This window comes from Cygnus olor, chromosome 17 (assembly GCF_009769625.2).
Source record: "Cygnus olor isolate bCygOlo1 chromosome 17, bCygOlo1.pri.v2, whole genome shotgun sequence".
Taxonomy (NCBI): Eukaryota; Metazoa; Chordata; class Aves; order Anseriformes; family Anatidae; genus Cygnus; species Cygnus olor.
Window position 1 is genome coordinate 1,415,551 of NC_049185.1, and position 131,891 is coordinate 1,547,441.

General features: G+C 58.6%; 12 protein-coding genes and 1 long non-coding RNA gene across 19 annotated transcripts; 8 read left to right on the forward strand and 5 right to left on the reverse strand.

Annotated features, from left to right (window-relative positions):
- Window positions 1–5,561: 5,561 nt before the first annotated feature.
- On the reverse strand, window positions 5,562–14,324 carry LOC121079577. The gene is made up of 2 exons (XR_005825091.1): window positions 13,394–14,324; window positions 5,562–6,232 (listed from the first exon to the last, which is right to left on the reverse strand). It is a non-coding gene; the product is annotated as an uncharacterized LOC121079577 (long non-coding RNA).
- An 18,637-nt stretch (window positions 14,325–32,961) lies between these two features.
- GAL3ST1 (galactose-3-O-sulfotransferase 1) lies at window positions 32,962–44,817 on the forward strand. The gene is made up of 4 exons (XM_040577569.1): window positions 32,962–33,727; window positions 39,203–39,528; window positions 42,094–42,230; window positions 43,051–44,817. Exons 1-4 carry the CDS (start codon window positions 32,962–32,964, stop codon window positions 44,198–44,200), a joined length of 2,379 nt encoding a protein of 792 aa, XP_040433503.1. The 3' UTR covers window positions 44,201–44,817.
- Window positions 44,818–46,952: 2,135 nt separating this feature from the next.
- Window positions 46,953–50,064, forward strand: LOC121079592 (zona pellucida sperm-binding protein 3-like). 2 transcript variants are annotated; one of them, XM_040577091.1, is made up of 8 exons: window positions 46,953–47,021; window positions 47,642–47,812; window positions 48,314–48,494; window positions 48,597–48,708; window positions 48,932–49,017; window positions 49,331–49,425; window positions 49,517–49,594; window positions 49,762–50,064. In XM_040577091.1, exons 1-8 carry the CDS (start codon window positions 46,970–46,972, stop codon window positions 50,031–50,033), a joined length of 1,047 nt encoding a protein of 348 aa, XP_040433025.1. In that variant the 5' UTR covers window positions 46,953–46,969; the 3' UTR covers window positions 50,034–50,064. The 2 variants fall into 2 exon arrangements, with proteins under 2 accessions (XP_040433025.1, XP_040433026.1); XM_040577092.1 differs by having other exon boundaries at window positions 46,954–47,021; window positions 48,935–49,017.
- A 540-nt stretch (window positions 50,065–50,604) lies between these two features.
- On the reverse strand, window positions 50,605–52,185 carry MTFP1 (mitochondrial fission process 1). Its single transcript, XM_040577093.1, has 4 exons — window positions 52,068–52,185; window positions 51,414–51,541; window positions 51,104–51,336; window positions 50,605–50,850 (listed from the first exon to the last, which is right to left on the reverse strand). The coding sequence occupies exons 1-4, from the start codon at window positions 52,117–52,119 to the stop codon at window positions 50,775–50,777; spliced, it is 489 nt and encodes a 162-aa protein (XP_040433027.1). The 5' UTR covers window positions 52,120–52,185; the 3' UTR covers window positions 50,605–50,774.
- Window positions 52,186–52,555: 370 nt separating this feature from the next.
- Window positions 52,556–56,811, reverse strand: SEC14L2 (SEC14 like lipid binding 2). The gene is made up of 12 exons (XM_040577088.1): window positions 56,660–56,811; window positions 55,400–55,475; window positions 55,162–55,205; window positions 54,996–55,055; window positions 54,735–54,923; window positions 54,142–54,237; window positions 53,826–53,886; window positions 53,669–53,752; window positions 53,427–53,533; window positions 53,217–53,356; window positions 52,950–53,119; window positions 52,556–52,875 (listed from the first exon to the last, which is right to left on the reverse strand). The coding sequence occupies exons 1-12, from the start codon at window positions 56,711–56,713 to the stop codon at window positions 52,721–52,723; spliced, it is 1,236 nt and encodes a 411-aa protein (XP_040433022.1). The 5' UTR covers window positions 56,714–56,811; the 3' UTR covers window positions 52,556–52,720.
- Window positions 56,812–59,119: 2,308 nt separating this feature from the next.
- On the forward strand, window positions 59,120–62,739 carry RNF215 (ring finger protein 215). Its single transcript, XM_040577090.1, has 10 exons — window positions 59,120–59,371; window positions 59,668–59,796; window positions 59,894–59,965; window positions 60,048–60,133; window positions 60,557–60,611; window positions 60,928–61,032; window positions 61,182–61,298; window positions 61,375–61,512; window positions 61,734–61,836; window positions 61,988–62,739. The coding sequence occupies exons 1-10, from the start codon at window positions 59,135–59,137 to the stop codon at window positions 62,008–62,010; spliced, it is 1,065 nt and encodes a 354-aa protein (XP_040433024.1). The 5' UTR covers window positions 59,120–59,134; the 3' UTR covers window positions 62,011–62,739.
- An 802-nt stretch (window positions 62,740–63,541) lies between these two features.
- CCDC157 (coiled-coil domain containing 157) lies at window positions 63,542–69,885 on the reverse strand. Of its 4 annotated transcripts, none has more exons than XM_040577085.1 (10): window positions 69,555–69,885; window positions 68,680–68,851; window positions 67,043–67,712; window positions 66,373–66,450; window positions 65,836–66,026; window positions 65,494–65,670; window positions 65,236–65,404; window positions 64,577–64,716; window positions 63,985–64,046; window positions 63,542–63,901 (listed from the first exon to the last, which is right to left on the reverse strand). In XM_040577085.1, the coding sequence occupies exons 1-10, from the start codon at window positions 69,800–69,802 to the stop codon at window positions 63,652–63,654; spliced, it is 2,157 nt and encodes a 718-aa protein (XP_040433019.1). In that variant the 5' UTR covers window positions 69,803–69,885; the 3' UTR covers window positions 63,542–63,651. The 4 variants fall into 4 exon arrangements, with proteins under 4 accessions (XP_040433019.1, XP_040433018.1, XP_040433020.1 ...); XM_040577084.1 differs by having other exon boundaries at window positions 63,985–64,113; XM_040577086.1 differs by lacking the exon at window positions 63,985–64,046.
- Window positions 69,886–70,587: 702 nt separating this feature from the next.
- On the forward strand, window positions 70,588–84,251 carry SF3A1 (splicing factor 3a subunit 1). Its single transcript, XM_040576997.1, has 16 exons — window positions 70,588–70,810; window positions 72,194–72,306; window positions 74,068–74,272; window positions 75,093–75,350; window positions 75,797–75,871; window positions 76,579–76,729; window positions 77,315–77,508; window positions 78,159–78,276; window positions 78,395–78,580; window positions 78,949–79,070; window positions 79,225–79,467; window positions 80,193–80,403; window positions 81,210–81,364; window positions 82,183–82,284; window positions 82,485–82,556; window positions 83,498–84,251. Exons 1-16 carry the CDS (start codon window positions 70,613–70,615, stop codon window positions 83,597–83,599), a joined length of 2,505 nt encoding a protein of 834 aa, XP_040432931.1. The 5' UTR covers window positions 70,588–70,612; the 3' UTR covers window positions 83,600–84,251.
- A 3,223-nt stretch (window positions 84,252–87,474) lies between these two features.
- TBC1D10A (TBC1 domain family member 10A) lies at window positions 87,475–95,623 on the forward strand. Its single transcript, XM_040577150.1, has 9 exons — window positions 87,475–87,742; window positions 89,100–89,199; window positions 91,772–91,879; window positions 92,020–92,126; window positions 92,384–92,498; window positions 92,706–92,771; window positions 93,097–93,286; window positions 93,917–94,071; window positions 94,229–95,623. The coding sequence occupies exons 1-9, from the start codon at window positions 87,537–87,539 to the stop codon at window positions 94,619–94,621; spliced, it is 1,440 nt and encodes a 479-aa protein (XP_040433084.1). The 5' UTR covers window positions 87,475–87,536; the 3' UTR covers window positions 94,622–95,623.
- On the reverse strand, window positions 89,208–91,762 carry LOC121079621. Its single transcript, XM_040577151.1, has 2 exons — window positions 89,598–91,762; window positions 89,208–89,528 (listed from the first exon to the last, which is right to left on the reverse strand). Exons 1-2 carry the CDS (start codon window positions 90,583–90,585, stop codon window positions 89,452–89,454), a joined length of 1,065 nt encoding a protein of 354 aa, XP_040433085.1. The 5' UTR covers window positions 90,586–91,762; the 3' UTR covers window positions 89,208–89,451.
- A 1,029-nt stretch (window positions 95,624–96,652) lies between the features above and the next one.
- On the forward strand, window positions 96,653–102,308 carry CASTOR1 (cytosolic arginine sensor for mTORC1 subunit 1). The gene is made up of 9 exons (XM_040577235.1): window positions 96,653–96,857; window positions 97,010–97,080; window positions 99,602–99,795; window positions 99,926–100,058; window positions 100,265–100,388; window positions 100,815–100,928; window positions 101,022–101,104; window positions 101,328–101,422; window positions 101,513–102,308. Exons 1-9 carry the CDS (start codon window positions 96,745–96,747, stop codon window positions 101,576–101,578), a joined length of 993 nt encoding a protein of 330 aa, XP_040433169.1. The 5' UTR covers window positions 96,653–96,744; the 3' UTR covers window positions 101,579–102,308.
- Window positions 102,309–105,659: 3,351 nt separating this feature from the next.
- On the forward strand, window positions 105,660–108,629 carry LOC121079844. The gene is made up of 3 exons (XM_040577592.1): window positions 105,660–105,886; window positions 106,822–106,949; window positions 107,084–108,629. The coding sequence occupies exons 1-3, from the start codon at window positions 105,850–105,852 to the stop codon at window positions 107,561–107,563; spliced, it is 645 nt and encodes a 214-aa protein (XP_040433526.1). The 5' UTR covers window positions 105,660–105,849; the 3' UTR covers window positions 107,564–108,629.
- A 3,661-nt stretch (window positions 108,630–112,290) lies between these two features.
- On the forward strand, window positions 112,291–116,764 carry LIF (LIF interleukin 6 family cytokine). 3 transcript variants are annotated; one of them, XM_040577371.1, is made up of 4 exons: window positions 112,291–112,411; window positions 113,975–114,111; window positions 115,595–115,773; window positions 115,922–116,764. In XM_040577371.1, exons 2-4 carry the CDS (start codon window positions 114,093–114,095, stop codon window positions 116,357–116,359), a joined length of 636 nt encoding a protein of 211 aa, XP_040433305.1. In that variant the 5' UTR covers window positions 112,291–112,411; window positions 113,975–114,092; the 3' UTR covers window positions 116,360–116,764. The 3 variants fall into 3 exon arrangements, with proteins under 3 accessions (XP_040433305.1, XP_040433303.1, XP_040433302.1); XM_040577368.1 differs by lacking the exons at window positions 112,291–112,411; window positions 113,975–114,111 and adding exons at window positions 114,695–114,748; window positions 115,402–115,489; XM_040577369.1 differs by lacking the exons at window positions 112,291–112,411; window positions 113,975–114,111 and adding an exon at window positions 114,421–114,748.
- Window positions 116,765–131,891: the final 15,127 nt, after the last annotated feature.

The following is a 131,891-nucleotide window of genomic DNA, read 5'->3' on the forward strand; positions in this document are numbered from 1 at the left end:
AATCTGTCTCAGGCAGAATCCCCAACATTAGCAGAAGCTTCCCTGGAGGAAGCAATGGTAGCTAGCAGGCATGCAGCTCCCTCCAAAGTAGAGCCGAAATTGTGAGGGACTTAAGGCGGAGGGGTCTTCCGGTGGTATTGACAAGCGGTTCTGTATTTGGAGCTAGCCCAAAAGTTTTTTCAAATCATGATCAGCGAAGGGAAGTGAAGGTACCCAGGCAGGAACCTCCCTCCAAAATTGGCCAAAGTTCTTGGGTACCAAGCCTGAAGGGGTCTGCGGACCGAATCCACAGTCCCTCTCTCTCCGGAAGAGGCCCCAAAATTTCACCAAGTATGCCTGGGAGGAGGATCGGGTAGCTACTGGGCATGCACGTACTTCCCAATTTGGCCAAAGTTCAGGTAGATACCCCATACGGGTATGCTGCTTTTATCCAGAACTTGTGCAGGTGACAGAGAATTTTTCCTAAGTACAATGTGGTGGAGGCAAAGGTAGCTACCGGGCATGTAGCAACCTCCAAATTAGCCAAAATTCTCTGTTACCTAGCCTAGAGGGATCCGAGTTTAGGATCCACAAAGAAAAAATCTCTCTTGGAGGAAGCCAAATCTTTTTTCTAGAAGCATGCCGAGGTGAGAAGGCAAGGGTAGCTACCAGGCATACACTTCCGTCTAAACTTGTCCAAAGTTGTGGTGTCCCTGCCCTGAAGGGCTTTGCAGCTGGTCCCCAGAGCTAAATCTGTCTCAGGCAGAATCCCCAACATTAGCAGAAGCTTCCCTGGAGGAAGCAATGGTAGCTAGCAGGCATGCAGCTCCCTCCAAAGTAGAGCCAAAATTGTGAGGGACTTAAGGCGGAGGGGTCTTCAGGTGGTATTGACAAGCGGTTCTGTATTTGGAGCTAGCCCAAAAGTTTTTCAAATCATGATCAGCGAAGGGAAGTGAAGGTACCCAGGCAGGAACCTCCCTCCAAAATTGGCCAAAGTTCTTGGGTACCAAGCCTGAAGGGGTCTGCGGACCGAATCCACAAGTCCCTCTCTCTCCGGAAGAGGCCCCAAAATTTCACCAAGTATGCCTGGGAGGAGGATCGGGTAGCTACTGGGCATGCACGTACTTCCCAATTTGGCCAAAGTTTTGGTAGATACCCCATACGGGTATGCTGCTTTTCCAGAACTTGTGCAGGTTACAGAGAATTTTTCCTAAGTACAATGTGGTGGAGGCAAAGGTAGCTACCGGGCATGTAGCAACCTCCAAATTAGCCAAAATTCTCTGTTACCTAGCCTAGAGGGATCCAAGTTTAGGATCCACAACGAAAAAATCTCTCTGGAGGAAGCCAAATCTTTTTTCTAGAAGCATGCCGAGGTGAGAAGGCAAGGGTAGCTACCAGGCATACACTTCCATCTAAACTTGTCCAAAGTTGTGGTGTCCCTGCCCTGAAGGGCTTTGCAGCTGGTCCCCAGAGCTAAATCTGTCTCAGGCAGAATCCCCAACATTAGCAGAAGCTTCCCTGGAGGAGGCAATGGTAGCTAGCAGGCATGCAGCTCCCTCCAAAGTAGAGCCGAAATTGTGAGGGACTTAACGCGGAGGGGTCTTCCGGTGGTATTGACAAGCGGTTCTGTATTTGGAGCTAGCCCAAAAGTTTTTCAAATCATGATCAGCGAAGGGAAGTGAAGGTACCCAGGCAGGAACCTCCCTCCAAAATTGGCCAAAGTTCTTGGGTACCAAGCCTGAAGGGGTCTGCGGACCGAATCCACAAGTCCCTCTCTCTCCGGAAGAGGCCCCAAAATTTCACCAAGTATGCCTGGGAGGAGGAACGGGTAGCTACTGGGCATGCACATACTTCCCAATTTGGCCAAAGTTCAGGTAGATACCCCATACGGGTATGCTGCTTTTATCCAGAACTTGTGCAGGTGACAGAGAATTTTTCCTAAGTACAATGTGGTGGAGGCAAAGGTAGCTACCGGGCATGTAGCAACCTCCAAATTAGCCAAAATTCTCTGTTACCTAGCCTAGAGGGATCCGAGTTTAGGATCCACAAAGAAAAAATCTCTCTTGGAGGAAGCCAAATCTTTTTTCTAGAAGCATGCCGAGGTGAGAAGGCAAGGGTAGCTACCAGGCATACACTTCCGTCTAAACTTGTCCAAAGTTGTGGTGTCCCTGCCCTGAAGGGCTTTGCAGCTGGTCCCCAGAGCTAAATCTGTCTCAGGCAGAATCCCCAACATTAGCAGAAGCTTCCCTGGAGGAAGCAATGGTAGCTAGCAGGCATGCAGCTCCCTCCAAAATAGAGCCGAAATTGTGAGGGACTTAAGGCGGAGGGGTCTTCAGGTGGTATTGACAAGCGGTTCTGTATTTGGAGCTAGCCCAAAAGTTTTTCAAATCATGATCAGCGAAGGGAAGTGAAGGTACCCAGGCAGGAACCTCCCTCCAAAATTGGCCAAAGTTCTTGGGTACCAAGCCTGAAGGGGTCTGCGGACCGAATCCACAAGTCCCTCTCTCTCCGGAAGAGGCCCCAAAATTTCACCAAGTATGCCTGGGAGGAGGATCGGGTAGCTACTGGGCATGCACGTACTTCCCAATTTGGCCAAAGTTCAGGTAGATATCCCATATGGGTATGCTGCTTTTATCCAGAACTTGTGCAGGTGACAGAGAATTTTTCCTAAGTACAATGTGGTGGAGGCAAAGGTAGCTACCGGGCATGTAGCAACCTCCAAATTAGCCAAAATTCTCTGTTACCTAGCCTAGAGGGATCCAAGTTTAGGATCCACAACGAAAAAATCTCTCTTGGAGGAAGCCAAATCTTTTTTCTAGAAGCATGCCGAGGTGAGAAGGCAAGGGTAGCTACCAGGCATACACTTCCATCTAAACTTGTCCAAAGTTGTGGTGTCCCTGCCCTGAAGGGCTTTGCAGCTGGTCCCCAGAGCTAAATCTGTCTCAGGCAGAATCCCCAACATTAGCAGAAGCTTCCCTGGAGGAGGCAATGGTAGCTAGCAGGCATGCAGCTCCCTCCAAAGTAGAGCCGAAATTGTGAGGGACTTAACGCGGAGGGGTCTTCCGGTGGTATTGACAAGCGGTTCTGTATTTGGAGCTAGCCCAAAGTTTTTCAAATCATGATCAGCGAAGGGAAGTGAAGGTACCCAGGCAGGAACCTCCCTCCAAAATTGGCCAAAGTTCTTGGGTACCAAGCCTGAAGGGGTCTGCGGACCGAATCCACAAGTCCCTCTCTCTCCGGAAGAGGCCCCAAAATTTCACCAAGTATGCCTGGGAGGAGGATCGGGTAGCTACTGGGCATGCACGTACTTCCCAATTTGGCCAAAGTTCAGGTAGATACCCCATACGGGTATGCTGCTTTTATCCAGAACTTGTGCAGGTGACAGAGAATTTTTCCTAAGTACAATGTGGTGGAGGCAAAGGTAGCTACCGGGCATGTAGCAACCTCCAAATTAGCCAAAATTCTCTGTTACCTAGCCTAGAGGGATCCGAGTTTAGGATCCACAAAGAAAAAATCTCTCTTGGAGGAAGCCAAATCTTTTTTCTAGAAGCATGCCAAGGTGAGAAGGCAAGGGTAGCTACCAGGCATACACTTCCGTCTAAACTTGTCCAAAGTTGTGGTGTCCCTGCCCTGAAGGGCTTTGCAGCTGGTCCCCAGAGCTAAATCTGTCTCAGGCAGAATCCCCAACATTAGCAGAAGCTTCCCTGGAGGAGGCAACGGTAGCTAGCAGGCATGCAGCTCCCTCCAAAGTAGAGCCGAAATTGTGAGGGACTTAAGGCGGAGGGGTCTTCAGGTGGTATTGACAAGCGGTTCTGTATTTGGAGCTAGCCCAAAAGTTTTTCAAATCATGATCAGCGAAGGGAAGTGAAGGTACCCAGGCAGGAACCTCCCTCCAAAATTGGCCAAAGTTCTTGGGTACCAAGCCTGAAGGGGTCTGCGGACCGAATCCACAAGTCCCTCTCTCTCCGGAAGAGGCCCCAAAATTTCACCAAGTATGCCTGGGAGGAGGATCGGGTAGCTACTGGGCATGCACGTACTTCCCAATTTGGCCAAAGTTTTGGTAGATACCCCATACGGGTATGCTGCTTTTCCAGAACTTGTGCAGGTTACAGAGAATTTTTCCTAAGTACAATGTGGTGGAGGCAAAGGTAGCTACCGGGCATGTAGCAACCTCCAAATTAGCCAAAATTCTCTGTTACCTAGCCTAGAGGGATCCAAGTTTAGGATCCACAAAGAAAAAATCTCTCTTGGAGGAAGCCAAATCTTTTTTCTAGAAGCATGCCGAGGTGAGAAGGCAAGGGTAGCTACCAGGCATACACTTCCATCTAAACTTGTCCAAAGTTGTGGTGTCCCTGCCCTGAAGGGCTTTGCAGCTGGTCCCCAGAGCTAAATCTGTCTCAGGCAGAATCCCCAACATTAGCAGAAGCTTCCCTGGAGGAAGCAACGGTAGCTAGCAGGCATGCAGCTCCCTCCAAAGTAGAGCCGAAATTGTGAGGGACTTAACGCGGAGGGGTCTTCCGGTGGTATTGACAAGCGGTTCTGTATTTGGAGCTAGCCCAAAAGTTTTTCAAATCATGATCAGCGAAGGGAAGTGAAGGTACCCAGGCAGGAACCTCCCTCCAAAATTGGCCAAAGTTCTTGGGTACCAAGCCTGAAGGGGTCTGCGGACCGAATCCACAAGTCCCTCTCTCTCCGGAAGAGGCCCCAAAATTTCACCAAGTATGCCTGGGAGGAGGATCGGGTAGCTACTGGGCATGCACATACTTCCCAATTTGGCCAAAGTTCAGGTAGATACCCCATACGGGTATGCTGCTTTTATCCAGAACTTGTGCAGGTGACAGAGAATTTTTCCTAAGTACAATGTGGTGGAGGCAAAGGTAGCTACCGGGCATGTAGCAACCTCCAAATTAGCCAAAATTCTCTGTTACCTAGCCTAGAGGGATCCGAGTTTAGGATCCACAAAGAAAAAATCTCTCTTGGAGGAAGCCAAATCTTTTTTCTAGAAGCATGCCGAGGTGAGAAGGCAAGGGTAGCTACCAGGCATACACTTCCGTCTAAACTTGTCCAAAGTTGTGGTGTCCCTGCCCTGAAGGGCTTTGCAGCTGGTCCCCAGAGCTAAATCTGTCTCAGGCAGAATCCCCAACATTAGCAGAAGCTTCCCTGGAGGAGGCAATGGTAGCTAGCAGGCATGCAGCTCCCTCCAAAGTAGAGCCGAAATTGTGAGGGACTTAACGCGGAGGGGTCTTCAGGTGGTATTGACAAGCGGTTCTGTATTTGGAGCTAGCCCAAAAGTTTTTCAAATCATGATCAGCGAAGGGAAGTGAAGGTACCCAGGCAGGAACCTCCCTCCAAAATTGGCCAAAGTTCTTGGGTACCAAGCCTGAAGGGGTCTGCGGACCGAATCCACAAGTCCCTCTCTCTCCGGAAGAGGCCCCAAAATTTCACCAAGTATGCCTGGGAGGATGAACGGGTAGCTACTGGGCATGCACGTACTTCCCAATTTGGCCAAAGTTCAGGTAGATACCCCATACGGGTATGCTGCTTTTATCCAGAACTTGTGCAGGTGACAGAGAATTTTTCCGAAGTACAATGTGGTGGAGGCAAAGGTAGCTACCGGGCATGTAGCAACCTCCAAATTAGCCAAAATTCTCTGTTACCTAGCCTAGAGGGATCCGAGTTTAGGATCCACAAAGAAAAAATCTCTCTTGGAGGAAGCCAAATCTTTTTTCTAGAAGCATGCCAAGGTGAGAAGGCAAGGGTAGCTACCAGGCATACACTTCCGTCTAAACTTGTCCAAAGTTGTGGTGTCCCTGCCCTGAAGGGCTTTGCAGCTGGTCCCCAGAGCTAAATCTGTCTCAGGCAGAATCCCCAACATTAGCAGAAGCTTCCCTGGAGGAGGCAATGGTAGCTAGCAGGCATGCAGCTCCCTCCAAAGTAGAGCCGAAATTGTGAGGGACTTAACGCGGAGGGGTCTTCCGGTGGTATTGACAAGCGGTTCTGTATTTGGAGCTAGCCCAAAAGTTTTTCAAATCATGATCAGCGAAGGGAAGTGAAGGTACCCAGGCAGGAACCTCCCTCCAAAATTGGCCAAAGTTCTTGGGTACCAAGCCTGAAGGGGTCTGCGGACCGAATCCACAAGTCCCTCTCTCACTGGAAGGGGCCCAAAAATTTCTCCAAGTATGCCTGGGAGGAGGAACGGGTAGCTACTGGGCATGCACATACTTCCCAATTTGGCCAAAGTTCAGGTAGATACCTGTTGTGGTTTAGCCTGGCTGGCAGTCAAACACCACACAGCTGTTCGCTCACCCTCCCCCCTCCCTCTCCGGGATGGGGGAGAGAAACGGGAAAGTGAAGCCTGTGAGTTGAGATAAAGACAGTTTATTAAGACAGGGAAAAGAATAACAACAATAATAATAATAATAATAGTATTAATAGTAATAATGTGTACGAAATAAGTGATGCACAATGCAATTGCTCACCACCCGTTGACCGATGCCCAGCCTATCCCCGAGCAGCCGGCCACCCCTCCACCCCGGCTAGCCACCCCTATATATTGTTCAGCATGACGTCAGATGGTATGGAATACCCCTTTGGCCAGTTTGGGTCAGCTGTCCTGGGTCTGTCCCCTCCCAGCTTCTGCTGCATCCCTAGCCTGCTCGCTAGCAGGACAGAGAGAGGCTGAAAAGTCCTTGGCTTGGTGTAAGCACTGCTCTACAACAATTAAAACATCAGCATGTTATCAGCGCTCTTCTCATTCTAATCCAAAACATAGCACCCTGCCAGCTACTAGGAGGAAAATTAACTCTGTCCTAACTGAAACCAGGACAGATATCCACCCCTTATTCCATACCATTTATGTCATGCTCAGGTTACACTCTTTCCAATACCTTCTAATTAATCACCATTTTCATCTATGATATATAGCAACCATGGTAGCGATGACATACAGTGTTATATGATAATTAACATATTATAATTCAACTCATGGGCTATTCTCACCCAGTATTAGGTCCCCTTGAGGTACACACCGGACCTCCCCATTCTCTTGCATTACCCATCAAGTGCATCCAGGTCCCCGAGCAAAAGCAATCCCACGAATGGGCTTGCCTTTTCCTGAGGCGGGAGTAGCCCAGACTGTCTTACCCAGCATGTTTCTTACGTGCACTACAGGAACTTTATCCCCTTCTACAGTGCGTAACAGGTTTGATTGGGCAGGTCCAGCTCGGTTGGCAGATCCTCTAGTATTGACTAACCAGGTGGCCTTTGCCAGATGTGTTTCCCAATTTTTGAATGTCCCAGCACCCATTGCTTTCAGTGTAGTCTTTAACAGTCCATTGTATCGTTCAACTTTCCCAGAGGCTGGTGCATGATAAGGGATGTGATACACCCACTCAATACCATGTTCTTTGGCCCAAGTGTCTATAAGGTTGTTTCGGAAATGAGTCCCATTGTCTGACTCAATTCTTTCTGGGGTGCCATGTCGCCATAGGACTTGCTTTTCAAGGCCCAGGATAGTGTTCCGGGCGGTGGCATGGGGCACAGGATATGTTTCCAGCCATCCAGTGGTTGCTTCCACCATTGTAAGTACGTGGCGCTTGCCATTGCGGGTTTGGGGGAGTGTGATGTAATCAATCTGCCAGGCCTCTCCATATTTGTATTTCAGCCATCGTCCTCCATACCAGAGAGGCTTTGACCGTTTGGCTTGTTTAATTGCAGCACATGTTTCACAATCATGAATAACCTGTGCTATAGTGTCCATGGTCAGGTCCACCCCTCGGTCACGAGCCCATCTGTATGTTGCATCTCTACCTTGATGGCCTGAGGTGTCATGGGCCCATCGGGCTATAAATAATTCACCTTTATGTTGCCAGTCCAGGTCCACCTGAGCCACTTCAATCTTAGCAGCCTGATCCACCTGCTGGTTGTTTTGATGTTCTTCAGTAGCCCGATTCTTGGGCACATGAGCATCTACATGGCGTACCTTTACAACCAGGTTCTCTACCCGGGCAGCAATATCTTGCCACAATGCAGCAGCCCAGATGGGTTTGCCCCGGCGTTCCCAGTTGTTCTGCTTCCATTGTTGTAGCCACCCCCACAGGGCATTTGCTACCATCCATGAATCAGTATAGAGATAGAGAACTGGCCACTTTTCTCGTTCAGCAATATCTAAGGCCAGCTGAACGGCTTTCACTTCTGCAAACTGACTCGATTCACCTTCTCCCTCAGCAGCTTCTGCAACTCGTCGTGTAGGACTCCATACAGCAGCTTTCCATCTCCGATGCTTTCCCACAATACGACAGGACCCATCAGTGAACAGGGCATATTTCTTCTCATTTTCTGGTAGCTTGTTGTACAGTGGGGCTTCTTCAGCACGGACCACCTCCTCCTCTGACGATATCCCAAAGTACTTGCCTTCTGGCCAGTCCATAATCACTTCCAGGATTCCTGGGCGACTGGGGTTACCTATTCGAGCCCGCTGAGTAATCAGTGCAACCCACTTGCTCCATGTAGCATCAGTTGCATGATGTGTAGAGGGGACCCTTCCTCTGAACATCCAACCCAGTACCGGCAGTTGGGGTGCCAGGAGGAGCTGCGCTTCAGTACCGACCACTTCCGAAGCAGATCGAACTCCCTCATATGCTGCCAATATCTCCTTTTCGGTTGGAGTATAGCAGGCCTCAGATCCTCTGTATCCCCGACTCCAAAACCCCAGGGGTCGACCTCGAGTTTCCCCAGGTTCTTTCTGCCAGAGGCTCCAGGTGGGGCCATTCTCCCCGGCTGCGGTGTAGAGCACATTCTTTACATCTGGTCCTGTTCGGACTGGCCCAAGGGCTACCGCATGAACTATTTCCTGTTTAATTTGTTCAAAGGCTTGTCGTTGCTCAGGGCCCCATTCAAAAGCATTCTTCTTACGAGTTACTTGGTAGAGCGGGTTTACAATCAGACTGTAATTTGGAATATGCATTCTCCAAAACCCCACGACACCTAGGAAAGTTTGTGTTTCCTTCTTGCTAGTTGGTGGAGACATAGCTGTTATTTTGTTGATCACATCCATTGGGATTTGACGACGTCCATCTTGCCATTTTATTCCTAAAAACTGGATCTCTCGTGCAGGTCCTTTAACTTTATTTTGTTTTATGGCAAAACCGGCCTTCAGAAGGATTTGGACTATTTTCTTCCCTTTCTCGAAAACTTCCTCTGCAGTGTCACCCCACACAATGATGTCATCGATGTACTGCAGGTGTTCAGGAGCCTCCCCCTGCTCCAGCGCAGACTGGATCAGACCATGGCAAATGGTAGGGCTATGTTTCCACCCCTGGGGCAGCCAATTCCAAGTATATTGGACTCCCCTCCAAGTGAAAGCAAACTGTGGCCTGCACTCTGCTGCTAGAGGGATGGAGAAAAATGCATTAGCAATATCATTTGTGGCATACCACTTGGCTGCCTTTGATTCCAGTTCATACTGGAGTTCTAGCATGTCCGGCACTGCAGCACTCAGTGGTGGCGTGACTTCGTTCAGGCCACGATAGTCCACTGTTAGTCTCCACTCACCATTAGACTTTCGCACTGGCCATATGGGACTATTAAAAGGTGAATGGGTCTTGCTGATCACTCCTTGGCTCTCCAGTTGACGAATTAGCTCGTGGATGGGAATCAGGGAGTCTCGGTTGGTGCGATATTGCCGCCGGTGCACAGTTGTGGTAGCGATTGGCACTTGCTGTTCTTCAACCTTCAGCAACCCCACAACAGAAGGGTCCTCTGAGAGACCGGGCAAGGTAGACAACTGTTTAATGTCCTCTGTCTCTAAGGCAGCTATGCCAAAAGCCCAGCGGAACCCTTTTGGGTCCTTGAAATATCCTCTTCTAAGATAGTCTATGCCAAGGATGCACGGAGCATCCGGGCCAGTCACAATACGGTGCTTTTGCCACTCATTTCCGGTTAGACTCACTTCAGCTTCCAATACAGTTAACTGCTGGGATCCCCCTGTCACGCCATAAATACAGATGGGCTCTGGCCCTTTACAGCTTGATGGCATTAGAGTACATTGTGCACCGGTGTCTACTAGAGCCTTATACTTCTGTGCGTCAGACGTGCCAGGCCATCGAATCCACACAGTCCAATAAACTCGGTTGTCCCTTTCCTCCCCCTGGCTGGAGGCAGGGCCCCTCTAGTCCTGGTCAGAATCTTCATTTCTGTGTTTAAAAGACTGCCTGCTAGAAGTTGGAGCAGCAAACTTTTCAGAGAACCCCTTTCTCCCGATTGTTTTCTTTTGCAACTCACGTACCCGTGCCTCTAGGGTCTCAGTAGATTTTCCATCCCATTTTCTCATGTCCTCTCCATGGTCACGTAGGTAAAACCACAGGGTGGTGCGGGGTGTGTACCCACCATATTGTCTTCTTTGCATGGATGCACGTTTACCCCTAATAGCTGAGACGCTGGTTTGTACAGGTGGGGAAGAAAATACACTCTCTTTAAGTTGCTGGACCTCTTCAAAAAGTTTCTCCAAAGTATTCTCTTTTAGTTGGTGGCCACTGGTTCGTTCAGGTGGGGGGGAACATAAATTCTCTTTAAGTTGGTGGACCTCTTCAATAAGTTTCTCCAAAGTATTCTCTTTTAGTTGGTGGCCACTGGTTTGTTCAGGTGGGGGGGAAGATAAATCCTCTTTAAGTTGGTGGAACTCTTCAGAGAGTTTCTCCACAGCCGAGACGCAGGCCTGTAGGGAAGAGGAGAGATTTCCTTCGTACTCCCGGAGTTGTTTAGCCATGTCACCCACTGTGGGATCTTCACCGTTTTTCCAGGTTATTATTGCCAATGTGCTGGCCCATGTTGATGGTGCATTCCGTACAAACTTCCGCCATATGGGTCGAGTACACTGGACTTCATCTGGATCTGTGGATGTTTGTGCATCGTCTAAGTCCTTATAAATTACTTCCCGTACAGCTAATTCCCTCAGGTACTGAATTCCCTTCTCCATGGTGGTCCACTTGACTGGTACACATACAAGTTCTTCCTTGTAGGGATACCTTCCCTTCACAGCTAACAGGAGACGCCTCCAGAGGCTGTGAGATCGTGCTCCATCTCCAATTGCTTTGTCAATGCTTGCATCTCTAGCAAGGGATCCCAACCGCTTGGCTTCCCTGCCCTCTAATTTCACACCATTGGCTCCAGTGTCCCAGCACCGGAGCAGCCAGGTGACAAGCTGTTCACCTATACAGCGACCAAAATCTTTTCGCACATCTCGTAGCTCACGCTGGTATAGGGTTCGGGTAGTTACTGTTGACTTACTGACATCCTCATCCTCATCTTCATCCTCCTGCACACTTGATGGCCCAGCCTCGTCTTCTCCAGACCCAGACTTAGCAGAAGACTTTCTGCGTTCTAAACGACCTGCGTCTCTATACCATTTTTTCACCTTTTCTACAGGGGCAACTTGCACTGCTACAGCTCGCCTCTCCGACCCAGCCACAGGGTCTGCCACAGGGATTGGAATACCCTCTGCAGGGTCAACTTGCACTGCTACAGTTCGTTTCTCCGACCCAGCCACAGGGTCTGCCACAGGGGTTGGAGTACCCTCTGCAGGGGCAACTTGCACTGCTACAGTTCGTTTCTCTGACCCAGCCACAGGAGTGGGAATGGCTGCGGGAGCTGGAGCCGGGACGGCTGCGGGAGCTGGAACGGCTGCGGGAGCTGGAGCCGGGACAGCTGCGGGAGCTGGAGCCAGAACGGCTGCGGGAGCTGGTACGGCTGCGGGAGCTGGAGCCGGGACAGCTGCGGGAGCTGGAGCCGGAACGGCTGCGGGAGCTGGAGCCGGGACGGCTGCAGGAGCTGGAACGGCTGCGGGAGCTGGAACGGCTGCGGGAGCTGGAGCCGGGACAGCTGCGGGAGCTGGAGCTGGAACGGCTGCGGGAGCTGGAGCCGGAATGGCTGCAGGAGCCGGGACTGGAACGGCCGCAGGGTCTGTCACTAGGTTGATAGTAGCATCAATTGCAGCTCGATAGGCACAAGCCAGACCCCAGCACGCCACAGTGATTTGTGTCACTTTGGAACTGCCAGAGTCATGACACCTTTTTTTCAAGCATTCTACCAGTTTTTTAGGATTTTGCAGTTGTTCAGGGGTGAATGTCCAAAACACTGGAGGTGCCCACTGCCCTAGAAACCTGCCCATATCCTCCCAAACTCCCTGCCACTCGCAAATATCCCGCCTCAAGACAGATCTCCGGATGAGATTCCTAAGTAGTTGTTTAACCTTAAACAAAACCTGAAGCGCATTCAGGAGACATAACAACAAGAACATGCTGGTCTGAGTATCCCAAGGATATTCAACATCTTGGAGAGCTACCGTAACTAGCTCGGGGGATAAGAGGGTGGTGAAGGAGGAAGGGAGAGTGAACAGGTAGGAAAAAATATCTTCCCCTGTCCCCTCCAGAGACTGACTCCCTGATGAAAAAAGGCAATAGGTGTAATTGCTAATAGTTTCTGAGATATGGTTTCCGAAGTATAGAGTCGACGACAGTGCTGAGTACAAATACCAGGTTAGAGTCATGACCAGATACTTCATCATTTCATAAGCCATCGTTACACCACACAGTACCATAACAATCTTAAACCAGGGCCCGGAAAGGATAAACAGCACGACAGGGAGCACATACAGAAAGTAACTTGCTATAAAACTCAATTTGGGAAACAGGCACAGCAGACTTGAGATTAAGGCAATCAACATTGTGACTAGCAACTATTAAGCAGGTCGAATACTTATACCAATTTTAGTTTAACACACTCTGGTCAAATCTGTCGATATCTCAACCCTTCGAGCCCCAAGTTGGGCGCCAAATGGGCTGTTGTGGTTTAGCCCGGCTGGCAGCCGAACACCACACAGCCGTTCGCTCACCCTCCCCCCTCCCTCTCCGGGATGGGGGAGAGAAACGGGAAAGTGAAGCCTGTGAGTTGAGATAAAGACAGTTTATTAAGACAGGGAAAAGAATAACAACAATAATAATAATAATAATAGTATTAATAGTAATAATGTGTACGAAATAAGTGATGCACAATGCAATTGCTCACCACCCGTTGACCGATGCCCAGCCTATCCCCGAGCAGCCGGCCACCCCTCCACCCCGGCTAGCCACCCCTATATATTGTTCAGCATGACGTCAGATGGTATGGAATACCCCTTTGGCCAGTTTGGGTCAGCTGTCCTGGGTCTGTCCCCTCCCAGCTTCTGCTGCATCCCTAGCCTGCTCGCTAGCAGGACAGAGAGAGGCTGAAAAGTCCTTGGCTTGGTGTAAGCACTGCTCTACAACAATTAAAACATCAGCATGTTATCAGCGCTCTTCTCATTCTAATCCAAAACATAGCACCCTGCCAGCTACTAGGAGGAAAATTAACTCTGTCCTAACTGAAACCAGGACAATACCCCATACGGGTATGCTGCTTTTATCCAGAACTTGTGCAGGTGACAGAGAATTTTTCCTAAGTACAATGTGGTGGAGGCAAAGGTAGCTACCGGGCATGTAGCAACCTCCAAATTAGCCAAAATTCTCTGTTACCTAGCCTAGAGGGATCCAAGTTTAGGATCCACAAAGAAAAAATCTCTCTTGGAGGAAGCCAAATCTTTTTTCTAGAAGCATGCCGAGGTGCGAAGGCAAGGGTAGCTACCTGGCATACACTTCCGTCTAAACTTGTCCAAAGTTGTGGTGTCCCTGCCCTGAAGGGCTTTGCAGCTGGTCCCCAGAGCTAAGTGTGTCCCAGGCAGAATCCCCAACATTAGCAGAAGCTTCCCTGGAGGAGGCAATGGTAGCTAGCAGGCATGCAGCTCCCTCCAAAGTAGAGCCAAAATTGTGAGGGATTTAACGCGGAGGGGTCTTCAGGTGGTATTGACAAGCGGTTCTGTATTTGGAGCTAGCCCAAAAGTTTTTCAAATCATGATCAGCGAAGGGAAGTGAAGGTACCCAGGCAGGAACCTCCCTCCAAAATTGGCCAAAGTTCTTGGGTACCAAGCCTGAAGGGGTCTGCGGACCGAATCCACAAGTCCCTCTCTCTCCGGAAGAGGCCCCAAAATTTCACCAAGTATGCCTGGGAGGAGGAACGGGTAGCTACTGGGCATGCACGTACTTCCCAATTTGGCCAAAGTTCAGGTAGATACCCCATACGGGTATGCTGCTTTTCCAGAACTTCTGCAGGTAACACAGAATTTTTCCTAAGTACAATGCGGTGGAGGCAAAGGTAGCTACCGGGCATGTAGCAACCTCCAAATTAGCCAAAATTCTCTGTTACCTAGCCTAGAGGGATCCAAGTTTAGGATCCACAACGAAAAAATCTCTCTTGGAGGAAGCCAAATCTTTTTTCTAGAAGCATGCCAAGGTGAGAAGGCAAGGGTAGCTACCAGGCATACACTTCCGTCTAAACTTGTCCAAAGTTGTGGTGTCCCTGCCCTGAAGGGCTTTGCAGCTGGTCCCCAGAGCTAAATCTGTCTCAGGCAGAATCCCCAACATTGCAGAAGCTTCCCTGGAGGAGGCAATGGTAGCTAGCAGGCAAGCAGCTACCTCCAAACTAGGACCAAAATTCTTAGATAGCTGAGGGAAACCAAGTTTTGGTTTTGCAGTAGAACTTTTTTCAAAGTAGAGTGTTTTTGTAGTAGAACCTTTTTTCGGAGTAGAATGTGTTTTTCCAGTAGAAAGGCAACCTTTTTTATTCAAAGGTATATGTGTAGACATAACAAATAAATGCTAAAGTGGACATGGACAGTAGAAGGCCTCACTGTTCCAAAATAGGGCTGAAAATTGAGAAAAAGTGGACAAGAAATGTGAGAAAATTAAAAACAAGGATCACAAGTTGTCTAATCATTAGAAAAGAAAGGAAAATAGGGAAAAACGAGAAATTAAAGGGTTGATCAAAAAAAAAATGTACATATATAGTATAGAGGAGCATCGAGTAGCTTTGAACCTGTAATACTCAGCCAATGAGGAAACAGGGGAGGTAGTCAGGTGTCAGGTAATAGGGGATAAAAGGTTATGATATGTTTACTATAATGCGCTCCTACTGGCAGTATGCCACCATTGCAATCATGAATAAAATAGCTTGATGGAAGATCCTGTCTGAAGAACATTACTGAGATTTTTCTAACAATTTGGGGGCTCATCCGGGATCTTGTCGCCTACCAAAGTGTTCTTGCCGCCACAGACAGAAAGGTGCACCCCGCTGATTTCAGCAGTCCCATCGGGGGTGGTGGGTCGTCTCGGTATGGCCGGCAAAGGACCGAGACTCTTAATCTGAAGACAGGCTCTGCAAAGCACTGGGGAGAAGGGAGGCCAGCACTGACATACCACAGACACAGCCCAGACACAGTACAGGCACAGGGCTAACTGCTTATAACCCGGACCGGGAATTCTGTGCACAGAAGAAGGTAAGGTAAACTTTACCATATATTGCCTCGGGGTGAGTTCAGGGAGACTCGTGTGGGGTGTGAATGAGACACACTTCTAGTGTGAAGCAAGTGTACAGTCCCGATCTGCAGTTTCGTAGTCCTGCGAGGGGCACAGCCGGAGACAAACGAAGCGAAACAGAGACGACCGAAAGAGAGTCTTGGGGTTCGGGCCCTTAGGTGTACAGTACCTTGAGCACAGTGAGGTGCTTGGCAGTATACCCCACCTCTGTCCTAATCCTAGGTGAAGGCATGTGGTACCCTGTGGGTGGTAAAGTCCACACCAGCACGTCAGGAAGAGATGGGGATTAAGGGTTCCAAGAGTCAGCAGGGTGGGTGTGGAGACCCCGGGACTGTGCCTAAAGATAGTTCTTTGGGGAGAATGATAAGGATCTGGAAAAACAACCCGAAAACTAGGGGAAAAGATTTTAAAAAATAAATAATCAATGGTTAGTTATTGTGAAATTGTCTGGCCTTTTTTAGGGCCAAAATATGAGTCTGATGAAAATTCAGGCTTTAAATTTATATGTAAACAATAAGACTACTTTTTCGGAGGAGGAATCAAGTTATGCTCCTTTTAATCCTAGTATTGCACCGGAGGCAGTGGCAGCTGCTCCAGGAGGGGAGATAGGGACTGTAATTGATGCTGTCCCTGGAGAAGGAAACACACTCCATGCTCTGGCAAAAATTAGAACAATGTAGAAGAGATATTGAGAATTTCACCTTCCCTAATACTAACAGTACTAACACTGTGTATCCTCTTACGGAAGTTCCAGTGGGACAAGGACAAATATATTATGTGAACTCCCCCCTTACCAGCAGAGTGTTAGGAGTTTTAAGAAGGAAATGAAGTCTTTAACTGAGGGCCTAGCAGAACAGTCAAATCCATTTCTAAGGCCTAATCTGTATTCCTGGGAGAGGGGGAAATGTCAATCTTGAGTATGTTATTTACTGGAGGAGAATGTTTAAGAGGGGAATGATTCGGCAGGCAGCTATTCAAGAACGGGAAAGAACTAACCCCCTGCCCCCCCAACCCCCCAATCCCCCGGACCGAGAGTAATTCCGATAGAGCAGAAATATCCACTTATCCAACTGGAATAATAACAACCCACAACACAGAAATCATATGAGAGACTCGGGGTCAGAATGAGAAAGTACTCAGGGATGAATCCTGAGGACCCGGTAGCCCAAGGGCTCTCAAAAGTTCATTTTGTGATTAAAGCCTGGCGAGATACACAGAAAAAGCTCCAGAAGGTGGGAGGATGGAGTGAACAGTGTAGGTGGTATGAAGGTATATGCCAGGAGGGGAAATGAGAAGGAAAAGTAGAGTGAAACTGATGGTATTCACAGCGTACTGGGTAGTGAGGCAGAGGGCTGGAGATAGAGGAACTTTGGGGAGGAGTCAGGCCCAGGATGGAAGGGAGAGGAAGAGAGAGGAAGGAATGGCAGGCAAGGAAAGCTACCTGTATTGCAGCCTAAATCCTAGCAGGGACAGGCTTTGAGAAGATGTTTTAAGTATGGCCAGGATGGCCACTTCAAACAGGAGTATCTGCAGTGGAAAAAGGAGGAGAGATTGCTGTTACAAATTCAGAATAGGGGAGTAGGGGCTTCTCAAAAAGCTAGTTCCCTGATAAATGAAAAAGTGTACCTCAAGGGTTCCTCAAGTGTACCTCAATGGGGATCACTCTACAGTTATCGTTGCAGGCAAAACAGACAGCACAGGAAGATTAATAACATTTATTACCTATTGCTGACAGGCTGGAGAGGTGAGAAACAAAGAAACAAGCTGGGGGCACCTTCCCCCATCTACCCTCTTCCACCTCTTCCCTGCCCTGAGTGGCGCGGGGGAGGCGGCACTGGAGGCTGCAGTCAGTCCATGGTGCTTTGTTCCCACCGCTCCTTCACGGTCGCTCTCTCCCCTGCCCTGGTGTGGGGTCCCTCTCACGGGGTGCCAGCCTTCCTGGGCTGGTCCTGTGTGGGTTTCTCCCCAGGCAGCAAAAAACGGGCTCTTTGGGAGCTGCTCCATGTGTGGGTCTGTGCCGTGGGGTCTATTCATCAGGAGTGGGTTGGTCCATCTTGGGACACCCCCCCCCCAATCACCTGCTCCTGCATGGGCTCCTCTCCACAGGCTGCAGCATGAAGATCTGCTCTGCCATGGTACACCATCGGCTGCGGGGGCAGTCAGCCTGCTCCACCAGGGGCCTCTCTGTGGGCCGCGGGAGGGACTTTGGCTCCAGCACCTGGAGTGCCTTCTCCCCCTCCTTCTACACTGACCTTGGTGTCTGCAGGGAGGTTTCTCACTCCTCGCTCTCCCAGCTGCTGTTGTGCAGCAGGTTTTTTTGTTTGTTTGTTTGTTTTTTGTGTGTTTTTTCCTTTTCTTGGATGTGCTCTCACAGAGGCACAAACTGCATTGCTCATGGCTTGGCTCTGGGCAGCAGTGGGCCCCTTTAGAGCTGACTGAAACTGGCCCTTATCTGCCACGGGGCAGCTGCTGGATTCTTCTCACAGGGGCTACCACTGCAGCATCCCCAATACCAGAACCTTGCCACATAAACCCAATACACTAGAGCAGCTAGGTCATTGCTGGCCTGTAAAGTATCAGGGCATAAATTGACTAATGAAACCCTAAATGTGGTGGGGGTAGAAGGGACTGGGATGACAGTGCAAATTTTGGGGATACCAGACTGAGACTAGGGATAGAATGATCACTGGGAAATTGTTGTATGTACCCAAGGCAGAGACTAACTTGTTGGGAAAGGATTTGGCAATGAAATTGGGCATTCAAATAGTAAATTGTTAGGCTGGAATAACGGTGTTATTAGTGGAGTGCTCTCAGACCCTGAGAGCAAAGATACATTTGCCTTTGAGTGGAAAGACCCTGAAATGGGGCAGAAGCAGCAATACAGGTAAACAATTTTACCTCAGGGGTTTACAGGGCCACCAATTTATTTGGGCAAGTTCTAGAACAAATTTTGGAGCAATTCCAACCTCCAGAGGAAGTGTTACTGTTACAATGTGTGGATGATCTTTTATTGTCAGGACAGGAGAAAACAGTTGTGAAGGAAGCCACTAACAAGCTACTAAACTTTCCGTGAAAACAGGGCTTGAAAGTATTGGAAAATAAATTAAAATTTGTAGAAAGAGAAGTCAAGTATTTAGGGCATCTAGTGTCTGAGGGGGAACGAAGAATAAATCCAGAGAGGATTCAGGGAATTGTTGAGCTACCCCTACCCAAAACTAAAAAGAACTAAAAAGTTTTAAGAGAAAGAGGTTTTTAAGGAATTAGGAGTCACGAAGTCCAAAGGAAAATAGATACTCCCTGATGGGAGAAAAATGCAGAATAAAGTGCTAATGAAGCAAACATTAACTGTTTTACACCAAGAGAGTCATTGGGGAATTCAAGCAATGTGTGACGCTGTGCTATGGACAGGTATGTGTAGGAATATACATATATATATATATATATATACACACTCTGGCTGAACAAGTATGCAGGAGTTGTGTAGTATGTCGAAAGGTAAATAGGAAAATTATCCGCAGTCAGCCCAAAGAGGGACAAGAACCAGGAATTCAACACTTACAAAATGTGCAGGTAGATTTTACAGAATTCCTTAGAGTAGGTAGATTTAAATACTTATTTGTCTTGGTCGATCATTTGTCAGGGTGGGTGGAAGCTTTCCTTTCAGTATCTGCTACTGTGAACATAGAAACTAAAGTCCAGAACAAATAATTCCTAGGTATGGAATTGTTGAAAATATTGACTCTGATCAAGGAAATCACTGTATGTCAGAAGTATTGCAAGGGCTAATGTGGACTCCAGGAATTAAGTGGAAATTTCACAGTCCTTGGTATCTTCCTCTTCTGGAAGGGTGGAGCAGATCAGACTGTATAGAAGCAATTGACTAAGTTCTGGAAACTCGGCTTCACTGAATGAAGTGCTTACCTTTGTCACTTCTCCGAATTCAAACTGCACTAAGAAAAGATGTGGGAGTTTCACCATATGAAATATTGTTTGGATTGCTGTACCTGGACAAAGGGAATGAATTACCTCAATTTGAGACAAAAGATGCTTTTCTTAGGAACTATATACTCGGGCTATTGTCCTCTTTGTCATCTCCCAGGACCTGTGGATCATTAGCTCAAACCCCACCCTTGGAAGTCCTGATCTGTCCATTCCAAGCAGGAGACTGGGTTCTGATGTGAACATGGAGAGAATCAAAGCTGCAACCTGAGTGGGACAGACTGTTCCAAGTGCTCCTGACTACTGAGATAGCAGTAAGAACGGCTGAGAACGGGTGGACTCATTATACCTGGGTAAAAGCATCAGTTAACCCTGATACCTGAGAGACTGCATTAACAAAGACTTTTAAGGTTAAAACTGTTGAAACTATCTATTGTAAACCTTTAACTTTTCTTAGAAGAATTCTTAATGAATTAATGAGTACAAGGTATTGAATTACACAGAATTAGAGTGTTTCCAGGGAACACTCCCTGGAAGTGGGAGGAAAAGAAAGGGGGGGGGGGGGGGGGGGGGAGGGGTGGTATTTAATCCCCATCAGAAGAAGCCTTATTAGTTCGTGATTTTTATTGCTTTTCTTAATTATTACAGGGGTATATATATATATATATATAGAAATGATGTATTTTAAGTTTATCTTAGTAATACCTATTCTCACTGGATTACTGATTACTGATAGGATGGAGGGAAAAATCAGCATTTCCAATTAATCCAGAATGTCTCTCAAGTTCTGTCTCAAAATAATTGTTGGATTTGCACCCAGATGCCTAGAAAGACTGAAAAGGCCTTGTCCCCGATTGCTATTTCCAGCAGCGAATGTGTCTGGATTCTCTAGATTTCTAAAAATGACAGATCATACTCAGTCCCGGGAAGGAATAGATTTTGAAGCCGAGCACCCTACACATAATCCTGACTACAATATACTGTGTTATCAAAGGTGCCTTTTAAACAACATTGACAGAAACTCAGGGGGCAATAGCACTGATCCTGGGTGTGGAAATATTATCTATGAAGTAAGGAATAATCCATACTGTACAGAATATGGTAGCTACGGGAATGCTAATATACTTAATGCACACCAGATACAACATGACAATCCTGTAACCGGATGGCCTGTCCCAAATGGCCAGGGGTGGTACTGGCTATGTGGCCATAAAGCCGGGAAGGTGTTGCCCCTAGGATGGAAGGGAGCTTGCACCCTGGTGACAGTAATTCCAACTGTAACTATTATTGAAGACCCACAAAGCCAAAGCCCCCTTGAGACCACATGCAAAATTAAGTGGACTCCAGATAATCCTCTAGTAAAAAGAAACAGGGCATTTCACAGCTTTGCAAAATGTTTTTTACCTTGGTTAGGGGTGAGTGAATTAGAAAAGGCTATTGTAAATAGCTATAATTGAAGAAGTAGGAAATAACACTCTGGATGCAGTCCAGAAACTACAAAAGGAGGTAACAAGTTTGCAAAAATTGTACTCCAGAATCGAATGGTATTAGATTTATTACTAACCTCACAAGGAGGAGCGTGCACTGTAATTAATGCTAGTTGCTATATATATGTAGGTCAAATGGGATGAATTTGACTGATCTCAAAAATATTTGGGGGAAAAAAAAAAAAAAGATCCTAAGATCCTACATAGAGTGGCTCAAGATGACACTTCCTGGGGATTTAGAAACATTTGGGAGAAACTAACTTTGTGGTTACCTGAATGGAATTGGCTCAAATAACTAATTAATGGTATTATAATAATAATGACATTATATATCTGTCATCCCCTGTAACATCCAAAGAAGAATATTGTGCCCTAATGTTGGAAAAAGTCAAGAGTGGGGCATGTGAAAAGGTGCAAAAACAACAATAGGAGTGAGAAAAGAAGAGGGGGGAATTGTGAGAAAAAAGTTGTGGTTTTGAAGTAGAAGGTGTTTTTGAAGTGGAAAATTCCACTAATCTTGCATATTCAAAAGTGATTGTGCAGCATAGCAGTGGGGAGTATGTTAAGCAGGTAAGAGGAAGGTCCCACTGTCCCAGAATAAGGAGGATAGCTAAGAAAAACAGGATGAGCAGTACAAAATCAGTGGAAACAAAAATCATGGGCCCTCTAGTCATGAGAGAAGAAGAAAAAAAAAAAAGGAGACATTAACAGCTGGTCAAATGAAATTGTACATATATGGTATAGAAGTGCATCAAGTAGATTGTGAACCTGTAGTACTCGGCCAATGAGGAAACGGGATAAATCAGGTGCCGGGTAATAGGGAATATAAGTTTATGATAAACTTTTACTATGCTCTCCTGCTTGCAGGACACCCACCATAGCAATCGCAGATAAAATAGCTTCACAGAAGAACCTGTCTGAAAAGAATTATTCAGATTTCTGTCACAGGTGGATCATGCCACTTCTGGCAGGACTTCTGGCTGCTGACCAGCAGTTCCCAGCAGGCACATCATGCTAGTAGTCATAGGTGAAGAAACATCGTGTGTTCAGTTGGAGTCAAAGAGAGGGAAGGCCATACACGCGTTTTGTCAGAAACTGGTTGGGCGTGAAGCTCCAAAATGAGATCTCTAATTTTGGGAACGACGGGGAGGAAATCAAATGCCAGTGTTCTGTTTCGTCCCGGATGGATAAAAAGTAGCAGGAAAAATACAGTAGGACAATAATGCAAATGCTTCCTGGTCACCATAAACTTCATGGTTCATGAGGCTGAGGCTGAAACCCAGACAGGATGGCTGCAACCTCCTGCAACTCTCCCCATCTCCAGCACTGCTGTCCAGCCCTCTGGGATGTCCAGGTTCCTCACAGGTAAGGTCAAAAGCAGTCCCTGGCTGGCTGTCAGGGATCTTCTCCTCCTTGCAGGGCAATAACCTCCCTGGCCTGGGGCCTGGCCTTGCTTCTCCCCAGGGCAGCACTCTGCTCTGCTCCTTGGTGAACTGAGCACTCGGAGGTGGCTCTCAGCCCCAAGACCAGCTAGAACACACCCTGCGCATGGCTGGAACATGGTCTGGGGCAGGGCAATAAGCTGCAGGCAAGAGCCACAGTGCCAGAGAGCTCCTGAGTTGTGGCACCTGAAGCAGGGACCCAGCTCTGCCCCTTCTGCTCCAGCACCGCAGCAGATGTCCTGACTCCCTGGGTATGGGGTGAGGAGCCATCTGCAGTCCTGCACGGCTCCCGTGGGCTGATCCCCACCTCCTCGCCCTGCCCAGGGACTGGGCACAGCACCGACCGCAGCATGGCCTTCCTCCTCATCTTCATCCTGCTCCTCCTCCTCCTGCTCTCCCCAGGCTGCTGATGACTGCACCACAGCAGTGGCCATATCCTAAACACCTCCCACCCCAAGATGTGACACCAGGCCGGCAGCTGTTCCCCATGAAACTGGCTGCACGCACCAGAGTTGGCACCAAGGGGTGGTCTCAGCCAGAGCGGCCCCCTCGTGCGGCAGACATGTTAAGCTTCAGCGCTGCTCACAGGCCTCAGGGAGGAAAGGCGGGGGGTGGTTGTATTCTGTGGAAAAAAATGTTGGGATGTGGGTTTAGAAGAGAGGTGGAGATGTGCAGATGGAGTGGGATAAACACAGAGCCTGTCGATGCTGTCAGCCTCCCCCAAGATGTGCATGGCCATGGCCCCTCTAGGTTTTCCATACATTGCTTCAGTTCAGTGATTAGCCCCAATGTAACCTCCTCTTCCCCCAAACCAGCCTCAGTGTTTGCACTACCAAGGAGGTGGAGGAGATCCCAGGGCTGCTGGAAGGGCAGCTGGGAGCTCCCACCAGCTAGCCATTTCCCTACGGCATGGACCAGCCCCAGCATGGCCACCAACACGGGGTTTAAAATGCTTGGCCATTTTTTGAGAACATCTTGTCTATTCTGAAGTGTCACAAGTCAAGCAGCAGGGGCAGAAGGACAGCTTGGCTGAGCAGGGACCCCCCAGGATCCCAGTATGTTAATGGGAAAAGGAGGACCAGAGCACACATAGGTCCGATACTTGATGAGGATGGTCACCTCATGAACAGGGACATAGAAAAAGCAGAGACGTTCAATGCATTTTTCACCTCTGTCTTTAACACCAGTGATGTCTCTGGGACCCCAGCTGCCCCAAGTTGGAGGACCGTGACTGCAGGAACAACAAACTCCCAGTTTACCCCGAACTTGTGCGGGATTTGCTGCTCCACTTGGATGCATACAAGTCCATGGGGCCTGATGGGCTTCATCCCACAGTATCCTTCTGGACAGAATGACCAGAATACAGTTAGAAAAAAGCATAAAAAGTTGGGCGAGCGGTTGGTGGAAGGGTCGGGCCCAGAGGGTTCTTGTAAATGGGGTTACTTCAGGCTGATGAGCTGTCACTAGTGGGGTTCCTCAGGGCTCCAGATTAGGACCAGTCTTCTTCAATGTTTTCACAGATGTTTTGGATGAATTACTTGAAGGTTTTTGAAGCAAGTTTGCGGACGATACCAAATTGGGTGGAGCTGTTGACTCTGTCGAGGGGGTGAGGCCTTGCAGAGAGATCTGAACTAATCAGAGAGCTGGGCAATCACCCCCAATATGAAGTTTAATGAGAGCAAGTGCCAGCTTCTGCACCTGGGGAGGGGCAAGCCTGGCTATACGTACAGACTGGGGGACGAGATGCTGGAGAGCAGCCCCGCAGAAAGGGATCTGGAGGTTTTGATTGACAGCAATCTGAACGTGAGCAGGCAGCATGTCCTGGCAGCCGAAAGGGCCAACCGTATCCTGGGGTGCATCAAGCATGGCATTTCTAGCTGGTCAAGGGAAGTGATTGTCCCAGTCTGCTCTGCGCTGGTGCGGCCTCACCTCTAGAACTGTGTGCAGTTTTCAGTCAATAGTTTAAGAAAGATATGAGGCTGTTATAGAGCATCCAAGGGAGGGCAACAAAGGTGGTAAAGGGTCTAGAGGGGAAGACGTATGAGGAGCGGCTGAAGTCACTTGGATTGTTTCAGCCTGGAGAAGAGGAGACCGAGGGGAGACCTCATTGCGGTCTACAGCTTCCTCACGAGGGAGAGCAGGGAGGCAGGCACTGATCTCTTCGCTCTGGTAGACAGTGATAGGATCCAAAGGAACGGCTTGTATCTGTGACAGGGGAGGTTCAGGCTGGATATCAGGAAAAGGTTCTTCACCAAGGGGGTGGTCAGATACTGGAACAGGCTCCCCAGGGAAGTGGTCAAGGCACCAAGCCTGCTGAAACTGAAAAAGCATTCGGACAACACTCTCAGACACATGGTCTGATATTTTTGTTTTGGGGTGGTCTTTTGTGGATCCAGGAGTTGGACTCCATGAACCTCATGGGTCCCTTCCAACTCAGATATTCTATGATTCTATGATTGTCCTAACGGCCTGCTGCAGCAGGGCCATCCAGAGAATGAGGCCCACATCCAGGCGGCTTTTGAAGATCTCCCAGGAGGGAGCAAGCTGTGCAGGGCTCTGGCACCACTGAAGAGAGCCTGGCTCTGTCCCCTCTGCAGCCTCCCTGCAGGTGCTTACAGACATTGACAGCCTCCTCCTGAGCCTCCTCTTCTCCAGCTCCCTCAGCCTCTCCTCACAGCAGAGCTGCTCCAGTCCCTCCCGCATCTTGGTGGCCTTCCACCGGACTCACTCCAGTGTGCCCAGGTCTGTCTCGGACTGGGGAGCCCAGCATCGGTCCCAGCACTCCAGCTGTGGCCTCCCCAGAGCTGAGCAGAGCAGAGGATCACCTCTCTGGAGCTGCCGGCAACACCGTGCCCAATGCGACCCAGGACAGCGTTTGCCTGCTGTGCGGCCAGGCCTAGTTGCAGGCTCACGGTCAAGTTGGTGTGCGGCAGGACTCCTGGGTCCTTTCCAGGCGCGTGCCCCCAGCCTGTCCCGGTGCTGGGCTTGTTCCTCCTCAGGTGCAGCACTCTGCTCTGCTCCTCGGTGAACCCCACGAGGTTCCTACCAGCCCATTTCTCCAGCCTGGCTGGGTCCCTCTGGGTGGTGGCCCTCTGGCGACTCAGCCACTCCCCAGGTTTTGTGTCATCCCCAAATTTATTGAGGGTGCACTCTCCCCATCATCCAGACCTTTAACGAAGCTGTTAAACGGAACTGGAGCCAGCACTGACCCTGGAGCATTCTGCTCGTTGATGGCCTCCTACTGGACTCCATGTCGCTGACCTCCAGCCCCCGAGCCCGGCCGATCAGCCCGGTTCTCACCCCGCTCCCTGCCTGCCCATGGGGATGGGATGGAGGTGGCACCAGGACAGGGAAAGGCACTGGTACCCCCAGTGGGACAGGGACTGGGATGGGGGCAGGACAGGGTCCTTTCCAGGCGCGTGCCCCCAGCCTGTCCTGGTGCTGGGCTTGTTCCTCCCCAGGTGCAGCAATTTGCCCTTCCCCTCGCTGAGCAACCTGGGGTTCGTGCCTGGGCAGAGCACAACCCCAGATGCCCACGAGAGCAGCAGCACCAGGCTGTGACTGCGCAGGAGGCACCTGGGTGCCGCTGTGGCCGGGCCACAGCAGCAGTGCAGGCTGGCAGGAGAGCAGAGCCCCAGCTGCGGGGTCAGAGGCTGCAGTGAGGAGGAGGCCAGGCTGGGGTGATGAGACCGGAGCATGGGCTGGGCTGGAGACCCCAGGCTGGAAACACCTTCCTGGCAGTGGCTGCGGAGACGCAGGCTGGAGCGGGGCAGTGGGTGCTGTCAGGGCAGCAACGCAACAGGGCAAAGAGTGGGCACGGCATCGGGAAAGGGAGGAGAAAGCAGCAGGGGTGGGGATGGCAATGACCACTGTGCTGTTTGCAACACTGACACGTTTTCATGATTTTATTTGTTCTCTGTGTGCTGGAATAGGACCCTGATGACCTTTGGGTCCTTTGGGGCCGGTGTGTGTCCCAGCTGCTGTCCGGCCCTGGTCTCGGAGGGTCTTCTATTGTCGCCAGCCGGGTGGCCTCTTCTTGGGTGGTGCAGAGGCCTGGGAGGAGTTGGTCTTCCTCTTGGGGGCTCGCCGGGGCCCCCCAGGTGGGCAGCCCCTGCCCCGCCTGGTGGTGGAGGGACCTGCTGCAGCCTCCTGCGGCTCCTCTTGAGGTGCTGCCTGCTCCATGGGGACTGCAGCAGGGGGGGAGTGAGGGCTGCTGGTACTCCCTCGAAGGGCATCTCTTGATGTGCCGGGCACCGCATCCCTGCCGGAGCTGGCGGGATGGAGAGAGGGGACTGGGCCAGGTGCAGGAGCCACTCCTTCAGGGCCAGATGGGCCAGGTTCTGGCACGGGGCTGGCCTCCCGATGCTCGGCTGCAGGGGGAACGTTGAGGCCCAGCAGGCGGTGGGCCTCCCTGCCGCACTGTTGCACGGCAATGTCCAGGAGGTGACGCACAAATGTCGCCGCGTTCTCACCGAGGTCTTCCTCCAACAGCTGCACCAGCATCTCTTCCCCCAGTCCGAACAGGCGCAGGGTCTCCCTGATGGCGTTCTCCAAGATGAGCGCCTGCGAACGCCGTGTCTGGAAGATGCGCCCCAGCTCCTGGCGCACCCAGGAGAGCAGGGGCTGGAGCAGAGCAGGGTGCTCCCGGAAGAGTTGTCCCCAGGTGTCCGCGGGGAGGCCACCCACCAGAGGGCTGAGTGCCAGCCATGCAGCCCATGGCCAGGCTGCCTGGGCGTCAGGGGGGCTGTCGGCATCGATGGATGCTGCTGCCGACGGGCTGATGACCAGCTCCTCAAACTTGTCATCAGCCTGCACCGAGTGCACGATTGACGTCAGCCTCCGCTTGCAGAGTGGGCACTCGGGCTTGCTGTCAGCCCACCGCTGGATGCACGGGAAGCAAAATTGGTGGTAGCATGGCATGGTGAAAGCGGGGATGCCCCAGGTGTCCAGGCATATGGGGCAGCGGGTGTCCAATGCTGCGGCCATGCTTGCCACCAGCTGCAGTGGGCTGGGGGGAGCAGCAGGTGACGATGCGCTCCCTGGTAGAGATGCTGCAGCAGCGGGTGTCGCTCCGGAAGAGGAAGAGAGGGGCCACTGTCATTCTCTGGCCTGGGGAGGGTCCCTCAAGGAGGAACCCTCCGCTGGCAGATAGAGGTGTCCCTGCACTGCCTACTTCTGCTGCTGCAGGTGCTCCTCCTGGATGTCCCAGCTGCCTGGTCAGAGCAGGGCTAGGAGAAAAGCAGAGGTGGCTCTGGGGACATGAGCCTCTGAGAGCTACACGAAGCAGCTCTGAGAGCACGACCCAGCACCGAGACACGCCTAATTCCGCACTCCAGTCCTCACACAACTGCTTGCCTGGAGGGGAGGCACAAGTTGCTGGGCTGAGCTGCCATGCCCAGATTTAAGCAGTGAGGGCCACGCAGTCACAAATCGTCACCTGGAGACATCCCAGAGCATCAGCAGGATGTCACAGACAGTTGCCCACCAGTAGGGGGCATCGCCCCTGGGATGTCACAGTCCATCACTGTGACATCGCAATGGGCCATCCTCACCTGCAGCATGTTCTCTCCAGCAGTTCTCCAGCCCCAGCACATGTTTCTGGGGTTTCCGTAGTGCCACTGCCTGCTCCATCCACCACGTCTTGTGGGCTTGGCATTGGTGTTTCATATCAGTCCCTGAGGCCCTGAGGCTTTGGCTGTGTCTTCCCAGGGCCCCTTCGGACCGTTCTTCCTATAGCACACAGCTGCAGGCATGCACAGCAAGAGGGTTTCTTCCAAAAAACCTCACGCTTCCCTCTGTGGCTGCAGGACAAAGTCGTACAGGCTCTCCCCATCTCCGGCACTGCTGGCCAGCCCTCCGGGATGTCCAGGTCCTTCCAAGTGAGGTCAAAAGGAGTCCCTGGCTGGCTCTCAGGGATCTTCTCCTCCTTGCAGGGCAATAAGAATGATATAAAGGTGTTAGAGAGCATCCAAAGGAGCGCAACAAAGATGCTAAAGGGTCTAGAGGAGAAGACGTATGAGAAGTGGCTGAAGTCACTTGGATTGTTCAGCCTGGAAGAGGCTGAGGGGAAACCTCATTTCAGTCTACAGCTTCCTCATGAGGGAGAGTGGAGAGGCAGGCTTTGATCTCTCTCTTCCCTCTGGTTACTTGTGATTCAGCGATAGGACCCAGATGAATGGCCCGTAGCTCACCCAGCGCCACTAGCAGGGTTTGCACTAGACTACAATTAAAAGAAAAATAAAAGGCATGACTGTTCCACAGACAATGTCTTGGTCTGACTCAAAAGCGAGCTCACAGCAGTGCCTGTGGGTGCTGCTAGCAATGGTGTTTATGGGGGACTCTCGCCTTGAGTCCTGGGATACTCTGACTCACCAGGATGCTCTCTAACAGTTTGTGACTCTCCAGGACACACTGTGAGAGTCTGTGATGCTTTCTTTCCATTTACAAATATTTCAAACACAAATCACAAAACCACTCTTCTGTGCCAATGGTTACATAAGAAGCCCCCAATCCCTTTTTTTGCATCTTCTCAAGACAGCAGAACACTGAGGGACGTGCTCATGGAAGAACCTTTCCTTCTGCTGCCTTACTTTCGTGTGCTGCAACAGAAGATCCATGATCCAGTATGCTTCCTGATTTCCCAGCTGATGACCCAAATCAGGTTTCAACAACAACAACGCAACACAGAGTACATCAACTGGGCATTAAAAGGATATGACCTTCTCTGAAAAATCCCTGTTGCTCTGTTCCTTGTTACAGATGTTTTAAAAGCCTTGATTCAGCAGGTGGTTTGTTCAAACAACTGCTCAGCATCGAATCATAGAAACATGGAATGGTTTGGGTTGGAAGTGACCTTAAAGATCATCTAATTCCAACTCCTGCCAGGGGCAGGGACACCTCCCACTACACCAGGTTGCTCGAAGCCCCATCCAACCTGGCCTTACACACTTCCAGGGATGGGGCATCCAGCTTCTCTGGACAACCTGTTCCAGTGCCTCACCACCCTCATCATGAAGAATTTCTTGCAAATATCTAAATCTACCCTCTTTTAGCTTAAAGCTGCTACGCCTTGTCCTATTGCTGCACTCCCTGATAAAAGAGTCCCTCTTCTGCTTTCTTGTAGCCCCCTTTAGCTACTGGAAGGCCTCTATAAGGTCTCCCCGGAGCCTCATCTTCTGCAGGCTGAACAATACCAATGTCCACAGCCTGTCTTCATAGGAGAGCTGGTCCAGCCCTCATGATCATCCTCATGACCTCCTCTGGACTGTCTCCACCACGTCAATGTCCTTCTTGTGCTGGGGGCCCTGAGCTGAATGCAGGGTTCCAGGTGGGGTGTCACAAGAGCAGAGCAGAAGGGGAGAATCACCTCCCTCACCCTGCTGGCCACGATGCTTTTGGTCCAGCCCAGGATATGGTTGGCTTTGTGGCTGCAAGCGCACATTGCCAGCTCACGTGGAGTTTCTCATCAACCAACACCCCCAGGTCCTTCTCCTCTGGACTGCTCTCAATCCATTCTCTGCCCAGCCTGGATTTGTGCTTGGGATTGCCCCAGCCCAGGTGCAGGACCTTGCACTTGGCCTTGTTGAACCTCATGAGGTTGCACAGGCCCACCTCTCAGGCCTGTTCAGGTCCCTCTGGATGGGATCCCTTCCCTGCAGCATGTTGACCACACCTCACAGCTTGGTGTCATTGGCAAACTTGCTGAGGGTGCACTCGATCTCACTGTCCATGTCACCAATAAAGATGTTAAACAGCGCCGGTCCCAATCCTGAGCCCTGAGGAACACCACTCATTGCTGATCTCCACCAGGACATTGAGCTGCTGACCACAACTCTTTGAGTGTGACCATCCAGCCGATTCTTTATCCACCATGTGGTCCATCCATCAAATCCTTGTCTCTTCAATTTAGAGACCAGGATGGCATGGGGGACAGCGTCAAATTCTGTGCACAAGTCCAGGCAGATGATGTCAGTTGCTCTTCCCCTATCCGTCAATGCTGTCGTAGAAGGCCACCTGATTCGTCAGGCATGATCTGCCCTTAGTGAAGCCATGTTATCTGTCATCAATCACCTCCTTATTTTCCAAGTGCCTTAGCAGAGTTTCCACGAGGATCAGGTGAGACTGACGGGCCTGTAGTTCCCCGGGGCTTCCTTTTTAAAAATGGGGGTTATGTTTCCCTTCTTCCAGTCTATGGGAACTTCACTGGACTGCCACAACTTCTCAGATGTGACAGATGGTGGATCATGCCACTTTTGGCATGACTTGACCTTTGGAGACTGTGAACTGCAGCCCACAGCAGCTCCTCTCCCTTTCCCAGATCAGAAAGTAGGTCACTGAGTAAGAGCATGAGAGATCAATGGGTTTTCTTTCATGTTGGTGGCTGTGCACAGAGCCACGGGAAGGAAATCAAATGCCACTGTTCTGTTTCTCATCCAGGACAGATGAAATGTAGCAGGAAAAATACAGCAGGTCAAGTATTTACTCGTATTCAAATGCTTCCTGGCCACCGTGATCTTCACGGTTTAGACAGTCTCCTGGCGGGATGCAGCTTAATGCTGGCAAAGGGAAAAGATGAAAGAAGCAGGCACTGAATGAAGGGTGATGGGCACAGACTTTGCTGCAGGGGGCTGGCAGACGTGGCTGGCCAGGGCTGGCGGGCAGGCTGTCACATCCAGTGCACAGCCCCTTGCACCTTGTGTGCCAGGACTGGATAAAGGGTCACTGCTGAGGAGCACGCACCCGCATCTTGTTCAGGAGAAATGTCAGGGGAAGAGAGTGACCCCAACTTCACTGTGAAGGAGGAAAATAACTGGGAGTGGGCACGAGTGTTAGATACTTTGGGCCAGTAATGATTTTTACCTTATTTTGGTTTTCTTTGCAGAAGCACAGGTGGGGGACATGTGAGAATCACCTTTCTGGGGGACACTTGGAAGAGCTCAAGGTAATGGACAAGTCCGTGGGGTGGGCAGGGGCTGCACTACAATGTAGCCACTTACTATAGAATCATGAATGGTTTGGGTTGGAATGGACTTGAACTAACTATCCCTTGGGTTGAGGGATGAACTAACCCCATGATAGCTGCAATGTTGGGCCATGCTCATCAATCCCAAATGAAGCCCCAGACTGTGCAATTTAAACCTACATTTTTACTCCCACTTTTCCCTGGTAGCCATAACTGAATGGGCTTTCCTTCACCAGAGTGGTGGGGATAGGTTGCTGCATTTACAATCAAACCCTGAGATCTGCTAATGGACTTAGGGCTGTAGACAAATAGGTCGCTCGCTCACCAGTCCATTGACAGACGCCAGAAATCACTGGCGAATGTGGTGGTGTGAGAAGCTGGTGACTGTTTTCAGTTAGGTGTCCTGGTTTCAGGTAGGATAGAGTTAATTTTCCTCCTAGTAGCTGGTATGGTGCTGTGTTTTGGATTTAGGGTGGGAATAATGTTGATAACACACTGATGTTTTAGTTGTTGCAGGGCAGTGCTTACACCAAGCCAAGGACTTTTCAGCGTCTCGCTCTGTACTGCCAGTGGGCAGGCTGGGGGTGCACCAGGAGCTGGGAGGGGACAGACCCAGGACAGCTGACCCAACTGGCCAAAGGGGTATTCCACACCATAGGACATCATGCTGAACAATTAATATGGGGTGGCTGGCTGGGGTGGGGGGGACCAGCTGCTCAGGGATAGGCTGGGCATCAGTCAGCAGGTGGTGAGCAATTGCATCGTGCATCACTTGTTTTGTACACATTAGTAGTAGTACTATTATCATTATTTTTATTATTTTCCTTTCTTTCCTGTCCTAATAAACTGTCTTTATCTCAACACACAAGCTTTCACCTTTTTTCTGATTCTGTCCCCCATCCCACTGGAGGTCTGGAGGTGAGGGTGAGCAAACAGCTGTGTGGTGCTTAGCTGCCGGCCGGGTTAAAATACAGCACTGTTTCAAGACAGCACTCTCAGGAATGGCTGATTTCACAGGTGGTCAAAAGGCAACAGGCTCCAGGGCAGGCATGCTCTGCAGAGGAGTGGGGGATCATGGCTTGCAGGGGGTTTCCTGCACTGAGGCCCCTTGAAGCAGCTGAGGGAGACGCTAGGGCCTGCAGCCCTCGAAAGGGTGGCTGAGGAGGCTGGGTGGTGCCAGGAGCACCCCTCCTCTGTCGAACAGAGGCAGCACGGGAGACCCAGAGTGTGGTGACCAGAGCGAGCCAGCAAGGCACAGGGCATCAGTCATGGTGTGGTGTGTAGTTTGCACGGCAGGACACGTGGGAGGGTGAGCAGGAGGGCACAGGGTGCAACATCTTGTCTTCTGGAGAGCAGAGAAAGGGCCTTCTACTGTGGCAGAAATGAGAGAGGAGACTCCAAGAGTAAGAGCAAAGACCTCAGGAAGGCCAACCACACAAAGTTGGCTCATTCTCCCACCTGCATCAGAAGCAGGGCCACAAAAAAGGCATGAAGGGTGTTAGTCCTTGGAGACTCCTCTCTGAGAGGCACTGAGGCTAACATTTGCCATCCAGATAATCTCTCCAGGTAGGTTTGCTGCCTGCCTGGAGCCCACATTCGCAATATTACAAAAAGGCTACCAAGTCTAGTGACACCCGCTGCTGCAGCATCTCTACCAGGGCGCGCATCGTCACCTGCCCCCCCCCAGCCCACTGCAACTGGTGGCAAGCATGGCCGCAGCATTGGACACCCGCTGCCCCATATGCCTGGACACCTGGGGCATCCCCGCTTTCACCATGCCATGCTACCACCAATTTTGCTTCCCGTGCATCCAGCGGTGGGCTGACAGCAAGCCCGAGTGCCCACTCTGCAAGCGGAGGCTGACGTCAATCGTGCACTCGGTGCAGGCTGATGACAAGTTTGAGGAGCTGGTCATCAGCCCGTCGGCAGCAGCATCCATCGATGCCGACAGCCCCCCTGACGCCCAGGCAGCCTGGCCATGGGCTGCATGGCTGGCACTCAGCCCTCTGGTGGGTGGCCTCCCCGCGGACACCTGGGGACAACTCTTCCGGGAGCACCCTGCTCTGCTCCAGCCCCTGCTCTCCTGGGTGCGCCAGGAGCTGGGGCGCATCTTCCAGACACGGCGTTCGCAGGCGCTCATCTTGGAGAACGCCATCAGGGAGACCCTGCGCCTGTTCGGACTGGGGGAAGAGATGCTGGTGCAGCTGTTGGAGGAAGACCTCGGTGAGAACGCGGCGACATTTGTGCGTCACCTCCTGGACATTGCCGTGCAACAGTGCGGCAGGGAGGCCCACCGCCTGCTGGGCCTCAACGTTCCCCCTGCAGCCGAGCATCGGGAGGCCAGCCCCGTGCCAGAACCTGGCCCATCTGGCCCTGAAGGAGTGGCTCCTGCACCTGGCCCAGTCCCCTCTCTCCATCCCGCCAGCTCCAGCAGGGATGCGGTGCCCGGCACATCAAGAGATGCCCTTCGAGGGAGTACCAGCAGCCCTCACTCCCCCCCTGCTGCAGTCCCCATGGAGCAGGCAGCACCTCAAGAGGAGCCACAGGAGGCTGCAGCAGGTCCCTCCACCACCAGGCGGGGCAGGGGCTGCCCACCTGGGGGGCCCCGGCGAGCCCCCAAGAGGAAGACCAACTCCTCCCAGGCCTCTGCACCACCCAAGAAGAGGCCACCCGGCTGGTGACAATAGAAGACCCTCCGAGACCAGGGCCGGACAGCAGCTGGGACACACACCGGCCCCAAAGGACCCAAAGGTCATCAGGGTCCTATTCCAGCACACAGAGAACAAATAAAATCATGAAAACGTGTCAGTGTTGCAAACAGCACAGTGGTCATTGCCATCCCCACCCCTGCTGCTTTCTCCTCCCTTTCCCGATGCCGTGCCCACTCTTTGCCCTGTTGCGTTGCTGCCCTGACAGCACCCACTGCCCCGCTCCAGCCTGCGTCTCCGCAGCCACTGCCAGGAAGGTGTTTCCAGCCTGGGGTCTCCAGCCCAGCCCATGCTCCGGTCTCATCACCCCAGCCTGGCCTCCTCCTCACTGCAGCCTCTGACCCCGCAGCTGGGGCTCTGCTCTCCTGCCAGCCTGCACTGCTGCTGTGGCCCGGCCACGGCGGCACCCAGGTGCCTCCTGCGCAGTCACAGCCTGGTGCTGCTGCTCTCGTGGGCATCTGGGGTTGTGCTCTGCCCAGGCACGAACCCCAGGTTGCTCAGCGAGGGGAAGGGCAAATTGCTGCACCTGGGGAGGAACAAGCCCAGCACCAGGACAGGCTGGGGGCACGCGCCTGGAAAGGACCCTGTCCTGCCCCCATCCCAGTCCCTGTCCCACTGGGGGTACCAGTGCCTTTCCCTGTCCTGGTGCCACCTCCATCCCATCCCCATGGGCAGGCAGGGAGCGGGGTGAGAACCGGGCTGATCGGCCGGGCTCGGGGGCTGGAGGTCAGCGACATGGAGTCCAGTAGGAGGCCATCAACGAGCAGAATGCTCCAGGGTCAGTGCTGGCTCCAGTTCCGTTTAACGGCTTCGTTAAAGGTCTGGATGATGGGGAGAGTGCACCCTCAATAAATTTGGGGATGACACAAAACCTGGGGAGTGGCTGAGTCGCCAGAGGGCCACCACCCAGAGGGACCCAGCCAGGCTGGAGAAATGGGCTGGTAGGAACCTCGTGGGGTTCACCGAGGAGCAGAGCAGAGTGCTGCACCTGAGGAGGAACAAGCCCAGCACCGGGACAGGCTGGGGGCACGCGCCTGGAAAGGACCCAGGAGTCCTGCCGCACACCAACTTGACCGTGAGCCTGCAACTAGGCCTGGCCGCACAGCAGGCAAACGCTGTCCTGGGTTGCATTGGGCACGGTGTTGCCGGCAGCTCCAGAGAGGTGATCCTCTGCTCTGCTCAGCTCTGGGGAGGCCACAGCTGGAGTGCTGGGACCGATGCTGGGCTCCCCAGTCCGAGACAGACCTGGGCACACTGGAGTGAGTCCGGTGGAAGGCCACCAAGATGCGGGAGGGACTGGAGCAGCTCTGCTGTGAGGAGAGGCTGAGGGAGCTGGAGAAGAGGAGGCTCAGGAGGAGGCTGTCAATGCCTGTAAGCACCTGCAGGGAGGCTGCAGAGGGGACAGAGCCAGGCTCTCTTCAGTGCTGCCCAGTGCCAGCACAAGAGGCAGCGGTTAGCAGCAGGAACACAGGAGGTTCCCCCTGAACACCAGAAAGCACTGCTGTGCAGTACAGGTGTTGGAGCCTTGCACAGCTTGCTCCCTCCTGAGAGATCTTCAAAAGCCGCCTGGACATGGCCCCCCTGCTCTGGATGGCCCTGCTGGAACAGGCCATTTGGACAAGATGTTCTCCAGGGACTGTCAAGCAGTTTAAACCCCGTGCCGGTGGCCATGCTGGGGCTGGTCCATACTGTAGGGACACGCCTAGGCATTGTGAGCTCCCAACTGCCCTTCCAGCAGCCCTGAGGGCTCCTGCACCTCCTTGGTGGTGCTAACAATTATGGCGATCTTGGGGAAGGGGAAGTTACACTGGGGTTAATCACTACATTAAAGCAATATATGGAAAATATATAGAAAATGTATGGAAAATCTAGAGGGGCCATGGCCACTGCCATGCACATCTTGGGAGAGGATTGACAGCATCAACAACATCTGTGTTAGCCTTGCCCCTCTGCACATGTCCACCTCTCTTCTAAACCCACATCGCAACATTTTTTTCCACAGAATACAACCACCCCCCGCCTTTCCTCCCTGAGGCCTGTGCGCAGCCCCGAAGCCTAACATGGCTGCCGCACGAGGGGGCTGCTCAGGCTGAGACCACCCCTTGGTGCCAACTCTGGTGCGTGCAGCCAGTTTCACGGGGAACAGCCCCCGGCCTGGTGTCACATCTTGGGGTGGGAGGTGTTTAGCATACGGCCACTGCTGTGGTGCAGTCATCAACAGCCTGGTGAGAGGGGGAGGAGGAGCTTGTTTTCCTGTAAGGTTTGTGGGTTTTTTTTAACTCTTTTTTTGGTTTAGTTTGGCGGTTTGAATGTGTAGCTGTGAGGGTTTAGGAGGTTTTAGGGGAATGTGACTCAGTGGGCATGAAAGTTGTGTCATCTCATGGGACTTTTGTGGGAACACAAACACCTGGCCCTGCTGTGGAATCCTTGCTCCAGGGCAGCAGTGGGGTTTCAGGTGTGGCAAATAAGAAAACCATGGCATGCTGGGACGTGGCAGAGACCTGCTCGTGTTCTGCCATTTGCATCACCATATCAAGTCTCCATTTCCCCCTCCATAACTCCCCATAACGCTAGAATTTCCCCACGGCTCTCACAAATGGGGCAATAAGGGCACGTTCCACCAAGCTTGAGTAACTGGTGTCCAAAGGAGCTGAGGCCTGATGCTCCCCATAACAGGACGGGTGTTCCCTGCTCGTGCAACATGACCCCTGGTAGGTGACATCGGCACAGTGTCAGCATTCAGCTGGAAACCTCTCTTGCTCCCCGCTCGGGTGGGTGCTTCCCCAGGAGTTTCTCCTGGGTGGGTGATGGGGACAAGAGCACCCCATGCTGGGGGTAAGGCCCTCCTGGAGCTACAGTCCTTGGCAAGGCAAGTCAGCACCCATGGGTTCCCCTTCCCACTCAAGTGTCACTAGCAGGAGGTTTTTGGTTTGGGATAGACTTGGTGAAATTCTTAAAAGAGAAATCTCACCCACTCAAATCATGGAGGTGTTTCTCAGGAGGCTTCTGACACGGTCTTGTGCTTTAAGTTTGGCTCTTGGGATTTGGGGTTAACCACTCCTGGGTTGCCTGGGATGGAGGAACTGGCTGTCGCATACAGGATTCATTTCAGTCACATCCCAAGGCCACAAGCTTCCCTTTGCTGGTGGGACTGGGCACCACTGCTGGGGCCAGGCTGCCATGTCCTGGCTGCAGCTGCTGGGTGCTGTGATCCTCTTTGGAACCACTGCAAAGCACTATCCTGCCCTCCAAAAAATGAGAAGCTGGCAGGGCGAAAGGTGCTGGTCTGGAGATCAGGGAGCTTCAGAGAAGGGGTGGGAGCTTGCGAGGAACAGGGCTCCTTGCCCTGGCTGAGTCCCAGCCCAGACAGTGGTGCTGGCACAGTGGAGTTGGGGCCTGTCCATGTTGGGGGACATCAGGGACGAGGATGGAAAGGCAATTCAGCCAGAGCCAGGTGTGTGACTTAATCCAGTGTCGTGCTTGCTTCATGCAGACTATTCACTTCACTAGACTGTGACAGATATGCCTCAGGGACAGGTGAAGAGATGGGTGATAAATCACTGGCACAAATCCAGCCAGGGCTGGGCACAGCGGGGAATGCGTCAGCTGACAGCTCGGTGGTGCCACCGACCTGGCACGGTCCCCACAGTCCCTGCAGGAGGTTCTGCTGCATGGGGCGGCCAGAGGGAAGTCAGAGGAACTGCTCTGGGCTGCTCTCTCCCCCTAACCAGCTTGTGGCAGGGGAGGCCTGGTCCTGTCCCCATCTGGGCAGGGAGTGCAGTACCCTCTGCCTCCCCAGGGCACATTCCTTTGCCCTGGAGAAGGCTCTGCCATCTCAATAGGTTTTTTACAGGGACACCCTGTCCCCAGCTGTGGTGAAGGCTGTGCCATCTCAAGCCATCTGTGGATGTGCCTGTTTCTTTCCTCTGTCCATGGAGAGCCTGGGATGGCTGATATAGGCTCAGGCTTTCATTTTGAGCATGCTGAGGTTGCCTACACAGGTTTTCTCATCCTGTGACATTGGGGACACCATGAGCTGCCCCGTTGGGGTCAGCTGTGTCCCAAGAGAGCAAGGACCTGCCAGCCTCACAGCCAGTGCCTCCGTCGCACCTAGGAGCAAGAGGACAGTTCTTGGTCCCTCTTCCTGCTACGATGGAGACCATTCTCGTTTTTCCTTTTCCAGGGTACAATGAGGTGGCTGCAATGGGGCAACAGCTTCGCTTCATCCTGCTGTCTGTCCTCCCTTGCTGGGAGACCCAAACACATCCAGCATGGACGGGTGCTGGGCCTGGCAATGGGCATGTCTGGGGGTGCCCCACAGTTATAGAAGAGCTGCTGCTAGGGTGGTGGGAAGGAGCCAGAGCTGCATCCGGCACACAATGGCCCCTTCTGTGGCCAGTGGTGGGGTGATGTGGGAAGGAAACGGCGCTCACTGGCTTCCTTGCGGCTCTGCTGCCGCTGCTGTGGAACAAAGGAGCCATGGGGTGCACAGTCCCACGGGTGCTGGTGGCAAAGCAAAGCTGGTTCCCACCAAACAAAACCCTCATGCCCCAGCGAGTGAGAGAGACCCCGGTTCCCCTTGTAGTCCCTGGGGTGCCTTCCTGGGTGCCCACGCCAGCACCCACCTCCTCTTTCTCATGGGTGAGCAGCAGCGGTGCTCACCCAGCAGTGCCGAAGGGTGGGGAGCACAGGCACTGCTGTCGTATGGCCATAAACGCTATTGAGATCCACCTGGCAGCAAGGGGAAGGGGAGGATGGAGTGTGGGGCTCCTCATGCAGGCAGCTCCAGCAGAAAGAAAAAAAAAACAGCCTGAAGCTGTTCCCCATAGGAAAAAGCTCATCCCACGAGGCCATGGCAGGGAGGGGACATCCCTGAGAAGGGATGGCCACCGTCCTTGCATCCTGGGGTCCATAAAACAGCGGGAGGCGCTGAGCAAGCACCACTGGCACTCCCTGGCTACGTTCAACTTCACCTCAGTGCTTACAGGGCAAGGAGCTCCAGCTCCTCCAGGACCCCGAGCATTCCCAGAGCCCCCCGGCCCCGCTCAGCCGGCAGCACCCACCAGCCCAGCCCCGCAGCCGGGGGTGCCGGGTGGCAGCGCCAGGCCGGGCCGGTGCAGAGCCGGCTCTGGCTGCAGCGAGCCGGGGCACTGGGCCACAATGTCCCTGTTGATGGCAGTGGCGCAGATGGAGACAAACAGCCCCGTTGTTGTGCGCGCGGGGCGGCAGCGGGGTGAATGAGCCCTCTGTGCTCCGTCGGTGGGTGGAGAGACGGAGCCTTGCGGCCGCTCGGGTGGCAGCGGGAGCCCCGGCAGCGCCTCGCTCCACGCCTCGAGCCGGCAGCTCTGGGAAAGGAGATTATTCGGATTTTGCTTCGCCCTCCCCGCCAAGGCGGGTGCACTGGGGCCGCAGTTTGGGGGATGGCTTAGGGAGGGGGAAAGCGGCGGGGGGCTGCTTTGGGAGAGCCTGTTCCATGTCGGAGCAGCATCACCCCCCACGCCCCACGCGCCAGCAAGCCGAGAAGAGGAGAGGGACGGTCCGCAGGGAGCAGCTGGAGCAAAGAAAGAGGTGATGGGGGCTGGTGGGGGCTGGGAGGGCCGTGGGGGCCAACACAGGGTGGATTTCAGGATGCAAGGGGCATGTGGGCACCAGCACCCACGGGACAAGATGCCGGGGCGAGGGGGATGGGGTGAGCACGCACGGAGCAGCATGCCCACAGCGGGCATTGGCACGGGATGAAGAGAGCCTGAGCCAGAGCTGCCAGGGGCTGGAGGGGCCTGCAGTTGTGCCCTGTGTGTGGATCCTTAAATTTGGGCTGTAAAGGGGTTGGTCCCTATAAGGGAAAACGCAGGAGAGGGCTGCCACGGGGGAGTGTTGGACCGGGGGGGATGCAGGGACGGGGCTGTGGCGTGGACGTGGGGATGTGGCCAGGGGCTGTGGCTGTGGCTGGGGGGATGTGGCCGGTGTGGCCGTGTCCTCACCCTGTGGCTGTGACTACTGGCTCCGGCTGGGGCTTTCAAGTGGCTGGGCGAGGGCCGGCGCCAGCGGCTGCCCTGCTCCGATGGGAGCCCCAGGACAAAGCCTCCACCTTGGCATTTCCCCTGCTGAGCTATTAATAATTAAGCCACTCACTTAAGGCAAAGTCAATAGAGTAACTGGGCTGGGAACTGTTTGCAAGAAACACCCCGCTGGAGCCAGCCCGGGTGGAGCTCGGCATCCCCTCGGCATCCCTGCCAGTGGGTCTGGGCACTGGCAGCCACAGAGATGCTGGGGGCAGCTCAGCCATGCTCTCGCCGTCATTTCTGCTGCTTGGAAAGCCCGCAGAGCGGAGGCTGAGCTCGGCTGGGGTCGGCGAGGGCGAGCCGTGCCCAGCGTCTGGTTACACTTTCCATCCATTATTCATCGAGATGGAAATCTCAGCTGCGGCGTGGCTCGCTGCCCTCCGCCGGGCTGGGGCAGGAGAGATGCAGGTGGAGGACGGAGGCCAGCGCCGCGGGGAGGCTTCGTGCACAGCGGGGCGAGACGCCGGCGGGGGCCTGGTAGTGTTTCCGTGTGGTTTTCCTCTGCGAAATCCCAGGAAGGTCCGTGCTACTGGCTGCAGGAGCCGCAAAAGGGCCGCGGGGTGTTCATGCTGTGCACGTCACCGCAGGGCAGCTGAAGGGTGCAAAGGATGGCCGGCAGCCAAAAGGGTGCCAGGAGGCAGGGCAGGGTGTGCGGGCAGCTCGTCCGCCGGTCCCCGCTGGGGCACGTCCGTGTGTCCTGCCGGGAGGACAGCCCTGCTGCAATGCGGCGCCGGGGCAGCTCCCGGCTCGGCGAGCGGACGCGGTGCGTGGTGCAGCGGCAGTGCAGGTGCTGCGGGGACTCGCGGGGGTGTGTGTGTGTGCGTGTGTGCACGTGTGTGTGTGTGTGTTCTCATCTGTGTGTCTGCAGGCATAAGCGTGCTCAGGGGTGTGCAGATGCCCGTGTCCTTGTCTGTATGAATGTGTAGAGTTCTGTGTGCACGTAGAGCTGTGTCCTTGTGTGTGCATGCGCGTGAGCGCGCATAGACGTTTGTCCGTGTCCTTGCGTGTGTGCATGCATGCATAATGTGCAGAGATGTGTGCCCCTGTGTGCATGCACACGCATGAAATGCGCAGGTGTCTGTGTCCCTGTGTGCGCATGCACAAGTGTGCATCGATGTGTGAGCCCCTATATGTACGTGCATGTCTGTACACATGTGCACAGATGTGTGCGTGTCCTTGTCTTCACGTCGGCGCCCATGAGCGTTCATGGGGGTTGTGTGGCTGCCTGTGTCCTTCTGCATGAGGATGCACAGATGTGTGCACACATATGTCTCTGCCCCATGCACGTATGTGCACGAGTATGTATAGCTAGATACATGTGTGTGCATGAGCATGCATAGATGTGTGTCTGTGTCCTTGTGTGCACGTGGGAATGCGTGAGTGCAGAGGTGTGTGTGCACGCATAACGCGCAGAGATGCATGCCCTATGTGCATGCACACACATAAATGTGCACAGGAGTGCCTGTGTCCCTGTGCACGCATGTGGGGGGTGGGGGTGCCCCTGTATTTATGTGTACACCTGTGTGTGCGTACGCATGTGCAGGGATGGGTGTGTGCACGTGCCCTCCTTCATGCACTTGTGTGTGCATGCGCGCACGCCCGTGTTTGTGCACGTGTGTGTGGTCATGCAGAGCTGCCCGCTGCTGGTGGGGCTGTGCGGGGCGGATGGCATGGGACGGATCCGCGCCCGGTGGGACCTCCAGCGGTGCCACTGCTCCTCGGTGCTGCGGTGCCCCATCGCCGGGTGTCTGCTGGGTGTGGGTGGAGGATACGCCCCTTCTGCCACCCCAGCTCTTCAAGTTTTGCTTTTTGCAAGGAAATTGCTTTCGGTTTTTTGCAGCATGGGCAAGAGTGACGCAGCGTGGGCAGAGCTGCCGCACCCTGGCCATGACTCCCTCACGGCCCAGGACATGCCTGGCACCGATTCTCCCCTCCCCCATCACCTAAAATCCCCCTGCAGTGCTCCCTGTGCCTTATTTGCTTGAAATTTGTCTCACATGATCTTTGCTCCGCACTCTCCCTGTCCTTCACCACCCGCATTGCTGACAACTGTCCCCTCTGCCCCTCGCAGGTGACCACAATGCTGCACCACCATGGGAAGCCCTGGAGGTCCATGTGCAAGGGACTCATCCTGGGGACCCTCCTGACCAGCTTCATGCTGCTGCTCTACTCCTACGCTGTGCCTCCGCTGCAAGTCAGCATGACAGAGTGAGTATTACAGGGATCCCTGTGTCACCTGGGCAGACCTGTTCCTGGGGCTTTACAGGCTCTGGTGGCCTTGCTCTGAGATGTCACCGTCCTCAAGTGACACAGCTGGCCCCATCCCTGTGACAGGGAAGCTGCCGGCTAGGCTGGGGATGCTCACCTTGGGGCAAGGGGATATGGACCCGCTGCAAAACTGCTGCAGTGGGAGCATGTCCCCAGTGACAAGGAGGGCATGGGGACCTCCTGCCCCTTCCCACCTGTCTGTGTCCTACCCATGGGGACCTTCCCCAGGCAGCTGTTCATGGATGAGCTCAAGGAGCTGGCTGCCCGGGCACCCTTTATGTGGGGTTTGTCCTTCAAGAGAGAGATGAGAGCGCTGCTGTGCCCACGCCGTCTCCCAAAAATCTGGGAACGGGTGGGTTCAGTGCTCTTTGGTACCTGTCCTCACCAAACCCAGCCCTGAGCTGGGCTCATCTCGATGCCGTTTTCCCAGGTGTGGGAGCAGCGTGGCCATGGGGAACATTAACCTCTGCATTTATAAAATAGCTCCGCGTGCGGGTATTTTGTAAGTTGCTTTCTGTCTCCTGTTGTTCCACATTGCCATACCGTGGCGTTAACAAGGATCAGAGCTGCATCTTCCCTGGGGTTGTCCAATGTCACTCAACACTGGAGCATCTGTTACCGGCTTTGGGCATCTCAGATAGCACAGGGATTGTTTGTTACGCTTGCTCCTCTGACAGCCCTCAGCCTGTATAGTGATACCATGCGCTTCTTTCCCTCTCTGCTCACCTCACCACGGTGTCCTCTCTCTCCTCCCCACCAGGATCCCCATCCCCTACTCCTGCTCCTCCTCCCCGGCCCAAGCCAAGGGGCGGGCGGTGGCCAACGGCACACGCAGCCCTTCGGGAGGAGGCTGCCGGCCCAAGCTGGACATCATGTTCATGAAGACGCACAAGACGGCCAGCAGCACCATCCTCAACATCCTCTTCCGCTTCGGAGAGAAGCACCGCCTCAAATTCGCCTTCCCCAACGGCCGCAACGACTTCTACTACCCCTCCTACTTCGAGCGGAGCCAGGTGCAGCACTACCAGCTAGGCATGTGCTTCAACATCATCTGCAACCACATGCGCTTCCACTACGAGGAGGTGCGCAAGCTCCTGCCAGCGGACACCACCTTCGTGACGGTGCTACGGGACCCTGCCTACCTCTTCGAGTCCTCTTTCCACTACTTCGGGCGCGTCATCCCCCTCACCTGGAAGCTGCCGGGGGAGGACAAGCTGGCTGAGTTCCTGCGGGACCCCTGGCATTACTACGACCCAAACGGGTTCAACGCGCACTACCTCCAAAACCTCCTCTTCTTTGACTTGGGCTATGACAACAACATGAATGCCGACAGCCCTCTGGTGGAGCAGCACATCCAGGAGATAGATCAGCGCTTCCACCTGGTCATGCTGCTGGAGTATTTTGATGAGTCCCTGGTGCTGCTGAAGGACCTGCTGTGCTGGCAGCTGGAGGACATCCTCTACTTCAAGCTCAATGCTCGCAAGGGCTCCACCATCTCCCGGCTGACACCTGAGCTCTACGAGAAGGCGACTTCTTGGAACCTCATCGATGCCAAACTCTACCGTTATTTTAATGCCACCTTCTGGCGGAAGGTGGAGGCCTACGGGAGGGAGCGGATGGCCAAGGATGTGGCCGAGCTGCAGCAGGAGAATGAGAAGATGAAGAGCATCTGTATCGATGGGGGGCACGCTGTGGATGCCAGCGCCATCCAAGAGTCCTCCATGCAGCCGTGGCAGCCGCTTGGGGAGAAGTCCATCCTGGGCTACAACTTGAAGAAGAAGATCAACAAGAAGCACCAGAAGCTGTGCCGCAAGATGCTGACGCCCGAGATCCAGTACCTGACGGACCTCGGGGTCAACCTGTGGATCACCAAGCTGTGGAGCTGGGTGCGGGACTTCCTCAAGTGGTAGGAGAAAGTGGGCGCCCCGTGGGAGAGCCAGGTGCTCGCGTTTTCCTTCTGTCACCTGTCTTTGGGTTGGGCATGAGCAGAACCAAACGGTGGCTCCCATAGGTGCTCCCAACCCTGGTCACCCAAGAGTGACGGAGGGGACGTGGGGACACAGCTCAGAGGCCACTGCTGCCAGCAGCAAGGGCTTCAAGGATTGGGGGTTCGGGGTCTTTCCCAACAGGATCCACTTCTTCCTTCCACGTGGAAATGCTGGAGGCAGTATGGGAAGGACAGGTCCCTGTCGTGCCCTTGTCACAGCAATAGACATCCACCACTACATCACCAGAGGTGCACTGTGGGTCGGGCAGCGGTGGGACCCATGGGGCCAGGTGTGCGCAGGTGATCTGGAGTTCGCACTGCGTCACTCCCAGCGGGGGCTGCTTTCACCATCCCCTTTCCCTCCAGCCCAGTTTCTGGGGCTCCCTGTCCAAGCCCACCACGCTGCTGGGGCTCCCCCAGCCCATGGGTGCGTTGAGTGCCACACGTCCTCAGCACACCCGTGGCTATTGGTGCCTGTCACACCATCAGCCCAGACCCAGAAAGCCCCGGCAGGTTTCTAAGCATCATCCACACATGAATTTGCAGAGCAAAAAAAACACCCCAAAGCCCCAGCCTGTGCCAGCGGTGGTCCCCAGCATGTCCATGCAGGACCCCATGGCAGCAGGTCCCCCCCAGCCCCTGTTGTCCCAGTTAGAGGGCTCTGTGGTGCCAGTCCCCACTGGGGACATCCAGGGAGGACCACGGGGTCTGGTGAGAACTGGTGTGGGGAGCAGGCGTGGAGCAGGGTCCCAGCGGTGCCAGCCCTGGGTGCAAGTGGGACATGGGGACAATGCAACAGGAGATGGGGCATGGTGTGGGGATGGGCTGGGGCAGAGCTGGTGGCACCCGGGTGGCAGGGACGCCCCCCGATAGGGGCAGCCACATCATGGGGAGCCCTCGGGTGTCCTGGCCGGGCTGGATGACAATGGCACGGGTAAAGCTGAGAGTGGCCCAGGCCAGGCATCGAGGTGGCACCCTGCGGCTGCAGGGGTGACAGGAGGTTGTCACCTCCCCGGGGCAGCAGCAGGGAGCCCAGCCCTGCCACTCCCCCATGTGGTTCATGTTCTGCTCTGTTTGTAAATGCAAGCAATAAAAAAAAAAAAAAAAAAAGCAATTCTACTTTTGTAAGATAATCGTATTGTATATTTGGCAGTTTTTAATACACCAATGGTCCAGCTGGTCTCCGTCGGTCTCGTTCTTCTTCGTGGGAAGGGGATGGGGACAAGGGGACAGGAGCCCCCCCAGGCTGACCCCACTCTGTGCGTGCAGCGGGATGCTCTGCCGGTCCCTGCTCCCCTGGGGACAGATCCTGCCCCACGGCGATGCCCCAGCTCTGCCCCCGCCACCAGTGCCACCAGTTAAAGCTCCGCGGGTCCAGTGCTCAGAGACCCTGGGTGCGTGCGTGGGGCAATGGCAGGTCCCGAGCAGGCCGTTCGCTGGGGATGGTGACACCGGGATGTCACCGAAGGGGGAAGTCCCAAAGATGCCCTTCGGGGCGGGCAGGGAGCAGACATTTAGAGGCTGCAAGGAGGCTCCCCATGGACCTTCGTAGCCTCCTCCAGGTGCCCAGGCTCGCAGACTCTCTGAGGTGGCGGGCAGGGTTGGAACCTCCTTGCCTGTAGGTCAGGGGTGGCATCCAGCAAGAGACACAGGGACAAGGACGATGGCCACCAGCCTGCCCAGTGCTGTGGGTCACCAAAGCCCAGCATCAGCTGTGCTCATCCCAGCCACCGGTGCCCTCCAGTGACGAAGGGCTGGAGCAAACATCTGGAGAAGCAGGAAGGACTTCCTGCTCTTTCAGGCGGCCGAGGCGCAGTATGTGTTCTCCCAAGACCTGCGCTGCTGGAGTGCAAGGGCACCAACAGACAGAGCTGGGTGAGTGCCCACAGGGGGGGACAGGGATGGTGCACTGGGGACCAGGGCTTGTGGGGTGGGACTGGGATCATGCATGGGACCAGGGCTGTGTGGTGGGACCAGGACCATTTATGGGATCATGACTGAGTGGTGGGATCGGAACTGTGCGGTGGAAAGAGGATCGTGTGTGGGACCGAAACAGGGGCTATGATGGGACCAGGACCATATGGTAGGACCTTCATTGTCCAGTGGGACCACGAGCATCCACCGGACTAAGTCGAAGTGTGGGACCAGACCGTGCGGTGCCGCTAGGACCAGGACAAAGTGATGGCACCAAGCCATGCGCAGGACCACAAGTACATGGTGGGATAAGGACCGTGATGGGACTGGGACTGTGCAATGGGACCAGGACTGAGTGATGGGACCAGGACCATGTGTGGGTGCAGGACCTTGCGATGGGAGCAGGACAGTGTACAGGAACAGGCCTACATGTGGGAATGCTGGCTGCTCCCGGGACATTCCTGGGTCGGGACAACTGCAGGGAAAAGCCACCACGGTTCCCTATGACCACAAAAGTTTATGTTTGTGGAGGAACATCCCTTACCAGGGCCCAAAATTCCCTCTGAAGCCCCAGCGGATGTGCATCCAACAGAAGAGGCTTGGCTCTCCCTGATCTCCTGTGGCTTACAGCAAGGTTTTACTGCAGAGATCAAAAAAACAGAGAACCAAAAAAGAAAAAAAAAAAAAAAAGAAAAAAAGCACCAGGTGGTGCCCATTTGCACTCACTGTGCTATTAAATGGCCCCCCAGGGCTGGGGCTGAGTTGTTGCTCTCTGAGGATGGGGATGTGCTGGTGGGTGCTGGTGTGTGGGGCTGTGCTGGGGGTGGCAGGTGAGTGGGGCTGGGGACCCCTGGCTGCTCGTGCTGGGGCAGGTGGGTGGCAGCACCCACGTTGTGGGGGGTGGGTGCCCTGTGGTGTTGCTTGGTGCTGGTTCCTGATGCCCTCCTGGACTTGCTGGTACTGGTCCTGCTGGTGGAGGTGGCCCTGTGGTCTGGGAGCTCCCTGTCCCCGCAGGTCCGTTAGGGTCTGGTCTGGATGGGGCACCAGGGCTACCTGTGGGGTCCCTGGCTGCTGGTGGTGCTCTCCCATGCTGTGAACAGCTCCTGGTTTGTCCTCAGTACTCCATGGGGTGCTTGCAGCGGGGGATGCTCAATCCTGTGTTTTGGGAGGCTTGTGGAGACCCCTGTGCAGCACCATCTCCTGTGGCACCCACCAACCACAGCGGTCCCATGGCAGGGCCTGGCCACCAAGACCAGGGGAGGCCCTTGCTGGGGCAGCACCACGATGTGTGCAAATGTGCTCCTGGGTGTTCTTCACTTTGTGTTATGGCCTTCTCCCCCCCCTGAGCTCTGGAGACATCTGAGGACCTGGGTGTCCTTGCTGTGCCTCAGGCATGCTGCTCCCATCGCTCTGTGCTCAGCCCCCCAGCTAACTCCCTTCCTTCCCGCAGGGACCCCCACGGCCCCAGCTGCTCCCACATTTTCTGGCCATGTGGCAGTGGCCCCAACACCGTCCTCAGGTGTGGGGACACAGGCTGTGGACCCAGCACCTGCTGCTGCCACTGTGCCTGGTGGGACTCATGCGGAGCCCAGCATGAACTTCACCTTGAGGCTCCTGCATGGTGAGTGCTCTGGGTCTTGTGTTAGGCCCCAGTTTGGAGGGGCAAGACCCCAGGATGGACCCCCATTACTAAGGCCCACCAGGAGAGGGTGGCTGTCCCTCAGGACCACAGCTCCCAGCCTTGCAGAGGGTTATAAGGCTTTGAATGGTGGCACTTTGAGATGTTCCCTAGCCCACGCTTGGCTCCATGATCAGGTTTTGGGGTTCTTATCAGTCTGATGGGTGATGTGGTCCTTTTCTGCTCCTGGGGGGGGAACCAGGAAGGTGCTGCAGGTCTGGAGAGCAGCAGGGGAGCCAGGTGAGGGTGACAGCCAGCAGCAGGGACTGGGCACTCCCATGTGGTGGGCTCCAAAATCAGGGGGCTGCAGGCAGTTTCCTTCCTTGCAGCAGTAGGGGCGGAGACCCCTTATGGGCCTGGGACGTGTCCTGTGTCCTATGTCCCCATCTGTGGTGGGACAGGCTCGGGGATGTTGCACTGAGCCCACCCTCCCTTCTCCTTCAGGGGACTCTGGTGCCATGAAGAAGCCGCTGGTGGTCAGCTCTGGTTCTGTCATCCACCTGGAGGCCAGGGTGGACTTTGGGCCTGGTGTCTCCCCCAGGATCTACATGGACCAGTGCTACGGGACAAGTTCAGGGTGGCCGGGCCATTCCAGGAGGGCCTACGTGGTGGTGAACAGCCAGGGGTTGGTGCTGCGGTCGGCCTGGTCCTGCCAGACCTCCTGGTGGGGTGAGAGGTCCTGGGGTCAGCCTGGAAATGTGCCTGACTTGTTCCTGGGTCTCCCCAGGTGTCTGCATGGCCCGAGTCTGGGGAGTGTGTCTGTCCAGCACCAGAGAGGGGCGTCTGTCCTCCAGTTCTCCATCCTGGCCCCTGTGCTGGAGGTTGAGCCTGAGGAGGAGGTGAGGTTGGGGTGGAGCAGGCTTCCTGGTGGTGGGTCACCTCCTTGGGGTGACCTGGGTGTCCCCAAGGCATTGTCCCTCTGTGGGCATTCCTGCTGCTCTCCCCTGCTCCCAGCTGGGGAGGCCTGAAGCCATGGGGAGGAAGCGGAGGTGGGAGGGAGGGGAAGGCCCCCAGGAAGGGTGGGCTGCCTGGAGGTGGCAGTGAGGATGGCCGGTGTCCCAGCAGGTCTACGTGCACTGCCTGCTGACGGCATGGGGTGCCCAGAGGCACAGCCTGAGGTCCTGCTTCTACAGTGAAGCCGTAGCCAGGTGAGCTCTGCATCGGTGTGGGTTCCCTGCTGGCACCAAGGAGCTGGGCAGGGACCAGAGCACCCATGGGTGTTTTGGGAACAGAAGCCACTGGTGCCCTTCTGGGGTCAGGGGACACATCCATGGCACCAAGCCACCCCATGGTGGTCTGGATGCCACCCCCTCTGCCCCTTGGGTCCCTCTGGATGTGCATGAGCAGGGAAAGACCCCTCTGGGGTGGCCAAGACCCAAAGGGACAGAGGACATGACACCACATGGATCTTGGGTGGGTGCTGGGGACGCAAGGACCCCCAGCTCTGTCCTTCCCTCCCAGGTGGCACAATGCAGAGGACCCTTCCCAGAGTGCCCTGTGTGACTGCTGTGACACCAGGTGTCCCCCTGGTGACACCCCACCTGGACAGCAGCCAGGTAGGCACCTGCCCTGGGGGCCCATGGCTGCTCGGTGGCTTTGGGTGTCCTGGGACCAGAGGGGAGCTGCATGGGCTGTGTCCACCCGCAGAGTTCCCAGGAGAGGGGATGCTCCACCAGGAGATGGTTGGCCCACTTCTGGTGCAGGACCTGGAGCCATGGTATGAAGGTGAGCAGCCAACCCCGAACTTCTCCCCATGGCCCCAAACCAACCCAACCATCGGGTGCCCGATGTTCCCCACGTGGGGGGAGCAGGGACACCCAGGACCGGGAAGCCCTGGAGGCTCATCTCTGTCCTCGGTGCCCGAGCCAGCCCTGACCCTGTTGTCCCCCCAGCGCCGTGCCGCACGGTGAAGAAGCTGCTGCTGGCTGGGCTGGCCCTGCTGGGCAGTGCTGTCGTGGCGGCTGCCCTCGTGGGGAGCGTGCTGGCCCTGGGCTTGGCTGTGTGGCGTCTGCGCAGGGGACAGCGGAGACGCCGGCGGCCGAGGCGGCAGTGTCCCTTCCAGGCTGAGCTGCAGGCTGTCGTGGGGGCCCTTGTCCCCAGGGAGCTGGAGAAACAGGGGGAGCCCGGTTTGGAGTACCGCAGCCTGGAGCACAGCTTGGTGTGAGTTGGTTCCTCGGCAATAAAAGTCACTTCTCTGTAGCTGCTCCTCCTGGTGGTGCTGCAGGGAGAGGTGGCCTCCAGGCAGGACAGCACAGTGGTGTGTCCCTGGTCTGTGCTGCCTGCTCCTGGTGCTGGGACCGACCTGCCCAGGGGAACTTGGGTCCTGGGAGGCAGCATGGGAGGTGCTGGCCATGGTGGCAGCTGCTGCTGGCAGTGCCCAGGTGCTTCTGCAGGGCTGGGGACAAGGGAGGGCTGGGTCCTACGGGGCTTGGGGCTGTCTTTGGGGTGGAACTCTATCATCTGGGGGTGAGTGCTGACTGTGGCTCCCCCACAATGTGGGGGCCACTCTTCCCTTTGCCTGTCCCCAGTGCCAGGAGCCTCCTGTCCCCGTGAGGTGGGGCCTGACGGTTCTGCAAGGGGCCACATCCTGTGTGGGGGCATGGGGACCCCCACGACCAGGATGAGGCTTCCCCAAGGGTGCAGAGCAGTGGGGCAGAACCCAGGTGCCTAACCTTGTGTCCCCAGGGTGAACACTGTGTGTCCCTTGCCAGCACCCAAACACCACTTGCAGCAGGTGACATCTGAAATGATTTATTAGGACCAGGCACAGGGCGGATGCTTCCACCCCACGGCCACAACCTGAGTGTGGGTTCACAGTGAAGGCGGTGCAGCACTCCAGAACCAGCAGCGTGCCTCAGTTTCCCTGCCCGGCTCTGCTGGCTAAGTCCCCGCGTGGGGATGGGGCTCAGGGTGAGGATGGGGGCTCTCCCTTGCTGCCATAGAGCTTGCGGAGGCTGGAGTCCATCAGGAAATCCACGGTCCTGCGGTGGGATGGCAGGGTCCCCCAGTGTCACCACAAGGCCCCCTCGGGCATTACTAATCTGGCCACAGGGGAGGTTCAGCTGTCCCTGGTGCCACCAGGGCGCTGTCCCTGCCATCAGCGGGGCCTCACCCCACTAATCCCCAGCAGCCCCCCAGCGAGCTCAGGGGACTGGCGCTGAGCCCCCCAGGGACCTGGGGACCACACGAGGCTGTCCTGGTTTGTCCCCAAGGCACACCGTCCCCATGCCTCACCTGTCGATGGGCGTGATGATGACGGGGATGGCAGCCAGCCCCAGGGCGGTGGTGGCCCACTTTCGGACGGGCAGAGGCCAGCGGGTGAGGGAGCCCAGCAGGGCCAGGGAGGCGGCGCACAGGCGGTTGATGGTGAAGCCGGGGATGGCCACGGAGGCCAGGCTCTGCCACACGAAGGTGTCTGCCACCGCCACCCCCACCCGCGTCGCCTTGCTGGGGTCGTGCACGTGGGCCTGGGGGGGGGAGAGCGGGGCGTCGGACGGGGGGAGCACAAGGGGACGAGGTGGGGGCAGCCGGGGGGGGCACTCACCGCCGCCGCTTTCCTGCCCTTGTCGATGGCATCGGCGGTCACGTAGGCTGTGGCCACCCCGTAGCTGGCCCACACGGCCGCCACCGGGACGAGGGGGCGGAAGGACTCGCCCACCTCGTTGGCGTAACCTGGGGGGACACCGGGGGGGTGAATGGGACAGCGACTCCCATGTGTCCCCCCCCCACCCCCCGTTCCCTCTCCCCACAGGGACCGGACCCTGCCCGGGTCACCTTGCTCCCACCGCCGGGGCACCCAGCGCGGGGACGCCGAGGGACGAGGGGGGGGCAGCGGGCAGGATCCGGCCCCGCCGCTGCCGCCGGGGGGGGCCCGTGCGCTGCGGCACGGAGCGGGTGAGGGCGGACCGGGGGGGGGCCGGAGCCGCAGAGCCCTGAAGGGCGACGGGAGCCGGTGCCCGGTGTCGGTGCCCAGTGCCGGTGTCCGGTATCGGGACCCGGTGTCAGTGCCGGTACCGAGTGCCCGTGCCCGGTGTTGGTGCCGGTACCCGGTGTCGGTGTCCGGTACCGGGACCCGGTGTCAGTGCCGGTACCGAGTGCCCGTGCCCGGTGTTGGTGCCGGTACCCGGTGTCGGTGTCCGGTACCGGGACCCGGTGTCAGTGCCGGTACCGAGTGCCCGTGCCCGGTGCCGGTGCTCACCCAGGTAGCGGACCCACGTGTCCCGGTAAAGGTCGGGCTCCGCCGCCCCCATGGCGCGCTCCCGCCGCCGCGCGCTCCAGGCCCCGCCCCCAGCCCCGCCCCCTCCCGACGCGTCACTGCGCCCCGCCCCCTGCCCTCAGGCCCCGCCCACTCGGCCCGGCTACAAGATGGCGGCAGGGAAGGCAGGGCCGGGCTGCACGTGACCATCGGCGGTCACGTGGGGATGCGAGGCGGGGCAGGGCAGGAGGGGCGATAGGGGAGGGGGCAGATAGGGGAGGGGGCACTGGGGCCAGTGATGGGGCTGAGAGGGGGAAATAGGGTCCGGGGACACGGCCCAGACCGGTGATGGGGCTGAGGAGGGGAACAGGGGCTGGTGACGGGGCAGGGGGCACAGCCGGGAGCGGTGATGGGGCTGAGCAGGGCCTCGCCATAGGGCCAGCAGGGCCTGGTCATGGGGCCGAGGGACAAAAACCAGCCGAGACCCCTCTGTGTCCATCCCTTTACTGCCCCCACCCCACCAGCCCCCGCTACCCCGGGGGCCACGTAAGGCACAGAGGGGCCGGCGGCCCCGCGCGCAGCCCCCGCAGCCCTGAGCCGCGGGGCCCCGGCCCCCTTCCTCCGTCCTCCCCGGGGCGGGGGCCGCGCCGCCGGCGTCAAGGGCTGTGGTTGAGGGTCCCCTCGCCCGGCTTGTCGCCGCCGAGCTGCTGGATCTGCTGGCCCGAGGCGGCGTCGGGCAGCAGCACCTCCACGCTGTAGCTCACCTTCTTGGCGTGGATGTAGCTGTAGGTGTTGTCGAAGCGCAGGACGTCTGCGGGACGGGGCGAGGAGGGGCGTCAGGGCGCTGGGGACGGGGTCCCCGGGCAGGGGACAGGGGACACTCACAGATGCCGGGCGTGGAGCAGGTGAGGGAGCCGTCCTCGGGCACCATGTGCGCGTTGTAGCGCTGGGTGGGGAGCACCTCGGTCATGTCGCCCGCCCGCTGCCGCTCCCCAACCTTTGTCTTCAGGTACACCCCGAAGCCCACGTCAGCCCCCTCCGACTTGAACTGCCACCTGCCAGAGAGACGCCATGGCGGGGGGTGGGGGGGTCACAGCCACCCGCCTCGGCTCCGTCTGTCCTCGTTCCCCTCGCGGCGGGGACCTCCCTCACCTGAGGACACAGCCAGGGACGAGGATCTCATACTCCACCTGGTGGGACGAGCCCCGGTTGACCACCACCGTGTGCTCGTAGGGCTGCGTCAGCTGGTCCCGCACGTAGTACTGCGGGGGCACATCCCCCCCGTAGTTGATCTGGAAGGGGACGGTTATGGGCATGGGATGCCACCATCCTGAGTCCTCACGGTGGGGAGGCTCCTCCTACCTTGCTGGGGCACTTGGGGTCCCCATCGGGGTCTGTCAGCGTGCCCCCGTACTCCACTGGGATCTGTGCGGGGTCGATGTACTTCTGCAGGACCTCCTTCCAGTCAGCTGGGGGACAGCGGGGTGCTCAGGGGGGGCTGAGACCCACACGGGGACCCCCAGCCCGGCCAAGGTGCCTCTGCCAGAGCCGGGGACCCCCTGAGGCTGCAGGGACAGGGTGAGGGCTACCCCAGCCCCACTCACATCCCAGCACCACGACCTTCTTGCGGGTGTCCTCGCTCAGGAAGTGCTTGACCAGGTTGTAGGCCACCGGGAAGATCTTGGGAGCTGGGGAGCAGAGCCGGCCGTCACGGCGGCCGCACGGCATCGTGCCCGGCCGCACACCCGGCGCTGGACTCACCCTTCACGATGAACAGGCGCTTCAGGGACTCGGGGTAATTCTCCTCAAACATGGACAGGAGCTGCGGGATGGGGAGAGCTGCACGCCCGCGTCCTCCTGCCCCAAACAACCCATGGGGCAGCCCCACCTGCTTGGGCTTTGCAGCTGGGGGCACAGGAGGGGACCCCCTGCTCTTCCATCCACCCTCAGGACCTCGAGTCACGCCTGGCTCCTCGGACACCCCCACAGCCCAGGGACACCAGGGACAAGGTTCTGGCCTCAGTGGCCAGCGCACCCTGCGGCCCCTGAGCCCCCCAGGACGGGAGCAGCCCCTCACCTCGCCGTATGCTTCCACCGCCGGCTTCCAGAGGTGCTTCAAGCCCAAGCCCTCGCAGTCATAGACCATCAGCACCATCTCAATCTTCTTGCCCAGCTGGGACGGGGGACAGAGAGGCCAGGCGGGAGGATGAGCTCAGGGACAGGGAAGCAGCGGCCGCTGCCAAGTCCCTGCTCCCATCTGTCCCTCATCACTGCCACCCGCCGTCCTGGGGACAAGCTGGTGGCAGAGACAGGCCCGAGCTGGTCCCTGCATCCCCACCAGGCTGGCCCCGTCCATCCAGAGCCTCCTCTGAAGCATTGGTGCGGGTGCTGGGACAGGGACACAGGCTGGGGGGGACACACGGACAGAACATGGATTTAAGGGGCTGACAGGGACACGGGTTGGTGGGGATGGATGGGACGTGGACCTATGAGGCTGGCGGGTACCTGGGCTTGTGACAGCAGAGATAGGCAAGGTATGGTCTTGCGGGGTTGGTGGGGATGTGGATGGGAGGGACAGCGGGGATGGCGAGGACATGGGCTGGTGGGGCCGGCAGGGATGGACGGGACAGAGGCTGGTGGGGACAGGAGCACGGCCAGGCGGGCACCCACCTTCTGGCTCTGCCTCTCACACTCGTGCCGCAGCAGCTCGCAGTCGCGGAACTTGTTCTTGAGCAGGTCCTGCTTGGAGGCGGAGAAGAGCAGCCCCTTGGCGTCCAGCGGCCCAATGATCTCGTACCAGATGGGGCTGCCCTCCCGGTCGTAGCCACACATGCCCCCCGACATGTACTTCCTGATCACCTGCAGGAGCACCTCACGTTGAGGACACCCCCCTCGGGCTGGGGACACCCCTCCCAGGCTGGGGACACCCACCTCGGGCGCTTCCCAAGCAACGATGTTGTCAGCATCCATGCGCTTGCGGACCTCCACGTGCTGCGAAGGCGATGCAGGGGTGAGGGCACGTGGGGTCCCCCCACCGCCTCCACGGGGACACCCCAACCCCTCGGCGGGGCTCTCCCCAGCGCCGGGGCCCCCTCACCTTGCGGAGCATCGCCTCCGACTTGGGCAGGTCGAAGCAGCGTGCTGCAAGAGAGCGGAGAGGCTCAGCCCCGCCATGGGGCGCAGTGGGGACGTCCCCACCGAACCCGTTGCCCTCACTGCTCTCTGCCCCGGTGCTGGCTTGATAAAGTCCAGGAGCAGCCTGCACGTGTCGGCATCCCCAGCTCGGTGCCACCCCGTGGGATGTCCCAGCCCCTCGGTGCCCTCCCCGGGCTTACCTCGGAGCCATTTCAGGAGGAAATAGTCGTCCTGAGAGGGCAGGGAGGGGAGCACGTCCTTGAGGTTCTCCCGGAACTGTGGGAAAAAGAAGGGGCACAGTCAGCAGGGCTGGGGACGTGGCCCCGTCCCTCCCTCACCCCCCAGGTTCGAAGTTTGTCCCAAGGGCAGCCGGCAGGACCGGCCATTCTCTGTTCCTCTCCCTGGCAGGGGACCATCCCCAGGCCAGGTGCCAAGCACAGGGTGTCTCCAAACCGGTCCCGTTGCGCAAGGGCACCAGCGACCTGCCCCCAACCCCCAGCACTAAGCATCCCCCCTCTGCCATCAGCGAGATTTTGGGATGGAGCCAGACACCGGGCGCTCATCGCACACCACCGGTGGCACCACCGAGGTTGGCAGGGACCTGGGGGCACCGCAGAGGCCTGGGGAACACGGTGCCAGTCGCCTGGCCGGGGCACGACACAAATCCCCTGGCCTGCGCCGTACCAGTCCGTAACAAGGCTGACCGGATTATCCCCGCCTGAATTTAGGTGTAATTAAACCTCGGATTAACTCCTTCACGCGGAGAAAAACAACGCGGCCGCAGGCGGGAGGGGACAGGTTTCGCAGCTCGTTGCATCAGGGCCGCGCTGCGCGGGCATCGCGCACCCTCCCGCCCCGAAATCCCGGCCGGGCATCGACGTGGCCGTACCCCACCGGGGTCATTGCCCGCGGGCCAGGACGGAGTTCGGTTGGGTTTGACGGCACGCGATAAGATAAAGCCTCCAACGTTGCCCTCTCAACAGATCAAACCCCACAGAGGCCGATAAAGGTGGGACGAGGCAAAGCCGCTCTTGGCAGCGACCTCGCTGTCCCCGGGGGGGGGGGGTGACGGCCACCATCTCGGCCAGCCGTCCTCCACCCGTGGCGTGGGCCCGGTGGGCGAGACGTGCCCGGGGGGGGACCGGGGGACCGAGCTCCCCGCTCGGCACACCTCCCCGCCGGGACGGGGAGCGCTGGCTGGGCTCCATCCTCCGGGCCGGGAGCGGGCAGCGAGCGGAGCCCCGGGGATGCTCCGTGTGCCGGGAGAGGCGAGGGCCCGGCTTTGGGCCTCGCGGGGTGGCGGGCACCGGTGGCGGCGGACACCCGGTGGCGGCGGGCACCCGGTGGCGGCGGGCACCCGGTGGCGGCGGTGGGTGCCCGGTGCCGGTGAGCCCCGGGGCGCGGCCCGAGCGGGGCCCGGTCCCGCAGCATCCCCCCCGCCGCCCCGGGGCCGGGCTCACCTGGGCCAGCGCCTCCGCCTGCCGCGGGCTCAGGTCCCCGACGCGGCCGCTCATGGTGCCGGCCCGGCGCGGCGGGGACGGCGCCGCCTCTTAAGGGCGGCCGGCAGCGCCCGCAGGTTGCGGCGGCTCCGCCCCGCGCCGCCCCCGGCCCGGCCCGGCCCGGCCCGGCCCGGCTCGGCTCAGCTCTGCTCGGCCCCGAAGCCCTTGGACTCTGCCCGCCCCCGGTGGCCGCACGGTCAGAGCCCGGAGCGGGGACGGGGACGGGGATGGGGCCGGGCGGGGAGGCGGGGACAGGGAGTGAGGGACGGGGATGGAGGGAGGATGGACGGAAGGGATTGGGGTCAGGGCACCGCGGAGAGGGGACGGGGACGGGGACGGGGACGAAGATGGGGACGGGGAGAGGAGTTAGGGCAGGGGACGGAGATGGGGACGGGGACAGCATGGGACGAGGGGCGGAGATGGGGTACGGATGGGATATGGGGCAAGGGACGGATGGGGACAGGGGTTAGAGGTAGGGCCAGAGTTAGGGGCAGGGACAGCATGGGAGATAGGACAGGGGACAGAGATGGAGTACAGATGGGAGATGGGGCAAGGGAAGGAAACGGGACAGAGGTAGAACAGGGGACAGAAACGGGGCAGGGGCAGGAGCTGGGGTCAGGGCCAAGGCTCAGGCACAGGGGCAGGAGGACACAGATAAGGGATCGGGGTCAGGGCACCGGGGAGAGGGGACAGGGACAAGGGACAGGGCAGAGGCACTGGGAGCACAGGGGCTGGGCAAGCGGCTGGAGGCAAGAGGGGTGCTCATGTGTCCCACGGGGCTGCGCACCCAGGGGTGTCCCACAGAGCCACCCTTGTCCCATGGGCTAAGGGTTGCTGCAATCCCCACAGATCTGCCCCAATCCGCACCTGCCACCTCCAGCATGGCCCCGCAGACTTGCCCCAGCTTGTCCCCTGCACCAGCACTGTCCCCAGCATCACGGTCCCGCTGTGATGCAAACCCCGCTCTGATCCTTGCCGCAAATCCCCCAGGCACACGTGGCAGGCACACGTGGCCATGGCGGGGCTGGGGACGGTGGCATCAGCAGGGCCACCCATGGGTGCACGGGGTGCTACGCCCGTGTAGCACACACATGTGCCCAGATGTGTGTACATGACGACAAAGGGGGGGGGGGGGGGCATGGATAGGGGACCTCATGTGTGTTCATGGGACACAGGGGGTGGCCCTGTTTCCCCATGAGTCCCCTTGCCTTTGTCCCTGTCCCCGTCCCCATGCTTGGTGCTGTCCTGGTGCCAGCGATGGGGCACTTGGTCATGGTGCCAGGTCCCTGCCCTAGTGCCGGTCACTGTGCAGGTGCCCAGACACATCCCTGTCCCGGTACCTGTCCTGCCCCCATCCCAGTCCCTGTCCCACTGGGGGTACCAGTGCCTTTCCCTGTCCTGGTGCCACCTCCATCCCATCCCCATGGGCAGGCAGGGAGCGGGGTGAGAACCGGGCTGATCGGCCGGGCTCGGGGGCTGGAGGTCAGCGACATGGAGTCCAGTAGGAGGCCATCAACGAGCAGAATGCTCCAGGGTCAGTGCTGGCTCCAGTTCCGTTTAACAGCTTCGTTAAAGGTCTGGATGATGGGGAGAGTGCACCCTCAATAAATTTGGGGATGACACAAAACCTGGGGAGTGGCTGAGTCGCCAGAGGGCCACCACCCAGAGGGACCCAGCCAGGCTGGAGAAATGGGCTGGTAGGAACCTCGTGGGGTTCACCGAGGAGCAGAGCAGAGTGCTGCACCTGAGGAGGAACAAGCCCAGCACCGGGACAGGCTGGGGGCACGCGCCTGGAAAGGACCCAGGAGTCCTGCCGCACACCAACTTGACCGTGAGCCTGCAACTAGGCCTGGCCGCACAGCAGGCAAACGCTGTCCTGGGTCGCATTGGGCACGGTGTTGCCGGCAGCTCCAGAGAGGTGATCCTCTGCTCTGCTCAGCTCTGGGGAGGCCACAGCTGGAGTGCTGGGACCGATGCTGGGCTCCCCAGTCCGAGACAGACCTGGGCACACTGGAGTGAGTCCGGTGGAAGGCCACCAAGATGCGGGAGGGACTGGAGCAGCTCTGCTGTGAGGAGAGGCTGAGGGAGCTGGAGAAGAGGAGGCTCAGGAGGAGGCTGTCAATGTCTGTAAGCACCTGCAGGGAGGCTGCAGAGGGGACAGAGCCAGGCTCTCTTCAGTGGTGCCAGAGCCCTGCACAGCTTGCTCCCTCCTGGGAGATCTTCGAAAGCTGCCTGGACGTGGGCCCCCTGCTCGGGGGGGCCCTGCTGCAGCAGGGCGGGACCGGCTGGGCCCGGAGGTGCCTCCAGCCTCAGCCACGCTGTGATCCGGTGTGAGCCCCGGTGTGAGCCCCGGTGTGAGCCCCTGCGATCGCCGTGTGATCCCCTCCCCGCGCTCCTCCGCCCCGCGAGGGGCGCTGTGCGGGTCCCGGGGCAGCCATGGCGGCGCTGAGGGCCGCGCTGCTGGCGCCGCTGCTGGCGCTGAGCCGGGCCGGGCCGGGGCCGGCGCCCGCCGCCCGCGTCGAGGTGGCGCTGGCGGGGCCGGGGGCCGGGAACGGGGCCGGGGCCGGGGCCGGGGAGGCTGCGGGGCCCGGCGGCTCCTACACGCTGCGCGGGGCCCTGCTGGGCGGCCGGGGCGAGCCGCGGGAGGAGGTGATCGGCGGGCGGCTGGTGCTGGTGAGCGGGGCCGGGGGGGAGCTCGGGGGGGGGGGTACGGGGGGCACCGAGTGGGAGGCGCCGGGAGGTGTGGGGGGACCGGGGGGTGCAGGGTGCTGGGGGGGCTGCAGGCTGGGGCAGGCAGCGAGGGGGCGGCTGTGGGGCAGGGGGGTGCAGGCAGGGATGTGGAGGCAGCAGGGATTGGGGCCCCTCTGCCCGCTCCCCCCTGCGCCTCCCCGGGGCTGTCCCGGTGCCCCGGGTGCTTCAGGGGTGCCGCGAGCCCCGGGCGCCTGCCCCTGAAGCCGCCGCGTCCCCAGGTGGGAGATGAAGAGCCCGAACTCGGCGCTGAAGACAGCTGGATCGGCGTGGTGCCCGTGGGCGAGGAGCCGGCCGAAGGTCCCCGAGGCGCCAAGGAGGAGTCCTTCACTGCCGCCGTGGTCAGCAAGGTGAGCGTGCCCGGCTGCAGCAGCCCACGGGGCACCTGCTGGGGTCCCCGGCAGGGACTCGGGCAGTGCCAGCTCCCTGTGCCCTCTGTCTCCGCAGATGAAGCGAGCCCTGGTGCTTGGGGCATCAGCCCTGCTCATCCTGGCGCTGAACCAGAACGCCATCCGAGAGGTAGGAGAGTCCCGGCAGCCCTGCCAGTGCCCCGGATGCTCTCCTGCGCCGCTCACGGCTGTTGCTTTTCTGTCCGGTGCAGCTGGATGTCTCCCAGCTCCTCGCCAAGCCCATCATCGTGATCCAGTCCTCGGACAACGTCACCAGGCTGCTGGGAGCACTGCTGCGGTGAGAGCTCTCCTGAAGCTGTCGGATTTGTGCAACGGCTGCTGAAGGGCAGCAGGACACGGCCAGCACTTGTGTGCAGCACCAGGAGGGATGGGACAGAAGGGGCCCGGGGGGGGGGGGGCGGTGTCTGGCATGCTCAGCCTGGCACAGGAGCTGGGGCTTCTGCTGTGCTTTTGCAGAGGGGGAAACTGAGGCACGGGGCTGAGGCACATGGGTGGTTGTGCAGAGGGCTGGGCAGAGAACCTTGCCATCACCTCCCCTGCACATCCCTCCATTCCCACACACGTGGCTTGGAGGAGGCTTCTCTCCTCCCCAGGTGTGGCCCCGTGCCCTGCAGGAAAGGGGCTCCCAGGATCCAGCTCCCAGGGGGTTGGATCCTGCTGCACCCACAGAGCTGATGCTCTTCTTGCCTCTTGCTCATAGGGGTCTCAGAGCTACAGCCAAGATCACATACCAGGCAGTGCTGCTGGAGAACCTGGTACGTAGGTACCTCTTCCTCCTCTTCTTCCTCTGTTTAGGTACAAGGGCAGGAGCACAGCTGTGCCCAGCCAACATTTGTTGGCCAATGGAGCGATTTAGTGGCCAGCTCCACTAGGGGTGGTGAAACTGCTGGTGCCTCGGTGTCCCCAGGACTGGCTCTGTGGGAGCAGGGAACCTGGCAGCCACCTGTGGTTCCTCATTCCCTCTCTGCATGCAACACCACAGGTGGAAATCACTCAGCATTGCAGTCCTGCCTCCTGCGCCATGCTGCGCGCTGGCACGGGCTGGTGGCAACGCGGTGTCCTTCTTCGCAGGGGGTGACGCTCACCCTATGGTCCACCTGCGGCCTCTCCCGAGGGGGCCTCTACGGGGAGTGGCAGGGTGTCATCTGCACCGGGGAGAACAGCTCGCAGGTCCAGGTACGTGAGCAGCACCCACGGGTGCCCCCACGCTCGCTCCCCACGGCCGGGGAAGGACGGCCGTGCCTGGCGTCACCGCAGCCAGGCTGGGAGGGAAGCGGGGGCCTCCCGCTCGCCCCCCTGAGTGCCTTGCGGTGCTGTTCCTGCAGAAGTACCTCCAGCAGCTCTGGAACACCATCCTGCTCATTGCTCTGCTCCTCTGCACGGGGGTGATCGTGCAGGCGCAGCGGCAGTCACGGCAAGACCTGTCGGAGCGGGATGCCGAGGTGGGACCTCCCCCTTCCCTGCTCTTTGCACCCGAGCGGTGTGGCCGGGGCCTCACGTTGTGCTCTGCCTCCCCAGCTGGACCTGAAGCAGCACATTCGGCGGCGGCTGTCGGCCCTGAAGACGCGGCGGTACCATCCCGGCAAGGCGCTGCAGAGCCGGGCCTGCGAGATAGATAGCTGCGCCGTGTGCCTGGACCAGTTCTGCAAGAGCCAGGTCGGGACTGGTGGGGCCGGTCACACGGACGGTTTGGTGCTAATGCCGCCCCTTTGCTCTGTTCCTTGGGGCTGAGCCTCCCCTCGCTTGCCAGGGCTGGGATGTCCCCACCAGGGGGACGAGTGGTGGAGGATTGTCCCCCTCTCTGGGGCAGCCTGTGACAGGGGGAGGTTGCTGTGCCCCTCAGGGCTCACGTCTCCCACCTGCTTCCCTCCCCGCAGTGGCTGCGGGTGCTGCCGTGTGCCCACGAGTTTCACCGGGACTGCGTGGACCCCTGGCTCCTCCTGCAGCAGACCTGCCCCCTCTGCAAGCACAACATCCTGGGTGAGCGCAGCTCCGGGGCCGGGGGGCCCTGGGGCGCCCAGCACGTCCTGCTCCCCGGTTCACCCTCCAGGGGCCACGTTCGTACCGGGGCGAGGGCTGTCCTCTGCCCCTCGTCCCCCCTGTGACGCCTCTCCATCCTTCTCCCTGCCAGGGAACTGCTGTGGAGAGAGCTAGCCAGCCCGGCGGACGTGCCCCGGGGACGGACTCGTGGCTGCTCCGGGAAGAACGGGGGAGAGGGGCCGGGGCAGGCGCTGGGCGAGCTGTGCTCGGTGCTGGCACGGGCTCAGCGTGGCCGTGCCCTTCGCAGCACCCTGGCAGCACGGGGCAGTGCCTGGCCCTTAGGAGAGTGAAGGATTTGGGGGCTCTCCCTGCCTGGCGTGAGTAGAGGGGTGGGGGGCACGGCTGGGCATAGCCCAGATGGCCACTGTGGGGGGCTGGGGGAACGGGCACCGGGGAAGGCACCCGGGGGTGTAAATGGGGAGGGGACATCGGGGGAGGTCTGCAGGCCCTGAAGGGGAGGGCGCAGGCCCAGCTGCTCCCTCTCCCTGCTCGTAGTCATTTTTCTAAGTCTCTTTTTTTATTTCCCCCTGGCCATGGCAGGGCACGGCTGGGAGCAGGCCTGCACCTGGGACGCGTTGGGTGACAGCTCCGCCACAGCCAAGGGACAGGGACGGAGGTGGCAGGGCTGCGCGGGGACCTGCCGCTCGTGGCAGGGGGGCGGGAGGGGGGAAACGCCTTATTTATACTAACTTATTAGAAAGGACGGCACGAGTTAGCTGCAGAGACTGAACACGGGGTGTGCTGCGGGGTCCGGGGACTCGCCGTGAGCCCCACGTGGCTCCAGCTCCTCCTGGCAGCCGCAGCACTGCCCACGTCCGTCCCTATTAAACACAGCTAGGAGAGGCTGCGGGGCTGCTGTGTCTTGTGTTGCGCGGTCCCTGGCCCCTCCGACCGCTCGTCGCCGCCGCGGGAGCGCTCTCCCAGGCTGCGGCTGTGCTGGCGAGCTAAGCACGGCTCCGACTCCCCTTGTCCCGAGGCCAGCTCTGCCTGTAAGTCCTCTTCAGAGCCGCCTGGCTGCCTCCCAGCCGCCTCTTGGGAGCGGTTCCTGGCCCGAGCTGAGCCGAGCCGTGCCCAGGCGTGGCGCAGGTGACTGCGAGTTAGCCGGGATCAGAGCTGTGCCAGGGATTGCAGCAGCGGCTTGGCCGTGGGCGACCGAGTTCCAGCACCCAGGAATGTCGCCGGCCCTGCTCGGCTGATTGTTCGGAGCCAGGTCTGCACGCCAGGGATCATTTCCCCTGCCAGGCCTCCTCGCCTGGGTGCTGGTCGGTCCCCTGGCTGCCAGCGGTGCTTGTACCAGACCCACCCCGGTCCCCAAAGCCACCGCTACAGAGGGGCTCTTCCCAGGGCCCCTGTGCTGCAGGAGATGAACGCGGGATGTGCCAGCCCAGCCCACAGGGCCCCGCTGCCTCCTGCTTTATCAAAAGCCGCAGCGTTGCCCAACGGAGAGGGACAACAGGGGAAACCACACAAACAGGTTCGTTGCGGCAGCCATCCTGCCGAAAACAAGGTGAAGCAACAGCCGGCAGCCAGCTGTTAGCCTCGGTGCCGCCTCCCAGCTGCCACGGGACCGCTCCCCAGGCTCCCTACACCGCCGCATGACGCTGCCCCTCGGGCTCGGAGCGATGGGGAGGCAGACCAGGCTTCCCAAGGGAACGTGCCTTCGTGTTTGCAACAGGTAACGAGGTCCTACAGGGAAGGGTGAGCAGCTGCGCGCTGCTCGTTAACGCTTCAGTTCTGCCTGATTCCCCCGCGCATCTATTTGCGGTGGGCGCTGGTGCGGTGCGAGGAGAAGGGGCGCGCTCCTCCGGCAGCGCTGCCGCTCCCTCGGGGCTCGGGAGCCAGCAGCAGGCCCCGGGCTGGCAGCAAGAGGCAGGGTCCGGCCTCGCCTGTGGGTTCTGCCGAGAGCGGCTTTGGCCGCCGGCTGCCAGGAGGTCGCTGCCGGGCCCTGCTCGTGGCTCCGCCGCGTGCCCCTGCACCGTCCCCGCTGCCTTGGCTGCTTGGAGGCCTGCAGAGGGGAGAAGCAGAAGAGGTTGGAGGGGAGGAAGAAGTGGGAAGCTCCCCAGCACCGTCCTCCGGGCTCCTACTCACCCTGCGGCCTCCCCGCCACGCTGGCTGCTGAGCTGAGTCCACAGCTGGGGCTGTGGGACAAGCTGGAGGAGAGAAGGGGGGTGAAACCTCCTGCGTTCGGCTCCGCGGTCGGGTATCTTGGCCTCTGCCCTGCGTGGGTGCCACGGCCAGCTCAGTGGTGGTGACGCGGTGGCACAACAGCCACGGCGGGGCTGATGTAAGGGAGCTGGAAACCAAAGCAGGGGGCCTCGGCAACGCAGCTTTCCCCTGCTGGCACCAGTTAACCACCAGACTGACCTCCGGGGACACGCAGAGCCCAGGCTCTGGCCCTTCCAGGGTGGGCACACCCCAAAAGCAGGAGCTGGGGGGGGGGGGTGTCTCCAGCTCAGCCCTGTGCAGGCTGGGGAAGCAGCTGCAGAGCTGCAGGGAGCACCGCGGCCTTCCGCTACCGGGAGCCTTTTCTGCTTTACCCCCTGCAAGGGTACAGCGAGGGATCCGGTCCCCGTAGGGCACAGGGCAGGGTCTGCAGGGTGGTCCTGGGGCACGCGGTGCCCCACCAGCACGTGCGCCCCTCTCCTGCCGGCTCCCAGCCCCGACTTGGACGCAGCCTCACCTGCAGCACGCCCTGCCGAGCAGCCGCCTTCACCTTGGCCAGCGCGGCCCTGAGCCGCGCGTTCTCCTGCTCCAGCACGCCGATCCTGACGTCGTTGGCCTGCAGCTGCTTCTCCATGTCCTCGGTGATGTTCCCGGTGCCTGCAAACAAAACGCGGCCCCTTGCAGCGAGGGCCCGAGCTCAGCACGCCGCCTGCAGCCCGCTCCGAGGTGCTGGCAGCGGAGCCCGTCCCAACAGCTCAGGACCACTCGCTCTCTCCTCCCACTCGAGCGGGGTGGTGTCCGCTAGAAATGAGCCTTCCCGAACCTGGGAGCACCAGCACAACTCCGGAGGTGGTGGCTGGGTCCCAGACCTGCCGGCTGAATCGGCAAGGACAAACAGAGCCATGTCCGAGCCCATGCCCCGACCCTGCTTCTGTCCCTGAGGTGGGACAAACGGCACCCACCTAGGGAATGGGGTTAAGATGGCAGCAGCTTAGCACAGCCCAGGGACTGAGCCCTTCCTGACTGCAGCTGGCTCGTGTCAGGAGGAGAAACTGGTACAGGAATGATGCCGATGCACCCAGGGCCGATAGGATCCCTGCGAGCTCCAGGAGACCCTGGAGGTGCAAGCCCGCTGCAGCAGAAGCAGGCGTTGCTGCCTGCCGCCCTCCCCCTTACTCTCAAACTGCGTCTCAACGGGGACGTGGAGCTCGGGGAAGAACACCAGGAGCTTTTCCCGCTCCTTCAGCTCCTGTGCCTGCTTCTCCAGCCTGGAAACGTTCTCACGCAGCTCGGAGATGGACTGCTCCAGGCTCAGCTTCTCCTGCTGCAGCGTGTCCAGCAGCTCCTGGGGGGCAGAGCAAGGGCAGGGGATGAGTTTCGTGAGCACCCTCTCAGGAGGGTTGCCAGCTGCTCCCCCTGCCGCCTGCTGGGTACCTGCTGCTCCCGGAGCTGGTGCCCGCTCTGCTCCCGCTGCTCCCGGCTCTCCTCCAGCTGCTCCGCCAGCCGGGCCCTGTCCTCCTCGGCCTCCCCCAGGCTGGCTTGCAGCTCCTCGCGCTCCTGGTCCAGGCTGTCCAGCTGCTGCAGCAGGGCGCTCTGCTTGGCCTGCAGGGACTGCACAGGGAGGCGAGCCTGCAGGGGCTGCGGCTGCAGCGGCTCTCTGCTGCCCTGGCGCCAGCACTGGAGCCACGGGGAAGCGCCACCGCGGCGATGAGGGGAGGTGGCTGCAGCTGAGCAGCAGCGGGGCCGCAGAGCAGCTCCGGAGAGCAGCAGCCGTACCTCTTTGTGCCTCAGCATGCTCTCCACCTTGGCCTTCTCCTTCTCCAGCTGGGTGGTGACCGCGCTCAGCTCCTGGCCCAGGCTCTCCCTCTGGCCGGTGAGCAGCCGCACCTCTTCCTCCAGCTCCAGCACCCGGCTCCTGGCCACCATCGTGGTCCTCAGGTCCTCCAGCAAGCTCTTCTTGGTCGCCTCTGGGGGGGCAACAGCACCATGGACCCCAGCTGGGCAGGAGGGGGAGCTGCTCCCAGCCCGGGCGGTGCCTTTAGGGGCCCTACAGCTTCTGCAGGTGCCGGCGAGGCCTGGTGACAGAGCTGTGCTCTTGGTGTCCCAGGGAACCCCCGAACCTCAGCCAGCACCTGGGCGCTGGATGCTGTTTGGGCACTGCAGCGCAGGAGGCTACGTCCTCCCGTTCCCACCAGGCCTACACCCAGCTGGTTCTGGGGGAGCTGGGAGTTACACGGGTGTAAAACACGCGGTGAGATCAGAGCCAGACTCGGGGAGAGAGGTGGCAGCTGGGTGAGCCCCAGGGGTCCTTACCCAGCTCCTGCAGAGCAGCCTGCTTGGCAGCCAGCGCTTCCTTTAAGACGCAGATTTGTTCTTCCAGCAGAGCAGCTCCTAAATCGGTGCAGAAGACCATTAAACGTTAAACAGCTCCTCAAAGAAACTAAAAGAAGGTGGCAGCAAACCACAGCACCAAGGCACTTTTCACCCAGTAGTTGCATCGGGCTGTGCTTCAGCAGCGAGGAGGCAGTGAGAGGCCGGGGACAACCGGCTCCCACCGCCGGGGTTTGTCTCACGGTGGAGAGCAGCCACCGGCACGTGAGATGCTGCAGAGACGGGGCACAGAGAGTGGGAAGTGAGATGATGGGAAGGGGAAAGCAGCAGAAGAAGCCGGGAGAGGATGAGGGCATCAGGACAGGCAGCAATGCCAGTGCACCAGCCCTCACCTGCTCCGGGGGAGCCCCAGGAGCTGCTGGCACAGATAAAAGTGGGATTTCCATGGCCAGGTTAAGTCTGCAGAGCTCCTACCCTTGTGTCAGCCATGGAAGGGACCTGAAAGCTCAGCAGCTAAAAGCTCAGCACTGGTGACATTTGAGCCGCCCAAAACTAGTGGCAAAAGCTTCATTCACGGTGCTGGGACTGAGATTTGACCGTGGACTGCCTGCTTCTGCAAATACCCACGGGCCTGCGGGGCACAGCACTGTACCTCTCCGTAGGTCGTCCTTGTCCCGCTCCAGCCTGGCAACAGCCTCCAAATACTCCTTGTTCTTTACTTCCAGGCTCTGCTCAGCCTCCTTCCTCCGCTGCACTTGGGTCTCCTTCTCCGCCTGAAGCAGCCGGGCGAAGTCCTCAACCTGCTTCTGCAGCTCGTCCCTCTGCTTCTTCGACTCCGCCAGCTCAGATTTCAGAGGGTCGACCAGCTCCAGCAGCGCGCGGAGGTGTTTGCTGATGCGCGAGAGGTCCTTGCTTTGCTCCGCGGCCCAGGATTTCACGTCGGTTGCAGAGAGCGTCCTTCTCCCCGTGGTCTCCACCACCACCTCCTGGAACCTGCTGAGAGCCGAGGGGATGTTGTGGCTCTGGCAGATGCTGGTGATGGCTTCGCCCACCTGGCGCAGGCTGGCCTGGGCGCTGGCACAGGCGTCGCAGGGTGCTGGGGACGGCGCCGCTGCCCGCATGGGGATGCTGCGGCCGCTCTCGGCGGTGCTGCCCGAGGCGTTGCTGGCAGCCTGCCGCAGGCACAGGGAGCTGCACTGGGCAGCACCTGGGGACGTGCTCGGCTCCGAAATGGCTGGCAAGCAGGGCTGGAAGCGCTCCTCCGTTTTCCCAGCCTCGGGGGTGGATTGCAGCATGGGGATATCCCTCCTGCAAGCCTTTTTCTGGCGGAGAGAGCACAGAACAAAACGTGGAGCCCAGATCAAACCACGCTGGCTGCAAACAGTCCGGGAGAGACAAACCCAGAGGGACGAAGGACGGGGACAGGGCAGGCAAGAAGCCGTGAGGGCAGCGAGCCCTTCTCTTGGGAGAAGAGGCGCTCCCAGAGCTTGCTGGAGGACAGAGCCACCAAGTGCTTGGGGTTCCCTGCTGCGCTCTGTTACAACCAAAGCAAATGGCTAAAAGCCAAATGATCCTCACGCACAGCACGGGCTGCCCCCGGCACTCCCCTGACACCAAGGGACTGAATTTCTCAAGCTCCCAGGTAGCTTTCTGGCCACTGCTCGTGTAGTGGAGCTGTGGCTTCACAACAGAAAGCCTCTGCAGCAAAATGTGCTCCCTGGCTTCCATTTCTGTTATTTCCCCTTCTTCCACACCCCGCTGCCCTGTCCCCTGCTTACGCCAGGTGAACACTCTGCCTTTGCTCTGAGACTATGCCACGAGAGGAATCATTTGGAAAACAAAATGCAGGGCAAAGTATTTTTGCCGAAATTCAGTTCACCGATTGGAGCCAGCACAAGGGGCAGCACGCCGGCAGGAGGAGAGTGTTTGTCCAAAAAATAAGGGCAGTCGGGCTCGCCCATGCCAAAATCCTGGTGGAAGCCTGGAGGAGGACGGGAGCAGCAGCACGGCTGGGAGCAGTGGTTAGAGGAGAGGAGGCAGGCAGGGAGGGGACAGCGTGGGACAGACGTGTCCCATTCGACACCTGGGTCAGCACCGGGGGGGGTCACGAGCAGGGAGCACATCTGGCACGGCCACCACACATATCACAGTGTCCCAGAGAAGGACCACGACCCCAGCCCCGTGCCACGTGCGTGCCTGGGGGGATCTTCCAAATTGTGGGGGCGCTGAGGCCATTGCTGTGAGCCCTGCACTCGGCTCAAGGTGCCCGCACGCCCCCGTATGTCCCACCTCGGTCAGGAGCTGCTGGTAGAAGGCCCCCAGTCGCAGCATGCTGTGCCAGTACCTCCTCACCGTCAGCCCCGCGGACATGCAGGGTCCCACTGCCTGCGCCGGGGGCACGGCTCGCTCGCTGAGCAGGTTTTCTGCGTAGCCCGTGAAGCTCTGGAGCAGCAGCAGCAGCCTTCATGGAAATGAAACGTCTCTCAGAACAATAGAATATTTGTAACAGGGAACGTGCCCGCAGCACTTAGCAGAGCGGTGAGCCTGAAGCGCTGCTGCAGCGACAAAAGATTTGTCTTCCTTCCCCGTCCCCCGGACCAAGTCTGGCAAAGGAGGCTGGATAGCAGCGCTCGCGTGACCCCCTCCTCGGGGCTGATGACTCCCTGGAGCAAGGTTTGGTGGGGTTAAATCCTCCTGCACTGCCAGGGTGCTTGCAGTTCCAAGGGGCTGCATGTAGGCTCTCCCTAAAGTTTTGGGGCACTCACTGCCAGTATCAAACCCGAATTGTTAGGGCCAAATACCCAGAGACAGCTCTGTGGGCACGGGTCGTCTTTAAAACTGAGTCCTATCTATTTCACCCCGATTGCAAAAGGCACTTTTGCCTCCCAGACTCATAGCATGGCTGTGTCTGAGGCTCTCTAAGGTTTGGGGGGTAATTATACAAGCCTGCCCCGGTGCCCTTGGCTCCCGGCTCCCCCTCCCCTGTGGGGCAGCAGCAGCACAGACGGCGTTTGTGCTGGTGCCTCTGAGCTCTGCACAAGTTTTAAGACTTGGCGTGGACGGGCTGAGCTCGAGCACGAATCCCGCAGCAGAGACGTGCGAAGAGAAGGGGTCCAAAGGAGCCGCTTTCGGAGGGATGCTTCGTGCCGGCCGTGCCCTCTCACCTGTCTATCACCAGCTCCAGCAGCACCACATGGGCGTGCTGGCTGAATTCGGGGTCACCTTCGGTGTAGCCGTACCGCTCCAGCAGCGCCGCCAGGTCCAGCTCGCAGGACACTTTATCGGGGAACTTCCAGGAGGGGAAGCGCGTGGGGCCGGCCCGGGAGGCGACGTCGGCGATGGCTCCCTGCAGGTCCCGCAGGTCGGCCCGCAGGCTCGCCATGCAGCCGGGGTGGCCCAGGAGGTGCGCCATGCCGCACGGACGGACGGACGGACGGACGGACTGAGGCTGATGTGGGTGGCACTGGGGACGGGTGATGGGTGGGTGGTGGGTGCCGGGGGGCTGGAGGTGTCAGGGGGCGGGGGTGTCAGGGGATGGGGGTCCTAGGGGGTGGGTGTCAGGGAGTGGGGGTGTCAGGGGGTAGTGGGGTGCCGGGGGGGGGGTTGTCGGGGGTGGGTGCCAGGGGGTGGTGGGGTGTCAGGGGATGGGGGTGCTAGGGGGTGGTTGTCAGGGGTTGGGGGGGCCCAGGGGGTGGATGTCAGGGGGTGGAGGTGTCAGGGGGTGGCGGGGTGTCAAGGGGGTGGGTGTCAGGGGATGGAGGTGTCGGGGGGGGGGGGTAGGGGTGTCGGGGGGGGTTCAGGGGGTGGCGGGGTGTCAAGGGGGTGGATGCCAGGGGAGTGGGGTGCCAGGGGATGGGGGTCCCAGGGGGTGGGTGTCAGGGAGTGGGGGTGTCAGAGGGTGGGGGTGTCAGAGGAGATCCCGGGGGAGGGGGAGGGGGGGGTCCCAGCCCCACGTCCCCACAACTGGAGGCTTCAAGGGGGAAGGCGTGCGGGGGCGCCTCGCTTGGCCCCGGGGGGGTCGGGGGCACCGCGGGGCGCTGCGGGCGCTGAGGGCCGGGGGGCGCCCGGCGAGCGGGGCCCTGCGGGGGCCGGGCCCGGGCCGCGGCTTCGCGCCGCGCCCGCTGCCATGGCAACGCCCCCCCCCCGCCTCCCGCAATGGTCCGCCCCGCGCGCCGAGAGCCTCTCAGAGCGACACCCACCCCTCCCCCACGCGCGCAAAAGAATGGAACAGGCCGAGGCGCATGCGCGCTGCTCCTCCGTCCTCACAGCGCCGCCTGGGCGCGTTGCTTCGGGCGCGGCCGCCATTTTGTCCGCGGCCAGCCAGGGGCGGCACCGGGAAGCACCAGGCAGCGCCATGCCCGCCGGGCCTGTGCAGGCCGGGCCTCCGGCACAGCCGGCGCCCCCCGCCGAGAGCAAACCGGTAGGGGCCGGGCCGGGCCGGGCCGGGCCGGGGGAGGGGGGCCGGGAGGCGCCGGGGCGGGCCCGGGTCCAGGTGCAGCAGCGCACGGCCCGGCTCGCGGCCCGCTGCCGCCGGTAACGGCTGGGTAACGGCGGCCCCGCGGGCATTGTGTGTGCTGCTCCCCCGGTGCTGCGCTGAGGGGGCGGTGCCCCTGGGTGTGCTGGGTTCGGCCCGTCCCCTGGGGTCTTCGCAGAGCTGACAGAGCCGGCAGCGGTCCCGGAATTCCGAAATATCCCCAGCCACTAAGATCGTAAAGGCGTCCCGTACGTCTCTCCTGTGCCGGCTTCTGTTGCGAAAGTTGCTCGGTGAGGAAGGAAGGAAGGCAGGCACCTCCGGTGTCCCCCGAAGAGCTGCTGCAGGGCCTAGCGAAAGAGAAAGCTGCCCTCAGGGAGAGGGCTGGGGCTGCAGCTCGGCTCCTCCTGCGGCACCGCTGAGGGAAACACCTTGCTGAGCTGTGCTTGTCACTGAAAAAGCTTTGGATGCAACCTCAGTAGGGTTAGAAGCTGCTATTTCATGTTGATTTAGTCAGTGGGATTCTGGTTCCTGGCAGTCCCACAAGCCTGTAGGAATGATCCCCAGGTTGATCAGCAGTGCCGAGTTACTCCTGGATGTGGTGTTGCAGGCGTTCCCCTTCGCTGCCCCTCGGCTCAGCATCTAAACAAACCCACTTGGGGTCAAGGCTGAAATCACAAAGCGCTGTGGAGACTTGTTTTGGTTCCCATGGCGTGGCCTTCCTCCTCGCCTTGCTGTGCCAGCCTCTGCAGCAGGTGCCCTTGAGGAGCAGGCAAACATCGTCTCCCAGCCCTGGGAAGCTGGGGAGTGCCGTTACCTCGTGGGGCTGTTGATCCAGATTGTTAAACTGGATCTTTGCCAGAAAAACTTAATGATTTGGGGGCTGGGGAGGAGAATACGCTCTTGTCCATCGTGGGGGCTGCTGTTTGGAATACGTTGTTCCTACAGAACATTCCTTAAGCGTGGGATTTCAGGCCAGCTGGTTAAGGTGTGTTAGGACTGATATTCTAGGTGTAGATGAGGAAATGGAGAGAGAGAAATGGATTTTCCAACTCAACCCATTCAAAATAAACCTGGTCTCAGTTCACAGTCTGCCAGGCTGTGCTGTCACACCCAGATGCTGGTATACAACGAGTTATTCAATGTTGTTTGAAATTCCTTCTCTTGTTAGCAGTTTGCGTTTAGGCTGTTTGCATTTACTGCCTTGACTAGTTGCAAACACTGCAATGAAAGGTATCTCGCTGTACCACCAGCATCATCATCTTTGGAATAATTTTTGTGGTTATGAGGTAGCAGGGCAGAGAACTGTAAGAAAAATGTTTTTCATTGCAGCCAGAAGAGGAGCCAAAAGAGGAAGCAGCACCGGCCAAGCCTGTGGTGGGAATTATTTATCCTCCTCCGGAGGTCAGGAACATTGTTGACAAGACTGCCAGCTTCGTGGCCAGGTAAACAGCGCGGGAGTTGACTCGTGTTTTGTGGGATTTTCGTGCACCTCTTCTTCCAGTGCTGAGGTCTGCGTAGCTCCAGAAGCTGAAGCAGGTCACAGTCCCCTGGCTGTGCACAAAGGTTTCTTAAGGACTGAGTTCATACCAGTGAGGTTGTAGAAAAGAAACTGGAACTGTCTGCTTAAGGTGTGTTTTGCTAGAAAAGCACTGACAGTAAATAAAATCAAGTCCTTTGCGAACGCTGGAAGGTGTGCTGCAATGGCTAGGTGACAGTTCTTCTAAATCCGACCCGAAGGGCAGACAAAATTCCAGGTAGAAAGGGAGCCCTGGTACAAGCGCCTCACTGAGCCATTAAGCCAGCAGGAGCCGTGATTATTTTATGACGCGGAGGCAAATGGCAGACGAAGAACTCTCCTGTTGGGAGGCGCGTGCTCCTTGCTGAGTCCTGCAGCCAAGTCTCGTCCCTTTGTACCCGCAGCTTCATAAATGGTGCCAGCAGCTGGGCCTGACGCCCCCCAGCTCGGTTGCCTCTCTCCCTTCATAGCCAGGGGAAGAAGTGCACGCCTCCAGGGAGCGATCTTGCCCTGTCCGAGGGCAGATGGACTGCCCGCAATGTGTCTGGGATGTTTTCCCCTGCTGACTGGAACTTGCTGCTCGAGCTGTAGCATGAGTGTAGATCTCACAGTTAGGGGAGGAACCTAAAAGTTAGATAATTTGTGCTCCTTTCAGTTCCTTCCATTTGCCACGTGTCCGTTCAGCAAACACAAGGTGTTGGTGCTAGCCATGCCGTCTTCCTCTGCTTTTTTGTCTTAATGCTGAAGTATTTCTGGCTGTCTCAGTGCTACGTGGGGTCTCAAGGACTGGATGTTGGTCTTTCTGGCAGTGTACAAGTAGCACAGGAGGTAGATACCTCAGCCGACTGGGCAAATTCTTAACCGTCACGGTATCCGGAGAGGCTGAACACTGTGTGCTTCCACATCACTCGCATGGAACCGTTGTTGCTGCTGGTTTAAGGCAATTACTAAATGATGGCCTAGTCAAAGACACTTACTGTTTAACTGGTTTCTGGAAGGCTGCTGAGGAGCATTGTCTTGCTCTGAGGATAAGGAAGGGACTGTGTTTATCCTTTGGTACTGCACAGACATCCTCTTTTGGGAGAGGCTCAGTGCCTGAACAAGAGCTAGAAGTATCTAGAGAACATGAAGAGCAGCATGCTGCAGCAAGCTTTTACTTTTCTTAAAGTGCCCTTAGAAAATAACTGACGGTTCGCTTGGATGGGAGAAAAGGAAATAACCCTGCTGGCTCTCCGGAGTGCAGCGTGGTTCGTTTCTGCATGGGCTGCTGATTACCTGCCTGTTCCTCACGTGACCTTTCTTGAAACAGAACCAGCCTCCAAAACTTGTTAGTCTAGTAGGCGACTCGTAAACATCATCCAGTGAGTCGTGTAATCCGTTCAGAGATGTTCGATGTGAATGTAGCCAAACAAGACTGTGGAATACCTGTGTGTGTTTTGAACTGCCTCGAGAAATGCTCGCTGTGGAATGGTAAACGCTAAGTTAGGACAGACGTAACTAGTATGTGTATAACTGGCTGCTGTGTTGGGTGAGAGTTACTGGGAGGTAGAGAGAGGTAAACTCCTGCCACACAGGAGAGAAAAGTGTTCGGGCATCAGCCCCTCAGAAGACAGGTCCTCCTATGACAGAAACAGGCGTTTGTACATGGGTTGATGCCCATTCGTCTAATCTTTTTTCCACCCTACAGAAATGGTCCAGAATTTGAAGCTCGAATTCGTCAGAATGAAATAAATAACCCAAAGTTCAATTTCTTGAATCCCAACGACCCTTACCATGCATACTACCGGCACAAAGTCAGCGAGTTCAAAGAGGGCAAGGCGCAGGAGCCCTCAGCTGCGATTCCCAAGGTCATGCAACAGCAGCAAACTGCTCAGCAGCAGCTTCCACAGAAGGTAAGTATTTCTTTTCACTTCGGTCAGGAACTTTGCTCTGACTGCTTGTTTCTCACACCCCGATGTTAAGCAGAAGAATTCTAAGCAGAAAGATGGCGCAAATGATACATTTGTCAAAGAAGATGGCACGCAGGCATGGAATTTAACATCTGGGACTTTCTTCTGATGCAGGCGTGCATCCCCCAGATGCTGGTAACTCACAGGTTTTGTGAAAGATCCAATATTTTGTATTGCTTAGTCTATTTTAATTACATTTACTCGTGTATTGACTTACACGGTACTTAGCGCTGGTGATCACTTGGAACTTCTTTAGGACTCCTGCCATACACAAATCCTTTAAAATCCCTTGGAGTTTAGTTTGGGCTTGTTGCGTGCACAGTCTTATATAAATGTTTTTGTTTCCTGCCAGAAGGATCAGCTTGTCCTGAAAGTGTGGAGTACAAAATGTTGCTTAGTTGTGCCTTTATACATAAGGGATGGAAAAAGGGCACTGACGGAGTCTGAGTCTCTTACGTGCTTTGCATGGCCAACAGTCGTGCAGTGCGACACCGACTGCAGGACTGGTAATCACTGGAGGATTGTAGCGAAGTGCTGATGGTTCCCAGTGTTGTCAGCTGTTAGAACGTTTATTTTACAGTAGGCCTGAATACAGGTGTCCGGATACACCTTACATTACTACTTTCTTCCATCCTTGCAGTTGCCGGAATATCTAGACTGATGTTGCTTTCCCTCAGCAACCGAAGGAAAAATGGGCCCTCCCAAGCGTTCCGTAACAGTTTCTTGATGGCAGTCACTGAGCTGTCTCCGTTCTGCTCCACAGGTGCAGGCCCAGGTGATCCAGGAGACCGTTGTTCCCAAAGAGCCGCCTCCAGAGTTTGAGTTCATCGCAGATCCTCCCTCCATCTCGGCCTTTGACTTGGATGTGGTGAAGCTGACGGCGCAGTTTGTGGCTCGGAACGGGCGGCAATTCTTGACGCAGCTGATGCAGAAAGAGCAGAGGAACTATCAGTTTGACTTCCTTCGCCCGCAGCACAGTCTGTTTAACTACTTCACGAAGCTGGTTGAGCAGTACACGAAGGTACTCGTGGCAGTTCACCTGTGAAGCTGCTTTCTTCAGCAGCAATGTTGATTTTGAAGACTACGGGTGCCCTACAAAACAGACCTGAAATGCGTACAGGTCTAGGAGTCCGTCCCTTAAATCTTGCCCTTAAAAAGAGATTTCTTGCATGTTGTTGGTAGCACTTGCAGTGCTGAATGCAGTAGGTTGCTACTTAAGTGTATCAAACACTACAGCAATGTAAATAAAAGTTGCATTTTTAAAAATACTAACGATAGATAGAAGGGCAAAAAGTGAATATTTTAAGTTCAAGTACGAGGAATAATCAATACAGTAGCAACAGAAGAAATGGAACGTAGCCCCAGGGGTCTGCTAATGTCTGTATCTATGTGGAAAGGTAATAGTTGCTTTTAAGGAGACTTTGTCAGAAAGAGTCATTGCCAACTGTCACACAAAATATGTTTCAGATCTTGATCCCACCGAAAGGCTTACTCATCAAACTCAAGAAGGAGGCTGAAAATCCCAAGGAAGTCCTAGATCAGGTATTACACGAATCGTTTTCAAAATTGCTGAAGCGTTTCCGTTACATTTTGAATTCTCTCTTTGCATGCTTCTAATTTACTGGCAGCCAATACAGATATATAGAGCTCCACATAAGATGGGTATGTCCCTTGTAGTCACAAGGGTGACTCGAATATCAGGGTACTCAAGCTCACCTTTAAGCTACTAGCTACTGTTTGTACTGGGCTAGTTCACGTGTGGCACCGCAGAGTAACACAGGTAACTGCATGACGCCGTTCCCAAATATTTTTCCTTCTCAGACAACTTCACTGTGACATCTCAGTCGCTTGTAGTTCTATCAATGTGTTTTTTTAACTTCTGTCTTCATCACAAAGGCTGCTTGTGCTTTGGAGAGGTGACATCACAGACTCTTTATTACAACCCTGTAAATTGTTTGCTGATTGTGAATCCTCAACAATACGCAAATCACGTATCTGGGTGGCTTGGTCTTAACTCTAGAAGTTTGCAGTTCCAGCTTTAGAAAACCACGTTATGAAGCTGGTGCAGTACTCTGCTCAAGAGGCAAACCTGGGGTTGCTCTGTAAAATACAACTATTTCTTTGCTCTGCCAAGCCTCTGAAGTGGTCCGTGTGCAAGTGCCTTGACAGTGTTGGTAGGATAAACTTTAGATGCTGTACAGATGATTATTGTGTATTTTTTGGTGCTAGCTTTATGTCTGCTTGTGCAGGTGTATTACAGAGTGGAGTGGGCAAAGTTCCAAGAGCGAGAGAGAAAGAAGGAAGAGGAAGAGAAGGAAAAGGAGCGTGTTGCTTATGCCCAGATTGATTGGCACGACTTTGTGGTTGTGGAGACAGTGGACTTTCAGCCCAATGAACAAGGTACTGAAGTTAGGCTTTGTAACCTCTTTGAAACTCTGCTTCCTCTGAGTACAGTGCTGGTTTTAGGCAGACGAGGGGTTTTACAGCTGTATATCCCTCAAAGATGGATGGGGAAGCCTCCTAATAACAGGGCAGGGCTGGATTTTTTTTTTTTTCCTGGAGTCAGTAATATTCTCCTTGCACAAAGGTCAGGACTGCACAGGTGTCTGCTTTTCCACCTGCAACAGGGGTTGTTGAAGGCCAGGCCGGATGAGGCTTTGAGCAACCTGGTCTGGTGGAAGGCGTCCCTGCCCGTGGCAGGGGCTTGGAATTAGAGGACCTTTAAGGTCCCTTCCAATCCATTCTGTGATCTTGTTCCACTTCGTTACAGGTGAAAGCACCACATGTACCTTCATTTTCAGGTGTCGTACTGATGTTGGTCTGGATGGAGTCCGCCCACTCCCTTCCTTATACCTCGGCTCGCAGGAGCTTTTGATAACCCTGCTTTGTAGAGAAACTTTCTCATTCAAGAAACTGGTATTTCTGACTGGTCATTGACCAACGAATTGGGACCAAGAAACAGAAGCTCTTTTTTCTGCTTTGTAGGGAATTTTCCTCCTCCCACCACTCCAGAAGAGTTGGGAGCTCGAATCCTCATCCAGGAGCGTTATGAGAAGTTTGGGGAAAGTGAGGAGGTGGAAATGGAGGTGGAGTCAGATGAAGAAGATGAAAAGCAAGAGAAAACAGATGAGCCCCCGACCCAGCTGGATCAAGACACACAAGTGCAGGATATGGATGAGGTAGGTAGCCAACAGGATCAGCATCACTTTTGCCTCATGAGATTTGTGACTGGTTTATGATGCTCTTCATCTTCATTGCAATAAGTTCCTCAGTTTCTTGAGGAAATGAGATTTCTTTGCTTCTGATGGAATTTCAAAACAACCTGTTTCTGCCAAAACGCCGTAATACGGTATTTTTAATATTTTCCATGACAATACAGTTTACAAGAGAAATCTGGGAATTCTGAAACCTAGTGATGTGAATGTGGTACTTCTGTGACAGAGTGTTTTAGGCTTTCTTCTACACTGGAGTCTGGAACATTTGAAGACTGATTAATTTTAGGCTCTTCCTCTAACCCCAGTATATTAGCTGTCCTTCTGTTAACAAGGAACAAGGCCATGGTTAACCGTAAGCCCCTGCTTGCCCTGCTGTGGTAATGTGGAAGCTGAGGAGTACCTGCTTCCTTTTTTTGGGTCTACTGAATCTTTTAATTCCTGATTACCCTGAGGAACCGCTGTAGTATAGGTGTCCAGAGGCAAAATAGCTCAGTCGCTTTGAAGCTGCGTGACTGCTCCTACCAGTGCTACGTAGAAATTTTATGCCGTTCTCAAGTCTTTCGTGTGGGTGTTTGACTACGGGAACTTTACTTTTTTTTTTTTTCTTAAACAAGGGCTCAGATGATGAAGATGAAAGTCAGAAGGTTCCTCCTCCACCAGAAACCCCAATGCCACCACCTCTTCCTCCAACACCAGATCAGGTCATTGTGCGGAAAGACTACGATCCCAAAGGTAAATCGGGCTGCTGAAGGCCAGCTTCATTTCTTACTGTATAATCACAAAAGCATTTGTTTCTAGGCCACATCCTCTGGTGGTGTGTTTTTTAACGGGTGCGGTTTTGTTTTTCCAGCCTCAAAACCATTGCCGCCTGCCCCAGCTCCAGATGAGTATCTTGTTTCCCCCATCACTGGGGAGAAAATTCCTGCCAGCAAAATGCAAGAACACATGCGGATTGGTCTCCTGGATCCTCGGTGGCTGGAGCAGCGTGATCGATCTATCCGTGAAAAGCAGAGCGACGATGAGGTCTATGCCCCAGGTCGGTTTGAGCATCTGACAGCGCCTGTGAAACCCACTTCCTAGATTAGCGCTATGAACTTCTTAGCGTGCGTCCTCACTCCCCCTAGTTGCTGCTGATAAGGATGGTCTTTAATGTAGCTTTCTGCGCCACGTCCTTAGCGTGCTGATTATGTGGCTGCTTTTGTCGTTAGTATGTTGAAGCCCTTCTGCAGAGTTAAAGGCAAAAAGCATTGGGTGCTGCTGACCAGCCGTCGGTTGCAGTCCCTCTCTGAAAAGAGCAGCACTAGGCCAGTAGGTGCCAAGTAGTTTAATGATTTGTTCAAGAGTCGTGATCCTGTTTGACTTGGAATTCTTACCTGAAGTGATATCATTCCTTTTTGCCTGTAGGTTTGGATATCGAAAGCAGCTTGAAGCAGCTGGCAGAACGCCGTACCGATATCTTCGGTGTGGAAGAAACTGCCATTGGTAAAAAGATCGGTGAAGAAGAAATCCAGAAACCAGAGGAAAAGGTAGAGTGGGAACAAGTTCCTGTAGTATTGTGAATGCTCAGAGGGGAGTCTTTTGAACCTTGTTCTTTCTGTAAAACTGGTGTCTTGATCTACTTGTAGCTCTCATCGTAGTCTGTGTGGGCTGGGGTTATTATGATGTATTTTACCCTGTCAGGTGACCTGGGATGGCCACTCAGGCAGCATGGCCCGCACGCAACAGGCTGCTCAGGCCAATATTACTCTTCAAGAGCAAATTGAAGCTATCCATAAGGCCAAGGGACTGGTGCCAGAAGATGACAGCAAGGAGAAGATTGGTCCCAGCAAACCCAACGAAATGCCCCAGCCTCCCCCTCCTTCATCAGCATCAAATCCCCCAGCGAGTGCTCAGCCCATCACATCTGTGCCTCGTCCACCCACAGTAAGTGCTTGGGCTCCCAAAAGTAGACAACTGTGGCCATAGTTAATTAGGAAGGAGTCCTGACAAAGCTCAAGGGTTATAGCAGGCCACCGGCTGGAAGCAGATTTTGAGTGAAGTTAATGTTTCCAAATGGCTCCTAAGCCTTCAGAGGTTCCCTGTTGAACTTGCTGTTAAAAAATGAAAATAAGACATAAGTGAAGTCTCTCATCCTTAGCAGTATCAAAAAGACTTGATCAGCTGGGCAGGGGAAAAACCTGGGTGGTGCCTTCTTGGAGGAAGGAAGTATGGCTAACAAATGCACGGGGGGGGGGGGCTCTTCTTTTTTTTTTTTTTTTTTTAATTTAAAAAGACACGATGTGGAAAACGAAAGTAGCGGCAGGTGAGAAATCTTCGTAGATGCCTCACTGCCCCATGTTCCTGTGCACCAGGGGTTCTGCTGTGACCCTGAGAGAGCTCCTTCTGCAGGATCACTGTGTGGCTCGCGGTCTGGTTCCTGAGTGGCGGGGGAAGGAAGAACTGCTTGATGTGTTAATGAGGTTTCTGTGCCTGTTTACAGGAAGCTTGGGCTGGCCATACGGTGAGCACGCAGAGGTTCCCAGCAGGTCTTTGCCCAGCAGAAATCCTCAGTGTGTTGCCTTGGTTATTTTAATTTTAATCAGGACTGCAGACAGCGCTGAGATGATCATTGCGTGCATCTACTAAGAAAAACGACCTTCTCTCTCCAGATGCCCCCTCCTGTTCGTGCCGCTGTTGTTTCTGCTGTTCCCGTCATGCCCCGTCCCCCGATGACTTCTGTGGTCCGTTTGCCTCCGGGGTCTGTCATAGCCACCCCCATGCCACCAATAATCCACACCCCACGTATCAACGTTGTCCCTATGCCGCCGTCCGCTCCTCCCATCATGAGCCCCCGCCCACCTCCCATGATAGTGCCGACAGGTCAGTAACTTCAGCTCTTGCCCGTTAATTGTCAGCCAGCTCCCATCTAGCGTGAGCTTGAGCTTCGGTTCCCTTTTTCTTTTTGTGCCTCTGATAATGGTGTGTAACTGGGACTGCAAACCAGAAATCTCATCTTTAAGGGTTTTTGTTGCGTTTAATAAGACTTAACGTGGCAGCGCTGCTTCTGGGCTCCAGTCTTCTGCTGCAGCATGAGAGACAGCACAAGAGTTCGGTCTCAGTGGGGCGCTTTATCTCTGTGTCCCCACTCGGTGTCCCTGGGGGTCTGACCAGGTGAACGCTGGGGATCTGTGCTGCTCTCCAAGAGGAACCAGAGTAAAGCTGATCTGCCAGCACCTCGCTGGGTGTTACAGCTTGTTAGGGAAGTTGCTGCTGCAGGAGGAAGAGCTGTTGTCTGGCTCCATTCCGCATAGCGGCTTCGTAGCATGAGGTGATTTTAAGTTAAAAAGCACAACATGAAAACGCTTCTTCCGCTTCTTCCTTTTTTTTTTCTTTTTTTTAAATTGAAGTGCTGGCACCGCTGCATGCCAAACGGAGAGCATTTTATTTTTTGCAAGATCTGCAGGAAACTCTTACGCTGCTTGTTGTCTTTTCCTGGACTGTTTCCCAATATAAAAGATCTAATGTTTAAAGTTTGCGTGTTGCTGTTGGTTGTGTTAACTTCCTGCATGTATTGGGGCATTTATTTTCAGCCTCTTCTAGTTTGCGAATGGAGTTTGTGTAAGGGATTATCTGCTGTATGCTCGGTGGATGACTGCAGGTTGTGCTTTTCCCCCATCCCGTTCCAGCATTCGTTCCAGCACCTCCTGTGGCTCCAGTTCCTTCCCCAGCCCCGATGCCCCCTGTTCACCCACCACCACCTATGGAGGATGAGCCGGTTTCAAAGAAACTGAAGAGTGAGGACAGCCTGATTCCAGAGGAGGAGTTTCTGCGCAGGAACAAGGTATGCGTGTGGACTGGCTGCTCGGTCAGAAGTCCTCGCCCTGCTGGGCTGTTTGTTCAGCCTCCTTGTACCCAAAGGGGATGTAAAGTCCACTGACGACGCAGAGGGGAGCTGATGTGCAAGTATTTCATGAGACAGTGACTTTCTGAGAGGGCTCCTTCCTCCTGTCATACCTGAGTGAGCTGAGCTGCCCTATATTTTACTGGAAAGAGCAACGGAGCGCTGCACGCAGAAGCCTAGTGAGATGGTACTCTTCTGTAATTAAGGGCAGTGAGAAACAGGTTTATAGTAATGTAAAGAAGAGCTAATGCTGATAAGCTTTTAAGCAGAAGACTGCTAAGCTGGAGATGCGAGGAGATTTAATATATCAATGTCAACATGGTAGTACGGTAATGCGACGTTGTTACACAATGTGAGCAGAACGTTGGGCTGAATTCCTTCCTGAGCAGTGGCATCACCTAGGGTTGAATTTTAAGTCCTTTAAGACGGGAATGCTGTTTTTCTGGACACTTGCACTGCGAAGCTGCCTCCTGCGTTTAATACTGCTTGTGTTCGCTCTGTGATACTCTGAATGCGTGTGATGCTTGGTGAATGGCAGACTAAGGAGGGACTAAGGGGAGAAATCCAAGTAAAGGTTTTGTTTTGGTAACGGCAAAGTGACTTTCTCAATATTGAGACAAATAATACTTCTGCGTATTCACTCAGCAGTCAAGATAAGCGATTAGTACTGGGAAGGTCTATAAATACTTTGTCTGCCGCTCTTATCATAGCCCTGAGCCTCCTTGCCTGTGAGAGACGTTATCTTTGTTTCCTTGCAGGGTCCTGTCACGGTCAAAGTCCAGGTTCCCAACATGCAGGACAAGACCGAATGGAAACTGAACGGCCAAGTGTTGGTGTTCACCCTGCCGCTGTCAGACCAGGTATGTAGCTTATTAACCTGGCCTTTATCCCTTGCTGTTTTGTTGTGGAGCATCTCCATGTTGAGAGTTGCATGACAGGAGCTATAAAACTGGAAATTCCCCACGCTGTGGCCTCTTGCCAGGCCGTGTGGCTGGGGGTGCAGTGCTGGCTGTCTGTATGGTGTGGAAAAAGCCTGAGGAAGCTCTTTAATTCTTCGTAGGTGTCTGTTATAAAGGTTAAGATCCACGAGGCCACGGGGATGCCAGCTGGGAAACAGAAGCTGCAGTACGAGGTGGGTATAAGTCCTTCAAACGCTGTTTCTGTGTCGGTGCTTTCTTACACAAAACCTGTCTTTTTTCTAAAGAAAAAGTTGTGCCCACTGAGATATTGGGAAGAGCAGGGGAAACATTTCCTGTCCGTACAGCACACTTGGTTACGGTACTGTGCACTGTTTCAGCGGGACAGACCTCTAGTAGGTGGCATCAGTGGAACTTCGCATCCTCACTGTTGCAGATGAGGTCTCAAGGCCTTAATATGTTCTCTCAAATTAACCTATTTTATTGAAGGGGGGGGGGAATGTGTTTTGGGGGTGGGGCTGGTTGTGATTTTTTGCATTTAAATACAGCAGTTTGTCCCTGCTGTTCTGTCACACCCTCTGGAAGGTCGGGCAAGAGTGCCTTGAAACCCTGGGGGCTCTGAGAGGGTTTTCACCAAAACACTGAAGGGAAGAGGTCTCTTGAGGCTGGAGCTGTTGTTAAAAAGGAACAGTGCCTTTCTCATTTGTTTTCAGTCATGCATGTGCCCAGGCACAACCTGCTGCCTAAGCAGTGAACTTTGAGCTCTTACCTCCCCAGGAATTTTTCTGTGAGCAGATAGTGTTAACCCTTAGCAAGAAATAAAAATTATTTAAAGTAGATTAAAAGAAAAAAAAAAAAAAAGGAGGGGGAACTAAACAGCTTCATCTGTTGTGGTGCCTGATTCTTTCTGTATTTGTAGAGGTGTGTGTTGTATATTGTCGGTTCCTACACTGGCATAATCCCCAGCCTACCCGGCTCTTCTCGTGCCAGTCTTGTGAGACTCTGGGATCTCTCCAGGCTTTTTCCAAGCCTGCAGTGTTTTGTCATCGCTCTAGTTTGAGAGTAGGGCCAGGAAGGCTTTGTCTGTGTGGGGTTTTGTGGGAGGGGACCATTAAGGTTTCTGCTGTGACCGTTGTTTATTTCCTTTTCTCCTCAGGGCATCTTCATCAAGGATTCAAACTCCCTGGCTTATTATAACATGACAAGTGGCTCTCTGATTCACCTGGCACTCAAAGAAAGAGGAGGCAGGAAGAAATAGGAGCCGTGGAGCCCGGAGATGTAACAGCTCCTTTGCCGCTCGTGTAGCCCCAACCATTCAAATCCTCCAGCCTTTTAGGGGCCGCTGTGACAAGCTGTAGACTGCCTACCAACTTGTTTGAGAAGAGAGACTGTGAACCCAGTGCTTGGGTGGCTAATGGGGGGGGGGGGGGGCTGGTAGAGCCCTGAAAGCTGCGTAAGTGTAGTGAGCTAGTACGTAACTGCAGCGGTCTGTTAGTGATCGATGCTTTGCTAGAATGCTGGTGTCTAGGTTTGCTGTCTCCCCGGTGAATTCCCTAGAGAAGCCACATTGAGGTCATGCCCAGCTTAGTCTAGATCCATCTTTGAGGGATTTATACTGACCAAGAACATCATCTGTCTGACCACAGTGTTTGCTGCTTTATTTAACCCTTTTTCTAACTGAAAACTTCTTTCTCAGTGTACTTACCAAGCCCCTTGTTCTTTTTCTGTCTCAAATCTATCTGCAAGAGCCTCTTGCACTGACCCTGACTTGGAATTTTATCCCCCCTCAGTGTATAAGTGTGCACGGCTGTCCCTTGCGATAAAGGAGATCCGGGACTGCATGCTAAGCAGCTTCATGCTTGTTCTGTACAGCCCGTGATTTGTTTTAATAAACATGCATCTCGGTGCGAGGTCCTGTTTGTAGCAGCTCTCGTTCTTGGGGGTTTGGGCTTCTTAGGTGGAGGTGTGCCTGACTTCATAGCGCTCCGGTCCTGGATGGGTTGTGGGGAAGTGCACTGGTCTTTAAAATCAATTGTTTTATCCTAGGAAATGCTTTGATTTCCTAGGAAAGGCTTCGAGAAAAGGGTTTCGTTAAAATTTTCTCAGCGCTACCCCTGTATTCCCAAGCATAACGCACACGTGTGTACTCAGGTTTGTCTGTGTATGGGTATAGAGGGGTGGTTTTGAGCTTAAATCTCATTAGTGGGAATATTCTTGGAAAAGTGTTTCACCCTACCGTGCGGTTAGCATCTCCTGGTTCTGGAGAGCGTTCAGATCCACAGAACAGATTATGCCCTTACCTTCCGTCGAAGCTGTATGGCAGTTTGAAACGCCCACAGCCCAGGCACAGCAAGGCCGAGTTAAGCTGTGGAGAGGTAACGAGGTGGCCGAGGAAGGTGGGTTGTCTGCTGCTGCCCCAGCAGCCATGTCCTTTGGGTACCTCTGCTCTTTTGGGACAATCCAAAGCCACGGGTTGGTTGTTCGTTTGTTTTGCTTTCTTTTGTGCGATGTCCAGGCCTTACAGGAAGATCCTGTTTACCTTAGTTCTTGCTTGGGGGGGGAAAGAGAGATGAAGCAGGAGTGAAGAGACAACGTCCTACGGCCTCCTGTGCGCTCATCGCGGGGTGGGCGGCCGAGGAAGTGCTGTGCTGCAGGGAAGGTGCCTGGCACGGGCCCAGCCCAGGTGGCTGCTGCTTCTCCTGCTCGGCCAGCTGCCGCAGCTGGCAGATGCCCACGTGTCTGCGAGCGGCGCGCGAACGCGGCCCGCTCCCCTCGAGCCGCAGGATGCTGAATTAATAGCTTCTCCGCAGGTGCGGGCAGGCTGTTTGGGTGTACTGAGGATGTGGGGGTGCGCCTGCCCCCCAGGAAGGCGTGCTCGCTGCTTTCCTCTTGCTTTTAAAGACCAGACAATAATAGTGTGGTAGGGTTAGGACAATAGGAATGATGTTTTCATAGGGAAAACAAAATGGGGGGGGGGGGGGCATAGCTTGGAGCCATTGCAGTGGAGGTTCGCTAAAGAAGTGTGCGAGTAGCTCGCTTGCGAGTGGTGTTTTCCAGAGCTGATAAAAACTGCAGAGAAAGCTCTGAAATGGAGAAGTCACGTTTCTGCACCCTGTGTAGGACAGGACTGTATTTAAGGTCGTGCAGCTTTTTTTCCCCGCTCTGGCTGCACCCGCTGGTGGTGCGAGCAGCCACAGTGCTTGTGCAAGAAGAACCTGCCCGCCCTGCCCAGCCACGGGTCGTTCCTCGATGGCTCCCGATGGAGGCTGCGCTGGTGCCTGGATGACATTTCCAGCCTCCGCCGCAGCCAAGCCCGGTTTATGAGCCTGGCAGGGCCGAGCACCCAGCCCCACGCTCCTGCAGGAAAACACACGCCGGAGCGCTGGAAATAGCTCCCGTGGAGCCTTGCCAGCAGCAAGCCCGTTTCAATCTAAATATTACAGATAAACGTTGTAGCAGACTGTCCGTGTGTATCTCCTACAAAACAACTGTTATCGGAGCCTTCCACTCCGGTGCTGAGGATCTGCAGCGTGGGGGTGCCGGAAAAATCTGGATAGGGCTTGATGGGGGCTGCCTGCCATGATCTGTGTGCCCTGGGTCCCTCGGGAACTTGCCCATCACGTTTCCCCTTTTAAGAGGGGTCTCGATTCTAACAAAGCTCTGCCGTTTTTGCAGACGGTGGTGGCACAGCAAGCCGGGGCCTCCACTCGCTGCCTAACTCCTGCTGCAGCCCCGGCTGGGACGTGGCCGTGCTGCCCGGTGCTGGGCTGGGCCGGGCCCCGCCGCGTGCTTTGCGCTGTATTTTTAGCGCGGCCAGGGCCAGGCCAGTTCCACCAGTATGGGCTGGTGGCGGCAGCGCCCTGTGGGCTTGGCAGCCTCCGGGGAAGCTGCGGGGTCTGGATGCGGTGCCGCCTCCCGCCCCATGCCCGGGTTTTCGGGGGAGATGCTTCTCCCCGTGCCACCGGGGCCAGGCACCGCTCCCTGCGGGCCCCTTGGGCTCTCAGCCCGGGTTGCAGCGTGCCCTGAGAGGGGGAAACGGGGCGGGCGCTGGGCTTCGACGCCTGCCATGCGTGCAGCCCCCCTGCCCTGCTGCGGTGCTGGTCCTGGGTGCAAAGCTGGCTGCAGGCGAGTGGGAGGAGGGAACGGGAGCTGCCTGCAGCCACCGGGGCTCTGAAAACCAGCCTGGTCCCGCTGGGGCCCGGCCCTGAGCCCCCCAGTGCACCCCAAGGAGTCCCAGCCCCATCCCGGCACGGGTCTGGGGCAGCCCCTGCAGCGCTGCTGTGGCTCAGCTGGGTCCCAGTTCCACCCCAGTCTGCTCCCAGCCGTCCCCCCAGTTCCAGCCCAGTCCCCGTTCTGCCCCAGTTCCTCCTCAGTCCAGTTCCACTCACTGCCCCCCGGTCCCATCCCAATTCCCTCCGGTTCCTCCCAGTTCCATCCTAGCGCCCCCCCAAGTTCCACCCCAGTCTGCTCCCAGCCATCCCCCCGCTCCAGTCCCCATGTCTCCTAAGTTCTGCCCCAGTTCCTCCCAGTCCCATCCCAGTTTCCCCTGGTGCCCCCTGGTCCCATCCCAGTTCCTCACAGTTCCGTCGCAGTGTCCCCCGGTGTCCCCTGGTCCCATCCCAGTTCCATCCCAACGTCCCCCAGTTACACTCAGTCCCCCCCAGTCCCGTCCCAGTGCCCCCCAGTTCCTCCCAGTCCTGTCCCAGTGCCCCTCAGTTTCTCCCAGTCCCGTCCCAGCGCCCCCCAATTCCAGTCAGTCCCCCCCAGTGCCCCCCAGTTCCTCCCAGTCCCATCCCAGTATCCCCCAGTGCCCCCCAGCCCCACCCCAGTTCCCCCCAGTCCCATCCCAGCGCCCCCCAATCCCACTCAGTGCCCCCCAGTCCCTCCCAGTCCCCCCACACAGCCCCGCCCTCCCCCTGCCACTACCGGGCGGGCGGGCGGAAGGAGGCGGGCCCTCTCCCTGACTGACACCTCCCTCCCCGCCTCTCACCCAATCCCTGCCCCCCGACGGCGGGCTCCCCCACCCCTCTCCCCTCCCATTGGCTCCCTCCGCCCTCCCCCCCCTCAGCGCCGCCCAATGGCGTGGCGGCACCGGGGCGGCACCGGGGCGGCGGGCGGGGAGGTGACGGGGGGGGGCGCGCCCGCCGCCGTGGCCGCGGCATGGAGGGGCGGCGGAGCCGCTGAGCCGCGCCGCCATGGCCAAGAGCCGCGGGGGCGGCGGGCCCGGCTCGCCCGGCAGCGCCCGCGGCCTGGCGGGGACCCGCGAGAGCCTGGCGGAGGCGGGCGGCGACGAGCTCAGCTCGCTGGGCTCCGACTCGGAGGTCAACGGCGGCGGCGGCCCCGAGGAGCGGCGCGTCGACAAGTTCGGCTTCATCGTGGGCAGCCGCAGCGCCGAGGGGCCGTGAGTGGCGGCGGCGGGGACGGGGGACGGGGGGACGGGGGGACGGGGGACCGGGGGGGGGGGAGGCCCGGCGGGGGGCGGCTCCGGGTGTCCCCCCACCCCCCACCCCCCACCTTCAACCGCCCGGTACCGGCCCCCGGGGAGCGCCCCCCCGCCGCCTGCTCCTCCTCGCCCCGGCGCGGGGAGGCCGCAGCCTCCGCTGGGCTCCGGGAGGAAGCCCTCGGGGGCGGCCTCCCGGCCTCCGCCGGCCCCGGCAGGAGGAAGCGGGGCTGCGGCCGGCACCGCCCCGGCCCCGGGGCCTGAGCACGGCGCTGCCGCCTCCTCCTCCTCCTCCTCCTTCTCCTTCTCCTCTTCTTCCTCCGCTGCCCGGCCTCCGGGGGCAGCGGCGCTCACCGGGCCCGGCCTCCCTCCTGCCGGCCGCCCGAGGCCCGATCCTGCCCTCCCGCAGGGCTCCGCACCCGGCAGGCGGCGGGCAGCCGGCGGCACGGCCGCCGTCCGCGCACCGCGGAGCCGCTCGGGCTCTGGGGACGGGTGTGTCCCCCCCCCCCCCCCCCCCCCCGTTCCCGGCACCCTCGGAGGCTGCGGGGACGCTGGGGAGGGCCCGGCCGTGGGGCTCCGTCCCCCGCGGGGTGCCCCCACGCCAGCCTCCGCCACCCGAAACGCGGCCGCCGGTCCCCGCTCGGTGCCCGCTGCCGGGCGGCCGTCAGCTGGTGACAGCTTCCAGCCCGGGCTGGCGGGGCTCCAGCGGGCCCGCGGCCAGCCCCAGTATCCAGTGCCCAGCTCTCTCCGGCTTCCCACGCCTCGCGGAGCCCCGGGCTCCCCGGGTCGGGGCCAGCACGCCCTCGGGTCCCCGGTCCCCATGCCGGTGGCCGAGGCGCTGCGCCGTGTCCGGCCTGCGACACGGAGGGCGCGGCGGCCGCCCTCGGCCGAGCGGCTCCCAGCGGAGCTGCTCCAAAACAAGCGCGTTCGGCCCCGTCTGACCCGCGGGTGGGACCTCGCAGGGCAGGGCTGGGAGCGCGGCACCACCAGGGAGGTGGCTGCCGAGGGCTCGGCCAAGCCGCTGGCGCACCCCAGGCTGCGGCGATGAGCTGGTCCTCTGCCCCTGGAGGGGCTGGGGGCAGCACGAAGCCACCCAGTGCCACCACCACCCCCCTCCCAGCTCGGAGGCAGCCCCGGGGGCCCCTGCCAGGTTAAATAGGGACGCCCATCCCAGCTGAGCGCTGCTGGAAAACGCTCCCCTCTTCGTGGGGCGGCTGGGGCCGTGTGGATCGGTGGGGGCATGGCAGGAACGGGTGGGCTCCGTGGTGGGTACAGGGCTTGCCGCCGCGCTCACCCGCCTCATCCCTTCGCCCCGCAGGCTGGAGGAGGTGCCCTTGGAGGTGCTGCGGCAGCGCGAGTCCAAGTGGCTGGACATGCTCAACAACTGGGACAAGTGGATGGCCAAAAAGCACAAGAAGGTGGGTGACCCCAGGACGCCCGGAGGTGGCAGGGTGCAGCAGCATCCCCCCGAGGCCCTGGGGCACGTCCCCGAGTCCCCACAGGCGGACGGTCGCGTTGCCTTTGGGTGATGTTGTTAGCTCAGGCCAGCATCCAGCCGTGGGACGCGGAGGCCGCGCGTCCCCCAGCTGGCTGCCGCTGCGCACGGCTGCTCCCTGCCGGCTTCCTAGGGCTCGTTTGGCTGCGTGCAGGCAGCCATGGGAATTGTTAGGTCATGGAAACTTCTGCTCCGAGCATCTTGCAGACCCGAAAAAAAAAAAAAAAGGCCGTGGATAGGAAATAGTTGAGCCTGACGTGCCTGATGTGGCCTGCAAGCCGGGGCTGGTTGGAAGGCCGATGGTGGTGTGGGCTCGGTGGCCCCGGTGCCACGCAGGGCCATGCTGGTGCCTTGGTGCTCCCTGACCTCCCGAGGCTGTGCATGCAGCGGGGATGGGGTGAAGTAAGCCCTGGGCCGATGCTGCTGGCCTGACAGAGTGGTGAGGCTGCTGGCGGACCGAGGGCTGCCTCCTCCCCCTGCCCACTGGCACGGCCTCCTGGCACCGCTCCGCGTGCCGTGCCCCCGCCGGAGCTGCCTGCGGCGCTCCCCGAGCACCGCTCGGTGCCTGGTGACCGACAGAGGAACCCCTCATCCGCTTCTTGGCTGCTTGTGAAGGATTTCTGAGAGCTTTTGGGGTCACAGCAGGCGGGCGCTTTGTCCCGAGGGTGCTTTGCGCTGCTCTCCGCGTGATTTCCAGGCGCGGGTGAGTGCCCCGGCATCCGCGCTGCTGGCAGAGGAGCTCCCTCATGCTGGGGCCGAGCTTCTGGATGTTCCTGTGGAGCCGCAGGGCCTGTGCGCTCTGTCCTGCTGCAAAATTGGTGCCTGGAGCCTCCAAGGGCTGATGCAGAGAGCTGCTCCTTGCCCAGGCCCCGCAGCCAGCCGGCTCGCTCGCACCTGCACCGCTCCAGGGTCCTAAAACTCTCCCTGCATCGCTGGCCCGGGTCCTGCCAGCGCTGAGCCGTGCCAGCGCCACGTGCCGGCCCGTGCCCTTTCCAGGCAGACTGAGGGAGTGCAGACGCGTGGGCAGCTCCAGCTGCTCCTTGCTTTCAGCATCCGTCTGCCCGGGTGCGCTCCCGATCTGGCATGCGGGGGCCCCGGCAGTGATGGCAGGGCCCCAGCGGGAGCTGGGGGATTGGGGAGGTGGGGGCAAAACCATCTCACCCCCCTGCCTGCCCCAGCTGTGCTGCTCAGCCAAACCCGAACGGCTCTTGCTCCCTGCAAGGCGGCTTCCTTCCTGGCTGCTCAGCCAGCAGGAAGGGCAGCAGGAGCTGTCAGCGCTGGCGGAGCTGCCCGTGGCCACCCTGGGCATCGCCCGCCGCTTTTCCTGCGAGCACAAAGCCCTCGCGGGGCCTGGCCGGGTAAACAAGCAGCGCTGCGGTGAGGGAGCAGCGAGGAACGTGGCGTTACCACCACCACACTGGGCTGGGCTGCTTGGAAACACAAGTGCCTGCTCCCGAGTCAGCTGGCAAACAGGGAGAGCAAGCTCTGGCCAGGGAGGAGAGCCCCGGGGCTGCTGAGCCCCACGGCAGGGAGGCTCAGAGCTGCCAGCTTGCGGAGCCCTGGTGCCTCTCGGGCACTTGTATGTGCTGCCCAAGCAGGGACCCGAGGCACGAAGGCTGTGCTGGGATTTTGTGGGGCTTTATGCCGTACCAGAAGCGTCCATCTCATGGGTCCCTGCCTTGCTGGTGCCGCTGTTTCCCTGGAGCGGGGCTGGAGCGCTAGCGGGGCCGCAGGGAAGGGCACAGCCCAGCCCCGGCTGCTGGCAGCAGCAGGGTTAAGCGAGTCCGGCCCCCTGCTGCGGAGGTGGCACCCGCGCTGCCCAGCCCGGACTTTGGTCCGGTTGGTGCCCCGTGCCAAGGGAGCCTGGGGCTGGCTGGGCACGGAGCCGGCCGCTGGGGCTCGGAGCTGGGGCCAGCTCTGTCCCTGCCGCTCCGCACAGCCCCGCGGGCAGGAGGGACGGGGACGCAGAGCCCTCTCCTCTACCTGCCCCACGAGCAGAGCACTGGGAGCTCTCCAGATTCCCCGTGGGCCATGGCAGCGCGGGCAGGGAGCCAGCCTCTCCCCACCGTGGCTCTGCTGTTCGCTTTTCCAGTTGCCGGTGGGGTCCTGCTCGAGGCAGAGCTGGGCTTGTTGGGAGCTGTCTGCAAGCTGCGCGGCCTCAGCCGGGCTCCTGCCGCCATCTGCAGCTCCCTCTTGCCAGCGCAGCTCTGGCTGGCGTGTTAAGAGCAGGGCTGGGGAGAAGGGGCTGAGCAGACCCCGGCCTGCCTGGCACAGCCTCTCAGCTCCCCTCCCGTGACCCCCAGGGTCTCTAACTGCAGCTCCACGTGCCATCCTGTACATCTGTCGGGGGGGGCACCCTGTCCCTGGTGGTATGAGGACATGTCCCTTTGTAGGGGGAGGTTGTGCTGCTGCTGCAGTGCTGGGCCTGGCCCGTGTCTTGCCCCGGGAGCCTCAGTGCTCCGTGATATCCCCTGAGGGCTTTGTTCCCTGTGTAGATCCGGCTGCGGTGCCAGAAGGGGATCCCGCCCTCACTGAGGGGCCGAGCCTGGCAGTACCTCTCCGGCAGCAAGGTCAAGCTGGAGCAGAACATCGGCAAGTTTGATGTGAGTGTGTGTCGGGCAGCGCGGGCTGGGGGCAGGTCCAGCCCCATGGGCACACTGCCCTGGGATCCCCCAGGCTCGCTGCGTGCCGGGGGGGGCTGACGCTCAGCTGGTGCTGCTCACCCTGACCCTCTCCTTCCCAGGAGCTGGATCTCCTCCCGGGAGAGCCGAAGTGGCTGGACGTGATCGAGCGGGATCTCCATCGGCAGTTCCCCTTCCACGAGATGTTTGTCTCACGCGGAGGCCACGGGTAAGTGAAGCAGCCACGTATCTGGTCCTTGGTAGCTGCTGGGCCCCTCTTGGGGCCGTGCCGTGGGGTTTGTGCCCTGTAGCCTGGTGTTGTGGCGAAGAGGGATCCCGGCCAGGGACTGACACGTGGGGGAAGAGCGATGAGCAGCGGCTGGCCCACGGTGTGGGGTCAGCGTGCTGGTGTGGTGCTGCAGGGGAGGCCGCTGGGCTGTGCCTGTGCCCGCTCTCCACCTCTCTCTCCCCACGTTGTCTCCGCAGGCAGCAGGACCTGTTTCGGGTGCTGAAGGCCTACACGCTGTACCGCCCGGAGGAGGGCTACTGCCAGGCCCAGGCCCCCATCGCTGCGGTCCTGCTCATGCACATGCCGGCCGAGGTACGAGCGGGGAGCAGCAAGGGGAGCGGGGTGGTGCTGGCGGGCAGGTGCTTGGCTCACGGCACTGGTTTGCCCCAAAACTCAGCTGGTGCGAGCATGCCCCAGGTGTGCTCTGCCCGCTCCCTTGGTCTATTGGGGCAAGGTAGGGGCTTCAGGGCTGTCCCCTGTGGGCACCCGGACACTGACCCACTGTCCTTTGGCTTGCAGCAAGCGTTCTGGTGCCTGGTACAGATCTGCGAGAAGTACCTCCCCGGCTACTACAGTGAGAAGCTGGTGAGTGAAGGGCCATGGTGCTCCTCCAAGGGGCCAAGAGCTCCCACAGCTCCTTCCATGGGGAAAGAAGGGGTGCTTGGGGGTAGCCCGGGTGTCTCCACAGTCTTTGCATGATGCCAGGATCCCCAGGAGCATCCAGCAGTGAGGGATGGGGGGCTTGATGCAGCTTTGCTGCCATCGTACGTGTGGCACGGATCCCGCAGCTGGGCCTGGGGGCTGCCCTGGTGGGCTGGGGCCAGGCACTGTGGAGCTGATCCTGGGGCTGAGCCAAGGACTGGGGTTAACACGCTGGCCAGGGAGGTCCCTGCTGATGCTGTCCCCACAGGAGGCCATTCAGCTGGACGGGCAGATCCTCTTCTCGCTGCTGCACAAGGTCTCGCCCGTGGCCTACAAGCACCTGAGCAAGCAGAAGATCGACCCCATCCTCTACATGACGGAGTGGTTCATGTGCGCCTTCTCTCGCACGCTGCCCTGGAGCTCTGTGCTGCGTGTCTGGGACATGTTCTTCTGCGAAGGTAGGGGCCTCCTCCTGGAGGCTGCGGCATGGGCCAGCCTCCGTGGGTGGCTGGCAGCCCCCTTGGCACAAGGAAGGCACTTGGGGCTGTGTCAGGAAGAGTGGAGCAGAAGTTTGTGGGGCGGAGACTATCAGGAGGTTAGTGGGGAGCCAGAGGGCATGTTTGCATCAGTGCTCGTGCAAACAAAGTTTGTGGTGGGCAGTGTGTCCCAAATGCCAATGTTTATCCTCGTGTGTGCCCTGACTGCTGGCAGGACCGGCACCTGCTGCCCTACGTGCTGTGTCCCAGCTCAGCGGGCGACAGCAGTGCTGGTGGCCCCAGCCTGGAGTGGGCAAACAGCTCTTACAGGGCTCCACGGCGCCCATCCCAGGCAAAGGGGCCTGGAGAGGCGTCAGGATCCCACCCTGGTGCTGGGTGGGATGAAGGGGAGCACGTGCAAGTGTCCCTTTGCATTGGCAGCCACACCAGCACAGCTTGGGGCTGAGCTGAGTTGTGTCGTGGTCGGATTCGGGCCTGGAGAGGGGTTCCTGGGGAAGAAGAGGGCATGGGGACCACCAGAGGGACGTGGTGGCAGCGTGCCACCTCACCCTGTGCCACCTGCTGCTTGCTGCCTCACCTCTCCACTTCCAGGGGTGAAAATCATTTTCCGGGTGGGCCTGGTGCTGCTCAAACACACCCTGGGCTCCTCGGACAAGCTCAAGTCCTGCCAGGGCCAGTACGAGACCATGGAGCGGCTGAGGGCCCTCAGCCCCAAGATCATGCAGGAGACCTTCCTGGTGCAGGAGGTGAGGGTACGGGGGGCGCAGTGCATGGGGCCACCCCTCGTCGGGCAGAGCTTGCCTGGAACCAGGACAGTTCCTAGCAGGACCTGGTTTGGGGGCTACCCCTGTCCCGGGTGGCACTGCGGGGGGGATATCGGTGGCACAAGTCATTCCCCTGCAGGTCATCGAGCTGCCGGTGACGGAGCGGCAGATCGAGCGGGAGCACCTGATCCAGCTGAAGAAGTGGCGGGAGACACACGGGGAGCTGCAGTGCAAGTCCCCCCCACGCCTGCACGGCGCCAAGGCCATCAGTGAGGCCGAGCCCCCCACCCGCAAGGCGCTGGAGCCCGTGCCCTCCATCATCGTGCCCCCCGGGCCAGCCCCGGTGCCCAAGGCCCGCAAGAGCAAGGAGAAAAACCGAGAGAAGAGTTCAGGCAGCCCCGCCAACAGCCCCGGAGCTGAGGGCAACGGGGCGCCCGGTGCTGCCCGTGAGCTGCTGCACCCCCAGGTGTCCCCCCACCACCAGTCCAAGGAGAGCCTGTGCTCCCGGGAGAGCGAGGACACGTACTTGTAGGGCCGACGCCGCGCTGCGCCCGGGCAGCCGGGCTCAGCTGGGCTGTGCACGGACCCGGGCTCGAGGACGCTGCTCCCTCTGTGGCCGGGGGCGGGAGGGGACCCCCGCGGCGCCTGGCGGTGGGGACACGGGGCTGGAGGGATCAGGATGCGGCCGCTGCCCTGCGGGGACGGGCTGGCTGCTGCGGCACCATGGGAATGCCACATGGTGGTGCCCGCTTAGGGTGGGCGTGAAGCTGGGGTCCCATGGTTGGAGGGGGGCATTTGTGGGAGCTCAACCGAGCGCCGTGACAAAAGGGGAACATGTCCAGCACACGCTGGGTGCCTGCATTGTCCCCACCCCAGCAGGGTGCTGGCACCATGAGCGGTGGGAGCCCTGGCATGGGGTGGCTGAGCCACCCGTGCTCCCTCGCTGCGGCTGGGGGGCCAGGCTGCCCCTCGGGTCCTGGTCCTTGTCCCCCAGCCCCTTGACCCACGTCCCCAGCGTCCCTCCCGCCGCCCCCGGGCTTCCCCTGCCCACCTGTGCTGGCAGGGCAGACCCAGACCCAGTTCCCCAGTGCTTGCGCCTGGCGCAGCGGGACTGGGGGTACGTGAGGAGCCGGGGGCAGCTGCTGCCCCCCTCCTCTTTATCTAGTGAGGATGTATCAAAGTGTAGCCCAATATGTAGTACTGAATTTACCTATTCACTGAGCCTATTTATTATTCCTCCGTGGCAGTAACTGTTGCAGGATGGGGGCCAAGGTTGGGAACTGCAGGCGGGATGCACCAGAGGCGGCGGGATTTGATGCCAGACCATGACCCTCGCAAGCCCTATGCAGGGGTCCCCCTCTTGCCACCCACCCCACAGCGGAGGTGAGATGGGGCGCGAGCGGCCGGGCGCTCCCCGCTGCGGGGTCCCCTCTCTTCCCCCTGCCCTCACCAAGGGCTGGGGGTAGCTTTGTAAAATAAAGCGGGGGAAAATGGTTTTGTACAAAGGGAAAATAAAGCAGGATTGTGTAAAGGCGCAGTGTCTGTGGCTCCCTGAGTGTGCAGCTGGGGGGCACCACCTCCCCCATGCATTTTCCCATCACCCTTGGGTGCTATGGGGGGTAACAGGGACCCAGATGGGTGGACAGGTGCTCATACTCGCCTCCCACCTGTTGTTCACCCCAGCTATGTCAATGCAGGCTGCAGTTTTGGGGGGGACTAAGCCATCCCAAGCTCTCCTCAACTCCAGCAGTGTCTGTGGCTCCCGAGCCAAAGGTGGCATCCTTTATTGAGCCAGAGCAGCTGCCATGAACCTTCCTCCTGCAGCCTCTCCTGTACCAGGGGCTGGCTCCTCTTGTGCATCCCGCACACGTGGCAGCAACCCAGGGGCAGTCCCTGTCCTCGTGCTGGGTGGTGGCAGCACCGTCCCCGCCAGGGACACTGTGGGGACAACCAGGGCCGAGGGCTGTGACTCACGGCCCCAGCCAGCCCTACTGCTTCGCCCTGCCCCACGTCAAGCCACGGCTGGGCTGTTTGAAGTGCAAATGAGGGATGCTGAGACCTGCCCATGTTCGTGACACCCATGGAGGCCATCTCCAGCCCTGGCCAGGCTGCGGGGGCTTCTCGGGTGGCTGCTTTGGGGGTGAGCCCCTCACGGCCATCCCTTTCCGGCACCAAGCCTTCAGTCCCCTCCCAGTGTCACGGCTCCCGTGGCCCCACCGAGGCAGGAGCAGCCCGGCCCCACCCGGGCTCTATCCCACGGCCTCCCAGGGCTCCGCTTTCCGCGCACAAAATGGAGCCCAAACGGCTTCTCCCTGCCCGCGATTCCTGCAGGCGGGAGTTCTGCAAAAACCTCAGTTCCCCCCACTTTCAAAACCCCTTTTCCCCTGAAGAAGCGGCTGCGGGGAAGCGCCCGGCAGCGTTGCTGGAGCCCCCCCTCCGGCCGGGTACGGTGCAAGCCCCGCGTCAGGCCCGGTGCCCCCCGGAAAGCTCCGCGCAGCGGGCGGCGGGGCGGGGCGCGGCCGGGGGCCGGCGGCTGGGTGAGGCGGGGCCGGGGCGGGGCGGCCGCGGGACCCCTCCCGCTGCTCCGAGCGGCCGCGGGGCGCGCTTGGAGCGGCCCCGGCCCCGGCCCCGGCCCCGGCCCCGGCCCCGGCCGCCATGGACCTTCACATCCTGGAGCACCGGGTGCGGGTGCTGAGCCTGGCGCGCCGCGGGCTCTGGCTCTACACCCACCCGCTGCTCAAGCTGCTTTTCCTGCCCCAGCGCTGCAGGTACCGGCCTCCCCCCTTCCTCACCCTCCTCTTCATCCTCGCCGTCCTCCCGTGCTCGCGGCGGTGCCGTGCGGGGGGGAGGGAGGGCGCGCCCCGCTCCCCCTTCCCCGGAGCCACGCGCGGGTCGGGCAGCGGCAGTTTGTGCCCCATAGGTGCAAGTTCTTCAGCCTGACGGAGACCCCTGAGGACTACACCATCATGCTGGACGAGGAGGGCTTCAAAGGTACCTGGCACTGCAGCAATGAGTTGTGGCCGTTCTCAGCCCAGCCTGGCACAGCACAGCGATTCTCGGAGCTCACCACGGGCAGCGAGCCGCGGCTTGTGTCAGGGATGCCCTGGCTTGCCCCACTGAGACTCTCTCAGCTTGCCTGCCTTGGCACTACCAACTGCCTCGTAGACGCGGCCGTGCCTCCACATGCTTGGATGAGGCTGGGGTATGGGTGGGGAAAGGCTCCTGTGAGGAGCCCTGCGCCTGCCAAGCCCGAGCATGGGGCACAAACCTCCCGGGACACAAGGGAAGGGCTGCGGGCAGCACCCAGGGCTCCCTGCTTGCACGGGGTGCTGCTGGCAGAGCTGCCAATGTCCTTCCGTGGCTGCTCCACTGCTGTCCCCCTGCCTGGTGAGGGCTGGGACTGGCCACCACCGTGGTGGAACAGGGCCAATTCCCCACCCATGTGGCTGAGCCTGGCCTTGGGGGACCAGGGGTGCTGCTGGGGGTACAGGGGATGCTGCCCGGCACCAGCATCCCGGTGTCGGGGCGTCCTGGAGTCTTCAAGCCCTTCTGGGCTGGTCCCCTCCCTGGGAGGTGTCACAGCACGATGTCCCCATCCCGAGAGCCTGTGTGTGGCCATTCTGCAGCCTCACCACCGGACCTGCCCTGACAGGCCATGCTGGCAGGACAGATCCTGTCCCAAGCCTCCCGCACCCAGACCTCCCCAGCTGGGCCTTATCTCCCTGGATGTGCCCCAAGGAGCAAGGGTCAGCGGTCTGGCAGCACGGGGCGATCGCTGGCTGGATCCAGCCCAGCTCCCCCCAGCCCTTTTGCTGGGAGCCAGGCTCTCTCCTGAGGAGCTGGGGCCGTTCCCCCCATGTATTGTATTTTATTTTTTTTCGGTGCCTGCGGACAAACGCTCCTCGATCCCGTGGGGCGGGCGGGAAGCGGCGAACAATGGTGCAGCGAGTCGGCCGCCCCGCTGCTCGGCGCCGGGCTGGGGGGCTGCCAGCGCCCTGTGGGGGCACAGGGGGGGCACCCCCGCAGCCTTGTTTTAATTTCTGGGCTGGGGGCTGGATTAAGCCCTGGGGCCGGCCGAGGCACCGGGACAGTGGTGTTTGGGGACCCCCATACAGTCGCAGCCTCTCCCGTGGCCCCCGGTTCCTGCTGGTGTTGAAAAGTGATTAAGCAGGGACGCGGCAGTGTGGTCCCTGGCCCTGGCCCTGGGAACGAACAGGGGCTGTTCTGGCGCTTCCTGCGCAGGAACAGGAGGCTGCCAACACCCGCCAAGGCCCCGGGCTTCGGACCTCCGGATCCGGCCTCACCCCATGGCTCACGCCTCCCTCACTGCTGCGATGAGTCCTGCGGCCTCAGCTCGGTGCCACGGGCCTCCCTGCCTTGCCTGGGCAGGGGGATGATGAGGTTTGGGGGTGTCAGGCTCCCCCCGACCCTGCACCTCCTGGAGAATTGGGGTGCTGGGATCGGGACGTGTCCTGGCCTGGGGCAGCTGCGGGAGGAGCACGGGTGCCGGAGGAAGAGCACGGCCCCGATCCGGCCCTTCCTGGGGAGCGGGTGTGGGGCAGGAAGGAACCGGCCGGCACGCTCACTCCCTGCCAACAAAAGCAGCGTTTCTGGGGAGGCAACCCTGGCCCCCGGCCAGCGTGGGCTTGGCCCCAGGGACACGGCTCATTGGAGCCGGGTGGCCACGCGGCTGGGGTGGCACGGGGCGGTGGCATGGCGGGGTGGCCGTTCTGCGTCTCCTCCGGTGCCCCTGACCCGTTCCTGCTGAGCATCCTGGCACGGCTCAAGCTCCCTGCTGGGCTGGTGGCTCCTGGGGGCTGGAGGATCCAGGGGGAGATGTGGGCAGCCCCAGGGGGCCTGGCTTTGGGGTGCTGCACCCCCTTGTGCACAGCCCAGCTGGTGCAGGAGGAACGTGTCCTGGGCTTGCAGCGTTTGTCCCTGCAAGTCCCCAAAAATATAGCAATTCCAGCTCTGTGAGTGCGGCTGATCCTGCCCTCACTGCGTGGCATCCCGAGGACCCTGCAGGCTTCCCGGTGACAGTGTCAGGGCATCGCTTGTGTTGCAGTTGCGCCGTGACTCAGTTTCCCCATGATCCAGCACCCGGTGCCACGGGACCCCACGGTGCCATTGCAGCAGGGACCCACGCCGCAGGTGGCTGCGTCGCGCCCCGTCGAGTGGAGACAGCCCCTCCAGTGCCCTGGGCGAGATGTCATTGCTGTCCCCAGGCTGACTGTGGCCCCGTGGCAGCCCTCGCCAAGTCCCCTCCTGTGTCCCTGAGCCTGTCCCGCTGGGTGCCTGCCCCTTCCTGTGACCACACTCCCTCCCTGGTGGCTGCCAGCCTGCACAAGGATGGGTGCTGGGGACAGGGGACCCACTGTCCCCACTCACTGCTCCTGGTGCAGGTTGTGCCGCAGGGACGGCACCGCCAGCAGGGTTGGGAACACCAATGCGGCCCCACTGCTGCGACAGCCCTGCCCCAGCACCGTGCCTCAGTTTCCCCTCTCCCTCGCAGAGCTGCCGCCCTCCGAGTTCATGCAGGTGGCGGACTCGACGTGGCTGGTGCTCAGCGTTGTCTCCAACGGCCGGGCGCCCTCCGGCTGCCAGGCCACCGGCGTCACCAAGATTGCCCGGTCGGTCATCGCGCCGCTGGCCGAGCACCACGTCTCGGTGCTGATGCTCTCCACCTACCAGACCGACTTCGTCCTGGTGAGCCCGGGGTGGGAACAGGGATGGTGCCGCGTGGCCCTGGCAGCTCCGTGGTTGCTGGCGGGGACCCAGCTGTCCCCAGCTGGCTGCGGGGGTTGCTCCGGTGTCGGTGACGCTGCGACACTGCCAGGTGCGGGAGAGGGACCTGCCTGTGGTCATCCACACGCTGGCTGGGGAGTTCGACATCTACAAGGAAGAGAATGGCGAGTCCATCCCCGTTACCTGCGATGATACCAGCAACGGCTTCCTCAAGCCCAAGGCGGGTGAGTGGCACGGGGACGTCCCCAAGGGTGACCTTGTCCCCGGGGTCACCTGGTGCCTGCAGGGATGCTCCGGCTGCTGGAGGTCCCCCTGCATGTTGGGGACCCCCGGGGCCATCACCCAGCGGGACTTGGGGCTGCGGTGGCCACGGGGTGGCACTGCAGTGCTGTCCCCGAGTGTGGCGGTGACGGGTGGCTGTGCCCCACAGCCACCAGCCCCACGCTGCACCCCGTGCAGAGCCCCCAGAACCGCTTCTGCATCCTGACCGTGGCACCCGACACGCTGCCCGCCATCGCCACCATGCTCATCGACGTCCTCTTCTACTCCCACAGGTGGGTGACAAGGGTGGGGACATCGGTGGTGGTCCCTCAGCTGGGTGTCACCCCCCTACACCTCGCTCCCTGCGGCTTTTCAACCTCTGGGTGCATTTTGCAAAGTGTTTTTTGCTCCCTTGAGCATGCCACCCTTGGGTGCTGCATGTCCTGCTGCCAATCCTGGGAACTGGAGCCCCCAAGTCCCAGTGCCACTGTGCTGGGGGACAAGCCACATATTTCGGCAAAGCAAAGGGGGGCGGTTCAGAGGTGGCTGAGATGTGCCAGAGCCGTGCACAGGAACATTTTGGGAGCAGCCTTTCCTTGTGGGACCATCCCCTCCAGAGTCACCACGGTGCTCTGCAAATTCCCCCAAACCCACTCTTTTTGTGTCCCGCTGACGGTGGGACACAAACCCGTGCCCGGCTCATCCCGCTCTTCCCTCAGCCCCCCCAAGGAGCCCAGTGCTGGTGGCCAGGACCTTGACTCCATCACCTTCTTCGCCTTCTCGCTCATCGAGGGCTACATCTCCATCGTGATGGATGCGGAGACCCAGAAGCGGTAGGTGCTGGTGCTGGCCCCCAGTGCCCACACTTTTGGGGGCGGCTGGGTGGGTTGGGGGTGTTCCTGCACTCAGGGCCCCCCCTTTTGCAGGTTCCCCAGTGACCTGCTGCTGACCAGCTCCAGCGGGGAGCTGTGGCGGATGGTGAGGATCGGCGGGCAGCCCCTGGGCTTCGGTGAGTATGGGCGCCGTGCGCGTCCCCTGCCCTGTGGGGTTGCAGGGATTTGGGCCCCCTCCCCTGCGGCTCAGCACCCATCCCGTCCCCACCCAGCATGGGAGCCCCCCCTGCTGCCACACCCGTGTCCCCTCCTAGTGCTTTCCTTTGGTGTCCCCTGCCACCTGGTGGCTCCCCATCGCGGTGACACCAGGGTCACCGCGGGACATGTTGCCTCCCCCAGATGAGTGCGGCATCGTGGCGCAGATCGCTGAGCCGCTGGCTGCTGTCGACATCTCGGCGTACTACATCAGCACCTTCAACTTCGACCATGCCTTGGTGAGCCCTCCCCGGCACGAGGCATGTGGCACCATGGGCAGGAGGGTCCCGGTGTCCCCAGCAGGGCTAACGGGACATTTGTCCCCGCAGGTCCCTGAGGAGGGCATCATCGAGGTCATCCAGCTGCTGCAGAAGCGCCAGGAGAGCGGCAGATAGTGGCCAGCTGTCCCCGTGCCGGCTGTCCCCATGCCATCCAGTGGCCCCTGGGGACCAGCGCGGTGTCCCCACAGGCTCCTCCTGCCCAGGGCTGTCCCCAGCCCTGTCGCTGTTTTTCATTTCTAAGCCTTTCCCCCACCGGTGCTGGGCAGAGCCCGGGGGGCGCAGCATCGCTCCCTGCATGCCGGGGACGCGGGGGGGACGCGGTGGCACTGCTGTGACAGTATTACGTCCACGCCGCTGTGAATCCCCGCGGGAGAGGCCGAAGAGCAGCGCCGTGCCCTCCTCTGCCTCAGGTCCCTTCCTGGCTTTCTTAGGGTGGGGGGAGTGGCAGATTTGGGGAATTTGAGTGGTGGTGAGGAGAGGAGGTGTGGGGGGGATGCGTGCCCCAGAGCGGTGATGTGCCACAGCCCTGCTGGAGGTGACAGCGTGGGGCTGGCAGGACGCGGGACCCTAGGTGTCTGTGCAGGGTGGTGGCTGTGATGCTCTGCACCTTTTCTGGGGGGTTCTGGACCCGTCCCGCTCAGGGGATCTCCCCAAACCCTCCAGTGCTGAGAGCGGGGGCTGCGGGAGGTGGCCAGGGCAGCATTTCAGCCCTGTATCTCCTCTGGGGTGGCCCCGACCCCTGCCAGGCCATCGTGTATTGGCGGGTCGGGACAGACACCCCAGCTCCTTCCAAGCTGTATTTTTACACACTTTTAAATGTCAATAAAAGTCCTATTTTTTGTTGGTTTGGGGTGTTTTTGTTTGTTTGTTTGTTTTTCAAAGTACACCATGGCCACAGCTGGGGCTGCCCCAGAACCTGTCCCCAGTGCTGGTGGCACTCCTCCTGTCCCCACCATAGGGTGACCTGTGCCCGGGGCTGGCCTGCAGCTTGGCATTGTAGGCAGGGAAAAAGGGTCTGGGACAGGGGGTCAGGGCTGGGGCGTTTCTGCAGCCTCGTTAGTGGCCATGGCTGTAACGAGGTGGCTCTCGCCTGGGGGCTGTGTGGCCTCCGGGTGCCCCCCGCACGCCCTGGGGCTGCGCCTGGTCAACGCGTGGGGCTCGGCGGGAGCGCAAGCGCGGCGGAAACGTCCTGGGGGCTTCTTCCAGCGGGGAGCCTGAGCAAGCGAAAAAGCACAGGGGAGCAAAACCATGTCTGCTCCCGCCCCCTCAAAGCCTTCCAGGCTCGGGGACGGGACGGGACGGGACGGGGCAGGCGGGCGGTGGCCTCAGCCAGCTCTCACGCCACCCGCCTTGGTGGGACACCGGGCCCACATCGAAGGGGATGGGGACAGGGACGGGGTTGGGGCAGTCCCGTGACGTGTTTTGGGCAGGAAGTCGCACCAGACAGTCGCCACCAGCCCTGGCATCGCCGCCGTGAATAGCAGCGGGGTTCCTCGCGGGCACTGGTGTGCACGGGAGCAGACCCGGGCTCCCCGCACATCCCCCCTGCGTCCCCATGTGCGTTGGCAAGCCCTCGGCTTCCTGCAGATCCACGGGTGCTTTCTTTCCTGTCTCGCTCTCTTTTCCAGAGTCATGAGACATCAGTGACGTGCGCCCCAGAGATGAAGAAATTACTGTCAGCCAGTGTGGTCACACGCGCTATTTTCGGCCCCGTTGGGTATTGCACATCCCCGCACAATGTCCCCAAGGGCTGCCAGCCGTCGGTGCTGGTGACCGCGCCGTCCCTCTGCCGTGGTCTGCGGGGACCCTGTGCGAAGCCCTGGGTTTGGAAAGGGGCAGGGCAGAGGTACCGGGCAGTCCCAAGTGGGACCACTTCGCCTGGTGGGTCCTGTGCTGGCAGCGTGCACCCTGCGGGACCATGGGTCCTGGATGGATGGATAGACAGATGGATGGATGGATGGACGCATGGATGGATGGACGGATGGATGGATGGACGGATAGACGGACAGATGGATGGAGAGGTAGATGGATGGATGGGGGGATGTATCTGTAGTTGGATGGACAAGTGGATGGATGGATGGACGGACAGATGGACGGGTAGATCAATGGACAGGGATGTATGTGGATGGATGAATGTGTGCAGGGAAGGACAGATAGGTGGATGGGTGGACAGATGGAGGGATGTAAAAGTGGGTGGGTGGGTGGCCAGGAGGATGTACAAGCGGAAGGACAGATGAATGCATGGATAGGTGGACAGGTGGAGGGATGTGCAGGTGGGTAGATGAATCTGGAGGAACGAACAGGTCGATGGACAGATAGCTGTGTGGACAACTGGACAGATGGGTGGACAGGCCGATGGGTGACTGGCCATCTGACTAGACGGGTGGATGGACAAACTGCCTCAGTCCTGCAGGCGTTTCTCCTGGAGAGAGGGGCATTCTGGCTCCTCTGTCCCTCCAGAGCTGCCCTACGCACAGTCCCCAGCTCTCGTGAGCATGGCCCAGCCTGGCCAGCAGCACCCACGGGTGTCCCCAGGCAGGGGGACACCCCGAGGAGGAGGAAGAGAAGGAGGAGGAGGAGGAGGAAAAGTCAACAGCAGCACCACCCCGTGTCCTGCAGCAGGGAGTTCTGCAGGTTGGGGGCAGCTGGGGTGGGGGGGAATTTGGGGAAAAGAAAACATTTCGTCTTCTGGAAGTGAGTCACTGCTGCGCTCTTCCGCTCGCAAGGAGATGTTATTTCTGGTGTGGCCTCCCCTTGCCCAAGCCACCCCATCTGAAACAGCAAATTCTGCCTCGGGCAGCTTCCTGTGCTTGCAGAGCAGGGCACTGTGGCCCTGCACAGCTTCGTGGTGCCCCAAAGCTCCTGTTCTGGGGCTGAAACCCACGAGAAGGGGAACAATTCACGCCGATTTTGGGTTGCAAAGTGTGCATTCTGCATGGTTTGGGTTGGTATGGCGGAGAGTTGCACGAAGCTGATGGAGCACTGAGTTGGGGGGGGGGGGGGGGGGTCATGTCCTTGTCTGTTTTCCCAAAGTTTGGAGCCCCATAAGAAGAAGATCTCCAGGTCTGGTGCATGGCACCATGTGGCGCCACCCCAGCTGGGCGGATTCACTGGGAATTTACGAGTCTTCACAAAACCTGATGGATTACAATGAAAATAAAACCTAATAAAAGTACATTAATTTTTATGGGGTCGGTGCCGGCATCCTCCCACGCCCTACTGCAAGGCGAGAGCAGCTCAGGGTGCTGGGGGCTTGGCACCGGGCGCTTCCAGCAGTGCTGGGGCTGTACCCGTGCCGGGCTTCCTCCTGCTGACCTCGGCCTTTGGGCAGTGCCCGCAGGCCCGGCGCTGCCGCTGACCCCGCCGATTGCATTTCCTTCCCCGCCGGAGGCTCAGAGCCAGCTGCTGCAGGCGGTTTAGCAAGGGGAACGGATCTGTCCCGCCTGCCTCACCCTTGTCTCATTCCCCCCGCCAGCGCTGGTTCCTTACACAGGGGCACCCATGGGTGCTGGTGTCCCCTGGTCCCCATCATTAGCATCCCTGCACACCCTGGCTTTGGGTGCTGGGGGTGTCCTGGGGTCCTCCCCGCTCCCCATCGCCCACCCCGGGCCAAGGCACAGGAGACTCGCCCTGGGGAGAGCAGATAGACAGACAGACACACAGACAGCATCTCCTGGAGCATCCCCATCCATCCCAGGGCATATTTTCAGCTATGGCCCCACCACAGCCCATGCCCTGGGCATGGCACAGTTTGGTCACACCCCAGCACCGGCCTGCGGTCGGAGCTGTTCACACCTACACCAGAGGTGCGAGCCGGGGTGGCGAGGTGCCAGCCTCTAGCAGCACCCATAGGTGCGGGGCTGTGGTGCCACCCGTCCCCCTCCTGCTGCAGCATCGTGGGGCTCAGATGTGGGGCGAGCATCGCCTGCCCTGGCCCCAGAGCTGACACTGATGCTACCAACGGCCTCTGTTGTTCGCATTTTGGTTTCGGAGGCTGTTTTTCGGTTTAACGAACGCCAGCTGAGCACAGAGAGACGACAGTGACTCAATGTGGCGCTTTCCTAAGAAGCCCCATGCTGTGCCCCGGGCATCCGGCTCGCTCTGTGCACGGGCTGGACCCGCGAGGACTCCCTCGAGGAACTTAATCGAAGAACAAAACCATCGTCCGACCGGCCTCATTTCCTCCCCCCTCCTCCCCGGCCTGGCTCACCCTGCTCATTGGCCCCCAAGTCATCACTTCACTTCTCCATTTCTTCACATTGGGCCTGGGTGCCTCCTTCGGAGGTGGTGGCTAATCGGGGCACGTTAAAAGGCGAGCTTCCCCCTCGCCGACCAGTAAGGAAGTCGCTCGCGCGCCCTGCAGCACCACTCCCCGGCACCCGGACATGCGGCGCCACGCGCGGCCCCTAGGCATGCTGGCAGGTAGGCTGCGTCCCGCAACTGCCCTCTCGCTCGCACACCGCCCCGGGAGGGCCCTGATGCTTCCCCCGCCCGTGGGCATGCCGATGGGGGCCACTCCCCCAGCCCCTGGAACCCACCCGGGGCTCCCCGGGCACCTTTGCGGAAGAAGGGGCGCCGGGAGGGGGCGGGCGGGGGGATGTGGTTTGGGTTTGATGCGGGGAGCAGGGGCAGGTGGCAGAGGGACAGGGTCACCCCAGTTGGCTGGCTTGTCCCCTGAGCCCCCAAACCCCCGCTGGGGAGGGCTGGGCACTGGGTGCTGCTCCGGTGCTGAACTCACGTGGCCGTGGTGACAGCAGGGCCGGAGCAGCACCCACTGGGACTGAGGGGACAGGCCCAGGGGTGCCACCACTGTCCCCAGTCTGCAGTGGCCCCGCATTGGCCTGCACTGACAGGGAGCTGCTTGGGCAACTGCCAGGGCCAGAAGGAACTGTCTGCACTCCTCAACGCCTCGAGGACACCTTCTTCCTCCTCTTCCTCCTCTTCCTCCTCCTCTTCCTCCTCTTCCTCCTCCTAATACTCTTCCTAACACTCCTTTTCCTCCTCCTCTTTCTCTTTGTCCTCTTCATCCTTGTCCTCCTCATCCTTGTCCTCCTCATCATCATCCTCCTCCTCCTCCTCCTCATGCCAAAGGCCCTGGCAGCTCCCAGCAGCTGGCTCCCGGCACGGCGGCTGCGCTGTCCCTGCGGCAGGACCGGGCACCTTGTCACCATACCTGACACGTGCAGTCGTCTGCTCCACGCCTGGCGCCAGGGCGATCGGCACACGGGACAGATGTTCCTGTTGTGGATGTTCCCACCTCTCCCTGCTCCCCATCCCCACCCCACATGTCGCCACATCCCATTGCCCCGCAGCGAGAGGCGCCCCATCTCCACCATCTCCCTCCTCTTCCTCCCCAGCCGTGGCCAAGGGACTCTTCCTCCTCTGGGCCGTGCCAGCACGGAGCACGCAGCCCCCGACCCTGCAGCAGATCCACGCACTGGTGCGGCACATGGCCGAGGACGCGCGGGAGCTCTTCCTCTTCTACGTGAGTTCCACCTCGCCAGGGCTGGCGACAGCAGGAAAAGGGGGTGAAAGCCCCCCTTAGTGTGTCGGCGGGGGGGGGTGGGCTCGCCACTGCCACCGAGCCCCTGCCGACTCCCTTGCCTTTCCCATGGGCAGGAGCAGGACCAGCGCCTGGCCTTCAGCTGGCTGTGCCGCACCAACGCCTCGCTGGAGTGGCTGCGGGGGACGGTGGTGATGGGGACCGGAGGGCTGCGGGCACTGCACGGGGCTATGGCCCACATGGACAGGGCGCTGCAGGGAATCACCCAGCACCAGCGCGACCTCAACCCCCCCGGGGCCCCCATCCTGCGCCGCCTTGACAGCACCCGCCTGAAGGTGCGGGGCCTCCTCAGCAACCTGGAGGGCGTCCTCCACGCCCACGGCATCGTCCCCACCATCCCCACCCTGCCCCGGCTGCCGGCGGCCACCAGAGTCTTCCAGCAGAAGGTGGAGGGGTGCCGGATCCTCTGGAGCTACGCACGCTTCACGGAGCAGCTCAGCGCCCAGCTGGAGGAGCGAGGGCTGCGGGCGCGCCGGGAGGAGCAGAGGCAGCAGCGGCGAGGCCGGCGGCGAGGCCGGCGGCCAGCAAGGTCCTAGGGAGCCCCTGCCACCCCCACTGCTGTCACCCTAGCTGTCCCCAGCACCCTGGGGCTTGTGGTTGGATGCGGAGAGCCTGGTGCATGGCTGGCACTGGCACAGATGTCCCCCAGGTGCCACCGTGTGTGGAGGCCAGCACCGGCCAGCAGGGTCACTCTGGGTTGGTGACGTCCCCCGTTGCCAGCCCTGCCTGATTTTCCAGTGATTCAATGGGTCTGGTGACACGTCCTGACTAAGGGGCTGCTCGCACGGCACCCGCACGCCTGGCGCAGGCAGGGTGCAGCCCCAGACCGACAGTGGCCACTTGTGCCACCGGCATGTCACCTGCGTGTCACCCCCTGCCTGCCTCTCGAGGGGTTCGCTGAACCCAGAGAGCATCTGGGGGAGGCTTTTCTTGTGCCTGGTGTGTCCATCAGCCTGGCATCCCTGTGAGCTTGGTGTCCCCATAAGCCTGGAGGCCCCATGAGCCTAGTGTCCCTGTGCACTCAGTGTCCCTGCAAGCTTGGTGTCCTTACACCCTCAGTGTCCTTGTGAGCGCAGTGTCCCTGTGCTCATCCCTGCACGCCTGGTGTCCGTGTGCCTATCCCTGTGCCTCATGTCCCTGCATTGTGTCCCCACGCCCTCAGCATCCCCGTGCCCACCCCTGGACCCTTGGTGTCCCCAGAGTCCCTGAGTCCCTCGGCAAGCCCTGCCTGTGCTGGGCATGGGCTGGGGCTGTGGCCCCGCACTGTGCGGGTGGGCACCAGCCCCCCCAGTAACTTATACGTGACAGTGGTGCAGCTCCCCTATTTATTAAAGCCATCGGTTTAATTTAATATGTCCCTGCTTTGGGGAGAAATATTTAAGGATACATTTTTTTAATATATAAATATATATATATATATATTTTTGTTATTTTTTGTACTGTGTTAAACTGTAAATGTAATGATGTTTTATTTATGAATATAAATATTATTTTGTACTGGGAGAAGGGCACCAGGCCATCCTGGCCAGGTGGTGCCCCCTTATTTTTATATCACAGCAGACGGAAATAAAGCATTGACCTCGGCCTGTGGGCCGCTGCCTCTGACCTGGCATCTGTGTGTCTGTGTGTCCGTGTGTCCAGGTGTCCGGGTGCATGTGCCTCTCCCAGTCCTGAGAAAAGCCCGCGGGGTTTGCTGTGCACAGGAACCAACTCATTCTGCGAGTGCTTCTGGGGCTTTTTGGGGCTGCGGGGTCTGGTGCTGCCAGGAATTCTCCTGAGCGCAGTGACGTGCAGGGGGCACAGCGAAAACTGAACAAATTCAGAAACTGATTAGCAATAACCTGAAAGGAAAGTGGGGCCACACGAGGCCGGGGGGACAAAGTGGCCTCGGAGGCAAGGCTGGAGGGAAACTGCACAGCATGGAGGACGATGTGGGATGTGGCATGGTGTGGTGTGTGGCACGGGATGGGATGAGAGCACAGTGTGGTGTGTGTGGCATGGGATGGCAGCACGATGTGGCACATGGCACAGCATGGGATGTGGTGTGGGATGGGATGAGAGCAAGGTGTGGCATAGCATGGGGTGCAGCGTGGCACCATGACACATGGCACAGCATGAGATGACAGCGCAGTGTGGGACATGGCATGGGATGGGATGGGATGACAGCATGGGGTGGCACATGGCATAGGATGACAGCATGGGGTGGCACATGGGATGGGATAGGTTGGGATGGGATGACAGCGTGGTGTGGCACATGGCATGTGATGGCAGCAGGACGCGGCAGCATGGGAAGTGGCATGGCACGGTGTGGCACATGCTGTGGCATGAGATGGGATGACAGCATGGTGGGACATGTGGCATGGCACGGTGTGGCACTTGGGACGTGCTGTGGCATGGCACAAGGCACAGTGCGGGATGCGGCACAGCACGGCATGGCAGATGGCGTAGGACAGCATAGCACCAGCATGGTAGGGAATGAGGCACATGACGGTGCGGCACATGGCACACGATGGCAGGTGGCACAGCGCGGTGTGGCACAGCATGGCACACAGCAGTGCCTGGAGGGTGCGCGGCATGGCACGGTGCGCCGCAGCACTGCCTGGCCCTGGCACCGCACCTGGCGTCGCTGTGCCGAGCGGTCCCATCCCTGCCACGTGGCTGGGGACATGGCGGGGGCCCACTGCTACCAAGCACTGGCCCCGCTGAGTCAAAAATCCTAAGACCCGGTCATGTGGCACCACGGAGTCACTCGTTCCTTGCCGTGTGCCCGTGCCCGTGCCCGGCCGTGCCAGCGGCACTGACTCAGTTGCAGGCTGCACCACCACTGGGACGGCCACCGCCGCCGTCTGGGGACCCTCCGGGGGGGACAATGTCACCATGAAGAGTCCTGGGCCGGCTCATGGTGCCACCTCCCGCCATCTGCCATCCACCTGCCGAGCCACCCGAGAAGGAGGCAGCTTGGATGGGCTTCGAGGGCGCAGGTGGGTGACCCCCCCCCCCCCCCCCCCCCTCCCCGGGACCTGGGGACGCCGGCGGGGATGGGGGCGATGCTCATGGCAGCGTCAGCCCCTCAGTGCTCAGGGGAGCAGGATCTGGCACCCAGCCCTGTGCCCAAACCCAGGGCTGCAGGACTTGGGAAATGATGGAAAAACCTCCTTGCGAAGGAGCTCTTGGGGATGCCCCTGCAGGTGGGGGAGAGGTGTGGAGTGGCGGCATGACACCGACCCCGTGTCCCCAGTATCCCCATCACCCCGACCTCTCACAGGTTGGGGCTCCTGCAAAACGCAGTGGTGGCTCCATGGGCAGTGCTCGGAAGAGTCACCCCAAGGCGGGGACCAGTCCCGGTCACTGTCCCCAAGGGCGCTTCTCATTGTCCCCAAATCCATGGGGACCATCAGCCTGGCTGGGATGGTGGCAAGCACCAGGGTGCCCACCCATGGGGGTGACACCGGTGGGGTGGCCCTCGTGGGGTGACACCCATGGGGGGTGGCATTGGTGGGGCACAGGGATCCGAGCACGGAAAGGTCCCTCCATGAGTCAAAGGGGAATTCGTCCCCTGCCATTATTCAGCCCGGGCTTCCCCGGCACAGGGGTGCTGCCTTACTCACAACTTACTCAGCCCCCCCGGCACCCAGCACCCAGCACCAGCCAGACCCCCCCCCCAGGGGGCTGCATCTGCTGCTGGCATCCCTGTCTGTCCCCCACTGGGGACAGCGCGGGACGAGGACGTCGGGGCTGCTGGGACCCTGATGGCTCGGGTGGGATGGGGATGGGGATGGAGGGGTGGTTACGGATGGGGATGGGGCAGGAGCGGGTCGAGAAGCGCTGCCTGTGTCCCCCTGCCCCCGTGTCCCCGTGTCCCGTGGCGGTGACAGCCGCGGACAGCAGAGAGCACTGTTCAGCAGGGCAGCGCCTGCCGCAGCCTCGCCTGCCAAACCCAGCCCCAAGAAGCCCCAATTTGGGGCCCTGGCCCTACACGTGGGATCATTCAGCCCCGTGCCCCACCTCTCTGCCCCCCCCTCCAGCACCCAGCCACATTTTAGGGCCAATTCCCCCGACCCCCCCCCCTTCCCCGTCACCCCCCCAAAAATCCCAGCCGTCGCGTGGGAGCGGGGCCACCATCCCCGGCCGAGATGCCGATAGGATTGTGTCACTGCCCGCCGCTGAGCACGTTCCCATTCCCTCTTTTGGGCTTTTTCCGAGTGCATCATCCCCGGGGCGGGTGGGCGTCCGCCGGGACCCCCTGCCCGGGTCACGTCCCCTTGCTCGGGGCGCAGAGGGGGCGTCGGGGCGGCCGCAGCCCCACTGCCGCAGAAGCCACTGGCAAAGCCGAATTTCCTGGATGCCGTCAGAAATCTGCCCTGGCTGTGCCTGCAGATGGGGTGGGGGCAGGTTTTCCTGTAGGGGAACCTATGGGGGGCCTATATAACTAACATGTTGCATGGGATTAAACATAACAGCTCAGGTCAGCTCCCCGCTCCCATCTTCTGCAGCTCAGGTGCTGGGAAAGTCCCATTTTTCTTCATGGGTCATTTCCCTGATTTCCTCCTTCTTTTTTAATTATTTTGGCCAGAGAACCTGGGGGTGATTCAGGAGCTGGGGGGCATGGGGATGACCGAGCTCGTCTCCCCCCGCACCCACATGCAGCCGGGAGCCGGGAGCTCCCCGCAGGTGAATCAGCCCCAGCCGCACAGCACCGCATCCCCAGGGGCCAGATCCAGAAGAGAAATTCAGGGAAAGGGCAGGAAACGGCAGAGCTGGGGCTTGCGACAGCCCCACCCCCAGATTTCCCTACTGCTGTTAATGAAGAAACACCAGTTTCCCAGCTAATTAAGTGGTACAGATAATTAAGAATGAATTTATCCATGAGATGCTGCTCGCTGCATACCAGCATGAGCCTTGAGCGAGGCTGCAGGGCTGCGATGAGTCTCATCCTCCCCATCCCTTGCACCTCCCTTTATCCCCATCCGTTTTTGCAGCCCCCTTTGCCCCCCCCCCCCCCCCCCCCGAGTCTTCCCACAGCATCCCAGTAAGGCTAAACTGGGATTTCACTGGTGTAACACCAGCACAAACGCCTGCCCTCGAGCCCTGGCTCGCCCTCCTAGCCTTACTGATGGGGAAACTGAGGCAAGCGGTGGCTACGTGACGCCGAGGGTGACACCGGATCCTGCGGCCGGTGCTGCCCGAGCCCCTGAGTCACCGCGCTGCCCTGCCCGTCTCGGGGAGGGGGAACCCCGCGCCAAGCCCCCACGGCCGCTTGGGCTTGTGCAGCATGCCGGGGCCAGCGTGCTGGTGCCCTGATAAATCAGCAGCACCGAGTCACCTGCGGTCACTCGGAGCCGGAGCTTCGCGTGGACAGATGGCTCTCGTGGCAAAAATCCTGGGTATATATATATATATATATATGTATATATATTTGAAATCCTGTTTTGGGGGAGGGGGGATATTTTGGGGAAGTTATCTTCTTTTTATTATTTTTTTGGGATTGCTCTAAAACATGTTGCCCGGGGGTGCTCTTCTGCCCGGGGGCTGCACCGAGCATCGCTGGAGCCATGACCGTGATGCCGTGCACGCCACACGTGGCACCGACAGCAGCAGCATCCCCAGGACACAGCGATTTGGGGACAGGCAGACAAGGCAAGATGGACTCCCAAGGGTGCTGGTGCTGAGGCTCTCCCCTGACCCATGCAACACCCAGCACTACTGGGATGTCCCCATGTCCCCCGGCATGTCCCCCCGCGCCGCAGGGGGCAGCAGGGTGGCTGCAGGCTGTTGTGTCACGGTTTCTCGACTGTCACCCCAGCAGGTTTCATGCTGCCAGCGCAAACAGGGCACAAACTTGCTAAACCTGATTAAAAGTTTCAGCTTGGCGTGCCCCCAGAGAAAAAAAATATATACACGCAGCGAGCGAGAAACATGAAAGCGCTTTTAACCTGCTTCGAGCCCAGACCGGGGAGCGAGCAGCCCCGCAGCATCCCGGGGAGAGGGAGCTGCGGGATGGGGTCCCCCCCACGGGTGGCCATGGACACGGGTGGCACAGGGACACGGGTGGCACAGGGACACGAGTGTCACACCGACACGGGCGCTGGCACCCTCCCCAGTGGCGTGTGGGGCCGACGCAAGGGTTAACCCCGGGGGCCGGGCTGGCTGTTCCCGCCGGGTGGGTTTGTCTTTTATCCCAGTGGAAAAAGAATTCAAAAAAACAAACAAAAAAAAATTGAAAACTACTTTTTCCTTTTTTTTTTTCCTTTTTCTTTCCCCATCGCTCTTTGCGCCGGGGGTGCATGTGCTCCACTCGCAGCTGCTCCCCCAAAAGCGGACGGACCACTGCTGGACCGGGGATGCTGATGGCACTGCATCCATCGCCCGACCCGGGGGGGGGGGGGGGGGAGGGCACAGCTGCCTTCCACCTCCACCCCAAGAAAAAAAAAAAAAAAGAAATTTTTTTTTCTTTTTCTTTTCTTTTTTCTTTTTTTTTGGGGGGGGGGGGGGTTGTTTTTTTGCATGCTTTTCCCGGGGCTGAGCCCGGCCGCCCTGTGGGGAAGCACCGGCCCGGGGGGGTCCGGGGGTGAAAGTGCTCGTGGAAACATGAGTCACGGCGCGAGCGCGCAGCACCGCGCGTCGAGGCGAGTGCCGGTGGCCGCCCCCCGCCGCCGACCCCGCGACGCCCATGGGACCCACGCGCTCGGGTGCCGCACTCGGGTGCTTTGTTTTTTTCCCCACCGAGCCGCCCGCCACTCCCCCCCCCGTAATCCCCCCCTCCTCAGCCCGTGCGTGAAAAAAACCGCAATCCCGGTGACATCAACTTTATCAGAAGTTTATTTCTAAGAATCATTCACGATTTCCAAAGCCCCTTTACTTCCTGATTTACAGTTTAAATAGAAGTAATGATAGTCTTTCTCTGTTTCTCCCCCCTCGCCCCCCCCCTCCCCTTTCTTACAACACAGGCTCACTGGAGGACCGGTATATAAACCCAGAGAAGTCCCCCAGTATGAACATGAATTTCTGAAAACGTCCTCTGCCAACACCAATCTCTATTAAGTTGCTCCCGGGACACAGCTCACAATGAAGTTCATTCCAGCAGGTAAAAAAAAAAAAAAAAAAAAAAAAAAAACCATCCTTGGCAAACCTCTCCCCTCCTCCTCTCCCCCTTCTCTCCCCTTCCCCACCCCTTTCTGATTTCGGTGATGTCCAAGCAAACAAACATGCGCCGCGCTGCGAAGCCCGCAGCCCTCCTGACGCGCTGCTTTCCCCGGGGTTAGCATCTCTGGGAATTGGCAGCGGGGAGCGAAATGCCTTTCTGGCGCTTTTCGGCCAACATCTGGCCACTTATATAACTCTAAATAATTCCAAAAAGCGCTGGGGTGTGGGGGGGGAACCTTTTTTTTTTTTTTTTTTTTTTTTTTTTTTTCCCTGCTTTTCCTCCTTCTGGGTCCGCTGCTTAATTGGGAGCGAGGGAGGGCTGGGGAAGCTGCCAAGCGCGGGAGGGCTCGGGAGTGTGCGGCTCCACGCCGGCCAGGGCAGCGCCAGCCCCGGGGCCCCGCACACGTGCACCCGGCCTCGCTCTGCCCGCCTGTGAAATGGGCACAAGGAGGAAAGCGGGCTGGGGGGCATGCCGGGGGGAACGGGGCCATCGCCAGCCCTTTGGGGGCTCGGTCCCCTTCCTTCCCGCGGTGCGTGGGATGGGAGCAGCGTCGGGCTGGGGATTGCGACACACCCAGGTAAGTCCTTTCCCATCTGGGCACGGGTGTAGCTGCAGGAGGGTAAATAAAGTGATTATTGTATTACCTGGGACCTGCGGCAACGCGGAGGCTCTTACAAGTGCGGACAGCTTCGGCGCTTGTCAGAGCCCGGGGACTTTGCTCGGCAGCAGCCCCGGGGCACCACGGTCCTCAGGGCGCAGGTCAGAGCCTGGCGGGGACCCCCGGGGCACCCTGTCCCTGGGAGCTGGGGACGGGTGACACCGAGCTCAGTGCCAGGGCTGGGGACACCCATCCCGGACGGCATCCAGCTTGGCTTGTCCTCCCGGCACAGGGGACACCCTCTTTGGGGGTGCCGAGGGGGCCGCAGCACCACGCTGTCACCCCACTGGGGTGACCCAGAGGCTCAAGCGCTCGCTTGTTCCTCGTCCAGGGGTTTCCTGGCCGGCGGCTCCGGCAGCTGCGCGGCCACTCCCCGCCACGGCTGCGCCCACTTCACAGACAGGGAAACTGAGGCAGCGCGGGGGCCGGGGGGGGCCGGAGGCTGGCCCCGAGGCAGGTTTCCTTGCAGGAGCCCCTGCTGAGTCAGCCGGGGCCGGGGTGGGGCCTCGCTCCAGCAGCAGCCGAGGATAACGGGGAGGAAATCACTTTGCATATTTGATTAAACTCCACAGGTCGTCACCGGGGCCGGTTGCGAAATGTGGGAATGCCACGGGGCGCCCCGCGGGGACGGGAGGCGGGGGAGCCCCGGCCGGGGGGCAGGTGAGGGGCGTGGGGGCAGCGAAGCGGGGCGACCCTCGCCTCGTGGGGCCGGTGCCGGAGGGGGGGTCCCGCAGGGTCACTGACGTCACCTCTGTCCCCGCACAGGCGTCGTGCCCTTCGTGGCCCTGCTCCTGCTGCAGCGGAGGCCGGTGGCTGGCCGGGCGCTGCTGGTGAATGGCCCCGGCTGCCCCGGGAACAGCCTGTGCCGCGCCAACGTCCACGAGCAGACCCGCAAGCAGGTCGCGCTGCTCAACGCCACCGCCCAGGACCTCTTCAGCCTCTACGTAAGATACACCAGCGGGGACGGAGCTGGGGGGACGCAGTGGGGTGGCCGAGCTGCAGCATGAGCCGGTGGCAGAGGGGGACACGAGGGGCTGTGGGGAGGTGTGAGGGCGGCTGGGTCCCCAGGGTGACGCTCGCCTCTCCCCCCAGCTGAAGTGCCAGGGCGAGCCGTTCAGCAGTGAGAGCGACAAGCTCTGCAGCCCCAGCGGCATCTTCTTCCCGGCCTTCCACGTCAACCGGACGAGTGAGAAGAAGGAAGTGATGGTGGCCATGTACAAGCTCTTTGCCTTCCTCAACGCCTCGCTGGGGAACATCACGCGTGACCAGGAGGAGCTCAACCCCACCGCCAAGGAGCTCCTCGACCGGCTCCACAACACCACCAAAACCACGCGGGGCCTCATCTCCAACCTCACCTGCCTCCTCTGCAAGAACTACAACGTCTTCCAGGTGGACGTGAGCTATGGGGAGAGCAGCAAGGGCAAGAGCACCTTCAAGAAGAAGCAGCAGGGCTGCCAGGTGCTCAGGAAGTACGTGCAGGTCATCGCCCAGGCGGCTCGCATCCTGCTACCTCATCTCAGCCCCGTGTGAGCCCCCGACCCGGCTCCTCTCGCCCCTGCGAAGCTAAGGACAGCAGAGGACACCTCCCCGCGCTGCCTTGTGCCCATTTCACAGCACAGCAGAGCAAGACCCCTAGAACTGCCTCCTCCTCGCCTCTCACCTTCCTATTTATTACCTCCTGCTGATGCTGTGCTGGCCCCGGGTCCCCCCTGTGCTTTAATTTATTTGCCCCTTTGCAGTGGCGCTTCCCGCACGGAGCAGAGCCGCAGACCCTCCCGTTCGCCCGAGGGCTGCAGGAGGGTGCAGGCACTGCACAGGGCAGCGGGGCCAGACTCTGTACCCTGCACCCCGGCGTCCCCTGCACCCCAGCATCCCCTCCGCAGCACCATGGGGAAACGGGGTGTTCAGCCCCTAGGCTTGCAGCACCTAGCAAATTTTGTGAAAAACGGAGAAAAGGCAACTCAATTCTGCCGGGTGGCCTCCAGGGCTGACCGAAAGCCCCCGCTTCCATGGAGAAAGGGATCAGGGTCGGGGAGTGCAGGCCTCGCACCCTCTGCAGCTGTCAGGGCCATGGGGATGCGCTCCCACCGCATGTTTTGGGGATGGATCCCCCCAAAATGGGGCTGAACTGGGGGCACTGCGGTGGCCAGGGCTGGGTCCTGCCACCTGGGACGAAGCCACCCGCTGGGGACGGAGCCAGTGGCCACGACACCAGGGAGCATCCCACTGCTTCGGGAAAGCACTGCTCTCACAGGAAGGGCTTCGGGCGCCTCTGAATGTACTGGTGGCCCAGCCCGGGGCTGGGTTTTGCACGGATGGGGTTTTGGGGCTGGCATGGGGACGCAGGGACGGACCCCGGGGCCGGGCTGCCAAGGGTATTTATTGGCACGGTGGAAAGCCTCGCGTGCGCCGAGCGCTCAGACCTGACTTTTAATAATAATAATAATAATAATAATTAATAAGATTTGTGGTAATATATATAGAGAGAATTTTATTTAAATATTTATTTTTTTATACTTTATCGTTTTCTTTTTTAAATAAAACAAGAGAAACAGATTGTCTTCAGCTCCTCTTTGCTTAACACTGCCTCATCAAACACCACTGCGGCTCCAATTCTCCCCCAAAATGCCCTCAGGGCTGCTCCAGACACCCCCTGAGCACCGCCAAGGGCTGGGGGTCACCGTCCCCTGCCCCCTTGCTCCTGTTTCCCTCCCCATCTCCTGTGGGATGGCTGCTTTTTTGGCTGCCACTACTGCCCTAGCACTAAGAGATTTTCCCCCAGGGGTGCTTCAATTTTGATTTCAAGGCTCCCTAAAGCCACCGAGCACCAGGAGGGTGCGTGCAAGTGGAGCAGGGAGCCCCGCAGTGTGCTCAGTGTGCGCTGGCTGTGCCAAAGATACTGCACGGATGGACCCAAGGGTGCTGGAAAACGCCAAAACCCAGTGAGAAGAGGCGAGGGAAGGCAGCAAGCGTGTGCAGGGTGTGTGGGGGGGAGTCGGATAAAACTGCAGCCGCCTCCAAGTCTCCCAGGCAGCCCTGGGAGAGGCTCCGAAAAGCTTCGCCCAGGCCAAGACCACCTAATGATCCAGCAGTGCGCTGGTGCTCTCGCATGGGGCCGCACCGGTTAACAAGGGGCTGATTATACAGGAGACGTTGGAGCGGGATGATGAAATTTTCCTCCTCCTCCGGAGCCCTCGGGCCTCTCGCCAAACCTCCCAGGCATGAGACAGAGAGCGGATGAGCTAAGATCCTGTGTGATCATCTCTCGTGTCTCGGAGGAGCCCCGATGAAAAAATAATCATCAAAATTGAAAAGCCCCCAAAAAAGCTCTCTTGCTGTGCCCTGCTGGGTTGCTCTGCCTGGCTGCAGCCCCAGCACAGGGTTGAGCCCCAAAACATCACCGGCATCCCCAGAGGTCCCCACAGGCACTATGCGGCTGTCATCCGTCACCCTCGTCCTGCCACCAGGCAGGGGACCCAGGTGTCCCCTGAAGCCCTGCTGTCACCACCCCAGAGAGTGCCTGGGATGGCACCCAGCCTATTTCCAGCCACACCATGGGAAAATTCATCATCAAACAGCTGCCAAACCCCCCCAAAAGCAGGGACGGGGCAGGGCACAGAGCGGGAGCTCCATCCCTTTGGGATGGGCACCACACAACAGGGCCAGGTCCCGCAGCGCATGTTGGCACTGTGATGGCTGCAAGGGCCACCATGTGCTGGGGACACCCGGGCATCCCCATGGCTATCGGCACCGGGTCAGGGTGCGGCCAAGGTCTTGCCACCCCAGCCCCAGGCTGGACATCCAGGCTCTATCACCGCTGCGGTGGGATGCTCACCCTGCTTGTCACTTCCATATTCACAGCTCAGCCCTGCCAGGGGTGCAGCAGGTGCCCGGGGCTGTCACCATCCCCTCCCCACGTGCTCGAGGGTCGGGGCTTGGGACCAGGGCTGCAGGGCCGGGAGCTGGGAAGCGCCGCACGCTCGGGGATGAGGTCTCGGCGAGCGAGCGCGGCGGCGAGGAGCTGTGCACATCTGGATTTCTCACGCTTGCGTTCAACGTCCCTCCTCAACCAGATGGCAAAAATAAATAAATACAATAAATCAGAGCCTCCTGACACAAATTGGGAACTCACGCCCGGGCTCTGCGTTTCATGAGTCTCCCTGGAAGACAGTCAAACACAGGCGAGGACAATGGGTTCACTTCTCCCTGGTGTCGGGTCATTCCCAGTTAAGGATCATTAGCAGTGGGCGGGGATTAACTATTCCTTCCCTGGAAACATGGCTACCTCTGAAGTGCGGACGGGCTCGTGACAGACCCAAAACTGCAAAAATCCCCATCCCTCGCCTCCTCCCGCGGCTTTTGGGCTGGGGCTGAAGGCGGCCCCCAGCTCGTGCCATCACACTGGCCAGGACACATCGCCCCGCGCTCTGCAGCCATCCAAGACCCCGGGGAGATGGACGGGCTCGCGCTGACATCAGCCAGCCTCCGATCCCACCCAGCTGGCGTTTGGGGGAAGCTGGCCAGCCCCACGAGCGGGACGCAGGGCCTGCAAGCACCGGGGCGAACCAGCACGGCGAGGCCATCGGGACCTGATTAGCGATTCCCTTTTGGATATGGGACTGCAGAAACTATTTTGGCCAGGGTAAAAGCCAAGGAGGGGGGGGTGGGGGGGTGGGGGAAGCTCCGGGGAGCCAGTTTGCTGTCATGAGAGCGGTGCCTTCACCCCGATAACGGAGCGGTCTGACCATCAGCAAGCAGTCCCCGAGCCGCGAGGCAGTGCTGCCCTGGGGGAGTGCGGTACGTGAGGAGCCGCTCCTGCCCGCAGTGAAGTCAGTGCCGCTGCCTGGGTGTGACTGACTGACCTCAGCCCTTGGCCCCGCGGCGCGCATCATGTGCTAACTCACTCCCCGCATAACCCGGCCGGACGGGTCCACACTGCTGCCCCGGGGCACCAGCCAGACCGGACTTGCTGCAGGTGCGGTCCCAGGGTCCTGCGAGCGGCTGTGGTGCCCATGCTGCTTCCTCAGGGCACGAGCCACCACCGGCATCCCGAGGCGGGTGACCCCACAGACAGCAAGCCCGGGTACCACTTGGGTATCCCAGTGGAGCAGCCCTCAGTCCCCTACATCCATTGCCCCACGCTGGGGATGGAGCCGCTGGAGCACACGGCCACTTCTCCACCCCTGAGGTGCCCCCAAGGGCTGTTTCTTGGGAAACGCCACGGTGGGAGGCTCGCAATGCCCACAGCAGCTCCCCGCCATGCCCAGCCTCTTTATGGGACCCCAGACCCCAGGCTGGTCCCCGCGGAGGGGAACATCGCGTCCATGGGGCTGGCCAGCAGCTCTTTCTCACCGTCCCCAGCTGGCCGCTGGCCCGAGCACGGAAAGCACAGAGCTGAGCCCATCTGAAATGCATTCGTCCCCGGGCACTGTTACTGCAATAGCAGATGCTCCTGCGGGCCCCCGACCACATCACAGCGCGGCGGCGCAGGAACCGCATGCTCACATGGGAAGAAACAGCCCTTGCCCTGAACGAGCGGCCCGAACTCCTAATTGAAGACCAACCGTAACAAATAAACAAGACAATGGGCTGGAGGCAAGATGAACGCTGCGTCTTTCGCAGAGCCCTGCTCCTCCATGCCCTGCGGGGGACTTGGCGCGAGCCGGTGGCGCAGCGGGGAGGGCGGGGGCCAGATCCGGACCCCCTGGCGGAGACGCTCACTGTGCAACACCGCCGGAGCTCACGCTGGCCCAGGAGCCGCGTCCTGGATGACACATCCCCGCAGTCCCCCGAGACCCTCGTTGGCAGCTTTGCTAAGCAAGTGTTTAGTCTTGCCGCGAGCGGGCTTGGACTGGGATCAAGCTGCTGGAGAGGACACTCCTTGCAGCCCCCTGGGGCCAGGATGCCGGGGACCCGTCTCCAGCCACCCTCCGTCACCCCCACCCCGTCGAGGACAGGATGCGCTGCCTCGCCGGGCAGCAGCAGCAGTGCCACTATCGGGGTGTGCAGCCCAGAGCGGGTATCTGATGGCTGGGGTTATCTCCGCATGCAAACAGGACGCGGGGAAAATTCCCCAGCCTCGGGTTCTCTCTCCACCAATGGGCGAGCCTCGATAAGGCGCTTGGCACCCGAGCCCAATCAGACCCCGATAAGAGGCTGCGCATGCGGATGCCCAAGCAGGAGGTGTTGGAAGGGGAGCGAGCACCCCGTCTCCTTCCATCCCCACCAGCAGTGACCTCGTCTGACATGAATTTATCCCCCTTTGCAGCAGAAGCTGCAGGGCTGAAGCTGGTTTAGGTGCAACTGCTTAATAGAGGCGTTTCAGCTTTAGCCCAAGCCCAGGAGGGGAAAAATCAGGGCTCAATGGGAAGGTCTCACCCAAGGAAAGAGCTCAGTACCTGGGGGACCTGCAGAGTTTGCCAAGGGCAAGAGGGTGGGATCTAAGCCCTGAGGATGCCCCCATAGGAGCGGGCATCACCTGGAGACCCCTCCAGGACGTGGGGACGGTGGGGAAGGACCACGAGCGGGTACACGCTGCCGAAGCCCCCGTGCCCGTCCCACCACTGTGACTTGTGGTCCCAGCCCCGGGAGCCAAGGGGGTTGTGACATCTCTGGCTGCGCATCTGCGGGAAGACAAGCCCCCGCGGTCATTTTTCCCACTATTCCACTGTTTCCATTATTCTCCAAAGAGAATAAGTCAGAAAATTAGCGAGGGAGGCGGAGATGCCCAAAGAAACAGAGAAAATGGAAAGCAGAGATTTCTTTCTATGTTCAGGGGAGGTGGCAGAAGAGAACCATTGTGATTAGGAACAAATGTGCCCTGATCGAGTGTTTCCACCTGCTCTTTGCTCTCCGTGAGCTCGCTGACCCCGGGCAGCGGCAGCACCTCCAGCCCTGTGGCACAGTGGGGAGAGAAGGAGGTGCTCCGAGCCAAAACTGGAGGTGCCTCACACTATAGCACCCATAGCAGCCATAGCAGCTATAGCACCTAGCTCAGCACCTCCACCACATCACACAGACCCAAGCAGGACCCCACCACTGGGACCCCCCCCAGCCCAGGGCCCCAAAGGGCACTCGGCTGTGTCTCCCTCAACTGTGCTAAGCTCACCGCATGGGTGCCAAGCGTCCCCCCGGGCTTTGCCTGCCCCTGGGACACTTTTCAGGGCTTAGCTGACACGTTAACTTCTTGTAACAAAGCGAAATACGTGCCCAGTGCTACCAGATGCGGGTCACGCTCCCTTTTCCCCTGTGGCTGCCTCTTTGAGCCTCATTTCCTAAGAAAACAAGGTGTGTGCGCAATCGTGGTGCGTGAGAGTGTGGCTGCCAACCAGAAGTGACTGATGGCCCGAGGCCTCACACGTAGGAAGCTCCTACACGCCTTGTGAAGGCAGCAGCCCCAGCGAGCCCCCCCGGCAGTGGGGAAGCTGCGGCGGGGACCAGCCTTTACTAGCCATCCAAGAGTCTCCTCCTCTGCGCCCAGGCTCCCCGCGAGGCACGAAGCTGTCGGGAGCGGTGCGCCTGATTCATCCTGCAGCTCCTAGAGGGATGTCTGCACTTGTGCTGCCTTTCTCCTGGCCTGGCACTTCCCAGGTGGGCGACATCCGTCCCAGCCCCACAGCAGCACAGAGGATGCCCGCGGGGCTCCGGTACAGGCCTTTCCGTGGGGGAGCAGTAATTACCCTGCGGTGGCACTGCCAAAACCCCGGGCTCTGCTTTTGGTGCCCTTGGGCGGCCTCTCCCTGTGCCCAGCGCCCTGGTACCGCCGCTCCACGGGGGTCAGGGTAGCTGGGGTGGTCCCCCTCAAGGTCCAGGATTTACCACCTCCTGGGGCAAATCAATGAGCTCCCGCCTTTACTAACCCTGCCACAACAAATATTAAAGCTTTTGGCCACCCCTGCATGTGCAGGAGGAGGGGACCGGCCTGGATCCCAGTGCCAGCAGGGTAGCGAAGAGCAGTGCAGCCCTGGAACTGATGGGAGATGCAACCCTGGGAGCATCCTCGCTCACATCCTCGCTCACATCCTCGCATGCTCACACCAGGGCCAAGCCTGGGAGGAAACAAACCCCAGCTGTGCCTCTTTGTAGCTACTGTGACCGGGCTCTTCCCCAAGAAGGGTCTTGGATGAACAGCAAGAGGAACCTGCCCTGTTGCCCTGGGGCAGAAGAAGCCACCAGGCTCCGTGCTGCCTGCAGCACTGTCTGGCTGCTGCACGACCCAAGAGCAAGGGGAGCTTGTGCAGCTCCTCCGGGGTCTGCACCGGCGCGGGACCACGCACGCTGCTGCTCCGGCATCCTCACGGCGGTGCCCCCTGCACGCTCGGGACGGTTTTGTGTCCGGGTGTGTTTATGTCTCCGCACGTCGGCCTGCATCTGTGTTTATGTGCGTGTTTATGTATGTGTGTGTGTGGCTCCGTGTGTGTGGCGGTGTTTCTGGGCGTGTACGGGTGTCTGTTCACATCGGGCTCTCAGCTAACCTCTTAGGAAAGGAAAACAAGGCTGGAAGCCTGGCAGCTGTTCCCTGAGCCCAGCTCCAGCGCCGCTTCCAGACAGACAGCAACCGCAGGGCTGATGACCGAGCACACACGCTTCCCTTCAGGCCTTCTTAATTGCTCCGTCAGATATTCTGAAACAAAGGAAATTAAAGAATATACCGATAGCAATAAACATGTCACAGGAGCAACAAAAGGCAGTCGGCTCCCCGGGTGCCTGGGAAATGTCCCTTTTGGAGAAGGGGCTTGCGCAGCCACCGGCGCAGCGGGCACGGGACCAGGCTTGGCTGGGAGGCAGCAGAGAGCTGGGTGGGCATTGGCAGCACCGCTGACCCCGGGAGAGGGCTGGGAGGGTTCCAGCACAGACGCGGGCCGGCGATGGCCACGCTGGATTTCTCATGGAAACTTGTGTAGGAACTTGCCAGCTCCCAGGATTTTTCCCCTGCCTTTGCCCAGATTGTCTCCAACCATCGCTGATTTCCTCCAGCTGCCTGGACGCGAGCGCAGCGCAGGAGCTCGCGGGGAGGAGAGCTGCCGGTGGTGTCTGGAGGGGTACAGGGCTGGTGGCTTCCAGCTGGAGGTGGCCCCTGGGCCACCAGTGGTCAGCGGAACCATCCGGGCTGGTGACACGGGGGATGGCACGACGCCATGGGTCTGAGCTGGATGGGGGAAAGCAAAATGATGCGGGGTTTGGAGAGGGGCTGAGCGTGAGCTGACAGCGGACGGGGCTGCGGCTGGCAGGGCACGGGGACAACCTGAACGTGTCACCAAAGCCCTGACCCTGACAGGGAGCGTGAGCATGGCCGGCTCGAGCAAACGCAACCTGCCAGAAGGGATGGAAGAGCCCAGCGATTGCTTAGCCTGGAAAAGGTTGGGCTGGGAGCGCACGGCTGCACGGGCAGCAATCCGCTAGCAGTAGGTGGGACAAGAAAACCCTGGGCTTCTGCAGCAGGAGAGGTTCAGGGGAGGTTTTCCAGGCTGGGGATGCGCCAGGATTTCTGCATGCGAAAGGAAGAGGCAAGACTGGGATGCAGAGCAGGCTCCATGCCGCTCTCCCTGGCATCTCCGGGCAATGGTCCCTAATTGCCCTGACTTTCTTCCACCTCCCGGCTGGGATTTGCAGCCCTGTTCGCAGGGAGGTGACACGTCCAGCGCGAGGGGTTGAGCTCAGGCAGCAGAACGGGTTTGCTGGGCTAAATCCCTTCTGGAGCCGGAAGGCTTTTTTGGCTTCCTTACAGCGGTGTCCAAGCTATTGTGGGAAAGTACTGAGCACCGCTCACCACTGCCTCCGCTACAGGCGGTGTCACAAGGCTCACAGAGAGGGGCTGGGGAACCAAGTCACTTTGGGCTGAAAAACATCTTTTCATCACCACAGGGGAGGAAGGAGCCAGCTGGGCAGAAAACGCAGGCAGGGCAGTTCCCTAGAAATATCAACATTTTTCCAAAAAGTAACCTGAGGTACTAACTCTCCCCACCCAGCCCCGCTCGGTGTACAGCCCTCCGGCTCACTGCGCTCACCCCCGCTTCACCTCTCCGTGCACAACTCCTGCGTTCAGCCCTGCTGGGGGCCGCCGACCGGCGGTGTCCCCGCGGCACCCCAAGGCGCACTGCTGCCAGAGGGCGAAGGCGCTGCAGCTTCCCTTCCTGGGAGCTGGAGGGGAAGGAAACGCGGTCGCCCGCGGCGCTGCCAGCAGCGGCTCAAGGCTGCCAGCAGCCGCTTCCGCTGCACCAAAGCCGCTGGGGCAGCGTGCGGGTGCCGCGTCCCGGCCCAAAACACCAGCCGGTGCCAAGGGCAGGGAGCAGCCCCAGCACACGGGGACATGTGGATGCCAGATACCAGCACACCCATGGGGTCAGCCCGCAGCCCTTGCTGCGCTGTGCTGATCTTGGAGGTGTCCAGAGCTGCTCACGAGCTCGTGCTGGCACATTTACCTTCCCCATCTGGAGCCCAGGGTTTGGGGCTGAGCACGAAGCTCAGGGCTGAGCCGCAGGCGGGGAAGGCTGAGGAGCAGGGTGGCAGGGATGTGCAGAGTGAAATCCTGCCATTCCCTCTCGACCCTTACCTGCGTTTGCTTATCCCACCTTGGCAAAAATGTGAGGAGGCTGCTCAGCTCTGCCCGCCCTCGCTGCAGGGACATCGCACGGTGCCCAGGGCATGCAGCCCCATCCTGGCACCGTGCCGAACCAGGAGGAGGAAGGGAAGAGCAGGGCAGCTTCTCCTCTTTGATCCCAGATCAGAGCACACTGGGAAGCAGAGCAGCTTGGGCATGCGGGCAAGGGGAAATCCTGCACCCTCCTCCCTTTTTGCAAAGCCGTGTCGTGTTTATGTGCAAACATCCAGCCGGGAAGCCCAAGGGCACGGAGCTCCCGATGTGCCAGGGAAAGCGCCACTACCTGCTGCAGGGCTGGACCTGCTCTGCCCATCCCTGAGCGGGTCCCCCGCAGCCTGGTGGTTCCCAAATTCCCCTTCTGTTCCCCAGGTGGATCCCAGAGAAGGAACTTCCCACCTGAGCAGGCTTGCCTTGCCCCCAGCCACGGGGAAGCTGCGCCCTCACTTTGCTCAAGAATTTGCCTCGGAAGGCACCAAGGCACCCTTGCAGCTCCCGCCTGGCAGAGGGGCAGCTGCCTTGGCTGGCCTCTCCCTTCCCCCGGGTCAGGCCCTTGCAAGGAGCTGCCAGGCTCCCAAAGCACCTAAACTCATTCTGCATCTTATTTTTTGAGCAGAAAACTGAGTTTCTGAGGAACAGGCGATGACCACCAAAAGCACCCGCAGAGACCCCAGTGCTCGGCTGGGTTGCGCCGGGTGGTCCCTGCCGACCCTTCCAGCTGGGCTTTGCAGGGGCTCCCTGTCCCCAGGAGGATTCCCAAGCACCGCTGCTCGCTCTCTGCTCTGCTGCCCCCAGGCTCAGCCCCCCGGGGAGCCCTGGTGTGGGCAGGACGCGCTGTGCGGGGCCGGCCGGGCGCAGGGTGGCCCGGACACACGTCTTGGGGAATGCTGTACGCACTGCGGGATTTATAGGGATCAGCTCTAATCTCCAGGATCACCAAACACAAAGAAAGCGGTTCTTTGTTTCTCAGAAGGCTGCAGAAGTACTGAAGCCAGCACAATTTCTCATCCCTGTTGCACCAGCAAGTGATGGCTAAACCTTTTTTTTTTTTTTTTTTTTAGATCAAAGGACCGCAGGAATTGCCAGATCAGACCTACAGCCCCTGCAGCCAGGCTCTGCCTCGGGCAGTAACCAACACCAGATGCTCCAGCGGAAGGTGCGAAGCCTCCTCAGTGCATAGATGGAAAATATCTGCCCTTGCGCAGCTCCTCGGCACCCTGTACAAGGGCACGGGGGCTTCGCAGGTCCAAAAAACCGGTGTGACCTGGATGGGGATTCACATGAGCTCATTCACAGACTGGTGTTATCAGGGAAAGGTCCCCTACAGATAATACAGAAACAGAGACGAAAGGTTTCCTTTAGAGCAACTGAGAAGAGTCATCTCTCTCTGCTCTAACTCATCCCAGCAAAGAGCTGAGCTCCCTGCACTGGCCAGATACGGGGCTTTAGGGGTGCTGGCCCTCAGCCAGAGCCCTCCAGCACCTCACAACAGGGTGCAATTTCCAGCAGAAAGGGCTCTGGCACAGCTGCAGTGAGGCATCCTTCTACAGGGGCCTCTCACAGCCTCCCTCAGATGCCAAAATCCTTCTACAGGGGCCTCTCACAGACGCCAAACGCCACCACAACACACGAGTGAGGTGCAGGTGAAACTGAGAGGCAAGGCTCTCCTGGAGTATTCCTGACCAGCAGGGGGAATTCGTAACAGGGCTACGTGCAATACCAGAAACTCCAGGTAAGCGCCCAGTGACGGCACCTTGAAGAGCCCAGACCTCTGCCACATCAGAGCAGCGTGACCTCGAGAGGGTCATCTCCAGTTTAAATTGAAGTTTCTCCCTCTTCGCAGGGGGAATAAAGGCGCTCAAACGTGCCGAGGGATCAATTAAATTACTGTCAGAAAGCAGACGAAACGCTGGTTGCAAGTGAAAATCCTGAAGCCTGCCCACAGGCAGTGTGTGCCAGGGCAGAGCCTGGTGCCACCGGCACCTCTCGGCACGAGGCCGTGCCACCGCGGTGCACCCAGCACCAGCGGGGACACCCCGGGTCCCGCAGCGGCCCCGCAGGGCCCGCAGCCCCACCGGCCCTGGGTTCCAGTTTCAGGCCCGGCGCTCCCGTGGCGATGATCGCAGCACTTGAGTCATGAGCAGCCTCATTGAGCGTTGCTGAGAGCTTCCTTTGTCCGCCGTGGAAGGGTGCCCAGGCTGAAATATCTGACTCGCACATCGAACTCTCTTTCCTAACAGAGCTTCCTACACAGCAGGCTCTGTTGCTGGGCTAGAGGGAATTTTTGTCCCAGGCCTCTTGACGTGGAGGCTTTTCAGACAGAAAACCCTGACTCATGGAGCCGTGACGTTGAATATACTGCTGTGTAAGGCCTGATACTAGACGCTTGGCACCGGCCGGCTCCAAATCCGGCCAAGGAGAATATATGCGTTTTTGAGAACTGAATATATATTTTTTTCTTTTCTGCTTTTAAGCGAAGAGCAGAGGAGGGAAGCCTTAGCAATGCTTTAGTAATGAGGGTCACCCAAACACAGACAATGTCTCCCACTGGATAGCTTAAAAAGCAAAATGAAAAAAATAATGGTTTTTCCCTTTTCCTTTGCAGTCAGTAGCCAAATATGCTGATTCTCTTCCGGAGTGAGCAGCCGCCAATTCCAGAGCAGAAAACCTCCCGTAGCCAAGTACCTCAGCGCTCGTGATGCTCTCACACAGCCTGGGAAAAAGGGAGCAGGCCAGCCAACCAGCGTCGGTGATGGCCCTCCAAAACGCCACCAGCACCGCGCATCCGCTCGCAGGCTGACGTCTCTTTGAGGGCAGAATGCGCACACGGCCGTGTCAGGCCCTCGCTCACACTCAAACCCTCCCCGCAGAAGCACTGGACTGACTGCGGGTCAGGTCCCCGAGTCACCCAAAGCTTTCAGGCACACGAAGCGTCCCCAAACTTGATGCAAGCAGCGAGCATCCTCGGACAATCTCTTCTGACCTTATCCAACGCGTACAGAGATGATCAGACTTTGAGTTTGTTTGTTTGGTTTTATTTTTGTTGTTGTGGTTTTCTGGCTATTCCTGCCCCAAAGCCCCAGGTTAAGCTTCTCTGTGCAATACTTTGAAAACAGAAAGTAAATGCTGTCGGGCGGCTGGCCCAATTCTTTCCTTTTTCACCTCAGCATAATTCCACTGCCTCCGCAGGGGAACCAGGTAACAGCCAAACAACCACAAGCCAAAGGAAATACTTGCCACGCTTTGTCTAGCGGCCGTGCTTACCAGTATCTTCCACGCGTCTGAGGTCTGCACTGATTCAGAAGCCCTTCACCATGGAATAACCCCCAGACAATGGAATAACTCCCCGACAACAGAATAACCCCCCGACAGTTTCGGGGAAGGTTTCCCTTGTGCCAGCTTCCTCCTGCCCCACCTGCAGCCGGTCTACGAGCAGGTCAGTGCCCAAACCAGGGGTCTCTGCCCTGTCCCACAGGCTCTGCCTCTGCTTAGGGCACGCTGCTAGGAACCACCAAAGCCCTGCCGAGCCCATTTTGTGGCCCAGCAGCAGTGATTAACAGCAGCTAATTGCTGAGCAACATCCAGCCTCATATAAACGGGGGGAGCTGTGGCAGAGGACAGCTGGAGATGTGTGAGCAGAGCTCAGCGAAGGTCTCGGGTGCCTTGACTGGAACAGCAGAGGAAAAAAAAAAAAAAAAAAACAGCCTTTTTATTGCGTGTACACAGAGCTCCTTCACTGGTTCCTACTGAAACTGCTGCTTTATTAGCGCTGGGGAAGCATCTGGAAACATCCAAGATTAAAGCTCTGTAAGGGCAGCTACTGCAAGGGCTCGCGGGATGTGGCTCCTGCCCCCACGGCCAGCACTGTTCAGGAGGGGAAGAGGGGAAGGGATTTGTTTAATGGAGCTCTGAACGCCCATCTGGGCAGTCCCTGAGCTGTGTCTTAACCATGGGGACATGCAGCTTCACTATCCTGGTTAGCCTGAACCTGTAAGAAAAACTACTCATGGACAAAAAGCAACTGTCCCCCTCACCCTCCCAGCGGCTCCCCGAGCCGTGTGCCACCTGCTCGGGATGACATTCACGGTTCTGAGGCTGGCAAAGGCTTGGGTAGGCTCTAGCCAACTCCAAATGCCACTCTGTTTTCTAGAGACATCACTTTCCTGTGTTTTAGACAGTCTTACCCTCTGTTGCTGAAAAAAAAAGCCGTGTGTGTGATTCAAGGTCAATTTACTGCACAAAGGACTTGGTTTCCTGTTATCAAGCCTAGACTTTCATCAGAATAAACATCCCTTCACTGCACGTCCTGTAAAGAAATACAAGCAATACGAACAGAATATATCATGGCATGCCTATGAAAGGAACCAGCGCTTCCCACATGCCCACCCCAGCTCCCTGCTCCCACACCTAAGCGCTTCCCCAGGTCTTCCCGGGCAGCCTGCGGGGGCTTCCTTGTAAATAGCAGCAGCAGCCCCCAAACCTCCCCAAATGATGCTTGATCCCCTCCTTAAACACAGGTTAAACACAGAGCTGCATCCATCTGCTGAGGGATGGGGCAATGTCCAGGACTGGGGCATGGGGAGCCACAAGCAAAGGGGGCAGCAGTGCTGTGGCTGCGACCGCCAGGCCAGACAGCCACTGAGAACGCGTTGAACCAGAGGATGTTTGACGGCTGGAGTGTTTTAATTGATATTTTTTCTAGCCCAGAACTGACGAATTTCACTGCAAGATATTTAGGACTTGCCACGGGAAGGCCGATCGATTCCACGCTAGAACAGTAGGTCATTGATGCTCGGGGAAATGCCGTATGAGCACGTCTGGCACACAGATACCCAGGGCGGTGTTTCCTATGGAAAACTCCTGCGAGGCTTTGGAATTTCAGCCTCCGTGTAAAGGAAGAACAGCCGTGCCAATCTGCCTGAAATTAGCCTTGGAAACTGGCAAGAGAAAATGTGCCAGCTCAGATGCAAATCCCTCTTACTTACCTCGTGATGACAACAAAAGCCAGATGAAATTTTACTCATCCATTAACAAAAAAGACTTTGCCCAGCAACACACGTGGGTGGGATTCCACTGGGGTGACATTATGCTGCTGGCACGGAGATCTTGGCCCCTGAGAATGGCAGCCCTGTGGCATGACAAATGCAGGCACTCAGCTACAGCAGCCACGACTACGTACTCTACCTGCTGACTAAAGAGGAAAAATGCAGAATGTCCAAAAATTGAAGTTCCAGCCGAGATCCTGAGAGGGTAAACTCAAGGAATGATTCTTTGGGTAAAGGTTTATTATTAGACATGTCAAATATACCAGCTGATTTCTAATCGCATTTATAGCAAGGTATGGCCAAGATGTTTCACTGGTATCAATTCAGAAATTCACTGGAGGAAAAAACAATAGCCTAGCTCATGTGGACAGTGTTACGACATGATTTTTGTGTTACCATCGTGGGTAGAGGCCACTCCATGCTCCACTGAAATCAATGTCAAACTCTAACCCTCCTGTTTAAAGTGTGAAAGTATCTTCATTTCTCCTACCCGTGCGTTACGTTTCGTTTCTTCTTTCTGCTCTCCTTCCAGAACCGAAAGTCAGATTAGATAATTTCCTAGAGCACACGCTGCAGTGGAAATCCCAAAAGAATCCTCAGCTGTCAGGTAAAAACTGAATGTTGACACCTGTCCATAAGATTAGTGTGCAGTACCAGAGGCTGGGGTTATTTTCTTGTTAAGGACAGTATATTTAAGGATGTGGTTGAGACAATGCTAAACATTTTCCGTTTGACTTCAGTTTGACTTTCAGTTTGAAAGAGAGATATCACTCTTCTTGTTAAACGCTATCCCAGAAACAGGGAACGGTTTTCAGAAGCACCGCCAACCTGTTTGCGGCTTGGCAGGTGTAAGGATATCCATATCACGTCTATTAAAAAGCCTACGGTCACAAGGGACAAGAAAGGGTTCCCCTTCTTCACTGATTTTCTGAAAGCCCTGAGAAACATTCACTTTCCCCTTACAGAAGGTTCCCAATATTCTGTTTTTTAAAACGGCCTGTCATCTTAATTGCTGTTTGTATCTTTGGCAGATCAAAGGGAGGATGTCTGTGATTCTTTGTATTACTCATTGTTATATTAACACAAAGATCACATATTCATTTATTTTGCTTTAAGAGGTAACAGTCTCCTTTCACTGCACGCACGTAATTACTGTAAGTATTCAGGGGACTTGCCAAATGATGCACGGGGGGGAGGAGGAGAATCTTTGAAGAAAATTGTTCAAACGTAATTTAGTTCACTAATTGGCAAGGGACCGTTACTAACGAATTGCTTCTGTTTTATGTCAGTAGTGAATCAGGTTGATGATGTGTAACATACATTAAGTCAGTTAACGAGTGTTAACTAGAAATGTGACTGAAACACAAGAAAAAGGTTTTTTTACCTTTAGCTAGCCAAGCAGAATTGCTAATAAATAAAA

Excerpts from the sequence above, each read along its gene's own strand:
- MTFP1 (XM_040577093.1), bottom strand. The coding sequence starts at position 52,119 with ATGGGGGCGGCGGAGCCCGACCTTTACCGGGACACGTGGGTCCGCTAC. Across the intron at positions 51,542-52,067 it reads CACGTGGGTCCGCTACCTGG|GTTACGCCAACGAGGTGGGC; the intron begins GTGAGCACCGGC and ends GTGTCCCCCCAG. Across the intron at positions 51,337-51,413 it reads AGGGCAGGAAAGCGGCGGCG|GCCCACGTGCACGACCCCAG; the intron begins GTGAGTGCCCCC and ends TCCCCCCCCCAG.
- GAL3ST1 (XM_040577569.1), top strand. The coding sequence starts at position 32,962 with ATGGCCGCAGCATTGGACACCCGCTGCCCCATATGCCTGGACACCTGG. Across the intron at positions 33,728-39,202 it reads AAGAGATGCCCTTCGAGGGA|CCCTCTGTGCTCCGTCGGTG; the intron begins GTACCAGCAGCC and ends GGGGTGAATGAG. Across the intron at positions 39,529-42,093 it reads CAGCTGGAGCAAAGAAAGAG|GTGACCACAATGCTGCACCA; the intron begins GTGATGGGGGCT and ends TGCCCCTCGCAG.
- LIF (XM_040577368.1), top strand. The coding sequence starts at position 114,710 with ATGGGAGCAGCGTCGGGCTGGGGATTGCGACACACCCAG. Across the intron at positions 115,490-115,594 it reads GAGCCCCGGCCGGGGGGCAG|GCGTCGTGCCCTTCGTGGCC; the intron begins GTGAGGGGCGTG and ends GTCCCCGCACAG. Across the intron at positions 115,774-115,921 it reads AGGACCTCTTCAGCCTCTAC|CTGAAGTGCCAGGGCGAGCC; the intron begins GTAAGATACACC and ends CTCTCCCCCCAG.
- SF3A1 (XM_040576997.1), top strand. The coding sequence starts at position 70,613 with ATGGAACAGGCCGAGGCGCATGCGCGCTGCTCCTCCGTCCTCACAGCG. Across the intron at positions 76,730-77,314 it reads CTTTCAGCCCAATGAACAAG|GGAATTTTCCTCCTCCCACC; the intron begins GTACTGAAGTTA and ends TCTGCTTTGTAG. Across the intron at positions 82,557-83,497 it reads AACAGAAGCTGCAGTACGAG|GGCATCTTCATCAAGGATTC; the intron begins GTGGGTATAAGT and ends TTTTCTCCTCAG.
- TBC1D10A (XM_040577150.1), top strand. The coding sequence starts at position 87,537 with ATGGCCAAGAGCCGCGGGGGCGGCGGGCCCGGCTCGCCCGGCAGCGCC. Across the intron at positions 92,499-92,705 it reads TCATGCACATGCCGGCCGAG|CAAGCGTTCTGGTGCCTGGT; the intron begins GTACGAGCGGGG and ends TTTGGCTTGCAG. Across the intron at positions 93,287-93,916 it reads GGACATGTTCTTCTGCGAAG|GGGTGAAAATCATTTTCCGG; the intron begins GTAGGGGCCTCC and ends CTCCACTTCCAG.
- LOC121079592 (XM_040577091.1), top strand. The coding sequence starts at position 46,970 with ATGGGGATGTGCTGGTGGGTGCTGGTGTGTGGGGCTGTGCTGGGGGTG. Across the intron at positions 47,813-48,313 it reads CACCTTGAGGCTCCTGCATG|GGGACTCTGGTGCCATGAAG; the intron begins GTGAGTGCTCTG and ends CTTCTCCTTCAG. Across the intron at positions 49,426-49,516 it reads CCCACCTGGACAGCAGCCAG|AGTTCCCAGGAGAGGGGATG; the intron begins GTAGGCACCTGC and ends GTCCACCCGCAG.
- LOC121079621 (XM_040577151.1), bottom strand. The coding sequence starts at position 90,585 with ATGCCCAGGGTGGCCACGGGCAGCTCCGCCAGCGCTGACAGCTCCTGC. Across the intron at positions 89,529-89,597 it reads TGGCCCTGCGTGGCACCGGG|GCTCAACTATTTCCTATCCA; the intron begins GCCACCGAGCCC and ends CAGGCACGTCAG.
- RNF215 (XM_040577090.1), top strand. The coding sequence starts at position 59,135 with ATGGCGGCGCTGAGGGCCGCGCTGCTGGCGCCGCTGCTGGCGCTGAGC. Across the intron at positions 60,612-60,927 it reads CAGTGCTGCTGGAGAACCTG|GGGGTGACGCTCACCCTATG; the intron begins GTACGTAGGTAC and ends CCTTCTTCGCAG. Across the intron at positions 61,033-61,181 it reads AGAACAGCTCGCAGGTCCAG|AAGTACCTCCAGCAGCTCTG; the intron begins GTACGTGAGCAG and ends CTGTTCCTGCAG.
- CASTOR1 (XM_040577235.1), top strand. The coding sequence starts at position 96,745 with ATGGACCTTCACATCCTGGAGCACCGGGTGCGGGTGCTGAGCCTGGCG. Across the intron at positions 99,796-99,925 it reads ACCAGACCGACTTCGTCCTG|GTGCGGGAGAGGGACCTGCC; the intron begins GTGAGCCCGGGG and ends CGACACTGCCAG. Across the intron at positions 101,105-101,327 it reads CGGGCAGCCCCTGGGCTTCG|ATGAGTGCGGCATCGTGGCG; the intron begins GTGAGTATGGGC and ends TGCCTCCCCCAG.
- SEC14L2 (XM_040577088.1), bottom strand. The coding sequence starts at position 56,713 with ATGAGCGGCCGCGTCGGGGACCTGAGCCCGCGGCAGGCGGAGGCGCTG. Across the intron at positions 55,056-55,161 it reads CGGAGGCGATGCTCCGCAAG|CACGTGGAGGTCCGCAAGCG; the intron begins GTGAGGGGGCCC and ends TCGCCTTCGCAG. Across the intron at positions 54,924-54,995 it reads TTGCTTGGGAAGCGCCCGAG|GTGATCAGGAAGTACATGTC; the intron begins GTGGGTGTCCCC and ends GTGCTCCTGCAG.
- LOC121079844 (XM_040577592.1), top strand. The coding sequence starts at position 105,850 with ATGCGGCGCCACGCGCGGCCCCTAGGCATGCTGGCAG. Across the intron at positions 105,887-106,821 it reads GCCCCTAGGCATGCTGGCAG|CCGTGGCCAAGGGACTCTTC; the intron begins GTAGGCTGCGTC and ends CTTCCTCCCCAG. Across the intron at positions 106,950-107,083 it reads GGGAGCTCTTCCTCTTCTAC|GAGCAGGACCAGCGCCTGGC; the intron begins GTGAGTTCCACC and ends TCCCATGGGCAG.
- CCDC157 (XM_040577084.1), bottom strand. The coding sequence starts at position 69,802 with ATGGCGCACCTCCTGGGCCACCCCGGCTGCATGGCGAGCCTGCGGGCC. Across the intron at positions 66,027-66,372 it reads GGCTGCTCTGCAGGAGCTGG|AGGCGACCAAGAAGAGCTTG; the intron begins GTAAGGACCCCT and ends TTGCCCCCCCAG. Across the intron at positions 63,902-63,984 it reads CGTGGCGGGGAGGCCGCAGG|GCCTCCAAGCAGCCAAGGCA; the intron begins GTGAGTAGGAGC and ends TCCCCTCTGCAG.